Genomic DNA, 144,179 nt, shown 5'->3' with positions numbered 1-144,179 from the left:
TATCTACGACAGCATTCAAAAAATATCTATATCATATATGTATGTCAACTGTAACTACAAATGTCATGCAATGAGAATAAGACTCTGAGTAAATATAGAACATTATGTAATTTATAACAAACTATTTTTGAACAAAAAGATCAAGAACTTGTGTACGTTCTACTTTTTGCCCCCACTATTTAATTTATGTAATATTTGGTAAACTCTATGTTTCTAAAATTAGTTAATTATTTTATACTTTCATAAACATATTTTTTTTTTTTTTTTTTTGAAATATAATAAATGTGGGGAATTAATTAAACCTTTTTTGCCAAATCAAAAAATTCCTTTTTTGCATTGATTATGTCTATGGGTGATGACGAGTCGAGCCTGTTTGTGAACAGTTCGAGCTCAATTTGGTTAAAGTTTAGTCAAAGCTTGATTTGTAGTGGCTCAGATCGTGATGACTTTCAACATATATTTTTATCGACATTTATCTTTCTTTTTTAATTTCTTTACAAGGCCTATCCTTTATGAACCTTTGTCACAGTAAAATAATACAATGTATATGTTATATCTTAAACTCTACGACACCACGTCATCCATTTCGTTCAAAATAGAGAGTGGCACGAGTGTCACCATTATCGAATGTGTGATAAACTTTAGGTATATTAATGGGTTATATTAGTATTAATATAGGTAAAGAATGTGGTGGAGGGTCTTTCTACTCCAGGAAAACAGGAAACCAACTTTTTTCTTACCATTGTAAAAATAAATAAATAAATAAATAAAAATAAATAAAGTGTAGGACCTCCATCCTTCAATTAAATTAGTGGGCTTACAATTAAAAAAAAAAAAAAAAAAAAAAAAAAAAAAAAAAAAACTAAGGAAAGCAACAATTATAATGTGAACAATATTTATGGTGGTACGTGTAAGAACGAGAGAACTAGTATATTTGTAATTAGTAAGCGTGTGGGGTATTTTTTTTTTTATCTGAATTTTGGTGTTTCTTTTTTTCTTTTTTATCTTTTTGATTTGATTTCAGGTTGACGGCTTACGTGTCCCGACAATGAGTAGCTTATAGGTCTTAACGCGGGAAGATCTATTTCTACGTGCTTCACGGTGTTTTCCTTATAATGGAATTTCCATTATCATCTCCTCGATCTTTAACTTACTTCCTCTGTTCCTCCGTTTCTCATTTGATTCTCGAAATAATATTTTTATTTTGGAAAAAAAAAAAAATAATAATAAAATAAAATAAAAAAAAGATTGACAAATTAAAGGTGAGATTGTGAAGTAGAGTAATTTATATATTTATACATGTAATAAACTTTAATCATGGTACATAAAGTTAGGGGCATTAGTAATTTAGTATGAAAATGGTAGGAAATAGAGTGAAAAGAAAACAAATAAAATCAATTATCTAACTCGCTCTTATCTTTTTATTTACTTAGTTTATTCATGAAAAGGAAACACATAAACCTAATTCCCTTTCTTTTTGTTAGATAAGGATAATTTGTACCTTAGGTTTTAGTGAGATAACAAATAGATAGAAACCATTACTCACGGATAATAGTAATTGTTACCTTCGTAATGCAAACCTTTATTTCTAACCAAACATTTGGTATAGATAAGAGTTAAATTGAGTTCATTTCCAATCCAATAAAGTCTTACCAAACATGCTTTAAAAGTGGAGAGTTTATCCCCATTTATTTTGAGGACGAGATAATTTAACAATTTCGCGCAAAAAACACCTTATGATGAGAGAGAAATGCTTCTCGTGAAATATCTCAATATAAAATTTATATGATGCATGTATTGAGAAACAGGGAATTGAAGTATTTTATTAGTCATTGAAAATTTAACTTTTTATTCAACTTAAACTATATAAGTTTAGCAAAAGTGCGCTTAATCTTGAACTATTTAGTTTAGAAGTTATAACATGACACTGTATACAAACTCAACTTTACTATAGCTTATGTTATTTATAAGAATGATAAAATATAGTCAAGTGAGATCGAGATCCTGTTAAAATCATCAGTGTGCATATTTTGGTAATATAAAGATTTATTATATTTTACTTAATTGGTTGCTAGAGATGTTTATCATTGATCAATTAATATATTGATAAGTGTTACGATAAAAGAAACGTTCCAACTAGAAAAAAGAAGAGATATTGATTAAGCTCAATTTTGAGGGACACATTTGTCAAGATATAATTTTGATCATTATTATATATAGTGGTGTATTAGTAATAATAATAATTATTGAAAATAAATTATTTTTATAAAAATATATACTTCGTATGTCTTATGACTACTTATCCAATAATTGTTATACACTAACATGTGTTTCAATTTTATATACTACGTACTATTGTACAATATAATTAAAAAAAAATAATTAAAAAAAAAAAAATCAAAGTTAATAAGCACATGAAATGCAAAAGTCAAATGTTGCATTGTAAAGAAAAACAAAGCCAGCACATTCTAACTAATTGATAAATATCAATAACTTCATAGAACAATAAATTACTCCCTCGGTTCCTTAATTAAATTAGATGTCTACTTCTCTTTATTATGTGAGTAATAAATGCTAGAAATAAGCATATAAAAAAGGATGGTGGAGTAGTGAACCTGTAAAAATAATTTAGTTTCAACAAAATTTTATGTTCTGAATATATTTTTTTAGTAAATACTACTAAATGTTGCATTATAAAAAAATGGAAGGGAGCAAAGGGTCTGATCTGATAAACTGAACTGAGCTCAACTAAATTGTTTATGAGAGAAATAAATTAGGAATTGAACTGAACTAAAATGACTGAATTGAAATTAAGCCAAAGAGAACAGGTTTAATTAGTAAATCTCAAAAACTTCAAAGAACAATATAGTAGTGATGAACCTGTAAAATCAGTATAATTTCAACAAATATTTTGTGTTGAGAAAATATTTGTAATATATATTAAGTGAAATGAATATGATATCCACCCTTTAATTTCCTTTTTATAATCTTGCAATTATTCATATTTGATTAAAAAATTTACTTCGTATGTAATTTATCATTAAATATTAATTTGTAAGAAAAAGTAGTAGTTTGTAGGGTTTTAATGAATTATTTTTATTAAATATATTAAGAATATCAAATTTATTCAAACTCTTTTAATGATACCATTTTTTAAAGAAGAATTACATACATCTCATATATGAACACAGCTTAAAATATCTCATCTAGAGTACTATAGTTTTAGACGATTCATATAATTTCAAAAAATATATTCTTTACTCCAATCCAAAATAATAATTTTGTATATTTGTATTAGGACACTAAGGGCCTGTTTCCATACGTTTATTTTCAGTTCAGCTCAGTTCAGTTCAGCTCAATTCAGTTTAGTTCAGTTCAGCTCTTAATTTCCTTCTCTTATAAAATATTCATTTCAATTCAGTTTCAGCTTAGTTCAGTTCAGTTCAGCTGAGTTCAGTCTATTAGAACATATCCTAAGGCCCTGTTCTCTTCACCTTAAAAAAATAATATTACGTAAAAATAATTTCAGTTCAGTAAAAATAAGTTCAGTTCAGTAAAAATAATTTTAGTTCAGTAAAAATAAGTTCAGTTCAGTAAAATTGTGTTTTCTTAAAGAAGAATTATAATAGAAAATCAATAAAAATAATTCATTTCAGCTAAAATAATTTATGTTCAGTAAAATTAATTTAAGTTCAGTAAAAATAATTTAAGTTCAACATATATAATTTTGTTTCAGTAAAAATAATTTTAGTTCAACAAAAATAAAGTGAAGAGAACAGGGCCTAAGTATTACTTCCATATGTTATACATAGAATAAATTAAAAGGCAATGAAGGTAGGAAGTTGGATTATATTACCTCCGTTTTTATTTAGTTGACACTTTTTGACTTTAGCACTATTCACACATCTCCCTTTGATCGTGTTTTGTGCTTTATACGTAATGAAAAATATAGTCATGTGGGATCTTATTAGATTCGTCACGTTATATACTTTTAAAATATCAACTTTTCATAATTTTTGTTTATCGATAATTAAAGATATTTATGATTGAATAAGTGAATTGACAAACATGATTAAAGAAAAAAGGAAGTACTTTAATTATATTAGAGAATATGACTCGTACAAGTGGAGTGCTGTTCTGTTGATATTTAATGACATTAACTTTTAGAACAAAGGTCAAATTTTGAATTAGTTATGGTCAATTAAAAAGTGGTATTTCATTGATTTTACGCCTATTTCACCAAATGCCATTGAGTAATTTTAAAATTCACCAAATGCCATCGAGTTTTTAAAAAATTCACCGAGTGCCATTAATGACTAACGGTAATTAACTCCGTTAGTCATTAAGGCTAATTATGCCACGTGGCATATTATTATAAGTTCATTTTATTATAATTTTATTTATCAAAAAAATTAAAAAAAAAATTAAAAAAAAAAAATGAACCCCGACCAATCTTCCCACCGCACCACCGCCCCTACGCCAGCCCAACCCCTTGCCTCCACCCCCACCGGCGACCAACATCGTCGGCGGCCACCCTTCCCCCGACCCTATGCCCCCTACCATCTGCATCCACTCCCCCCCTAAACACCCATCCTCGACACCCTAATAAAACCCCAAAAACGAAATCTCCAAAATAGAAAACCAAATTTGGTTTTCGATTTTAAGGAAGGTGGTTTAGGGGGTGGAGATGGGAGGGAAAGAGGTGGTTTGGGTTCGTCGGAGCAGGAGGGATGGAGTGGAGGGGGTTACGAATTTAGGGAAATCGATATTGGGGTTTAAGGTGTCGAAACGATTTTTGGGGATTTTAATTTAGGTTTCCGGCGTGGTGGTTGAAAGGGTGGAGCTCGGAGGGGATGAACTGATTTGGGTTCTCCGGCGTGGGGAGGGGGGCTTTCGTCGTCGGCGGTGGTGAGGGGAGGGATTTTCGAGGGAGAAGGAGAGTTTGCGAATCGGCTGGGTGCGTTGTCGATGCGGGCTGGCTACGCTGGGTCGCCGGCGGTGCGGTTGTTCAAGGCTGGGTCGCCGGCTCGGTTGTTCAGGGGTGGGTCGCCGCCGCGGTGGGGACTGGTTGGAGGTGGGGATATGGTGGTGGAAGTGAAAGACGGTGGTCGGGCTGAGTCATGGTGGGTGGGTGGTTTTTTTTTTTTTTTTGAAGTTTTTTATTAAGTAATTAATACACTAATTTAATAAGCAACCAATCATAAACCACCACGTGGCATAATAGCCTTAATGACTAACGGAGTTAACTGCCGTTAGTCATTAATGGCACTCGGTAAATTTTTTAAAAACTCGGTGGCATTTGGTGAATTCTGAAAAGTCCGATGGCATTTGGTGAATTTTTAAAGTGCTCAGTGGCATTTGGTGAAATAGCCGTTGATTTTATTACAAATGAACGACACTTAAGTGACTTAACAATTTGTTATCATTGTTGTAACATTGACTATTCATAATTTTATTCGCTAGCCAGATTAGTACGAAAATTAAAGTAATTTATTATTTATAATATGTTTCTAAGTCTGAAAATCAGCTACGAACAAGTTTGAGACATGTTCCTAAGTCTGAAAATCAGCTACGAACAAATTTGAGACAATATAATGGATTCGATTTGGCTATCAATTAAGTATTGAAGTTGAAAAGCCAAATTTATATTCTCTTTATCTCATAATATTTTAGAGTTTGTTTCGGTATACAAGATTACTCTTATGAATAGTGTTATGCTAATTATGCCCTTTAAAATATGTATTTACATATATACCCTCATGAATGTGTATAAGTTTTTGTAATGAATAGTGTTTGGACAATTATACGATCTACACTATTTATTCACTGTCATTAATAATGATTACTTATATAAAAAAAAAAATTATTAAGAATAATAATGCATGGAATTTATACCCCTTAATATATTTGTTTATGTATTTTTCTCATTAAAAAGTTGTCAAGAACTAAACTTGTGATGTTTTTTTTTTTTGGTGTTTAAAGAGCCACCAAGGCGGGGGTGAGAATCGATCCCAGGATCTCCTGGAATCGAGAGGGAAGCTCTAACCACTTGAGCTATCCCTCACTCTCACTAAATTTGTGATGTAAGGTTAAATCGAAAGAGATTTTGGATATGACTAACTATTGCAATTATGGAAATTTAGGTTTAGGAAGGATAGTGTAATACTTATACTTGTAAAAAATTTATACACATAAAAAAAAATAAAAAAATAATAATAATAAAAAAAAACCCGTAAATTTATTAGTGTGTCTTGTGTATGGCCGTTTGTAAAAGAACAAAGTAACCTCTTAAAACATTGGCCGAGACACCGAGTAATCCCTATAACATTGACAAAATAACTCTTGTAAGGCTATAACTGTAACAAAGTAACACTTGAATACTGTAACCTCTATAACACTTATGAAGTAATCCTTTTGATGGCTGGCTACATGGTGTGACAACCATATTCAATGTATAAGATTTGTACATATAATAAGGTTTTGGATATAAAAGTATTTTAATATAAATAATTTTTTAAAAAAAACACAAGTTTTCAAAGCTCACAGCCAAAACGTAATGCATCCAAGTAGCCTTGCCATATATAGATGACCTCAATCACTTCTCTCTAACATCTACGACTTTAAAATCATCTTACAATATAAGGGTTACTTAAAAAAAAAAAATTATCAAAGTTTTTAGTTGACACGTTTATTTTTTGGATAAGTTTTATACTTTGATTTTTTTTTTTTTTTTACTCTACTTGCTTTATCATTTTCTCTCCTCTGAGAGTGAGAGCTAGCTCAAGTGGTTAGAGCTTCCCTCTCGATTCTAGGAGGTCCTGGGATCGATTTTCACCCCCGCCCTTGTGGCTCTCTAAACACCAAAAAAAAAAAAATCATTTTCTCTTCTCTTCTTAATTTGTGCGACAAAATTGAACTTTTCAACTAAATAAAAATGGAGGAAATATAGGATTAATATGAGCTTCTTAATTTACACTTTAGCAGGTGCACGTTTTATTATTACTGTTAGAGCTAATTACACATTTACTATAAAAAAAAAAATAAAAAAAAAAAAAAAAAAAAATTGATTTTGCAAGGAATGGACCAATTATATACGACCTGTAGTCCTGTTAATGGACCAATTATATCACTTTGTAATGGACCAAACTATATCACTTTCGTCTAAAAAGGAGAATGTCTTTTTCTTTCTTTCTATCGTTCTATCTTCTCCAATACTACTATCTCACGTGATTTTTTTCCCTGAAAATTGTTACGTAAATTGCAGATAAACAAAATTCGTTTTTAGGTTTTTATTTTTTTTTTATTTTTATCATCCTACCACTTTCCTCTTAATATTTGTACTACCTCCGTTTCATAAAATCTGCAACAAAGTGGGTTGCACAATTTTCAAAGTAAAATTTTTTAAGCAAAGATTAGCAAAATAAAGGGGCATTTGATTAATTGGATAAAAGAGGAAGTAAACCCACCACAACCACCCAAAACCGAAACCCAGCCCCAGCCAGCAAACTCGCACCACCACCAGACCACCAACACCACCAACGAACAAAGTCCCACCTCACCACCATCAATCTACTCGCACCACCACCCAAAACCCATCTAACCAACTCGCACCACCACTCAAAACCCATCCAATTAAGTCGCACTACCACCAAAAACCCATCCAATCAAGTCGTACCACCACCAAAAACCCACCCAACCACCAACGAACCAAAACCCCAACTCACCACCAAATAACAAAATCCCCCACTTAACACCACCAACAAATCCACCCAACCAAATCATGCGACCAGCCGAACACCTTAATTACCACCTCCAACAAACCGAAACCCCAACAAACAACCACTATTTTAGATCCGAACCAATTAAGGAAACAAATCAAAATATTGAAATTAGGCGATGGCGGCGACGAACAGGCGAGGGTCGATGGTACGGTGCATACGAGAGAAGAGAGAACACAGAGAAGAGATGATGCGGTGGATCTCAGTGGTGATCGTGGTGCGTCAGTGGATCTGAGTGGTGGTGGTGATGGACTGGTGGTGCATTGGTTGTGAGAGAAGAAAGAACAAGGCTGGTGTTGGTGGTGGTTGACAGGGAGGAGAGAGAAAAAATGGTGATGTTGGTGGTGGATATGGTTGTGAGGGAGGAGAGAGAATGTGGGTTAGAGTTTTAATTATGGATAAATTAATTTGGGTTAAAGGGTTAATATGTTGTTTAATGCAATTGTGTAAAAGTTAGTAAGGGTATTCTGGTAATTTTATAAAAAAATTTACTAAAAGAGAAAACTTTTAACTTGTTGCACATAATGTGTAGTTTCCGTTTTAGAAAATTGTTACAGATTTTATGAAACGGAGGTAGTATTATTGTTACCCAAAGAAGATTTCTACTCAATGAACATAAAGTAGCAATTATTTTTGTGGTAAAACTGAAAAAGATAAAGTCGGCTTATTAGACACTCTTCAGTGGTGATACTCAAGTGAGTATTTTTAGGAGAGAGAGAGTATTTTTTGCAATGTATACCAATAAGTTGGTATAGTATCTATACTTAGAAACTCCAAAAGAAAGTTGCTAAGTTTAGATACTCAACTTTGAGTCTCATTTGACAAAAAGTGTGGGTCCCTTGTCAATATTCTAATATTTTTTGTAATTTATTTAAATTTTAACTTTTTTTTTTAATCTTACAATATTTGATATTAAAAAAGAAATGGATTTGGTGGGTCATAAATTGAAAGTGACATTTGTATATTTAAGAAAGTCTTACCAATGGGAAATTAGACTGCACATGAGTTGCTAAACTCAATATGTATTTTAATACTCAAACTTGAGTCTCACCATTGGAGATGGTCTTAGATTTGACTCAACATCAATAGTCAAATTATATTGTAAACTAATATGTAAATGAACACATTTACGTACAATCAACCTTATAAAAAAAAAAAAAAAAAAGGCAAAATTGGTCTCAACAATACGAACTTTTAATAAGGTGCATATATCAGTATGAACTTTGACTAGTAGTCGTAACAGCACCAATTGCTTCATCAGGTGCACGAAATATCATAAATGAAACCTAGGATTGGAAATTTTATCGAATATTAATATTTTATTAAATTTTTGAAAATTTTGATATCATATTTAGTCATCAAGGTCCAAATTGACCCAATACCTTAACCGAGACATTATTATAGCACACAAATAAATGTTTTTTGTAATTTTTTTTTTTGCTAAATTTGATCTCATAATTGACCTCCAAAACCTCATTTGACAATTTTTTCCCGCATAAAAATCAAGGCACGTAATACAAGACAATTTTTTATGATAGTAAAATATTAGATACCATGTCTTCGGCAAAATTTTTGGTATCAAGCTTCATTTATGATATTTTGTGCACCTAATAAGGAAGTTTTTGTTGTTATAGCTATTAGTCAAAGTTCATGCTGCTATTTACACCTTGTTAAAAGTTCATACAATAAACTTTATAATATATGATATAAGGTCAATTTTAAAGAGAAAATAAGTATATGATTTTGCATTGATCTGAATCTATATACACCTTGTTAAAAGTTCATACAATCAACTTTATAATATATGATATAGGATAAGCCCTAGAGCAAAGTAAATTTTTTTAAATTCAGACCAAAATCATATATTTCCTCTCTTTTTTTTATTTATTTTAAATGCAATACACCTTCTTGGCATTTTTATAGGAGTTGGTTAGATTAGGTAAACGAGCTACTTTATCAAGAAAATTTTAACACTAAGATTAAAGAGGGATTAGATACTAATTGTATATATTATTTTGATTAATTTTGTCCGTTTATGTTAACCTTTTTATCAAAGTACATGCGAATAAGGTGTGTTATATCTTTTATATCTATAGTACTATATAAAGAGAAAGGGCTTTTTGGGTGATAAATTTGGCTTTTCCCAAAATGCCCTTCTCAATCTTTAAAATTACCTAAAAAATGCACAACTGCGTTTGTTAAAAAAAAAAAAGAAAAAAAAAGGCATAACTGCTCTTTTACGTGAAACATGGAGTTAATCACTTAACTGTAATGGATGAACAAAATTGACGAAAAAAAAAATCATTAAGCATATCATTGCTAACTGGCTAACTGCTAATATATATGCATGTTTATCCTAATACAAGTAATAAAAAAATATAATGGACTATGTCATTTCTCACTAACTACTAAGCATTTGACGATTTTTTTTTTTCCTCTGAACAAATCTCCAATACTCAAAATCTGTAACACCATAATTGCTCTTTAATTATACTTGCCTCATTAACCTTTCACAAAAAAATTTGATTAACCCCAAAAATTTATTATTTCGTCTAATAATAAACCATTAAAGTCGATTGTCATATTTCAAGAAACTATCTTTTATTTAGAAACCATCTTTTATTTCAAGTATTCATCTATTTCGGATTCACAGATTCTATAGTTTTAGTGTATGTAAAAAATAAATTTATCTGTCATTGATTCACAGATTCTATAGTTTGTTTGATGATAAAAAAAAAAAACAACGTGATTGCATGATATTAGTTTTTGTGATTATAATTAGGATCATGTTTTTTATTTTTATGTAAACCAGTACAAATTTTTTATTTTTTATTGCAAAATATCAAATTCATCTTCTCCTTTCCATTATTTGAACCCCGTTTCAAATGCCTAAATAATCAAATTGTATGATATTCAACCTATCATAAATGATAAAGGAAAATATGGGCGAAAATGGTTCTTCGTGAAATGGTATGTATAAATAATTTTTTATTCTCACTTTATACTACACAAGCTAAGAGGCACACGCTACGCGTATACAGTAAAAAGAAAATTATATTATACACGCGTAGCGTGTACCTCTTAGCTTGTGAGTATAATTTAAGAGTTGATTTTCTAACTTCTCACCAAATTCCTCCAAAACTTCAACTCTACAATTTTGTGCACTCCTTTTTTTTTTTTTTTTTTTTTTTTTTGGCCTGGGCACTAATCTCCCAGTAACTTTCGCTTCTCAAAATTGGAAAAAAATATCTACAACTTTCACTTTTACGAATTTTTCCTTTCTAACTATACATACTGAGTATATTCCGTGCGATAGCACGAATACGCTCTAGTTTAAACGAAAAAAGTATGATTTAGGGTCAAATTTAAAGAGAAAGATAAAAATTAAAAGCTTAATTCTCAAATTCTAACACTCAATTATAAAAACAACTACCTATCCCAAGATTTTCCCAATGCTTTAATATTCCTTGCATTTGTACGAGTATGCTCTAGTTAAAATTTAAAGACTCCGTAGAAAGATCAAATCCACTTAGTAAAAACTGTTATGATAATTGATTGATAACCTAGTAGAGCTAGTCTAGTAGGAGAGTTTGCATTTCTTAACTAGGACGTTATGAGATCACATCCTACTAGAGACACTTTGGGATGGAGATTTCATTAACCTTTTCTTCCACTCTCAAAATGTCTAACACGTTAACCCGGGCCTAGAGGACTAGTGAAAGGTTTCGACTCGATAAACCCCTTCTCCTTAACAAACATCCACACACACACAACCCACACCCCCCCAGATCAACATGCTAATATTCTCAAAGAAAAAGACGGTCCTCATTGTTGAATCTATAGTTGTATATATGGATATTAAGGTACATACAAGTGGGGAGAATAAACATAGAGAAAGTGTCTCCTAAACTTACATTCACATGAAACACAACTTCAAAAAAGTGCATAACAAACCATAAAATAATGAAAACCATATTATTATCAATACTATAAATAATTCAACTTAGAGAATAAATTTGAAAATTATACTCATCAAATCATACTTGTATAATAGAGTGGAAAGATAGAGTGAAAATAAAAAAGAAAAAGAAAAAGAAAATCAAAAAAGAAAGGGTAAGCGTGTCAAAATCCAAAGAGGCTAAGCCCCCACTCCTTTTTTTCCCATCTCCTGATAAAACTTATAGCATCAGTCATTTGATCGCATAGACTAACACGTGGTTATCTCTTACATGTCTTAATTGGGCCCCCTTTTCTCCTCTTCTTCCCTATATATTACCCCTTTCTCTCTCCCCACCTTTCAACAAATAACTAAACACAAATAACACAATTCCTCAACTTCTTTTTCTCCCATTTTTCTCAACATTTTTTCTCTCAAAAAATTGGAGCAAAAATTGCAAGAGTTAAAGGAGCTGAATCATGGCAACTGCTAGTAGTAGCAATTGGGTGTTACCAAAACCAAAAATTGGTTCATCAAAAAAATCAAAATCCCAATTTAATTTGGTAAATTCTTCACTTCAATTACCTTTACTAGACTCTCCAAAGAAAGCTTCATCTTCTAGTACAACAACAACCCAAACGCCCAAGAAAATTACCACTTTTCCTAAGGAAGTTAGGGACCCTTTTTTCACATCACCAAAAGATAACAATAATATATTTTCCAAACCGCATCCAAAACAATGGAATCCCTTCCAAAAGGCGGCCGCGGCGGCCTTGGATATGGTTGAGAAAGCCTTGAACTCTCATGAGAGTGAACAACCTTTGCCTAAAACCTCCGACCCGAGAGTCCAACTAGCTGGAAACTTCGCTCCGGTTCCGGAACAGCCTGTTCAGCAGAACCTTCCGGTAACCGGAGCGATTCCGGAATGTATCCGGGGAGTATATGTACGAAACGGGGCAAACCCGTTGTACGAGCCGGTTTCCGGTCATCATTTCTTTGACGGTGATGGTATGATCCACGCCGTCAAGTTTCATTCAGATGGTTCAGCAAGTTACTCCTGCCGGTTTACTGAGACTAATCGGTTTGTCCAAGAACGTGCTTTGGGTAGACCCATTTTTCCCAAGGCAATTGGTGAACTTCATGGTCATACCGGTATTGGAAGACTTGTATTATTCTATTCTCGTGCATTGTTTGGTCTTTTAGATCAAAATAACGGTATAGGGGTTGCCAATGCCGGAGTTGTTTACTTCAATGACAGACTCCTAGCTATGTCCGAAGACGACCTTCCTTATCAAGTTAAGGTTACTTCTTCAGGAGACTTGGAAACTGTTGGTCGTTACGACTTTAATGGACAGCTGAAGTCTACTATGATTGCGCATCCTAAGGTAGACCCGGTTTCCGGCGAAATGTTTGCTTTGAGCTATGATGTTGTCAAGAAACCGTATTTGAAGTATTTCTGGTTCGCGGCTGATGGTACGAAATCTCCTGACGTTGAGATTGACCTTGGATCCGCCACTATGATGCACGATTTCGCAATCACGGAGAATAACATCGTGATACCTGACTCTCAGGTTGTGTTCAAGCTTCAGGAGATGATTGGAGGCGGTTCTCCTGTTGTTTTTGACAAGGAGAAAACTGCGCGGTTTGGAATTTTACCAAAGTATGCAAAAAACGCTGATGAAATTCAGTGGATTGATGTACCCGATTGCTTCTGCTTTCATCTGTGGAATGCGTGGGAGGAGCCCGAAACCGACGAGGTGGTTGTGATCGGATCCTGCATGACTCCCGCAGACTCCATTTTCAACGAGTCTGACGAGAATCTCTCCAGTGTATTATCAGAAATCAGACTGAACCGGAAAACCGGAATCTCAACACGCCGCGAAGTCCTCCCAAGTTCAGAGAAAATGAACCTGGAGGCCGGTATGGTGAACAGAAATAACCTCGGGCGGAAAACCCAGTTTGCGTACCTCGCCATTGCTGAGCCATGGCCGAAGGTATCTGGGTTCGCCAAGGTTGACTTATTCACCGGAGAAGTCAAGAAATTCATGTACGGAGATGACAAGTACGGCGGCGAGCCTCTGTTTCTTCCTAGGAATGCTGATTCCGAAAGCGAAGACGACGGTTACATTCTCGCATTTGTTCATGACGAGATGAACTGGACATCAGAGTTACAGATTGTCAATGCCACAGATTTAGAGCTGGTTGCGACAGTCAAGCTTCCGTCAAGGGTTCCTTATGGGTTCCACGGTACTTTCATCCATGCTAACGATTTACAAAGGCAAGCTTAATCATCTGATTTGGTAAACAAACCCTATTTTATTTTAGTCCGCGAAGTTATCTACCAGAGGGATGTTTGCAGATAAGTCCCCGGAGATTCTTCATTTTGCAAAGATCGAGCTTGAAATCCTTTTTTATTAAGGAAAATCAGGCCATCTTATTTTTTTTTTTATTTTTTTTTTTTTTTCCTATTTACCTTAAGAAAAAACAGAAGGAAAGGTTTCGAGGGATCAGCTTGTAGCTTTTTGGATATATAGATGAAGCTCAGCTGGTTTCTGTTGATTCTTTCACTCCTGTGCATGAAGTATATACTATAGTATTAGTTACTAATAAAAGTAAAGATTTGCAATGTACATTTTATCCACCTTGTATTACTCTGTTTTTGCGGCTCTGTTCATTTCGGGGTACCTTGTAATTATAGAAAATCTTCTCATATCACGCGTTAATTTCCCAATATTTTTTATATATTCAAAAGTTGCACATAATAATTATCGAAAGTAAATATATCCAATGGAGTATGACATATTGCCTTGATATGAAAAAATAACATCAATCTAAATTCTGGTTATTAAACAGATTTAAAGAATGACTACGTTTAGTGACATATACTTAAACGACCACGTCCAACTTGTTTGAAATTGGACCTGAAAATCTCATCATTTACTTTATATATATGGTAACAAAATTGAGAGCTTACTACTTTTGTTGTTTCAATGTGTACTGATATTTTTATTGGGCATCAACTTAATCATATTATCTACTTTAATTCTTAAAAGAAAAAAAAAAATCCATCTCATAATCACATGAATTATGTCGCAATACTTGCATACGGAGTATAATTTAAAATATCGAATAATAGAATAAAGGGAAATTCTACATGGTGGCCTCCAAGTTTTTATTTTTCTACGTGGAAGACACACTTTTTTCCAACTCTCTTAAGTGACACTATGGTTTTGCAAAATTATTTATAGTGCCCTTTTTTGGGTTTTATGGCTAACCTTTTGATTTTTTTGGTTAACCACAATTAATTTTTTTTTTAAAAAAAAACAAATTCTTCAAAAAAAAAATTAAAAAAAAAAATCACAGCCCCCAACCTACAACCACCCTCCCCACCACCAGCCCTAGCCACCGCCCCACTGCCACCATCAGCCGCGCAACGTCAGTCGCCGTTCCCACCCCAACCCCCTTCCGTCGCAACTAAATCACCCCCAACCCCCTCCCGTGTTTCCACTAAACCACCACCAACCCAGATCCCAAGAAACGGAGTAGTTGAAGGTAAGGGGGATCGGAATTGGGAGGAAGAAGGGTAAGGGCGCCGGGATTGAGACGGAGAAGGAGTTTTGAGGGTGGAGGGATGATTTTTCTGGGTTTTCGTGGGGGATGGAAAGGGGTTGGTGGTCCGATTCGTGGGGTAAGGAGGGGTAGGGGACGCCGCGCTGGGGGAGGGGGAGTCTGGGCGCCAGTAGAGATGGGGGACGGGGCCGCCGGCGCCGGCGCGGTAAAAAGGGATTCTGGGCGCCGGTGGTGTATGGGGGTTGGGGTTGTGGATGGTGGACGTGGTGGTGGGAGGGTGGACGTGGTGGTGGGAAGGTGGTCGTGGGTTTGGGGTGTTTTTTTTAAAAAAAAATTCTTTTTTTTTTATTTTATTATTTTAAAATATAATTTAATTAATTTTTAAACCAAAAAAACCTAAGGTTAACCATTTTAATTATAAAAGTTAGCCATCAACTAAAAAAAAGGACACTATACATAATTTTGCAAAACCATAGTGTCACTTGAGAGAGTTGGAAAAAAGTGTGTCTTCCACGTAGAAAAATAAAAACTTGGAGGCCACCATGTAGAATTTCCCTAGAATAAATTATTGAAGGGAGTGATGATTGGGTTAAACAAGAGATATTGTATTTTGTTTGAGAAAATGGGATGTAATGTCACAAGATAGAACAAATGAACCTATCTAATCAAATAGAAATGCATAGAGTATATATATGTGATTGATTAGTTCACGTACATCATTAAGAATGACTGAGTAGTGCATCCAATAATTTTTTTTATTAGACAGTGACTTTATGATTACTATGTTTTTATTTTCTTACAATATATTTTTGGCTTTTTTTGTTGCTATTAAAGTTAATGGAGCTGCAAATGCAATCATCCCCCACATCACATGGCAAATTTTGTTATGCGACGGCAACCAATAATAAGTGCGCTGAAGGTTGCTAGAATTTTGCAATTTTCGTCTGTAATACGATGCAAAGGTCAATTTTGTTGTAAAAATGTAGGCTTTCACACAAACAATACATGACAAATAATGATCATGTATATATTTTGCTCATAATATAAACAAGGACAATTAGACGAATAAAATCGTCTACTTGTAACCAAGATCGTTGAGTAGCACCAATCATAAGTGCAACTCTTTTGGGCGTGTATGTTTCTATCAATCAAGTTGCATTTCTAGGAAGGTATAGAGAGAGTAGCAAATTCTTCTATCCCTTCCTTCCCACTCGACCATAAATTGTATATTGAATCGACTAAAAAGCCAGATTTAAGGGTCGATTCGATGACTTAATGCTTGATTTGGACTTGACCAAAATAACATGATTTAATTTGGTTACATAATGTCGATGAATTTTCTAAAACAAATGAATTGAATTTATTACGGGCAATTCAAAATGGTCATTGCCAACTCTATTGAACATACATGTATCTATCAATCAAGTTTAATTATTAGGAAGGTAGACTACTAGAGTGAGTGCAAAAACTATGTACTATACCTAGCCTTTCTCCCCACCCTAACATGACAATATCGAATCAACCCAATGACCATTTCCAAACTAGCTGACTCACTGTTTCATGCCTCGATTTGGACTAAATAAAGAAAAATTACAAGATTGATGAATTTTTAGAAACAAATGAATTGAATTTACATAAAAATAGGATCATACTTGACTTGACCTAATTTGGTAGGATCGTCAACAAAATATAATTCAGACTAAAATAGATTATACAATCTACATAATATTTCTTTTTTACTCAATTACCTATCATTCAAAGTTGAACCTCACCTTTCATGTTGTCTAGGGAGGGTTTCTTTATCTAATAGGGTCAAGCACGGCTCAATCCAATTCAGATTAAAATACATTACAACCTATTTCCTTTCCTTCTCAATTGCCTAAGCTAGTGTCCGGAGTTGAACCTCAATCGTCACTTTGTATAGGGAAGGTTTGTATACCTGAAATCAACATAAACCAAACCTAAAAAAGGGTAAACCTATCAAAGTTGCATTGAATTGGTTAACACATAATCAGGTGACCACTCACAAAAACGATTATATTATATTATATTATATTATATTATAAGCAATCCAAGTGTAGTGTATGTAGTTGACTCTTTAAAAACTTTTATAACCTTTCTTTCCAATTTTAGTGCACTTTATTGATACGCACATAAATACAGTCAGATAATATATAGTTGAACTGCATCAAAAAACACTTACATAGTACTCATGCATATTCCTTTGACAAATATTACAGGCTAAAACTTGCTTTAATCATGTCATTTCCTCATGATTACTAAGCACCACCCCCCCCTCTCCCCAATCTCATTCACTTCCCCCTTTAATTTCCTTCCCCTAACCACCGCCAAACAAATAAAGCTATTTTAACTTTGATTTTATGTCAACGCCTCCACTATTTTGGTAGGTAAATGTTATTTAAACTATATCTTGTTGAATTATTATTATAAAGTTAATAAAGCAATTTTATTTACCTTTGTCCATTATACTAGATTAGGACTAGCGATTAGGAGTCATAGGACCACTTTCTTCTTATAGGAATTAAACTTTGTATTAGTTTTTTATTATATTATATCTTTTACTTTTTATTTTATTTTATTTGTGTGTCTTCTAAGAAAAAAATTTTATTTGGTCATTCACATTTAAATCTCTAGCACATAGGTTCATTATTTAGTTTTAAAGAAACTATTTTATATACCTTTCACACTTGGGATGAAATTCATCAACATCTCAATGTATACAAAATATATGATTTGTGTTTTTGGTGTGCGAAATTAATTTTAAAAGAGGCATTGAGTTTTATTAATTAAGTAAAGAAACAAATAATGATGGAGGATGTACCTTACAATAATAGTACCAGTAGATATCTTGTTTATGTTTTAAAGGAGAAAACTTGATATGGAATTCAATTTAATGAATTTTGTTTTCACTTTTGTAACAAGATTTTATATAAAGTGTCCTTACTATTCCAAATTTATAAAAAAGCTGCACTATAGACTTTATACTCTTTTTTTTTTTTTTACTTGTAAAAATTTACACGTGTTTCAATTAGTTTATAGTAGTAATAATTGACTACTTTGTCATAATAATAATAATAATAATAATAATAATAATAATAATAATAATAATAATAATAATAATAATAATTCATTAGTTAGATGATAATTATTGATTTATTGATGTCTATTTAATTTTGATCATTATCCTACTTAATTGAATCCCAAAATTATCCATTATTCATCAAATTAAAAACTTAAATCCATATACACACCCCTAGAAATAGAGCTATACACACTTAATTCCCCAGATAAACAAATTTTGTTTATCTGGGAGTATAATTGTCTTTTCAAGTACCAGTGGAGGGGTATATGCGTCTTTTCATGTATTAGTTGAGGGATATATGTGTAATTTCCTCACTAAACAATAAAAGCAAAAAGCAAAAAGCAAAAAGCAAACAGTAATTAAACAGCTCACCAAAAGTACTGAATAAATGACCATGTTTTTTCAATATATTTACAAAAATGCCATCAGATTAACAAAAATTCGTTTATCGTTAAATACAAATTACTACGTATTTATTTTGAGCAGAAGAAGCATTGGTACATGTGGATATATACCAATCAACACTAGTTGGTGAATATTTTACTAAATCTTGCTAGATGGTTGCTATTTATAGGAGAGGCTCATGCAAATCCAATAAACTATAGAGACGTATGAGTTTGGTAGGATATGAAGGACAGTCAGACATACCCATGAGAGGTTACAAGACTTACAACTTACAATAACCGACCTATGACTATAAGCATGGGTAACATACACTATATCTAGAGGTGTCCACCGTGCGAGTCGTGCGAGCTGGGTTAGGGTTAGGTGGGTCGCGGGTTGGGGTTTCATGACACACGACACGACACACGTTAGGTAGGGTGGGCCGGGTCGTGGGTTGGGTCGGAGAAGTTGGACACACTAGGGTTAGGTTCGTGGGTTAGATGGGTCGTGGGTGGGTCGAGCTGGGTTCGTGGGTTAGACGGGTCGTGGGTGGGTCGAGGTGGGTTCGTGGGTTAGGGTGGGTCAAAGGGTGGGTCGAGGTGGGTTAGGGTGGGTCGAGGTGGGTTCATGGGTTAGGGTGGGTCAAAGGGTGGGTTTGGGTTGAGTTGGGTTAGTGTGTTAGGGTCGGGTGGGTTCGTGTGTTAGGGTCGGGTGGGTGAAACGGCTAAATGGGGTGTGTGATGTTTTAATTTTTACAAAATTAACAATTTGATGGCTTGCTCTTAATTAAGATGCCTACGTATCCTTATATCACAAAATAAGGAATCAAAGCCAACGTAGTTCTTATATTGTACTTATTTTGGAATTTGGGGGAGGAAGGGGGGCTTGGACCTATCTTTAGAAAATTAAAATTTAATTTTTCAATTAAATTCTAATTTTCGAAAAATAAGTTGCCTACGTATCCCGAAAGAATCAAAGCCCACGTAGTTCTTAGCGTACCTGATTAAGACTTTTCTAGCCACCCATGTTTGTTGCATCATCATCCCCGGAAGCTGCATCATCCGTTGACGACTCCAATATCATCACAGGATCATCTTCATCGTCTTCGTCTTGCTTTAAACCTTGAGTTCTTCTTTCAGCTTGATCCCAATCTTTCTTACAAACACAAATTTGAATGCTTTCCGGAGTTAAGCGAGATCTTTTTTCATCTAACACTCTTCTACCTGCACTAAAAGCAGACTCGGAAGCAACTGATGAAGCGGGAACTGCAAGTATATCTTTTGCAATTCTCGCTAATATAGGAAAACTTTTTTGATGTTCTTGCCACCATTTTATAATTTGAAAGCTGTTGTTGGTCTCATGTTGATATGACAAATAATCATTAATAGCAAGTGTTGAAGAAGATGATGATGAGAATGATGTAGATGCTTTGTGTTTTTTTTTCATAACTTTATCAAGAAAACCAAATCTAGAATCGGAAGTACTAGTATTAGTTGGTGTAGCTAAATCAAAACCATAAATAGATGCATAATGATCATAAAGGTCTCCCAAAACAGATTTGCATTTGTTAATATATTCACTAACATCATAATCGATTCCTAAACTTGTATAATAAAATTCTAAAAGATTTTCCAAACCTTCAGCTTTGACACCGGGGTCAAGAATAGCAGCAATTCCATAAATAATTGGAAATTCACTAAAATAAGTATGCCACTTACGTTTCATGCTATCAAGAACGGGACGAAGTTCATCAATCTTCATATGCTCTTCGATGGTGTGAACAACTTTAACACACTCAATTACTACTAAATGAATGTTAGGCTCGTAGATATAAGAGAAAATATGAGTTGCACTATCAAAAGCATTTAAAACATCACGAACAAAAGAAGCATTAGTCCATTGACTTTCGGTTAATAACTCAGTAGGATCAACACGAGTCTCGTTGTAAAGTTGGGTCAAAATATCACGATACTTTATAGCATCATTCAACAAATTGAAAGTAGAATTCCAACGGGTAGGGGTATCAATAGACCATTGTCTTTTCTTAAGACCTCTTTCTTTACACATAGCTATGTACTTTCGTCTAACTGACTGAGTTATCCTAATCCATTTTATAACTGTTCTAATTGGGTTTAGCAATGGTTGCAACTCAGCGAGACCCTCTTGAACAGACAAATTCAAAATATGAGCACAACATCTAACATGCAAGAGACTACCACCCAACAACAAATGCAACTCGGAGTCATTTTTCAAATAGTCAATACACTTTGTGTTTGCAGTTGCATTATCAAGAGACAAAGAAAAAACTTTATTATTCAAGTGAAATTCTTTTAAACAATCCAAAATACGAACTTTGATGTTAAAACCGGTATGCCTTTCTTCCATAGCTTGAAAACATAGTATACGTTTTTGAATAAACCAATCATCATCCACCCAATGAGCAGTAATGCAAAGAAAAGGTTCGCCCATACTAGAAGTCCATGTATCACTTGTAAAACTAACACGACCATCAAAAGTACGAAATAATTCAATCAAACCACTCCTATATTTATAATAAGAAGTTTGTGTATAACGTCTTAGGGTGTTTCGGGGGACACGAGTAAATGCAGGTTGTAATGCAACTTTATTAAAATGCTCAACATTTGCATTTTCACCATAACTAAAAGGGTATTCATTAGCAATAACTAAAGTACTCATTTCATCAATCATTCTATCTTTATTATAATGGAAAGGTGTACTTCCACCTGGTAGATGGCTCATGTATCCACCCAATTGTGTTTGGACGGGCAACTTACCCCCCGAAGGACGGGGGCCATTTTCGAACAAGTCGTGTTTATTTTGCAAATGCCGACTAAAGGTTCCGGTTCCATCTCCCGTTTTCCAACTATATGACTTGTCATTTGCACCTAGCGCCTTGCAAACTAGGCATGTATACGTGAACCTCTTTGGTTGACCGGGTTGCCATCCCGGGGGTGTGACGTCAACACCGTCAAAATGTTTCCACACCCAAGAAGTGTGTCCTCGACCTCTACTTTCACCGCCACCACCTTTCATAAATCAAATTATTGAAATTAATTTTTAAACGCTATTCATGAAAATAAGCTTTTAAATTTTAAATATTTTAATTATAATTATTTAAACGCATTTTTCATGGTAATTATAAATCATAGAAAATTGGAACTAAACGAACTTTATAATCATTAATAATAGTTTTTTTCAAATATTCATAACAATAAAAATTAAATTAGAAATTACCTTGAGATGAAGGTTGAGATGTTGGTTGTGATGGAGGTGGCATAGTTGAACTCGATGATTGGTGGGAGAAATGTTGTGGTGGAGACGTTTGAATATTTTGCCCATCTCCTAAACCATAATCTCCATATTCATTGACAAATTGGTTTAAATTTTCCGTATTAATTTCATACGAAAAATTTGCACCACCACTCCTTTGGCCACCACTTCGACCACCACTTTGACTCCTTCCCATTCCTCCTCTTGAGCCCATTTTTTTTTTTTTTATGATTACTAATTATAATATGGAGAAGAACTTTTTTTTTTTTTTTTTTTTTTTAGAATCTTAAGAATACTAATAATAATAGTAAGGAGATTTTTTTTTAACAAAAATAAAACTCTATATAACACTAAATAACACTTGAGAATTTGAGAACAATTAAGAATTTTTGAGTAAGAGAGAAAGAAAGCTTGAGTTGTGTGGAAATTTCAATGAAATGGAATTGGTATTTATAGGAAAAATTGAGGGGATGATCATACAATACAAAAAAACTAGCCGTTAACATTCTTCATCAAATTCAAAAAAAAAGTAGCCGTTAGTTTTGAAAATTATTTGGAATATGGCTGTTAGGCTAGGCGGGTTGGGCGGGTTGTGCGGGTTGTGCGGGTTGTGCGGGTTGGCGGGTTGGGCGGGTTGTGCGGGTTGTGCGGGTTGGCGGGTTGGGCGGGTTGGTGGGTTGTGCGGGTTGGCGGGTTGGGTGGGCTGGCGGGTTGTGCGGGTTGGTGGGTTGGGTGGGCCGTGCGTGATGGGTCGGGTTGGGTGGGTTCGTGGGTTGGGTGGGTCGAATCACGTGGGTCGAAATGGGTTGAACGAGTTGGGCCGAATCATGTGGGTCAAAATGGGCTGGGTCGAAATGGGCTGGCCTAGAATTTTTGGACCCATGACGCACCCACCTTTTCAAACGGGTTGTGCCGGGTTGTGCCGAGTCGGATCCGGGCTGGACCCATTTGACCCACCAGCCGTGCGGGTCAGGGTGGGCTGGGTCCAACCCGGCCCACTGGCCACCTCTAACTATATCCTTACAACATATAAAAAAATCTTGACCCACAAATATATGACATGTTCAAATGTTGGTACATATATAATACTCATACGTGGATCTCATAAGATGATACGTAAGATTGGGATAAAATTCTGACTTTATTATTATTATTTTTGCAGCTCTTTCTAAATATACACACAAAAATTTACTAATATGAGTACGAATTTTGTTACCTTTGTCTTAAAAAGTTCTTAACCATCACTTATAAGTTATAACTTATAACAATTAACTTATAACAATAATATTTTTTTCACAAATTACATAAATTTGTATTTAATTACTACGTAGTTTGTTTAAATGATGTAGGATAGCATTGTAAATTTCTAATTTATGGCCTTAGTGCAATGACAATGCCAACAACTAAACCAAGATAAAAATTAAGCCTAATTAAGTTGTTAGTGCTTTATGAGGGTTTATTTAAATCATCATCATTTAATTAGCTTTTAGATTCCTTAATATTATATTAAATGTGTCTAATGACATACTAATTTTAGTGAGAAGATAATCAAAGTTATGTTTACATTTACTTTAAATAAATAAAATATAATTTTAGTCCTTCTCTATCTAAAGTTATGGCTTGAAGCATCAAGTAAAGATTGTGGGGAACATGTGTGCCACTCAAAACTAATAAGAGAGTGTCTTCTAGTAACTGTCATATTTTGATAACTCGAGAGAACGAACTTCCACTCAAAACTCTCTCTTTCTTCCTAATTTAAGTGGTGTAATCTTATCTAGAAATGGAAGTTTTTATGGTGTCCCTATTATTTTGTTCTGTTTGTGCCTCTCCATTATACTTTCCAATAATATATATTTTTCTTTTACGAGAATGAGTATATTCCATTTCAAATTCATGATCCTATCACGTTTGCTTATTGGTAATACTATTTAAATTATTTATATGACTCATTTACCTATTGAGATATTTTTTGTTTAGTCTTAGGCTTACACGCGCATAAGTCCTAAGCTAGTTAGGAGCTGAGGATACGTGGCTTATTTTATGTGTATGTTTTTGGTGAATAGCGGGTATTATTTTACACCTGTTGTAAGTAATTGAAGAGGTGGCAGATATGAAAGTTCATTTGTCTGGCATCATTGATAATCCATCACTAATACTATGAGGAATCCTCCAAATTCAAATAATTAATTAAGTATATGTATAGCTACGTATCATATGGAGTAATATTAGGACAGATCAACAAATTATGGAAAAAAAAAAAGCATAAACAATTAGTTAATAAACTAATGAAGATCAAGCACCTCGAGGAAAAGGGACAAACTAATGAATTTATATAATAAGACCTTGATTATAAGAATCTCAACAAATAAATTTGTTGGGTCTTCAATTATTTTGTTTACAATTGAAAGTTGAAACATTATCTCATCAATTAATCGGAGCAATATTGAGAGTCCAAATTCATACAATAGATGTAGAAATAGGAAATTCCTTGTTTCTCATATTCAGAAATAAAATTTGTTTCTTATGAGAGTATTTTTGTGAATAAATCAACAACTTTTTCGTTATTGTGGACTATACAATTGAATAAAGTTATTGGTTTATTTATGAAAATGCCACGTGAAAGTGTGAGACTATAGAAACTAGGGCATCCCTGACGGAAATGTAAAAGGTTTTACCACAACAGCGACAACAAACAAATTGTATAAGCTCCCTTGAAAGCCCAACAACAAAAAGGTTTCAACTTAATTTTCACCAAAAGCCCGGAATTCCTATCATACAAGGCCCAACAAACTTTCTTGCAAACCAAGCCAGCCCAGCAACAATTCTATTACCTTGCCTCCCACGCCACCATCAGACCTTCTCGAATGATTTCGCCACCTCTACAGCTTAGCTACGCTCTCCCACACCTTTCGCTGCCCATTGAAGCTAATAGAGCGACGTATTTGAAGCATGCATGCACCCGGTTTTGTTGCCCAAAGAGTGCATGGTGAAAAATAGCTAGTAAGACTCTATACGCTGCCGCCACAGCTATGTCTTAAACCTTCATGGAAACGCTCAGCAGCCATGTTTTTTTTTTTTTTTTTTTTTTTTTTTTTTTTTTTTTGGAGAGAAGGAGATAATTGGTTTTGGTGTAACCAAAATCTAGAGGACAAAATTCGTAATTTGTCTCATATTGTCTCAACTTATTAAGCATTGTCTTCTTTTACAAAGCTACCAAGCAAGTTGCAATAAGTAGCGCAACTTGATTATAATTAAACTTCATGTGTATTATATACAACTAGCCTTCTGACCCGTACAATGCACGGGATGTTTATAAGGGGTACAATAGTAACTTTTGTTTTATAATATTTTTTAATTGGAAAATGAATAGTTTATAAAGGAGAAGAATGGGTGATAATTGAATGTAATTGTAGAGATATTAAGTTGGGGAAAAATGAATCAAATAACATTCATATATGTATTTTTTTTTTCTTTTTTTGAAGGGAACATTCATACATGTATTGAATTAAAGCTAGTTTTTTTTTTTAAATAATAAGAAAGGGGATTAATTAATGAAGAGAGGTGACATGTGGCATTGGTAAAAAATAAATTTTAATTACATGTGGCATGATGGGGATGATGATTTATGTTTTTAAATACTAAGTATAGATATAGATATATTTGACATAAATAACACATATCACACAGGACATATGCCTTCATCTTGTGGCACGCATCATTAACGTGTTAGCGAGCCGATCTGATATTGAGCTTAGCGTACTCATCATAAGTCATAACATTTATTTGTATGTAACTAGTTGAGTTCGATTAAAGCATACAATAATAAATTTTCAAGTTGCACCAAAAAAAAAAAAAAAAAAAAAAAAAATCAAGGGATTTTTTAATTCCCTTTTAAAATGAGCTTGATTTTTTTTTTAAAATAATATTTTCATTATTGTAAATTTTTTAGTACATATATTACTTTTAAATTTTTAACTTCTCTCCAATACCTTGCAATTAATTATGTGTTATTTTAATTTATTGTTTTCAAGATTGTTTTGTACATTGTAAAAGAAATTGGTTAAAGTAATTTTTTGGCTTATTCATGAGTTTTAGAGTTGAACTTGTTTGTGAAGGGATGATAAATATCGAGTCAATTAAGCTCTGAATCATTAACATCCTTATCAATCATCTTTAATAAAATTATTAGTTAATATATAATCCTAGATGAGAGTGAGTGATAAATCATATTGTTCACACAAATTATACCATATTTATCTAGTCTCATTGAAATTAAATACAAACTGTATGTCATTTAGACATTTTAAGAACAAACACTTTCAAGACTTAAAAACATTCTAATACCGTTTTAGGCCGAGGACGGATACCATGCAATTAGAAAGTATTACTGTAAAATTCTAGAATCTTCAATTTTAAAATTTTTTTTTTAAGTATTTGAAATCAGTTGTAGTTAGTTTTTTTTTTTTTTTTTTTAAAAAAAAAAAAAATCAAATAGTTTAAAACACAAATTATTAATAAAATTTATAATTGGTCCGACCTATAAGATTTGGAAAAGGCAAACTAAAGACATGAGGGGCACCTTGAAGAAGGCAAAGGCACAAACATGTAGGAATGGGGGAATAGACGAGGCCTTCCAAAGGGAGGTTTGATAGGTACCTGGACATACATATCAAGGGGCATAAGAGACATTTCGCATGAAATTTACCCATCTCTCTCCTCCTTTCTCTCACCCCCATGTGCTGAATTTAAATGTACCACTGGGTGATTAATAGTATCACTAGATGATCAAATAGTATCATTGAACATTCAGTGGTACTATATATTCATTCAATGGTACTGTATATTCATTCAGTGGTACTAACTACGTGTAGAAATAATATCACTACATAGTCAATGATATTATATAAGCTTTCAGTGGTACATTTAAAACTGGTCCCACGTGCCCATCTCTCTCCTCCTTTTCTCCCACCCCCATATGCTTTACAATACTTTTCAATATTTTAATGTTTGATATGTATTTGCACATACATATCAAACCTAAATTAGTACTTCTCATGAATTTCTAGTGGCTACTTTGCATGGCAGGTGTCCATTATCCAATCAGAATCCAAGAATAAAGGGGAAATAATTTTTGTATGATTTTTATTTAAATTTTCTTCTTTTATGCGCCGAAATCATAGGAATTATATTAATTATGATGATTATGTGGCGGCCGATAATCGTGGTAACCAAAAAGGCAAAAGAGTACAATTAAATAAATGCAAATCATATTGGCCTTGAGAATTGTATGGAAGAATTGATGACGCCAACTCTTGAACTAAAGTTAAAGAGTTTCTATTGTTTATTCCTCCTACAATAGTTTATTTAATTAAATAGGGTACATGAGGACTATATAGAGACTTAGACGGGTGTATCGAAAAAAGAGATAGAGACATAGTCAAATTACGCCTCATATTAAAGTTATATAGCGACATATAGAAAGATTATAGTTGCTGCAATACATTTTTTTGATATGCTATTAAGGAAAAAATTACAGAATTGAAGGTAAAGAGAAAAATTAATCAAATAAATTTTAATCATATAATATAATATTTTCTTTTATTAATATGTATGTTTATGGTTTATCTAGTGTAATAACTTGAGTCAAAGTGGTAAGTTCAAACTATAAAGAATCGGAAGAAGCATATATTTTTTGGTTAGGAGCCTTATTTGTATGTATTTTTTATTTAATATGGACTTCATAAAATTTACTATTTGTAGAATCTTAGCAAACTAACTTAGTAGATCTATAAGTCAATAATGTACATTATATATTTGTATTTGTATATAAAATATAAAAGAATCAAGTTGTTAGTTGATGATCCTCTGGAGGAAATAAAATGTCTAGTAACACCAATAAATTACATACAACTCTTAGTATAAATGTTCATGCAATAATTCATGCTTTACCTAATATTTTAATGATTTTACCTTTTTTTTAGGGGTTTTAATGATTTTACTTTTTTTCTTTTAAAAAATAATCATTGATTTATAAGGAATATTTAAATATTTAACCTACCCCATCATAGAATAAGCTCAAAAGTTATATTGACCAGTTTAAAAAGCGGGTCGTACTATAATAGCACTAAATATGTCTCAAGTTTATTATTACCTAAGTTATCTAAGTATGTATAACTTCAATTATTAGCTGAAAGTTTGAATATCATGCTTAAAGAATTTCAACAATCAAAGTAAGCTGCAAACAAATTACAAATGGGACATTGTATAGAAGTATAAGTGATGCTTTTGTAATGCTTAATTTTCTTGCAATTCTTAACATAAACTTTATGTAATAACCTTCCTTGTCAAAAGCTCAATTATATTGACTTAGTGATGAATTTTCTTACCTTTCACACATACACTTGGGTCTCGGATACAAGATAATTAATACTCCACACACCTAGTTTTAAACTCGTTATTGGGATTAGTTATTTGGCTCTCGGCTCCTAACTACACTTGTGTAGTTGTGGTTTATTTGAGTTAGTCAAGTCTGGAACTTTTTCAAGTATAGATTTTCAAGACAAACATAAATTAGAAATCAACCTGAAGTAAAAAATTGTAACCAAATCATTACTCTTATATGTTAATTATAAACATGCATAAATCTATGTAATTCACATGAAGTATTTGCAAATCTTTGCAGTTAAAATAATATTATTTTATTTTTAAATGTTAAGTGAAGTATTTGCACGGGTCTTTACTCTAGCTAAACAATTGTGCTTAGCTCAATTTTACATACTACCTCCGGTCCAAATTAGTCGCAACTTTAGGGTATTATTTGTGAGATATAAAATATTTCAAAGTTGCGAGTAATTTGGACCGGAGGTAGTAATTTTTTTTAAGCCAAGGTCAAGTAGCACAAGCCAACTAGTTAGATTCATCGACATTCCTCATGACAATTACCGCGTACCCTAGCTTGCACTTATGATCGGAAAGGACTCCAGAGTACATGAGAGTTATATATAAGATGCAAAATAATTTAATTAAAATGAAAGCAACCTATATTAATATGGTTACATTGCATCCAAACTGAACAAAAAAAAAAAAAAAAAAAAAGTGATTATTGATATTTTCTAGTAGTATAAAAATACAAGCTTACGCTTGCATTAGCACTTAGATTATCTTCATCTAGACCTATCCATCATGATAAGCTTATTAGAGTTTTTAATGCTAAAGTAATCCCAATTCATGTGGCTACAAAATCTCTCTATTTTTCAGTTAAATCCAACCTAACTTTTCAAACTTCGTCATTGCATACGTTATTAAGAGTCAAATTATAGGGTAATTATAGGTTATGACCTTAACCACACACTAAAAGAATTTTTTTAATAACTGCCAAACCCAAAAGACTACAAGACCTTTTGAACTTATAAAGTTTCAAAGTTCCTTTTAAGCTTAATTCATCTTTTAATTTTATAGTTATTGGTGTACAAAACGACAACCATTTTTGTTCAATAATTAATTTAAGAATTGAAATTATTAACTTTAATTAATTTAAATTGATAGATAAGAATTTAACATTAGTTCAATTTAAATTACCTCGTGGTCCTGTATGAATAGGGAACTTGTATTTGGGCCGACAATGGTCTCTTGCCTAGTTTGGTACTTGTATAGTCAACGTAGACGAGCTACCCATGGGGTTTTGTTGTAGGAAATCCGCTCTGATGATAAAGTAAGTAAAGTCCAATAAGAGTAAAAATGGTAATTTAAATGTTTGAGAGTGTATATTGAAAGTTAGTTATGATGGGTATTTGGAGTATTAGAAGCAGGTACCATGTGGGGGTTGATGACAGATGTCCACGCCGCCAAAAGCAACTCTCTATGTGGCCTATTGAATAGGCTGATAAAAACATATGCCGATTGTAGACAGTCGATCTTGATTTATGAATCCGACCCATTTATCCAATTATATCGGTAACCATTAACATCCATACACCTTGTTTACTTCTTACCTTTTTTTTTAATCAGTGATTTTATTCATAGATTAGTACGATAGTATAGGTGATATTTCTTTTATGGTGATTATATTGAAATCTAATAACTTTTCTTTTTATCAGTGATTTTATTCATAGATTAGTACGATAGTATAGGTGATATTTCTTTTATGGTGATTATATTGAAATCTAATAACCTTTCTTTTATGGTTATTACATCGAAATTTACGAACATTTTAAGGATTGTCAATTCTAAAAATGTACATTGTCACAATGTATAACCTACACATATATTGTGTGCAATTAAGCGATGTTAATGCATTCAGTCATGACAAGAACATGCACTTGAAATAGAGTATGCAGAACACAACATATGCTACTTGTACTAATACATATATAAACTGATCTAAGTATACTAAGAAAATGATATCAACATCCTTTGTCAAAAAAAAAAAAAAAAAAAAAAAGAAAATGATATAAACCATCATAAGTGCCACGATGCCATTGTGATGTGTACAACTAACTCTTAGGCCGGATCGAATTAATAAAACATTATATAGTTGGCATCTAATTTTCATACGCTTGTAGTACAGGTGCGTCGTGCCGACAACTGCAATAACCTAGACACACCAATCACAAATGATACGTAGGCAGTACAAAATTGTTAAACAATATGATCTAGAACCCTCAAGAAACAACTTTGACAACAACTATAAACTTCAGAGAAATTGAAATGTACAATAATCTTGTAAATTTAATATAATCAGGTAGGCTGACTTACCGGGATTTGTCCAATTAGATAATGTATTATATATCTAATATGCACGCAGATTTCAATTACAATAAGTGGTGCCACCCAAAACAAACATATATTATACTCCGTATAATATATTAGCAATATATAGTTGTCACATCTTAAAGTTTGTTCTATGAACATATGAGTCACAAATTTTAATTCTTTATGTATTATATTAAGTAGCTTAAGTAAGACCCATACATTAATACGAGGTAGGAAATTAAAGGAGGAATTTTGCCAGCAACAATAATCATGTTTTTCAGCCACTTAAATTATTTCATGAGAAATTGAGGTCAAGATTCTTCTGCATGATGTCAATGATTCCATAATAATTAATGATAATTGATCTTAACTAAAATAACATAAGCAGTGAAGCAGATTCTGTGGAGGCTAACTAACCCAAAATCCACATGGGTTTATGTTGCCTTTACAGGTAGAGATAGGCCGAATTTACATATACCACCTAGGCACTAAATTCGTATATTTGGATCAGCCGGTAAAAGAGTTAAACGCGTATGTTAAGGACGAACCGATAAGGATCTAGCCAACAAGCAAGTCATATTCCATCGCTTACTGCGCGTGATATGGAGTGTTTTTGACATTGTCTTAACTTTTACACTGTGTTTGGATATAATTTTTGGAAGGAAAGGGAGGGGAAGGAAGATGAAGGAATGGGAGGGGTGAAGAAAACCAAATCCCTCATTTGGATAAAAGAGAAAATGAAGGAAGAGAGAGTGAGGGAATTTGCTTGTTCTTGTGAATTTTACCCATAGCTGAACTAATGTTTTTGTTCTTTTTTTTTTGAAACCTAATGTTTTTGTTCTTGAGATAGTATAAATTGAAATTCTCAAATTTTCGAAATCAAAAATTTGCAAAATATAAAATTCTGGAAATATAAATTCTTACATATAAATTTTCCAAAAACAAAAAAACCTAGAAATCATTTCCTAATTGATTTTCCAAAATGAAATTTTTAGAAAATTGATTTTTGAAAATTAAACCCAAAATTTCTGAAAATTGATTTTTGAAAATCAAAACAAATTGGTTTTAGAAAAAGAACACATATTCTAAAAATTGATTTTTCGTATGTTAAAACCATTTTTTTTTTCCAGAAAATTGATTTTTGAAGAACCATAACTCAATTTTGGATATGGCGGCAATTAATGTGGCGGAGGTTACAAACAGTAGGTGCAAGGTGGTGGAAAGATTCGTTCAATTTTCCTTCCAAATCATCTCTAATTTGAAAAGATTTGTTTCTTAATTGTGGAAGGAAATAATTTCCTCCCATTTCTCTTCCTTTCAATTACCTCACCTCCCATTTTTGCTATCCAAATGGAGGAAAACTCATCCCTTTCTTTCCCTCCTCTTCCCTCAATCTCTCTCAATCCAAACAAGCTGTTAAAGACTTGTTAAAGTACTAGTGATTTTAATAAAATTACCAACAAATAAATTTTAAGAGGAATAATGTATAACACATACCATGTAATAGGCCCTGTTTGGAAAAAGTAGCGGTAGCGGATAACTTTTAGCGATCGAATAGCGAGTAACTGTCAATTAGTAGTGGGTAGAAGTTTGCTGTCAAAGTAACAGTTGATACTTGACGAATGTTTGGCAAAAATATTGGTTGCAATGCTAAATATATTAAAATTCATATAAATATTAATTGCAAAGTAATAAAAATTTGTCAAACGCTACCCGCTACTTCTAAACGCTACTATTTTTAACGTTTGAGAAAAGCTACCTCTATCGCTAACCGCTACTAAAATTGCTTCCTTATCAAACACTCTCAAACTTTTCCTAATTGTGTTTTAACTAGTCAAAACCCTAATCGCTCCTAAAACACTACCACCAAACATAATCTATATAAATGCTTCAACTTAAAACACCGCACACTAACATGATAAAGAAACATATTCAGGTTAAAATATGTCAGGAAGGGATAATAATAAGATATGAAGTGATGTAAATCAATTAAATATTGTACAATAATAGTTCTGGAATTGTATTGTCAAAATTTAGAGGGTTTTTAAAAAACACAATAGTCGAATTTGATGGCTTCAAAACCTTCTAAAAAGCCACTACATAAGCACATAATTCAAATAGTATGTATTAAAAGTACCATCCAAACCAAAGGTATAAACACAAGCCAATATAACTTCTCCGCAAAAGCTAGCCTCTCTATACGCATCGCACGCGTTGACCACCCTAGTTAAATAAAAGGTTTTTACTTTTATTTCCCTCTTTCCTAGCTTTAATTTCATTCCATTTATCCCGTACAAACCAAACACCCCCTCAGTATTTTTGTCAGTTATCTTATTGATCTTCAGTAGTAATTGAAAGTACACTGTAAGTTATCATATCAAGATTAATTGCACAAGTATGAGTACCTACGTTACATACTTTACAAGAACAGGATACAAATTTAGATATCAAAATTCTTTGTAATTGTGCCCTGGTATACGCAAAAAGAGAGTTCTGTAAAATCTTCAATGTTCAAATTCCCTCATAGATGAATATATCTTTCATTCAGCTCATCTGACAGCTTGGTGCAAGCAGATAGCAAAGTTTAAGAATCGTAGGCTGAAGGCCAGACAGCAAGCATTGTTCTGTAACACAATAAAGTATGGTGTGCTTGGGCTCATAGCCACCATCAATTACTTATCACGCATTTCTCTTTTGGGAAGTAAATCAGTTTTCCAGAACCGTATCCTTAACCTTATGCCTGTAGACAAAGAAAATGCTTGTAAACTATGAGTAAATGCTTCTGCAAACTACATGATTACATTACTTTCATTTTTCGGCAATTAAAATCCGATTAAGTTCTAAGAAATTGTGAAACCTACCATAGATTTCAAGGACATAAGAAATATATGAAATAAAAATAAGAAATTTCAATTCTGAATTTGGTATTCAATACTTAGAGAGTCAAAGATTCAAGTGAGAGACAAAGATATTTCTTTAAAATAAGTTAGGAGTGAACAATAAAAGAGACAAATTTCCAGCCAACCATTCTTTGCACTAACAAATATCTAGATGCCTTGGTGATACTTGTCCATTCCGATATCATTCATAAACAAAGCAAACACATATACATTTTTTTTTTGAAACCAAACACATATACATGACTACGGCATGATATACATATTATGTCAGATATTACTATCAGAGTTTAGAAATTTATAAATAAAGAACGTGTAAGATTTGGAGTAAAAAAAATACTCCAACCATTCCAATTTACTGTCATATAACGCAATTTACTAGATCTCACTTGATTTGAAGAAATTAACAATTAACACTGTATTGGAACACCTTAAACCAAAATATATTCACAAACTTATTAGATGACAAATTATATGAAACCTAAATGGTCAATTAATTTGAAGCGGAGTACACCTTAACCATATCATGCATTATCACAAAGAGAATAAATCTGGACCCTATCAATCATTAATTAAGATTTTAGAAAAGATTAAACTGTTTACTCAGGGCACAAGAAAAATACCTCTTGAATTTCTGGATAAGAATTTGAGCAGTTCATCAATTAAAATTACCTACAGCCAGTATAAATGCACTTCAGAATTCATTAAAATAGCTAAAAAGAGATTATCAAATTGATTTTGGCAGAGAAGTGAAAGTTGACGTAATACAGTCTCTTGCACAACCAGTGCACATTATATGTAAATGTACACCAAGCATACTATTGTATGAGAATCCACTAACTTTAATTAACGCAAAACTAGAATTGGTGCACACAGGGCAACTTTAATAGTTTAAGGGCCTATTCTCTTCAACTTATTTTCAGTTCATTTCCTAATTTCTTTCTCATAAAATATTCAGTTCAGTTCAGCTCAGTAAATAAGAACAGACCCTAAATCACTTTAAAAAAGAAGTGAATAGTAGCTTTACTAACTGATACGTGGGTATAAATGGAAATGGATCAGATGGAGAATTACTCCCTTCATTATGGTGGCTTACCCTGAAAATTCTACAATCACCACAATTTGTTGATGCGGCGAAATCTGATTGGCCTATATTTAGTATTTTAATTTTCATTTTGAATTATTTTTAATGTCCTTAATGTATTAAAATTTTATTTTTGTATGTATTTTTTTAATACATGTATTTTTTTTTAAGAAATACATAATTATAAATTATGAAAGTCTATTTTTATAATATTAATTAATTTTAGAATTTATAATTATAATTAAAATCAAAAAATTAAAATTGTTCATCAATCATGTCATTAAATAGCATCCCATTCCCAAAATCAATGTTAATTGTTGATAAATTTGTAAATCAGAGATAAAATAGGGATAAAAATTCTGTTTATACTTCTTTTTTTTTTTAAAAATTTTTGATTTTAGGTTTTTTGTTCTCAACAACATTCTCATTTATAAATATTTGCAAAAGACTAATTCTTCTTTGAATGGTTTGAAAATATGATTTATGGGAATTCAAATTGTGCAAATTTTGTCAAAGAATAAAGAGGAATTTTGTCAACTCCGCCAGTGGGTTTCCCGCTGCCAGTCCCAAGCCTGGATAAAGGAGGAGGGTTACGGTAGGCCAGTGACAGCCAGTATAAAACTTCGTCACATCCCATGACATGAGCCAAACAGATATTTTCGTGGGGGCGTTCCCTACTCAGCGACGCGCTGCACTTCCTAGACCCGGGTGTAGTGATAAGTATGCAAGGGTTGCTAGGTCGTCGCCCAGAAGCGACGCGCCACATTGCCCGAGTGTGGTGTCAAATGAGCAAGGGCGTGCCATTGGGGCGTTCCCTACTGAGCGACGCGCTGCACTTCCCAGACCCGGGTGCAGTGATAAGTATGTAAGGGTTGCTAGGTCGTCGCCCAGAAGCGACGCGCCATATTGCCCAATTGTGGTGTCAAATAATCAAGGGCTTGGAGTTGGGATCAGGAGGGAGCGTGGGAGAAAAGAATTTAGTTTGCGGATTGGTTCTTGGAATGTGGGGTCTCTTACGGGAAAATCAGCAGAATTGGTAGAAGTAATGAAAAGACGACGCGTGAGCATCATGTGCCTCCAAGAGACAAGATGGTCAGGAGAAGGAGCTCGAGGCTTGGTTTTGGGGTATAAGGTATGGTATGTTGGGCAAGAAACGAGCCACAGAACAAGGAATGGTGGAGCTAGGAACGGAGTTGGTGTGGTTCTCGATGAGAGGTTGGCAAAAGAGGTGATCGAGGTCTATCGGAAGAACGATAGGTTGATAAGGCTGAAGTTGCTATGTGGCAAGGAGATTGTGAATGTTATCAGTGCTTATGCTCCCCAAGTGGGTTTAGATGCAGAAGAGAAACGACAATTTTGGGAGGACCTAGACGAGGTGGTGCAGGGTGTCCACCACTCAGAGAAGTTATATATTGGAGGGGATCTAAATGGGCACGTTGGGGCGAGCCGAGATGGCTATGAGAGTGTCCATGGAGGCTTTGGGTATGGGCAGAGGGACGCCGGTGGTGAAGCTATTATGGATTTTGCCCAATCATATGATTTAATTTTGGCTAATACTTGGTTTAAGAAGAGGGATTCACACTTGATAACTTTTCGGAATGGAGCAAATGCAACTCAAATAGACTTCCTGCTCACAAGGAGCATAGATAGACAAAGTTGCATAAACTGTAAGGTTATCCCAGGGGAGAGTGTGGTCACCCAACACCGGCTATTGGTAATGACTATTCGTCTGAAAGAGAAGGCGAAGAAAAAAGTTAGACAAGAAGAACCAAGGATAAGATGGTGGACCCTAAGGGATGCAAAAGCTAAGGTTTTTACAGAAAAGGTAATTGAAGAAGCGGATTGGGATGGAGAGGTGGATCCGGACATGACTTGGTTACGAATGAAGAACTGTTTCCTAAGAGTGGCCAAAGAGGTCTTAGGGGAAGTAAGGGGAAGAACTTCGGTACAGAGAGATACTTCGTGGTGGAATGAAGAGGTGAAAGCAGTAATTAAGCAAAAAAGGGAATGCTATCAAGCCTTAGGAAAATGTAGGAGTGATGAAACCTTTGCAGCGTATAAGGAGGCTAAGAGTAAGGCAAAGGCAGCTGTTCGCCAAGCAAAAGAAAAGGCATATCAGGAGGTTTATGAAAAGCTTGATTCCAAGGAGGGAGAAAGGATCATTTATAAGATGGCAAAGAGAAGACAAGAGGCAAGGAAGGATATTGGCATGGTGAAGTGTGTCAAAGATAAGAACCAAATGGTCCTAGTGCAAGAGGAGGGCATCAAGGACAGGTGGAAGGGGTACTTCGATGAATTATTTAATGGAAGTAATGGAGTTGTGATAGGAGATACCTCTATGAGTGATGAAGAAATCAACATGGAGTATGTGCGAAGGATTAGGAGAGTAGAGGTGGAGATTGCACTGAGGAAGATGAAACCTAAGAAGGCGGTTGGCCCTGATGGGGTACCGATAGAGGTGTGGAGGTGTTTGGGTAAGATTGGTATTGATTGGTTAACAAACCTTTTCAACAAGATATGGACGGCTACAAGGATCCCACAAGATTGGAGGAAGAGCACCTTGGTCCCGGTTTATAAAAACAAAGGAGACGCTCAAGATTGTTCTAACTATCGAGGAATTAAGCTTATGAGCCATACTATGAAGTTGTGGGAAAGGGTGATTGAACAAAGGTTGAGGGCATGCACAAGCATTTCAGATAACCAATTTGGTTTTATGCCTGGGAGATCTACTATGGAGGCAATCCATTTGATAAGACAAATGATGGAGTTTTATAGGGTAAAGAAGAAAGATCTTCATATGGTCTTTATTGATTTAGAGAAGGCATATGACAAGGTGCCAAGAGAGATACTTTGGTGGGCAATGTTGAAGAAAGGTATCCCACGAAGGTATGTAGACCTAGTTAAGGATATGTATCGGGATGTGTCAACAAATGTGAGGACATGCGGAGGGTTGACAAAAGATTTCCCTATTACAATCGGATTGCATCAAGGGTCTGCATTAAGCCCTTTTCTTTTTGCAACGGTTCTAGATGAAGTAACTAGACCAATTCAAGATGAGGTTCCATGGTGTATGTTGTTCGCAGATGATATCGTTTTGGTGGATGAGACTAAGGATGGGGTTAATGTCAAGTTGGAGCAATGGAGGCAAAGGTTGGAATCTAGAGGGTTTAAGCTAAGTCGGAGTAAGACTGAATATTTGGTATGTCGTTTTGGCACTCAGAGGGGGACAAGCAATGAAGTGGTGAGTTTGGATGGAAAGGATTTGACCATGAGTGAATGTTTTAAGTACCTAGGGTCGATCATCCAGAAGAATGGTGACATTGATCAAGACGTGACCCACAGGATTAAGTCAGGGTGGCTTAAATGGAGAGCGGCCACGGGAGTGTTATGCGACCGCAGCATTCCCTTAAAGTTGAAGGGAAAATTCTACAGGACTGCCATAAGACCAGTGTTGCTCTATGGTACAGAATGTTGGGCTTCTAAGAAAGAGCATATTAAAAAGATGGAGGTTACGGAAATGCGCATGTTAAGGTGGATGTGTGGAAACACTTTAAGAGATAGAATCAGAAATGAGGTTATTCGCAAGAAAGTAGGTGTGGCGGGCATTGTAGATAAATTAAGGGAAAATCGTCTGCGTTGGTTTGGACATGTAAGACGGAGACCCGAGGGTGCACCGGTGCGAAGAGTGGAAGAGTGGGACCATGGAGGGATTAAACGAGGAAGAGGGAGACCAAAGATGACTTGGTTGGAAGGAGTGAGGAAGGATATGAAGTGCATGGATTTACGTGAGGATGAAGTTTTGGATCGTAAGGGATGGAGGAGAAAGATTTATGTTGATGACTACACGGAATAATCAAATTTGGTTCATGTTAGCCGACCCCACTTTTGGGATTAAGGCTTTGATTGATTGATTGATTGATTGAACAACATTCTCATTTATAAGTATTTGCAAAAGACTAATTCTTCTTTGAATGGTTTGAAAATATGATTTATGGGAATTCAAATTGTGCAAATTTTGTCAAAGAATAAAGAGGAAGATGAAGTGCTTGCATTTTTTTTTTTTTTTTTCCGAAATCCCTATTTGATCCGATAAATTTAATTAAGTTTTCTTGAACTTGTTTGTGGGTTAGGTAATGACCTAAATAAATACAGGCAATGACCTAACCACAAACAAATTAAAAAAATCGCAGATCCCGATTCTGGATAAAACAAGTTTGCAAAAAAAAAAATAAAAAAATCTAACTCTAAATTGTAGAGTACACCCTCGTTATCCATCGGTCTTCATAAAAATTGAGAGATTTGTGCTTTAAATCATTGTAATACACGCTATTTTCATTCTCAAAACTATCAAACAACATGATTTTTACATAAATCAAAATTATCAATCGAACCCTAAAACGAAATTTGTATATGGATCATGAAGGCAGATTGAAAACCCAATAAATCCAATGTTTGGACAGAATTTTTTGGTCGGAATTTTGGTTTGAATTGCGAAGAGATTATACAGGATTTTGAGGGTCGTTAATTTATATCATGAATGAAGAAAAGGGTGAACAATAATAATTTTTTTATTTTCCAAATTTTAATTATAATTTAATTTTCGAAAATGGTTTTAGAAAGATAAAAATAGATTTTTAAAAACTATAATTACGTATTCTTTAAAAAATACATGTATTTATAATTACAAATACATGTATAGTACATTTAGGCTTTTAAAAATAATAAAAAATTGACCAATCATAACATGACACATCATCATGTTATGGTGTCATTTTTTGAAAAATGACATAGTAGAATCATCATGTTATGTTATGGTGGCTTACCCTTACCCAGACATGTAAAAAAAACAAAAAAAAAAAAAAAAAAAATGAAAGAAAGAAAAATTCCTCCTATCTTGCATAATGAATGCTGTATTTAAATTGCTATCACTATAAAAACTAAATTGTTGGTTTAACTTCATTTGGCGAAGAAGCGTCATATTTTTCCAGCTCCATCCCTGCCCCCCCCCCCCCCCCCTCCTCTTTCTCGGCAAGGACGATAGGTAAAAAGCCTCAAAACATAACACCTCAGAACAATTGAAAATCATTTATAGAGAATTTAGATGGCTAACCGGAAATGATAGATACAAAACAACTTTCCATTCAGTCCAAGATAGTGCTGTCACCTGAGATTAAGCAAAACTTGGTTACAACATGCAGCATCAGCAAAGAGAACAAACAAATTGATGGAAATAACAGTAGTGAATTGTTACCAACTTACAGAGAACAGAGCTGATAATGGTTGAACATACAAAATTAGTATGTGAAGAAGCATGGTCAGTATGATAGAACCTACCAGCCACAAGTTGGTCCAGGGAGGTATAACACTGAACAAGAAACCAAATCATAACGATTAGTCACCATAAAATTGTCCACAGTCTGACAATAATTACAAGGGTAGTTACCATCCAGTAACCACAATACATGTGTTAAACATTAATATAATGTCAGGGTGAATATTCTTTAAAAATGCAAAAACCATATTTACAAAGCCATATTGCTGGATGTTTTTTTCCCCCTTTCTTCAACTATGTTTTCTCTCCCACCCAAAAAAAGTTACACATGATTGGGCATCCAGTAGAGTTAAAAGGGGAGATAATATGAGAAACAGATGAATTATGAATACCACATGATAAGAAAACAATTAGAAGTTTAGAACCTCTTACATTCTCTTGAGTCTTGACAATATATTTTCAGACAATCTGTTCTTTGTTTTCATGAGGGTGATTAGGATGAAAAGCAATAACAGAATCTTTAAAGACTCTGTAACATATCTTCAGGATGAGGAGAGTTGAGTATTCAGTGTCTCTTTTGATACATGATCAAAAGCCTCTTTTTTGATAATTTCCACAACAATCAGAATGAAATCTGTAACATTTGTTTCCGAAGGGGTGCCGGATCACCCTCTTTATGACTGCTTTTTCCCCCCCTCAAATTTTATTAATGAGATTCATGGTGTTGAAAGACCAGAAATAAAAATGGTGAATGAAAAGGAATAAAACTGCAATAATATTTCTAATGTACATGATGACATGATATAATTTAGAATGAGTACAACAGCAACAAATATAGAAAATAAACTTAAGTCAAACTAAATACTTACAGAAGAGATTGATTTTCACTCAGGTTATTTAGTGCATTGAACATCTCTACCACAACAAGTACTGTCATTGAAACAGTAGATGGATGCTGATCATCAAATATGCTGCATGGATATGTTGTCTGCCTCATATGACAGGTGTCAAAGTTCATCTGGTACAGGAAAGAGGCAGCATCATGATCCCACAAAAGAGCACAAGTGAAAGCAGCAAGAATAACAACATAGACCAGAGTATTATAACTGGTTATGTTGCACATAGTAACAGGGTAAAAATCGAAAAAAAAAAAAAAAACTGAGATATTTTATGGAGTGAAAAAGTATTGTTTATTGGATAATACAGAAACTGTACACCTAAGCTATTAGCACTACCATGTATACGTGTGTAGGGCAGAGAGATCTATCCTCATGTGAAAGCTATAATAAAACTTCTTCAATGAGGAAAAAAAGGAGAGAATGCTCATTTTCGTCTCACGGTAGGTAATTGCTACTCGCTTTGTTCATCATCCTACTTTAATTCGTTTGGGTATTGATAAACAAGTGCAAAAATTGTTCTAATAATTGGGGCTTTTATTTCATAGTAGAAATTTATGTAATTAATTGAGGGATATTGCGCCATTAGACCGTTAAATCCTCAATAAGTTGTAATTTCAAATTTGTTTGGGTTCTTCCTCTTGTTTTCATGTCAGATTTCCAAATCTGAACAAGAAGCAGGCAAGAACCCTTGCCAAAGGCAGCCTGAGGCACGCACCTAGGCTCACCTTATGGCAGTGGCGGAGCCAGAAATTTTAAACCGGGGGGACAATGGAAGACATCGCATGACGTGACAAAAATGTTAGGAAAAAAAATTGACACAAAAATAATTAAATAGCTAAAGTTGAATACTTGACATGTAAATAGTTATTAAGTAGTCGGAAAAAATGATGATTTCCTTCGGATATCATTCTTTCTAGTAGGAATTTTCGAAGATCAAGTTGTTTTCATGTTGTCTTAGATTAGTTTCAATTAAGTGAATCATTTGGCATGTCATGAATCAATTACTAATTTACCATATATAATTTCACAATCAAACCATCAAACAACTTAAATTAAATAACTAGTAAGTTAACAACTGAAAAACCTTTATATTCTAATAGAATAACATAATTTTATACTCAGTAATATCTAATTCAAGCAATGTGGGATTTAAATTTCAACATACACCTCAAGTAATAATCCAATATATACATACAAATTTTTATCATTCAAACAATTAGAAATTACTCCATATTATAACTGTAGAAAATATAGTATGAATTTTATATAGTAGTTAACTAACTAATGATTGCAAAAAAAAAAAAAAATCTTAATATAAATACAAGTTAGAAAAAAAAATGATTAAAAAAGGTTTTTTTTTTTTTGAAAAACCTGATTTTTTTTTTTTTTTTTTTTTTTTAAGTGGGGGGACAGCTGTCCCCCCTTGTACCCCCCTCCCTCCGCCACTGCCTTATGGACCGCACTGCACCCAGACATTGGCCAAGCTGATTTACCAGGCGGTATGACTCACCAAGCGCCTAGGAGTCCACAAGAGAGATTGTACGGCAAGGGAACATAATTAATATCAAAGACGCTTACCAGTTCACTATACGGAAGCCTGGGTCCGGTATCAGCATAGACAAACCACCATATGAAACCTGCAACAGTGGCAAGGCCGACATACGCTGCGATAAATATAGAAGGGAAAAAGGTTACGAAACTATTTCTTCTTTATCTGATCCATAGTAATATCAAGAATCAAAAGATAATTTCCAAAAGAGTTACAAAAGCCATATATCTACACAATCAACCCAGACCTCCACTCTTCTTCCCCCCCCCCCCCCCCACCCCCAATGTCCGAACCGAAAATAATACAAATAAAATAATACACTCCATAAGCATATACTTTATTCAAAAGTAAATCAGAAGTGACTGATAATTCATATGCAACAGATAAAAATACAATATCTTACTTGCTTGAGAATTGGGATGTAAGCTAATTTGCTAAATCACATAAAGGATAAAACAAATTCTTCCTTGTTAATGCGGCAACATTAAACTTCTTATGCAAAGTAATATCTTCACCCGTGATCACAGCAGAAAGCAAAGCACAAACACATAATACACAGCTGACTAACACATGTAAGCATAAATGACGAAAAAAAATTACCTCCAATGACTACATAACGGAAAAACAACCAGCCACTAACAACTGCTTCACCAACCTGCAGGTTTGACAATATAATACACCCACTTCAGAGCAATGCATTATTGACAATATAAAACATTATGGCTGGAGTGCTGGATAATATATGAAAGTTTTTTTTTTTTTTTCCACATAAACGGACATTCAAAGATTTCAAACAACTGAGAATTGAATGTCCTATAAATTTTTCAGTGGAAAGGACAGGGATAACATGTATCCAATTTTTTCTCTACATCATGTCAGCTTAAACTGGTCTTTAAACTCAATGGTCAAGAGCAAAGAATTAAAGGATTTGTCCTAGTACTCAAAGGAACCAGTTCAGCCTCTTCAAGCCTGTGGTATAATAATTAATATCCTTAGTTCCTTTGCAGTCCTTGTTTTAGACATCGGTTACTACGTGACATTAGAGTCACAAAGTATTATTTTGTATTCATGGATAAACAACCACTGGTACTACCAAGCAATCTTGACATAAACTTTTCCAACCAAGGAATGATAGAACAACTTGGGAACTCACTAACAAGGATTCTGTTTCGAAGGATTTATTAACAAGGATTTTTACTAAGCTTCTAAATCATTAATCCAGCACATTTACCTTACGGGGTTTGGATTTCATCACATCCGAGTCTTGTTTGTTGAAACCTATAGCAGTTGCAGGTAACCCATCGGTAACTAAATTAACCCATAGCAGCTGAACCTGAGATTTAACAAGTAATAGATGTTAAATTCAACGTGCATAACAACGTATGCATCTAAGAGTCCTCAATAATCGGCAACCATCAAAGCCCCACTAACAGAAAAATTAAGACCAATGTTTTAGCAAGAAATTGTGCAATTTGCATATCAAATATTTAAATAAAATCCAATATATTTTAAAAAAAGATTAAAAACTAGAATTGAGATAGCACAATCTTGATCTAAAGAATAAAAAAAATTCAGACTTTTTCAGCTTTTTTAATTAACACATCACACATATTACTATCATTCATCATCAATTGTTATATATTTCAAAATTATTCTCATCAGTAATCCAAAAACCAGGAAAATGAACAGCACTGTCATCAACAGAATGAATATATTAAATTTTCACAGGCCTTTGCAAAGGCTTCAATTTGATTCCAATTGGATAAGAAGGCACTTAATTTTTCAATAGTAGTCATACTAAGTAACAAAGGAAACTAAAGTCTAGAATATAGAAGCCAAAACAAGCCCATTAAACTCAAAAGGGCCATTATAATTTAACCACATCAATGAACTCATCAACTGTTAGAAAAGAGATTGCTGATTGAGATACAAAGTGTATAATAAAAACAAAATATTAGCATATTAGTTAAAGCGAGACAAAATGAATAAATGATTAGCAATTAGAGTAAGAATTAGATAAATTACTTGCTTCTTCGGTTTTTTTTTTTTTTTTTTTTTTTTTTTTTTTTTTTTTTTTTTTTTTTTTTTTTCTTTTCTTTTTCTCCTGTTTGAAACCAGTAATATTCTTGTTATTTTCAATTCCATGTCAGATATTTGAGTTATTAAGAAAAGTCTTACAATTGCTTAGAAAATATATATACTCCGAGCAAAATATACTACTAGTCTACTATGGTCTATAAAAAAATATATACTCCAAGCAAAATATCTCACTATGGTTTATCAAATATATATACTCCAAGCAAAATACCCTACTATGATTTATCAAATATAAATACTCCGAGCAAATATCCTACAGCATCCCACCCAAGACTGCTAGCAGGGTTGGCCCACAAGCAAGCCAACAAAACAGTCCCAAATTGTCTTTGATCTAATATTTTGAAGGCATAAACACCAAAATGTATATAATGCATCCCTAGAAGAAACTTGTCCCCAAATCTTCATTTCCAAAGTGGAGCATGATATTGATTAACATTAACATAAGCACAATGCCTAATTTGCGTCAGATGGATGAGGTAAAATGTATGCACCCTTGCCCTTAAAATAACAAAGTTGTTTCATGTAGACCCTTTTGTTGCCACTTTACCAAGAAATAAGTTCATAAAGTTTAACGAGGCATTCAATTAATTTCATTGTAATTACAACGTCAAAAAAAAAAAAAAAAAAAAATTGACTCAATTTGACAGAGAACGAAAAGATTGATAGAATAATATCAATTACGCTTTCAGGACAATTATCAGCACAATTAACAAAAGAACATTAAATGCTTATCAGTTATAGACTCACAGGCACAAGGGTGTCAGGGATTCCAAGTACGGCTGCTACAAATATACACACTACTTCACCAATATTTGAAGAGATCATGTATCTGATGAACTGCTTTGTGTTATTATATATAGCCCTCCCCTCAGCAACAGCCTGTAATTGATTCAGCAAAATGAAAAGCTAAATCACAGTGATTTAGTTATTTTTTAGTTATTATAAATCAAATAGGAAAAAGAAAAAAATACCGCAACAATAGTGGCAAAATTGTCATCAGCCAAAACCATGTCCGATGCACTCTGCATTGGGAAAGTAGATAAACACTTAATAAAATGTTGACTTGAATTAAATATTAACAAATAAATAAATAACCAAAAAAAAAAAAAAAAAAAAAAAAAAAAACATAAAGCCAATTACTAGATCACACCAACATCTAACTGAAAATATGTCACACAATCAACTGTGAAGGCCAGAGGATATTTGAAAGATACATTGAATGAGATCTATGAAAACTGCATAAGTAATTGGAGCATATGATTATATTTAACACTCAAATCCACAAGAATAGAGCGTTGAGAAATCAATACTCAAGAGGGGTGACCCCAGATCCACCTTTACTCAAGAAGTATCCATCAAAAAGAGGAAAAAAGGTTGTGTAATGCAATTTATCTTCCAAGCTGGATGAGTGTGCTCAACGAAAGAAGCAGGAGGAAGGGCTGCAGCTTTTGTCTTAAAGGCAATGCTGATGCGTGGCATGGAATCTATCTGATTGGAAAGAAGAGATTTGGGTCCAATTCAAAAGATATAAAGGAGACATCTTAGAGTTATATATACTCTATGGGTGTTGTCTAAGATGACATCTTCTCCGCAGTTGAGAATCTTAATTTACTCTCTGTTAGTCATGTACTCATGCGAAAAGGATGGGAAATACAGTTATTCATCTAGTAATTTATATTATAACTCATTCTCTTCTGCAAGGTATCAATGGTTGAATGAAATACTCCCCCCACCCCTAATTTCATAATTAAAATAAAATAAAATTAAAAGGAATGAAAGGAAAGTCGAATGTCATGGTCCGACTCTAAGTCCCTTGTGTCAGCCTCAATGAGTGGGCATAGTGGCGACAAAGGGGGATCTCATAGGCAACCTCGCCAGCCTTCCATAAAGATTTTGGGCATGGCATTTATTTTTAATGAACATTCAATCAACAGTACAATATAGCAATAATAGGCACGGGGCTCATATAAGCAATTCATCCATACAAAGGCTTGTGCTCTCATTCAAGCATCACAAAACAATCTTTGAAGCACTAGAGCAACACCATTTCTTTGTTGCTTTTATATTTCAATGCTTAGCCAATTCATGAGCCACAAAAAATGAAGCAATTTCAACAGGAGTGAGCAGCATGCAGTGGCAAAGAGACAACACACAATATGCAGGAAAACGAAAATTTCTGTTGCACCCACCAAAAATAAGTAAGGAAGGAATTCTTCAGTCTTAAAAGGTTTTCAAACGCTTTGCTGACAATCATTTTCCAAATTTGACAGAATCAATCCATCAGAGCCTTAACCCCATAAGTGGGGTCGACTAAGTTTGACAGAATGTTGATCATATATACTGGGTAGGGAAAACTTTGTCATTAACGACAGTCTTTGTTCTATGGAAGTAACAGAAGACACAAAGATCTCTGATGACGCATTTTCCAACGGTCTTACGCTCCCGAAAAGATAAGATGCATGCCCTATTTCTATACAACTGGACAGAACAGAAAGGAATTTCTGCAAGAATACATTTCACAATATTTTGTATATGAATTTATAAAATTTCAGGCAGGATGGTAATGCAGGTAACAGATGTGGCTTACCTTAGCAACAGCGGTTCCAGAACCCATAGAAATTCCTATGTCGGCTTTCTTTAATGCAGGAGCATCATTGACTCCATCACCAGTCATTGCAACCTGAAACAAAATTACAAGAACAATGCAAAAATAAATTACATTAGATGAGCTTGGAACTTATAATACTGGTTGCTGGAACTGATGATTTAAGTTCTTCACTGCTACACATTTTTTGTAGAACAAAATTCTGCAAGAACCCACAGAGATACAGGGTGGACGCACACATTCACACATATATTTGCAAGTGGGTGGGAGGGGGGTGGGGGGAGACCATAGAACCTAGATATATAGGATTAGTTGTCAAGAATGCATCAAAGGATTTGCCCACATTTTCCACTACCGATCGACCTTACCATTCCTTCAAGATATATTGTGGTAAAATAAAATGTAAATAATTAAGAAAGTACAGATAAGTATTGCATGAAACTAATTCTGGTCGCTGGAGATTGATGATTTAAGTTTTTCATTGCTCACATTTTTTTTCTAAAAGAAATAAAAATGAAAAATCTTCAAGAACCCAAAAAAAGACACAGGCACACGCATATCCATATACTTGCACACACATTCACACATTAGTTTGTGAAGGAAGAGAGGGGGAGGGGGGGGGGGGGGGGGAGGGGGAGGGAAAAACCCTAAAATCTAGATATACAGGATGAGTTGTCCTGAATGTATCAAGGGCTTCATCCACATTTTTCACACCAATCCTCTATCTACACAGCCCACGTGACCTTACCGTTCCTTCAATATACTTTATGGTATAAAATTTAAATTTTTACGGAAATAAAAACAATAGTACAACACTATAACCACATAGTATGCGTCAAATGCCTCATATTGCCTAGGACAAGAGCATCTCTAGAGGCATTGTAATGATGTTGATGTTAGAAAATAGGGGCAACTCTGGTAGAGCCACTATCAGATCTTTGGATAATTTTTTATGGGTAATCAATCAGTATTACCAAATTCTTCATGAATAATTAATGGCCATAGAGGCGTGGGCGCGCCCACACACACACACACCAACCATAAAACAGGGAGCAATTAGGTAAGATAGGAGACCCTTTTCCAAGAATCCTATTAAAACTCCCATCTTTGATGGCACAAGAAAGCTTAGTGTTCTCTAATATCCTTATCCTCTCCTCTCTAAAAGTCTCTCAAATAAATTATTATTAAATCCCGATAATAACCAAGGATTGTATCTCCTTGTTGCAGATGTATGTGACCCTCTAAGACATAAGAGATTAGAGCCTTCCCTCACAAATAAAACTAGCTCATTAAGACTCATCCCACAACAAGAGAAATAAATGAAGAATGGTGGGGGAGAATATTAAACAAAAGAAAAATAAAAATTTAAAGGGGGTGCTTAGTAATTTTTGCACATAAACTGTTGCGTTATGTCATTTAGCACTTACATATAGAATTTGTGAGAATTAAAATGAGAAATTTGGCCATCCAAATCTAAATGCCAAGAATATATATAAAACCCCAAACTGCAAGGTCTCTAGGGGAAGCCCTAACTACTACGATATCACCTACTGCTCATGTCATATTGTTATGGCAAATCTAACAAGACCTCACAAGATTATAATTTTTCTAAGCTATAAACCATCAAAGCTAGTATAAGTAAAACATGCGAATAATGCAAAAGTTAAAGTGCTGCAAGTAAAAAGAAACAAAGGAAGCATGTACCATTCAAGAATATCTTACCACTTCATTTTGATTTTGCAAGGCTTCAACCAGCATTCTCTTGTGAGAAGGTTCAACCCTAAAAATGTCATGTAAGGATGTCAGATTAATTAGAATTGCAAGGCGAATAGAGTAAGTGAAACTTTCACGCAAAAATATACATAAAAAATAGAAAAATAACACTAAAGAAAGTGTTAAAATACAAAATGGACACTTTGACAAGAAGCATCAATTTGCTTAATTAAACTTCAACATTCAGCCTTTCAAGATTTCCCATATGTCTGAATCGACGAGCTTTCTACTAATTAGTGAGTAGTGCAAAGCTTAGAATTACTTTCAAACAATAAATCTATTTTAGAGCAAGAAAGGGAACAAGGACACATAGATCAAACAATAGTGTCACATTACACATTTATAAATTCCCCTAAGATTTGACAGACATCTGAAAAATTTATTTGTACCTTGTAAAGAGAGCCATACGTTGCAATGCTATTGTCTTCTGCAAAGCTGGAAGTTCTTCAAATTCAGATGCTGTAAAAGAGTGCCCAACAAAATCTCCAAGGTGATCAAAAGCTCCTATCTTGCGGCATAATGATTCAGCAGTTGCCTAAGGTTGATAGTCAAATTACAAAACCAAAATTAGAAACCTGTGACATGTAATAAATCAAACAGCCGCCTTTTCTTTTTCTCATTTTCTTCTTTTGACTTCATCTTTTTCTTTTTACTTCTTGTTTCTTTTTTGGGGGAGAAAAATAATATGAATAAGAAAATTGAAAATACCTTATTGTCCCCCGTTACAACTATGACCCGTATTCCTGCAGTCATACATGCCAGTATGGCATTTCGCACTTCTTCTCTTGGTGGATCAAGCATTCCCACCTAACCACAAGATGGAAGCTTAATGTAGAAGATAGACAAACTTTACAAGCATGCACACAAGGAAGAGATCAAACATTCCCACCTAACCACCCTAATCCGCTGGAAACTTTCCAAAGAACCCCCTAAAACCAGTCCCAGCAAAAAGAACCAATTACCCTAAACAACACTCCAACCACCCGAAAAAAAACCTACAAACCCTAAAATTTCGAAAAAGCAATAATAAAGAAAAATAGAAATCAACCTTTCTGTATCATCAATTATGGTATTATATGGTCAAATTCAACCATGAAAATTCCAGATATGGAGTTTTAATGTTCGAATTTGACCTTAACAACCAACCTTTTAACAGAGGTGGTGGAACAATAAAGAAGATAGCAGGAGACAGTAGGGACGAGAATGGGGGGAAGCAGAGGTGGCAATGAAAAAGGGGGTGGCTGTGACGGCGATGAGAAAGGGAGGTGGCTGTTGCAGCGACGAGAATGGGGCGACAGTGACAGGACTGGTGGCAAAAGGAGAATATCACCCAAATAACAAATGATATCAAACGGAATTACTTTGCATTTCCCTTCTATCCCTTTCTTGATTCCATACCCTTTACTCCGTGCGAACCAAGCGCCCCCTTAGTCTTAAGGTAGAGAATCGAACCAAACGCAAGCTCTTTAAAGGTTCATAAGCATTTATCTTTTGGACAACATTATTAGTTCCACTATATGTCCACAAATCTAAGTAAGTAAACAATTATAAATTAGTTCATACTTCAAAGAGATGATGAGATAGACTAAGCAACAAATATGTGAAACGTCAGCCAACAAACAAATAGCATGATCAAAATCAAAATCCATTCAAAATTTACCAAGGGGAAGAAGTCAATAAGAATTGGGTCTAACAAATTAACATAGGAAATCATAATCATCAAAGCCACACCACAATGAGCAAACTAGTAAACATCAGCAGATAAGCATAGTGAAAAAATGTGGAAAATTACAACGAAAGCATACCATCCCAATAAATGTTAGGTCTTTCTCGTCATCATAAGAGAGAACATGTTGATCCATGGGCAAACTTTTGACAGCCAAAGCAAGGCATCTCAAAGTTTCTTTTCCTGCAAAACTATTATAAAGGTATAGGTCATTTTTAAAACAAATCCCTAAAACTATATAAGTGAACTTGTAGAAACATAAAACTTCAGGAACATTTTAAACTGAATACTGCGAAGTAAGACTAAATAACATTTTACATGGAACAAAGAAAACAGATAGAAATGTAGGATTTTCAATGGCGTCTGTGCAAATAAAGTGCAAACGAAGCTGGGCTTACTGAAGTATATAATCCTACAGTACCCCTCTTGATGATAGTGTTTAGGTGAAGGAAGTTAGGCTGCATTTTGAGCAATAGAAGACGACAAATTCATGAAAAGATATATCAGATTAGGCGCAGGATTAAAGATATGGGAAGGAACAAAAATACTTTTTATTGTATGGAAGGAACATAACAAAGGAATTTCAAACACTCAGGTTACAGCTTAAAGATCAGTGATAGAGAAAAAGAAGAAAGCAGGAAAGTCAAGCAAAATTAAACTGGAGAACTGATGAAGACACAATCAAAAAATTTATTGTGATGAAGGTATACAAGATGATTTCGGTATATATGTTGCATTGGTGAGCCATGATGGGATATATATTCATACATACATACATACATAAATTTATGCAAGTTTGTCAGTTTATGACATAATGAGTAAACCTGTTAAATTTTGCCTCTAACTCAGCTCGAATCTCAGCCGTCAATGGTATAATTGAACCATTGTCATTGCAGAGAATACTCGTGCATCTTGAAATTATGCTCTCTGGAGCACCTTTAGAAAACATTGTTGTAGATTGTTTATGACTGCAAAGCACACTCATCATTTTGCGATCACGAGAAAATTCTAGTGCAGAGATCTGAAAGACATTTATATTAGTGTCAACAGTCAAGTAGTATCCTTAATTCTTTGGAAAAAAAACTCTAAAAAGATACATATAACAGAGCTTTAGATTACGTGTAGAAAGTTTAGAACCAAAGGGAAGAAGATTCAGTCACAGTCGTTCAGACGTGCAAGTTTCACAGACTGGTATGCAATCAGTGTACATCCGCTCTAGGGGGTCCTCCAAGAAGTAGAATGTCAAAACAATCTACTTCTGCAGATCTACTGCTCAAGAACGTGGATCTTGTTTTGACGTAACAATAAGTATATTTTTATTTATCTTTTTATTTGTATTTTACTCCGCATTGGCTTAGGTTACTTTCAAATTTAAACTAGGGTCCTTGGGATTGGAGGGGAAGGTGAGGGAATCCCCACAACCAAATTGCTAGTTGCGGGTTTCCCACAATCTCATAGTTGTAAGATACAATCCTTATCAAACCAAGTACTACTTGGTTCCTAAGATGGTTTTATTGTAAAAACAACAATATGGAATAAGGTTTTCATTAGTTTTTGATGGTGGGATGATTTCTCTTTTAAACTTTGGAAAGGAAACTATAAACCCCGAAAACATGTAATAAAAAATAAAGTTAATGAATTCGGCATAAAAAGAGAAAGAGAAGCACTGGAGAAACGATATAGGTACATAAGCATACCTTCTTGAATAGATTCTCCCAATATCGATTACAATAAGACGCTCGTTCATGCTTGCTTAACATATTCAAGGCAGATGGCATAGAATCGAAGCCTGGAATTCCAATCTGAATAATGATTCATTAAAAAAAAAAATTTTAAAAAAAAATAAATTAATTTTTCATCATATGCTATGAACAAAACGTTAAGATACATGCAAAACGAGCACAAGTGCAACAGTAAATATTTGCAATATTCATATAATGTACACGCCAACCACCTTTTCAGCCAATACACGAAGTGCCACTTCTGTAGACTCTCCTATCTTTTCATAGGCTCCTTTGTCTGGGTTATACTGCAGTGAAGACTCATTGCACATGGCTGAACACATGGCTATGTGAAGAAGGCAAGGCTGCTGTGAAGGCAAGTCAATCTGCAACAGATCCATCAGTCATAAATCAATTAAAGCTACTTGTCATTCATCCAATAAACTGTAGTAATTTTCAATACAACTATTTTAAGGGGAGGAAAAATAAAATAAAAAAAAAACCGCCAGACTGAACAGTAAATGTAGAATAAATAATAAGCTACCACTAAGATCTTATCTTTAAAGCCAAAGTACAGAAAGCATGCTCTTCATCCAACATTGAGTTAATTACTTTGTACTTATGTAATTGAGTCATGGACTCATAGAGTATCAAATTATTTGCTTTCCTTGACACCCTAGATGAATAAGGAAATCCATGTCAGAATTATAATATGAAAAACAACCTACATTTATAAAAACATTCATATCAATTCCAAATGTAAACCTCACTGAAATTGTAAATCTATGCTCTGAAATTCTGAATGTTCTACTGCATGAGCCTTAAGCATACCGCTGAGGTAAACTGTAAATCATTACCACGTATCATCATAAATGGAATGTCACTCGTTGAAGAATTCTGTTTTTAATTTTTATTTCTTAATAATATATTGTGTTTCCACTTAGAAATACAAGAATGTTACCACAAGAGCAAGACATACATGAATTCCCATAACATAGAAGAAAACCGACAAATTTATCAGATTTCTTAAACACGTCCCCCCAACAAAAACAATCAAATAGTGAAAGTAGGTTGGATTCTGTACCATCATGCACAGGCCTAGCTAAAAGCAATTTGAAATAATTTAAGCATTCCTTTATCAACAATGAACCAGCAGACTGACTACAAAAATTTCTCCCATCCAGAAGTCAGAAATATAAGTGGTTTACTCAAGGACTAAGGTTCTTCAATTGACCTTTTTGTAACATAAAATTCATTCACTATGACATTAACGAAATGAAAGCTATAATACCAAAAAATAAAAATATAAATAAAAAAATAAAAACATAGTAAAGATTCCACCCTGTAAACAAAGATGTGAAGAAAGAGTTTACCCGGACACCATCATCGTTAAAAATTGCCCCTTCAGGGGCATATGTTGTCCCATCAACCGCATATTCTGATGTAACAGAACTATGGTGTGCAGAATGAAGAACACAGATCTGCAAGAAACAATTTAAAGAAGCAAACCATCAAACTTAGGTGTTGTAATCCCCCATATTTTTAAAATATATTATAAATGAAATTATATATTATTTATAATATTTATTTGTATTTTTCCGGAATTTAATTTCAAAAGTTTCAATTTTTAATTTTGGGTCGAAAATTATTTTGGTACAAATTTTTATACATACCTTCATTCTATAATTTATGTCCAACAAACAAACCTAACCCACTTTACTTACTTAATTGGCCCATTAATTTTGAGGCTCAATTTTACTACTTACCATACACCACTCTCTCTCCTATAAATACCCCATACATCCCCAAATTTTTCCCCACACAAAAAGGTTAGTAAACTCTCTTCTCTTTATTTTATTTCTCTTATTTTCCCTTTATTTTTCTTTTCTTTTATTTTTTTTCCCTTTTTTTCTTTTCCCTTTTCCTTTTCTTTTCTTTTTTTTTACTTCTTTCCCTTTCCTCCTCCTTCACGTGAGGAAATCCTCACTCACACCACCTGCCGCCCAGCCACCTCCGGCGCACCCCCCCTGCCGCCGCCGGCGACCCTGCCGGCCCACCAGCCCAGCCACCACCGTGGCCTTCCTTTTCTCTTTCCTCCTTTGTTTCATTATTTTTGCTTAATGTTTATTTAATTATTTTGGGTTTTGATTTTATAGTATAAAGATTATATTTTTAGTATCAAAATCATGTTTTTGATAGTTTAAAGTTATAATTTCAGATTATAATTGTTATTAGGAAAATTTGAATTTTAGTACCTCGAATATGGGGGTAATTGAATTTTAGTACCTATCTAAAATTTTATTTTAAATTAGTACCTCAAAAATGACTAAACTATAGATATCAGTACCTCTGTCCATGTTCCGTTAAGTTTTCCGTTAGTGGGGCCCATTATCTAATTATTTAATAATTTAATTTATTAAAAAAAAAAGAAAAAACATTTTATAAAAAAAAAATAAATAAAAAAATAATTAAAAAAAAAAAAAACAGCCACACCGGCGCTGGCCACCCCTTCCCCGAAACCCTAGCGCAACCACCACCATCTTCCCTCCCTTTCTCGTTCCTGGCCGCGGCACCCCACCCCCTCCCTTTCCCTTTCCCTCCCTGTTTTCCCTTCCTCGTTCCTGGCCGCGGCGATGTGGTGGATTTCAGATAAGGTGGGTTTCGAATTTGGGGTTTTAGGGTTCGTCGGTTGTGGGTTTTAAGGGTTTCTGGGTTCGTCGGTTGTGCGGTGGTGGGTTTTAGGGGTTTCTGGGTTCGTCGGTTGTGGGGTGGTGGGTTTCTGGGTTCGTCGGTGGTGGGGTTGTGGGTTTCGGGGGTTCGTAGGTGGTGGGGTGTGGTGGGTTTCTGGTTTCGGGTGTTCGTGGGTGGTGGGTTTATGGCACCCCTGGGCTTCCTGCCTGCCCGCGGCGGCAGCTGCTGTGGCTGGGCTTTGCTCCAGAGAAGGGGAAAACAGGGAGGGAAACGGAAGGGGTGGCCGGCGCCGGTGCCAGGGGAATTCGGCCACCAACAGCCGGAAGCCGGCGCCGGTGTCAGTGGCTGTTTTTATTTTATTTTTTTATTTTTTAAAGTTTTTTTTTTAATAAAATGTTTTTTCTTTTTTTTTTTTAATAAATTAAATTATTAAATAATTAGATAATGGGCCCCACTAACGGAAAACTTAACGGAACTAGACGGAGGTACTGAAACCTATAGTTTTGTCATTTTGGAGGTACTAATTTAAAATAAAATTTTAGATGGGTACTAAAATTCAATTACCCCCATATTCGAGGTACCAAAATCCAAATTTTCCTTGTTATTATAATTTTCAGATTTTATGAATTATAAACCTAGGGTTTCAATTTATTCAAATTGGGATTTTAGGGTTCTAATGAGCAATTAATTTGGGGCTTTTATTCCTATTGTTTTTCTATTGATTAATTAAGCATAAAAACATGTTTTTAATGAAGTTTAAGGAGTTTTAATCTAAATTATAATGCTGGAAATTTGGTTAAGTATTAATTTATTGTTGTTGGTTGTTTTCTAGGAAGTGATTATTCCTCAAGAGACTTCTAAGTGATTAAAAGTGGCACAAAGGATTGTTTATACGAGGTACGTACATGTCTACTTCGTTGTAAGTAGTATCATGTTTAGGTACCAAAGAAAAGAACTTAGTTTCATGATTAGAGAACACTTGGATGAAAATTGTTTGGTTTTACATTTAATTAATTCATGTGCTTATGTTTATGAGACATGTTTTGGTGAATTGATTATGTTTGTGTGGAATTATGGATGCAAACATGTTGAATCATATTGGATTAATTGTTTGTATGGAATGTTGATACAAGCATATTTTTATTGGATTGGTTTGTTAACCACATTTGGATTATTAAAGGATTGAAATTGAATGGTTTAAGTGGAATGAATTTATTAATTATTCCACAAGGTTGTTATTTATTTTATTACTCAATCATGAATTGTTAGTATGTTGAGTAAAGGTGGATTAAGCCGAAATGGCTAGGTGAGTTGACTATGTTCAACAATTTGGATAATTTGGAAGTTTAATGAAATTAAAGGTCAATTTGTGATGTGATCACCATTGTCCTAAATAAGATTAAAAGTAAATTGATGTATGATTTTTATGTATGGTTTATTGGATTGAGTCGGCTATTAATTAAAATTGTAATCACGTAAAGTGAAACATGGATGAGCAATAAAACTCTAGAAAGCGTGCACTTCTAGAGTATTGACAATTATTGGTTGGGGTACACGGTGGTAGCCTGTGGCTTTCCAAGGCTTGTTTGATCAACATGTTCTCTTTTCTTTTGGTATTTACATTTTATTTTATAATGAAAGTTAGATGGGATCCTAGACTAACTTTGTGAGAATGGAGTCGCGCCCATTCTTGCATCGCGCTAAACTTTTATTTTAAATGGTCATTTGGGACCAAAATGATTTGGTGGATTGGACAACCTCGTCTATTGCTTACTCCAAATTAAATTAATTAAACTAAATTAATTAAATTAAATATAAAGAGTCAAGTGTTTAGAATTGGTTAGAAAGTATGTTGAGTCAATTGAATTGTTTAAGTGTGGAGTCTTGATTAATGAATTCAAGTTGTATGTTTATTTACTTTAATTAGTTGAGCATGTTAGATTTTGTGCATTGTAGCTTGTATGTACTCAGCTTTGCTGATTGCGTGCTTTTGTGTGTTTTCTTTTGGTCATGGCTTTCGCCTTTCAATGACCCTGTGATGATCCAATTATTACACTTGTATTATTGGGGAGCAGTATTGCACAGGTTAGCTTGATGATGTGAAGTTCGATGATTTGACATACGCATTGTCAAAGGGATTGGTGTGATTGAGAGTATTCGTTCTTTGTGTTGAACTTATTTATGTTTTACTACTTTTTATATTTTGGGACTTTGATTATTGGTTTGGTTTTAAATAAGGGCCTTTATGGTTCCAATTTGTAAGCTTTGACTTATTGGTTTTCTAAATTATATTATTTTAATATTTAAGTTGGATTTCCGCTGCAATACTTTGATAAAGCTTTAACGTTTTAACACGTGGCGGTAACATGCCAATGGTTCTCCTCTATTTTTAGTTAAAGTAAGTGGTTTGGAAAAGGGAGAATTATTGGGGTGTTATAGGTGTCCCATGGGCGATTAGCTTACAATTATCCAGCATAAGTTTTTCAGAAAATTGCATTGGCTCTATACAACTAAGTTATTTTGATTCTTCATTTTGTCTTACACACCTATGTCGGACACTCGACAGTCCAACAAGAGTATGAAATTCTTACTCAACACTTCTATGCTTGCCAGGAACTTTAACTATCTAAAACCACATAGTCATTGAAGAAGAAATGTTCAAATAAAAGGAAGCCAAAGAAAATATGTAAAATACGTGTTCCCAATGGGCTTCGGATAAGCACATCAATAAGAATTAATAATCAAATCAACGTAAAATGTGTAGGTGACTTTTGGTTGGGGTATTTAGGAAAGGACAAGGGAATCAAAACAGCTGATTCCCAATATTGATGTTTGTATTGACATGTAGGTCATTCCCTTTCCCCTCTCAATTCACCAAAAGTCAAAGTTGATCCCCCCCCCCCAAGGTATTTGGATTCCCTTTCTTTAGCCACCACCACATTACACCAACCACAGCCACCCTCACCACCGCCAGCATCTTACTGCCATCACCCTACTGCCGCCACCTCACTGCCAGTGCTGGCGTCAGCGCCCTGACTTCCACCATAACCACCCTAGAATATCCACCCCGCCCACCGAAACCACCAATTACTAACCTCCACCTTGTGAAACACAACCCCGCCACCTGAAACCCTACCCACATTCAAAAAAACAACCCCGCCCATTTAAAAACCCACCCCCACTCCCCATAAACACTACCTCACCCACCCGAACACCTAAAATCCACAACACCCAAACCCAAAACTAGCTTAGGTCTAGAAGATTATTCATGATAAGAAAAGAGAGAGAAAGAGAGAGTAAGCAGGGGTGGCGGCGGCACCAAGGGGAGGAGTGGCGGTAGAGGCAGTGACTTTGGGAGTAAAGGGCACCAGCGGCAGTGGAAGAATTAATGGGACAGTGGTGGTTGTACTGTGGTTTCTGATTTAGGGTGATGGTAGTAGTTGAAAGGAAAGGAAATGGTTGTTTAAAACAAACAACTACCTAAATCTAAAGGTTTTGGTGAACATTTTGCTTGTTTCTCTTTCTTATGCTCATTCCCTTTCCCTTTGTTAAGCCAAACACCCCCAAAATGTATTTAAGAATCAGAGTTCATTTGAAACAATCTTCTTATAACAAAATATATTCCATTATAACATGATCACGCCCAGTCCAATTTTAGGACAATGTTGATGTCACACACCTGGAAGTGTACCCACATCCAACACTTTTATATGATAGGGAATTCAATGATCACTGGATATAGACATACAAGATTCAATTTTCTTATCAGCAGAAAGAGATATTATGCGAGACACCCTTGACTATTAGCAAGTATCTAAGAACTTATCTGTCACGAATGTTCGTAACATGATAATATACACAGTTCTTTGGATCCAACAAAAAACAATGGTTCTTGTATTATTTGTTTAGTATTATCAACCTGCTGCAATAAGATTGAATCAATTAACAATGGAATGCTCCTGTATCTCTTATGATTCAGATTCTTGAGATATGTTGATTAAAGAGGTTAATTTATCATATGAATTAAATTCAAACGTACCTTAGAGACAGACATCATATTCGTTGTCAGAGTACCAGTTTTGTCACTACAAATCACAGTAGTACAGCCAAGGGTCTCTACTGATGGCAAAGACCTTACAATCGCATTCAACCTGGCCATTCTTTTCGTGCCAAGAGCCAGACACCTTCAAAATGAAAATAGACTTGTAAACAACATTCTGAAGCCAATCCATACATTAAAGATTAATCAGTGAGGCAAACATGATAAAAGCTCTATACGCACGTTGTAACAACAGCTGGAAGCCCTTCCGGAATAGCCGCAACTGCCAATGCCACTGCAATCTAGCAAATAACAAAGGAGGTCACTCAAAAAAAAAAAAAGGAATTTTTTTTTTTTAATAAAATAAAACTAAAATGCTACTTTCAAACCCTGAAACATCAGCAGGAATAGAAATTATGATTCCTTTTGCAAAAATCTTTACACATCATCAAAATTACAAACATGTCCCTTCTAATCTTTATGATGTTCTAAGGAAAATCAGAGATAATTGGTGTCATCAAGTACAATCCAAATATAAAATGTGGTAACTTGATACAAAGTAACGAAACTATCAGTTATGAGGCCCAGTCCACTTATAAATTTTGGTTACTTAGAGGTTAATATAAAAAATTGGAACACGAGATAACAAGTTTTTTTTTTCTTTTGTTTATATCTCCTCTGTTCCCTTTATATTGCACCATTTACTCATTTGAAACCTTCACACACTAGGTTGGTGATCGGATAGGTTGGTGGGTGGTGGTGTAGGTAATTGGGTTGGCTAGGCGGTGGTGTCGGTGTGGTTTGGTGGTTTTGAGGAGAGAGAAAGTAATTGGAGAAAAAAGGGGGAAAAAGAAAGGAAGGGTGTCGGCACGGGACCATCACGTGTTGTTTAACGCCCGAGTCAATCTCCCTAAAACCGCCCTAAGGTGTGTTCTCGCAAAAAAAAAAATCTGATTTTAGGTGTGTTTTAACAAAAAAAAAAAATTATAAGTTGTTTTTTCACAACAAAAGGGTTATAAAAGGTGTTATTAGACAAATTTTCCTTAAATAATTCAATAAAAAGAAACATTCCTATATGTCTGGTCACTCCAATTTGAGACACAGCATCCATACAAACGGCTTCCTCAAATTAACGTAAATCAAAAGAGCCCTAAAGAGCCCTTAACACAGAAAACATCATGCCAAAAATGACACAATGGAAGATATCTCCACAATCAATAATCTGTTCTGGACCTATTTGATCAGTCAGGTCCGGGTCCAGTTAATGCAAAACTGGTCCTATCTCCAGGTCCTTAAATTTTAAATTTCCGGTTTAGTCTTAAACTGGTGAGAAACTATTAGTTCGCATCAAACCCAAAGATACTATCAATGAAAACAATCAAAAGTCTCCAACATACATCAAACAAATTCTTCAATAACTTGATAACAACTCAAAATACAAGGATCAGTTGATGCTCAACTACATCAAATCAACAATTCATAGACATTATTTGAGCATGTATGAATTTATAGCCTGGAATGGTATAAGCTCAACCATAAATGATTACCTTAAAATAATGGATAGCTCCTCGTAGAAAGCCGCCATGAGAAGGATCACGGAAATGACCAATATTAACAACCCACACTAGTATACAGATACCTGCTATAACCTAAAAGTGTAGAAAACGCATTTGTTTAGATAAGAAAAGATAACTTATCTAGAAGGAAATGCAGAATTACAAAGGTGGGACAAGAAGCCCACCAAAAATAAAGGAAAAAATATACTTCCTCCGTTCCCCTAATATTGCAACAGTTGGACATTCACACAATTCATCCAATCTCTTTTGACCATCGATGGTGATTCATAAATAAGGAACAATTGTCTTGTGGGATATTGTTAAATTCATCTCTATTTATGTTTGTAATATAATTTTTTACTTACTGAAGTTTAACAATATTAAGAGTTAAAGTTGTGTATTGGGAAGCGTAAAAACTCAACATTTTGCAATATTAGGGGAATAAAGAAACATGTTTCATTATCATATCAACCCAAGGAACACACCATGTATATGGGAGAAAATAATGCTAGATACACCACTCTTTCCATAAACTAACCAAAAAAAAGAAGACACTTTATCACAAAAAATCCTATTATGCCTTTCCAACATCCGCATAAACAAAAAAACAGCCTCTCACTGGCTTTCAGCCTCCCAAACTTTATGGTATCAGTAAAGCCCAATAAAAAGTAAAGGAGAAAACAAATGAGTTCCTAAAAAACTGTAAAGACTCTGCTACAAAATAGACAATGCCTAACATGGAAAAACAAATTATTCCCTGTTTCCTCACTAGCATGATATAAAATGCACACAGAGATAATGCCTAGCTCAGTCTACCAACTGCAATTTCTCGTTTTCCAGTTCTCTAAGGTACAGCCCACACAAGCTTCCAGCCACTAAAGAACCTTAACTTTCCATTTAATGGAACGACTAAGAGAAAATGAATTTAGATTTATTTATAAGTGGTTATAAAAAGGAGAGAAAAGGAGCACACAAAGAATTTAGCATCCCTCAGTCTCCTACCTTAGGAATCTGACAAAAATATAAAAATAAATAAATAAAATAAAAATTAAAAAAAAATTTAAAAAAAAAAACAAGGGACACAGATAGACAAGATTCACATTATGTGATTAATAAAGGGCGGAATATTCATTTTCTAAAGGAAGCACAAAGTAGCTTTGTTGTTATTCTTCTGTAGTATAAATTTTTTGATAGTTAGAAACTTGAAGCATGTACCTTGGCCAAGAATGAACCAAACTCATCCAGTTTCTTTTTCAACGGTGTCACTTCCTGCAATAAATGGTGTGCATTTGTGCATCAACTCCCTTAGAAAATAATGCATCAGACTTTTCCACACAAAGAAGAAGATAATTCTCCATAAAAGATGCTTTAAGGCATGTTGTCTTCCATCAAAGAAACTCACATCATCTGTTCTCAACATTGAATCACGTATGCTGCCCATAGCAGTATTAGAGCCAACACCAGTCACAATAGCTCTTCCACGACCAGCAACTACAACTGTACCCTAACAATTTATGTATAGAGATAAGAATAACAAAGAGTATGGTTTACCTCAAAATGGCAATCTATAATCTATAGTAACAAAAATACACAATTCTAATGCTTTTTCATTGTCCCTTTTGGGGAAAAGTGGAAAAAATTACATATGTTTTACAACTTTCTTCGTGTTTTCCCAATTACACATCTCCATTTCAAGTAAATTTTACTCTCTTCGTCACAATTAATAATTACCCACTTCACTTTCTCTATAATAGCATTTTCTCTTAAGCTTTTACAAATTATCTGTTTAACAAAAAAGAAGTTTATTCTATTCACTTTAACAACTATTTTAGTTGTCCCTTTTTGTTTGCATCATTGAGGTTTTGTAACTTTTTAGATTTTTTGTTATCAACAGTATGTTACGAACTCAAGGGGACAAACCAAAAGGAAAGAAGGGAAAACAAAGCAAGGCAAAGGGAGTATCGATAATATTAGTGCCTAAAGCAAACGTGAAAATTTTATTGGGATACGATCATGCAATAACCTAATAAGTGACTAGAAGTGTCATTCAAAGCAATACATACTTGTTTCATATGTTAAATAAAATCATGAAGTGCATTTGACAACATTAGAGGACCAAGTCCATATTTGACTCAAACATTACTCATATGCAGGAGTTGCAACAATTTCCTTTTACATTGGTCTCATAATAATTGCAACACTTCTTTGTTAAGGATCCACTATTATTCTATTATTTCTCTCTCCCACTAACCCCACTTGCACAAGTACTTTATTATTTCCCTCCTACTAACCCCATTTACACTACTTTTTTTTTATTATTTCTCTCGACTACTAACAAGTAAATATCCCCACCAACTATACTCTTTATATTACAATATTCCCCCTTTGGTCCCCACCATATAATTTTCCTAAAATTTTGTGCAATGCCTAGTTTTGATATTATCACGAAACGAAGGAAGTAATAAAATTGGTCGCCAGATTTATGTATCTTTAATATTTAAACAAAACTAGATTTATATTGTCAGGTAATTTATAGGATTAAGGTAAATGGTTGTTATTGAGTTGTGATGTTGTGTCACATTTATCAAAATAGAACACTTAATGGGTGTATTGCACTTTTCTTAAGCCCTTATATTTTTCATTCCTAAGTCAAATTTGGTTTATTCGATCATCATGGAATCATATTCTCATGTATAAATGACAAGAACCTATGCATAAACCATATTCATTCAAGTTGTCCATCTTGGTTGTCTAATCATTAAATCCTTGCAATAGGTTTCCATATTTCTCTAAAATACTTGGTAGCGACTCCCTACTTGTCCCTAATTGATACAAAAGTAAATCCTACGCCAATTAAATTCATGTGTGCATACTGCACATCAATAGTAGGCCCAAACCCTCACACAACCCACAAGACTCTAACTAGCATAACCAAAAAATAGGGTAATGAACCCTACACCACATCCTTCTTGTGTACTCCCCATAAAAAGCTTAGTTCCCTAAGACCTAAAGCTCACAATGAATAACCTCCTCCAACCTGTAAAAGTGTAGTTTAAATTATTTAGAGAGTACATAATCCCCTCTATACCTCTACGTTATATATGACCTTTTATTGAAATTCTTCTTCCATTACTAGAATATTATAACTAGTACATTAACTAGGTTAGGTCCCGTGCCATGCACGGAATATTTTAATTTTCATTATTAAATTAGCATTATATTTAATAAAAAAAAAATCTAAAATTATTGTGAACAAATTTTTACCAAAATATAGTTATTTTCTTATTATTTCATGTCTTTACAAAAAATTAAATATTGAATATCACGTGAAAGAGTTGTTTAGTACTTTAGTCAAATGAGTATTTTAAAATTATGTCGAATGACTGCTTTTTAAAACAATCGATTATTAGTGATTGATTATCATCTTAACGGTCGGTAATTGGCAAATGTTTTCAAAATTATTTGCTAATATTTCATTTTACCAACTGATTTGACGCCCGTCGTTAATATTGATCACTAAAAACACGTTTTCTTGTAGTGATCTTTGATCGTATGGGTAATTTTAATTTTTCAAAGACAAAATCGATGTATTCTTTTTATTTCTTACTATTAAGCAAAGAAGTATTTATATTCATATATAGAATATATTTTTTTCCTAATTCAGTAATTAATATTGTCAAGTACATGAAGATTATATATTCTTAAAAAAGATTCTCAAAGTTTGCATATTTAAAGTAATTATATGTTGCCAAAACACATACTTATAGACTTATAGTAGTTGCATATACGTCCATTTATAGAATGTAAAAGATCTTTATACTTATTTTTTATAGTTATCTATGACAATTATTATTGTACATAATATAATTTCCTAAAATATAAAAGTTTTATATATATATATATACAAAAAAACAAAAAACCAACGACATACCAGAAATTTACATGTGCCATTGCTGGTCTGTCTTTTAGTATATAGTTATTGATTGATTGATTACATAAACTAGCATTGGTTTACAACTTTAAATAGATAAAATTAATTCAATATAACATATTGAATGCACGTAAGGAACTCATTAAGTACCAAATTATGAATGTCATTACCGAAAAAAGAATATTTGTTTTGTCTTGATACACAGCATTCACAGCCGAAGTAGCATCAACTTCCTTTTCTACTGAGCAACTCTCACCTGCCAACAAAATTTGACTGAAAGTATGAGGAGAGATTTCTAAATCAATTTACAGTGAAAAGAGAAAAGGAGGCTACAAGATATAAAGACACGATACCATAGAAAATGCCTTCCTGAGAAAAAATAAACGGAGGCAGAATGTAACAGCACCTATCACCATTAAAATTCACATATACATACTCACAGTTTTATAATTAAAATTATACTGGTTACTAATCTTTACTTTTAGCTAGAGGACAAAAAGTTGATCAACTTTACTTTGCACAAATGTAGATTCACGAGCAGGAAAAATCTTCATTGGAACTTAGCTTCCTGTTTTCCTTAGAACTTTGAGTAATTGTAATTTGTAAATCAGTGAACTTAGCAAAAGTAAATGCAGCAGTTTTTTACCTCATATTATCATATAACAGGATCATGGTCTTGGGTGAAAAAGAATAAGGGGTAGAAAAAAAATTATTAAAAACTTTGTAGGCCTTATGAATTCTACCAGCCATTCAATGTCATAATTTGGTCAGTCGATACATTATCAGCAAGCTAGATCACATGCCACCAGGCCATCTTTGGAACATCATTGGGAATCATAGCCTAAATTGAACTGTTCCCAAGATGGGTCAAATGGGGTTTGTAGGCTAGGATGCTTGGAATACAGTTCAAAGCACTATACCATGATTTTATTTGGGTTTATATTGGATCATTTTTGTTCCTTGGCCAGGTAGGTCTTATTGAGCACACACTAGTCAGATAGTTGAGCTCCGCAATCCTTTAACTAACAAAAAAACATTTCTATTTCATTTCAGTCTTTAGTTAACAAGTACAAGTTACGGAGTATAAAGATATGACACATAAAGCTGTAGATCCTCCCCATTAGCACATCACAGATTTTGATAGTATAAAAATAAATAATCATATAAATAAATATAAATAAATAAAAAATAAAAAATAATAAAAAACACACACACACTCACACACACACACAAGGAGAATGGTCAGTAACCACTAACTAGGGATGGTAACATACAGTATCGAAGTGCCAACCAGTGGAATGAGCAGAATCAACCAAATTACACATCTCACATCTGCCTCACCCAATACTAATTATTCAAAGAAATTTGACCAACACACAGGAACGACAAAATCTAGATATATAAAATCCAAACGTACCGGTAAGAATTGCTTGATCGACTCGCAATTGATCACTTAACAATTCAATCATCCGCATATCTGCTGGAACTTTACAACCCACTATATTTTAATTTTAAAAATGGAGTTAGTTTAACAGCAAAAAATTTAAATTTAAATTTTTAAAAAAAATAAATAAAAAAAAAAAAAACCAAAGAAAACCCAGTAATATGGGATTTCATTTGGAACAGAAAGCACCAACTTACCACTGACCTCCACAATATCTCCAAGAACAAGCTCTGTTGCAGGTACTATTGAGAAACAACCTGTTGAGCAGCCAACAAGATACTAAATGAGTTAGTGTTGCAGACTAAACACAAGCACAAACAGAACAGCTTGGATAAGTCATCAGCACAAATAAGGAGATGTACTGACATACTCATGGCAAAATTCACTATACTACGTTTTTGAAACAATTCGGTATACTTTGTAATTATTACTTTACATTACCATTTCTGAGAACAGTTGCAACATCTGCTTGGTAAGCTCTTAGCTCCTGCAAAAATGACAATGACGAGAATGAGGGATAGAATAATGTATTATTAGATACCACATACAACAAGAACACAAACATAAGGCGAGTAAACTAACATCATGAGCAAAATTCATGAATACAAGAACTAGGAATAGCAGAAATAAAAGCACATCATAATGGTCAAAGTTGAATGATTAAATCAGTATTCAGCCAATCAACTAACAGGTTTTTCCATATGCAAAATGTACACCATTACTCTCACGCTTTGTGCATGCCATCTCTTTCTAGCCTCTCTACACAGCCCAAATTATTGTATACAGATTCAGAGCACTGTGCAATCATTAACACTTTACATAAAAAATAGGAAAAATACACTTTAATATTCCCAACTTTTAGCGATTTACTTCTAATAATCACAACTAAGATTTATTGTTTAATAATCCCAACTATGATATGAGTTTGCCCCCAATGGTTTCAATAACCAATCACCTACTAAAAAAATAATTTCATTTTTTTTTTGGTATTTAAAAACCACGTGTTAGCACATGATTGGTCCAAAAAAAAAATTTAAAAAAAAAAAGAAAATAAAGAGAAAAAACCCAAACACCCCAACCACTTCCCTCCCCCCATCCCCTTCCCCCACGTAAAACCTTTAGCCCAACCCCTAACCCCGCTAGAAACCGGCCGGCCACCTCCTATAAGTATAACCCCCTAAATCGGCCAGCCGACCCCCCCCAACCCCCAAAACCAACACAACTGCAATCAACCACCTGCAATTTCCTTCCACACTCCACAACTACTGCGGCAGCCCAAGCCCCTCGCCATTTCAACCACCAACCCAATAACCTCGTTGCCCTGCACTTTCCTTTGCCCACCTCTAACAACTCACGCACCTGCTTTTGCCTCACAACGCAATTAACAATCACAGCCCGATAATCAACCACCTGCAATCCCCTTCCGCACCACCGCACTAACAGTCACCGCCGCAGCCACACCAAAAACGCCCACCAACAATCGCCACCCACCATCAATCAACACCTGAAATTCTTTGAAGCTTGTTGTTGATGTTGGTTGTGGTGTGCGGCGGTGATGAAGAGTAGCGCACGAAAGAAAAGTAGGGGAAGCAGGGGATTAAATCCCAAAAATCAGAGCAGCCAAAACGAAGAAAAGGGGTCCCAATTGTGGGAAATTGTGAGCTACTTAGACAATTAATACAACACTTCCTCTTTCCGACTTCTTTCTTCTTTGTCTTAATTTCTTCTACTCCTCTCTCTTCCCTTTCTCTCTCTAACTCAATATTTCTGCCATAAGAGGAGCTTTGAGCATCCTCCTTGATTAGGGAGTTTGTGTGGTGTAGTTGGGAGTGGGTAGGCTGCGTTGGTTTTGGGGGTTGGGAGGGGTTGGCTGGCCGTGTATGAGGTTAAATTAAAGGGGGCAGCCGACCGGTTTCAGTAAGATCAGGGGTTGGGCAAAGGGTTATACGGTAGGAGAAGGGGAAGGGGGAGTGGCTGGGGTGTTTTGGTTTTTTTTTTTTATATATATATAATTTAAATATTGGACCAATCACGTGTCGACATGTGTCATGGTTACCAGCTGTAATAGATCATTGACCATTGGGACTATTGAAGGCAAACCCATCGCATAGTTGGGATTATTAGATAATAAACCTTAGTTGGGATTATTAGAAGTAAATTGCCAATAGTTATCACGTGTCGACATGTGTCATGGTTACCTGCTATAATAGATCATTGACCGTAGGGGCTATTGAAGGCAAACTCATAGCATAGTTGGGATTATTAGATAATAAACGTTAGTTGGGATTATTAGAAGTAAATAGCCAATATTTGGGATTATTAAAGTGTATTTTTCCTTACAAATATTATGTTGATAATCATAATTGTGGAACTTGGCAAACCACACTTATAATTTAAGCAAGAAGAATTCTAACAATATAACAACAAAACCAGGTACTTAACTTCAAAAAGGAGCTAAATCAATATTTTAAACCACAAAAGAAGATATTAAATGAGTAAAAGAAACACTACACAATACAAATTTGACATATGATGAAGAGCAGCTTACCTTCCACAAGACCACAACTTTATGAACATTTTCAAAAACAAATTATCAATCATCATCAATATTTATCAATACTTAATAAATCATATGAAAAAGAAGATGCTGAAAAAAGAGGTGCACATCCGCAAGCAAACTCAGTTTAAATTGAATGAAAATTTTACCTCAATAGCTTTTTCAGCATTTGTCTCTGTAATAACACCTACTGCAGCATTTGCAGCCAATATCAAGAGAATAACCTGCAAATAGTGGTAATTAACATAAACATTGAAAAAGAGGCAAGAAGGAAAGAAAGTAATAAAGATCACAGACCCATAGATGCAGCCTAAAACAACAGTCTTGTACCCACCGTTCCCAAATTGTTCTTCCCTTTGAATTTCATACAACTATTTTAATTTTTAACTCTTTTCTAAAACCCCTGCAAATTAAAATCCTTGCAAAGTGATGAACCTGAATAGATTGACATGTATCCAACTACTTGACTAGAATTAGCCAAAACCAAAAGAATCGCATTAAAACATGGAGACCAATTTTACAAGAATTCTAATTCACAACCAAATATGAATCCAATGAACTACTTCCTAAAAACTGAAAATATATATATATATATATATATATATATATATATAATATCTATCAACTCCTTTCAATCAACTCAATTGGTTCAAAATATTCCCCATTCAGAGCAATCCTTGTTGCCAGGAATAATTATCAATGTTTTCATATTGAACTCCGGCCTTCCTCAACCAATAATAGATTCTTACAATATAATGTGTCAAGGTCTTAATTATGGTTACCCTGAATTGCAGAAAACTCCATAACCTAACGCTTCCCATAATCAATTTAATTGGTCTAGGACCCCCTGCTAAGGTTCATGTCATACCTGAACATCTTATCTAGAAAGACATGACACTGAAGACATTTTACAAGAGATACAATACGGTAATGGAAGACATGGTGTCTCTGATTCTTGCACAATACTAGGATAGTAGCATTCCAAAAGATTTTTTTTTCTTTATTTAATAGATGGGTTGAATTAGCAAATCTATTTTGGTGCATTAGCAAATCATTTATGTTGTTAGAAGAACAGAAAAGAAAGTTATAGTAGCCGTCCACATGTTTGACCAACTACTTGATTCTGTGGTTGGAAAGAAAAATAACATAACAATTAGAAATTGAGTTCTCTAAACACAAACTTTTCAAGGTAATTCTCCTAGCATCACTGGACTTTCCATGGGGCTATTTTAGGATGCCCAGCCTAAAAGATGAGCAATCTTTCTCTGCGAGGATTCCTGATTCTCCTTTGATGTACTCTCAGTTTAGAAGAACAATTTGTTTTCCTTATCTAAATAAAGATCTTATCTGTGTAGAAGAGTCAAGCTCTTATATTATAATACACATATTCCAATTGACTAAGTATGCAAAATCCTCATGATTCTGAATGACATCTAGTAAAGGTGGCCAGGTATTCATGTATTAATTAAACTCCGTCCACTTGGACTTCATATCACAATCCGACATGTATGCAATAAAATTTCCACTTTACTGCACTAATATTTACAAAAACTCCAATTTTGGTGGATGGTATTTTCATTATTTACACTTCAGTGACACAATATAAAAATTACAGTACACTTTGGTAACACTATTAACTCCGTTAACCCCTCTGTTTAAGTGGTTAAATGCGTGTCTTAAGCTGCTCTGTAGATAAGCGACATATGTCATCTAGAAATGAATATCACCTACCAAAGTGCAAAAAATCGCCATAAAACCCAAAAACTATCCCAAGCAATGTGAATGATAAAAAAGAAGAAACAAATGGACCAGGAAAATTTTAGTAAAAATAGGGGAAGGTTTTTGGGATCTTAAGTAGGTGACTTTAACCCAAGATGCATCATTTATTTACTGAGTTATTCACACAAACGCGTCTAACTACTTGTACAGTTGGTCGCCAAACTGAAACATAATTTTAAAGTGAGGTAACCAAAATGGAAATAATCAAACCACATGTCACCAAAGAGTAATTTTACTTATCCTGTCATCCTCTCCTAACTTTTAATATGTCAATTGCATTCTACAGATTATATTGCCTAATTACAAAGCTAGAAAATCCACATGGTCCTAATACTATTATAAAATGATACCATGAAATACATTTTCCAGATTATCTAATCAATGTTAATGACTACTTGTCCACTTTATATGGGCAGATTCCGCTGAATATAAGCCTTGTAGTGAACACAAAAAAGAATCCATCTCAACCATTAGATACACACGTATTAAATCTCAGCCATTCATTTAAGTTGCCTGGAAATAAAGGGAACAAAACCACAAATGTTCACGGCGTTCACACTAAACATTCCAATGACTCCTCATCACTCTTTCTCTCCTCCCTAGACCCCAGGAAATTTTTTATTTCACATCGCCATCATAGAGTCATTGGGGCCTTAGAAACCCAATTTGTTTCTCTCTCCTCCCTCGACCCTCCTCTAATGGTAAAAATAAGGAGATGAATCTTCAGGTGGCATCTTAGTGGAGGCAAAGCTCTCCAATGATAATAGCAAAATTGATGATGATCCGCCGGGGGGGTGGGGGTTGCATGTCTGTTCTACTATTTAATGTATTTCAATTGTAGCTGTTATAATTTTTGCACTTCAATTCACTATTTAACTGATAGTATTTTGTTTCTTTTTATAAAGTTTCCAAATACGGTACTCTAGTAAAATCAGAATTAAAAATTGTATTTTAAAAAATTATCATCTCAATGAAAATCGACATTAAATGCTATGTATATGATTCCTCTATTTAAACTACAAGTATGTTTCAAAAAAATAAAAAATAAAAAATAAAGCCAAACCAACAACAAGTACCCATTCAATTTATATAACACTCTCTCTCTCTCTCTCTCTTTTTTTTTGTTTTTTTGCCGTTCAGGCCTAGACTATTTCCAACCTTATTCCTTCGTTTTTGCTTTAATAATTTCAATAAATCTACAAACTCAGAGTGGATGTTGCTCGTCTCAGTGTCTCCCTATGGTGGTGTTATTAATTATTGGTGAAAATTGTTTGTTTTCCATTGGGAAATTATCGTGTATTAGAGTAAACCAAATAATTTATCATTTTTTTTCCTAAAATTAGTTTCTTTGAAAGGATTTGTCCAAGGTGACAATGGATGTCAAATTTTCATTTATGTACAAATCAATCCAACAAATAACACCCTTGCAGCTACAGCAAATCGTTAAAATTGTCTCTACAAACAAATGATATTTCGGCAATGTGTGCGAGGGATGTACCATAGTGCAAACTTTGAACAATCCTAAGTTTGATTAACGAAACCTTTGCATGATTCAATATAATATGAATTTGTTGAAATTAGATTTTCATTTGTAGATGTCACTTGGCTTTATATTAATGAATTGACTTAATTCGAAAATAGAATTAAAAAAATACAACTTCCTCATACCGAAGGTTCCAAAAATGCAGTTAAGCCTGTATCTCCGTTAATTAAAGCCAAAAAAAATGAAACAAGGGCAGCCACGATCAATATCTTCACAAGCAAATCATCAAACTGCTTTATGACCAACTTCCAAAAAGGAGTACCTGCAATGAGACATAACACATAGATTTAATAAGAATTATCATTTGCTCTAAGCCTCTAACAATTAAAGTGTCCAACGAAGATGCAAGAGATAGCATGTATCAACAAAGTTAGTAGTACCAACAAATTAGGGGTACATTTTGTGAACCTGCAATTATAAGATGATTTCAGTGAAAACTCTCAATTATTATTTGTTGTCAAATATTCAAGAGGTAGTCCAATATTATTTTACACATTACGGTTTGTTTACTTCAACCAAAAAAAAAGGTGTTCTAGTTTGACTTTAAGGTTAGTCAATCAGATATAGTATAGTGTGGTCTAACTAAGCTTTGATTGTAATTTTACACTTATATAAGATAAACCTTTATCATATGAGATCTTGTTTGATTCATCTTTGTAGTATATTCCAAATACCTATTTTTTAAAGGAAATATTGAAACTAATAATCCCACCTTTGTTACTTTTGCTCAAAATAATCCCACCTTCGAATAATCCGGAAATAATCCCACCTTTACCCCTCATCTTTTCAAAATGATCCTTTTTACCTACAACCTGTTTAACAAGTTAATGTTTTAATATTTTTCCTATCTTATTTTAATGCCTTAATTCTCTCCTACTCTCCATCTCCCAACCCTTCAATTGTAACTCCACCATAATCACCCCACCAGACCTCTACTCTAAACTAAACTGCAAACCACACCACCTCTCTCACCTAATCACGAAACCCCCTAAACCCAAGCACCCATCCACCGACGAAACCCCCTTAACCGACCACCCATCCACCAAACAAAACCCCCACCGACCACCCAATCACCCTGGAAACCTCCTAAACTTGACATCCCAGCCACCACGAAATCCCCTAGCTAAAATTAGGAGTTCATAATGGGGCATTGACTTGCTAAAATTGATAGTTTTGGTGTCAATTTGTTTGTTGTTTATTGGATATTTTGGAGTTGCTAAGGCCTACTGTTGTCGGTATTCAGGAGTGGTGTCTTTGAAGTTGTGGTTGTTAATTTAATTGCGGATTAGCTAGTGATTGCTCTATGTGCGATTTTGGGAATGAAAGAGTGAAACTGGTGGTTGATTGGGGTTGAGTTGAGCAGGGAATCAATTTTGTGGGCCGTGTTAAGGTGGAGGTGCAGCATGTATGGTGGAGGTGGTGATTGTAATGGTGTTTGATTGGGCTGTTGTGCGTGTATGGTGGTATTCAGTTGGGCTGTTGTTGGAGCGTGGTGGCGATCAAAAGTGTGACGGGAAAGGGGGTTGGCGGCATGTCTGTGGGAACGGGGAGTGTGGCTGCTCCGGCAAGCAAATTTCAGGAGGGGCCGGAAAGGGAAAGGGATGAAGATGCTGGGTTGATTTTTTTTTTTTCCTAATTAGTATTATTTTTGTTTTTTTTTTATGTAAAATAATTAATTAAAAAAAATGAAGACCAATCTGAAGGTGACACATGGCAAGTCACCTTATAAAACCGGTTACCAATTTCACAAACCGGTTAACGGATTGTTTGAAGCAGATGAAGGTAAAAGATGGGATTATTTCTAGAATACGCAAACGTGGGATTATTTTGAGCAGAAGTGACAAAGGTGGAATTATTAGTTTCAATTTTTCCTTTTTTATAATACTTACTACTACGGAATTAAATATACTCTCTCCGTTCTTCTATCTTCTACTTGATTAAATAGAGACGCAACTAAAAATAATATTAAAAAATGGAAATGGGTATATAATAAAAGTAAGATAAAGTAAGAAAGAGAAAGTAAAAAGGTAAGTGGATGTAAGAAAAGGTGATCAAAGTAAGAAAGAGGGTGCAGAAATGTGTAATTAAGATGGGTTTAAGGGGTAAGGTCATAACGAGGGGTAGACCAAAAATAGAATAAAAGTGAGTTAGCAAAAAGAACAGACCAAAATAAAAAAAGTAGAACAAAAGAAAATGGACTAAAATGGAAAGTGAGTTGGACAAAAAAAGAACGGTGTAATAAGTAAGCCAAAAAAGAAAGAAAATTTGGTCTAGCATGCCCTGCTTTGCTATTTTAACTAAAATAAGGTATAGGGTATATAGCTTTAGTATGACTCGTGAGATATTAGCCAATTGAACAAACTCTACATTTGATAATAGGGACACAAGGCGTACAGTAGTTTTTTTTCTCAGTTGTTAAATTATGCCTATTTGTTTAGTTCACCTTATTTTTACTTGTTTCAGAAAAAATAAGTTCATACCAAATCAAACCAGATCAGAAAAAATAAGTTTAGATAAGATCATCGTTTTATGTGCAGTTTTTTATCGCTAATTAGCTTTCATTCCATAATGAAAAAAATAATGAAAAAATTATGAAAATTACATATTAATAAAATACGCATTATTATGAATCTAACAAGACCCTACTTGATATATTTTTTCCTTATAGATTATCGTACACTTAAGATCAAAGTTTGGTCAAACAGACAATCAAATCAAATCAGACCAGATAAGATAAGTTCAAATAAGCAAAAATAAAGTGAACCAAACAAGGCCTTAGTTAAACGTTATGTGTTGTAAGTCTTGTAACTTTCAAGGGAAGGGATTTGCATTGCTTAATTAATTTTAACGCATATATGTTAATTAATATTTTTTTTTTTTTTATAATCCAATATAAACCAAAGTCCTATGAGCTATTTTAAGGAGTATAGAAATTAGATTTACGACATATACTTCCTCTATGTGTTTGTGTGTTTCTTTTTAATTGACTATAGTCCCATGGCACGCAATTTAAGGACGAAATTAGAGAAGTTAAATGGTTTCTTTAATACAAAAAAATATAACCACCAATAACAGAGATCATTTGGGGTTTTACGGTTCTAGATGAATTAACTAGACCAATTCAAGATGAGGTTCCATGGTGTATGCTGTTCGCAGATGATATCGTTTTGGTGGATGAGACTAAGGATGGGGTTAATGTCAAGTTGGAGCAATGGAGGCAAAGGTTGGAATCTAGAGGGTTTAAGCTAAGTCGGAGTAAGACTGAATATTTGGTATGTCGTTTTGGCACTCAGAGGGGGACACGCAATGAAGTGGTGAGTTTGGATGGAAAGGATTTGACCATGAGTGAATGTTTTAAGTACCTAGGGTCGATCATCCAGAAGAATGGTGACATTGATCAAGACGTGACTCACAGGATTAAGTCAGGGTGGCTTAAATGGAGAGCGGCCACGGGAGTGTTATGCGACCGCAGCATTCCCTTAAAGTTGAAGGGAAAATTCTACAGGACTGCCATACGACCAGTGTTGCTCTATGGTACAGAATGTTGGGCTTCTAAGAAAGAGCATATTAATAAGATGGAGGTTACGGAAATGCGCATGTTAAGGTGGATGTGTGGAAACACTTTAAGAGATAGAATCAGAAATGAGGTTATTCGCAAGAAAGTAGGTGTGGCGGGCATTGTAGATAAACTAAGGGAAAATCGTCTGCGTTGGTTTGGACATGTAAGACGGAGACCCGAGGGTGCACCGGTGCGAAGAGTGGAAGAGTGGGACCATGGAGGGATTAAACGAGGAAGAGGGAGACCAAAGATGACTTGGTTGGAAGGAGTGAGGAAGGATATGAAGTGCATGGATTTACGTGAGGATGAAGTTTTGGATCGTAAGGGATGGAGGAGAAAGATTTATGTTGATGACTACACGGAATAATCAAATTTGGTTCATGTTAGCCGACCCCACTTTTGGGATTAAGGCTTTGATTGATTGATTGATTGATTTGGGGTTTTACGGTATTAGTTTACTCTAGTCTAGTGTATGTTTATTTTCTTCAGTATCTTCCTTAAGTTGTGTGCCAAAGGGCTATAGGTCAAGCATATAAAAACGGGGGAAGTATTTTTTTGCAGTGTATATTATAAGGGGGAAATAGGTGGAAATTGTGGTAATTCTTAAAAGTATTGTCATCTACATTATTATCCAAGAATCATGCAATTTAAGAGTCCTCTGTTTAGTAAAGTAACTCTTCTAATCAGCCTAGCACTTATTTTGCTAAACAAAAGCATCACAACAATAAGAATTTACAGTGAGTTGGCAACCTTTGATATTTAAATATTTTTTACAACTTTCATATAAACAATGCTTTTCATAAGTGAAAAGGTAAATAGGGACAAAGTGAAGAGGAAACAGCAGCAACAATAGTACCAATATGGATCTCTCTAATGTTAATGTAAGAATAAGGAGGATTTAGGTATGAACTTACTCTTCTCTTGCGGAAGCACTGAGATGTTCAAGAAGCCAGAAGCCCAAAAATTCCAGCATGGTATTTACAAGAGGAAAAAGGATTCATGCATTAGAAAGCAAAAAAGGACTACTATATTAAAGATCAGACATACAAACACAAATCTAGATAATCAAATAGTATTAAAGAGCATCTGTGAAGCATATTTAAATTGGGTGCACATATGTGAAAAATGTGGTCTTGTAGAAAAGAAGCATTAATATGATGCATACCAATAGCTGATAAAAAGGCTGACCATTTGAAAATAGAGCTGTCAAACACTAACTTGACCAAATAAATTAACACGAACCCAATCATGACCAACCTGTTCAACCCGAGAAAATGGTGACTCAAACCCGACCTGAGCTAAAATCAACCCAACCCAAGTTAACTCGAAAAGTAAAGACTCAACCCGAACATGGCAGGACATGGAGATGATTAAACCTAAATATAACTATCAAATTATAATGATCCAAACCCGACTTAATCTGTTGAAACCCAAATTCAATTTGACTTGTTATTGACACAAATTCTACTTACCGACCCGATTCAAATTCAGCTTAACCTATTACTAAACCGACTCAGATTCAACTCGACTTTTCCCTATATGACCCGACTTGTATACACCTCAACTTGAGTTCAACCTAGACATCCTTTATCTTACATAATTACATGCATGCTCCTTTTTAATTGTTTTTTTTACTAAGATAAGTATATCGTTCTCCAAACAACTCAATATGAAATTGTACATGACTCAAAATGACACAAACCCGAACCTTATAATGACTTCATTCCAAACTTGACCTAATCTAAACTTAGCTCGATCTGATAATGTACCAACCCAAAATTAACCTGATCCCGATGCTGACCAAACTAAAATAACCTACTAAACATGTATCAAACCCAAACCTAGTGAACCCAAACCCAAATTAAACCAACCTAACCCGACCAAATCCGATAAGATGCATCAGTTGACATAACCCAACCCGAACATGACCTAACAACCCAACCTGCATGAATGAGACAATCAAACCTAACATGACCCAACCCGAGATGACCTAACGTGCATTGACTCAAACAAACACCCGATTTAATAGCACTAATTGATTAGACAAAAGCTAGTTTGATCTTTACTGTGTGTTTGGATTGAAGGAAATGGAGGGAAAGGAAGGAAAGGAAAATGGAGAGATGGAATATCTTTCATTTGGATAACAAATGAAGAAGGAAGGGAATTGGAGGGGAGAGAAATGGAGGGATTAAATTGTTGGAAATTGATCCCTCCAACAATGGAGAGATTTGGAAGAAAATTCAACATTCTTCCTTCCCCTCCCTTTCCCTCCCCTTCTTTTCCTTCCTCCTTTTTTATCCAAACAATGGCATGCAACTATATTAGTGGACGTTCTCATATAAAGGACAAAACGGATCAATATCTATTCCCTTAACAACTAAGGGCGAGGAACTTTTTCTGTTATTCATTATTGCACAAGCTTCTGGTTAGAACGGAAAATTCATGAGTTAAGAAATTGGTAGTATGACATCCCGTCAACCCTCCCTCCCCCCCCCCCCCCTCACTCTTACAAATTACAATCATACATTCATAATGGCATCTGAAATTGGCATCTAAATGTATATTGGCGAAAATATTATTGTGGTGAAACCATGAAAAAGTCGACATTAATCAACTCAGATTCGAGAAATTGATTTTTGAATGAAATTATAAATGGGGAATAATGTGAAATTGTGAATCATGCTCCAATGGTTTGAGACGTCTTCAGTCATCCACAAGACCCTGCTATCTATCATCCTCTAGATATATTTGTAAGAGCTTTTTTCCTTATTCCCCTTGTTTATTATTATATAATAGAAATTTATATTAGAAAGACACCAAGAAAAGGTAAAGTTGGCAAACAAAAGTTCACAAATTTCTTTTTTTACTGCTTGGCTATAGTCATACAGTAGCCTTATAAAAAGAAAATAAAATAAATCCACGATAACAAGAACTTTTTCCCTCAAAGATCCAACATATTGTCTTTTAGGCATTTAACTACACAATAGTTTTAGGACACTGAGCTTAGTAAAAAACAAATATTTAACATAGGCTTGGCTACAGGAAGTCATGTCCAATTTGCCATCTACTTATGCTCTTATGAAGCTTTTAAAGTTTGTTTATAATCAGCTACGGAAATAAGTTATCTTAGTCCCTACAATAGTTATGTTCTTTACAACTTGGTTTTGATGAGCCAAATCAAAAACTCAATTCTCTAAATATCACAACAGTAGAAATAAGTACTGATTCAAATTGAATACTTTGTACTACCTCGATTTCTAAATTTCTTAACACTTTCTCCAATGGTTCATTCCTTAAATTTCTTTACACTTTCGCTTAATTTTATTTTTGCCAAAACTAGTTCAGTACTGTACCCCCTTTACTGCACCCATTTACTAGTTCACTACTGTACCCCTTTACCAGTTCGCTACTCTACCTTCTTTACCCCACAATATTTACACTTTGGTACTCACTACTCACTCTCACTTACTTTTTCCATTTTTGTTTTATACCCATACACATTTTTTAATCTCTCTCTTGAATTATCCACATTTTTCTAGCACTTACCACATAAACACTCCTTCAGTCTCTCTAATTGCCTAAATACCCCTAAATTAGCAATTGTCAAAAATTGGGAACAGAGGTATTACTAACTTTCGAATTTATTTGTAATTAATCATAGAAAACAAATTAAAAATTTGAAATTAATTTATTTCACATACAATAAACTCACCTATAAAAGTAAAATAAAGAACAACATAATAAAAAATAAATAAATTCAAACTCTTTTTTTCTTTTTTTGGTTCAACTATTTTCCCTTTATGTTTGCTAAAATTTAAAGACTGCTAGTATCTTCCAACATAGTGCAAGAAAACAGTTGACTCTTATCGCATCACAAGCAAAGGTACACACTGCAGAAACAACACCATTCTAGGCCTCTTTTACACCTACAATGTCTCAAAAGGGCTCATATCTATCAAATAACTTGAAGCCTTGATCTTTTATTAAATTAATATGAAGTATAACAGAGCTTTTTTCATCTTTAATGCTTCCAGTAGGTAGCTTTAGAAGTATGAATAGTCCAAATATTCTTTTCTTAATACTTTGCTGAGAAAGTAGGTTCAAGAATGCTTAGGATTTTGGAGAGTTCCCTGAAACTCCCACTCACAAGAATTCTTTATACTACGTAATTTAAAAGTTCTTCGCAATAACTTAATCATCACACAGGATTTGTAACCTTCCGCTTATTGTAAATTATTCAGTAAAAAAAGCAAACTTTATTAACAATCCTACATGAATGTATCTTTTGATTTCAAACTACCATAGCTCTGAACAATAACCTTGCGCTGTTCTAGACAAATACCTAAGAAGAACAATGAAAGTCTAACATAAGGGTAAAATGTCAGCATAAGAACTGAGCTCTAAGTAAAGCCTCATTCACATTTAAGCCACATGCTAATACAAAACTGACTTATCACGAAATTGCATAACTTAAAGCTAAATTTACCGTTTCGGCCGTACATCCTTCCATGATCGGCTACCTGCAAAAACAAAACCCTTAACGCTTACAAATAACACTAAATAGAAATTAAAAAAAAAAAAAAAAAAAAAAAAAAAAAAAAAAGTAATTCTAATTAAATCTTATTCAAGATAACACCATAACCGACGAATTTTTACACTAAAATAAAAAATTAAAAATTAAAAAATTAAAAAAATTAAAAAAAAATGAATAAATAATTATAATTGCAACAAAATTCAAATTCAAAATGCAATGTGATTGAAGTTTGCAAATACCTGGGAATCAATAAGACCTTTTGATGGGTCGACTCCAAAGAAGTCTAGAACCTAAAATCATAAACAAATACCATTAATTTAAATCAAACAAAAACCAAATTATAAATAGATCAAACATTTCAAAAAAAATATATAAATTCACCTCAGTAGCAGTTCTAGTGTATGCATCCTCCATGAAATCGATCCCGATAGCAGAGATTTCTCTGCTAACTTCTTTCTCCCTCCTCAATTTCAGCGCTCAATAATGTAACTGTTGCACGATTTGATGATCGGAGGTACAACAGAGGTTTAATTGATTAAAGGTTTGATTAAATGCGAAATCGAGAGAAAGTTATCGTTCAAATTAAGCAATAAATAAAGGAAAATGTTATACGTAGCCCTAAGGGCTACATATAAGCATTTAATTTACTCTTGAAAGTTGTTTAAATTTAGAAAATCACGACAAAAACACACTAATTACACCGATTTGCGCGTGTTTTTGTCATGAATTCCTAACTTTATACATTTTCCAAGAGTAAATAAAGCATTGAAAAGTGGCAGAACTGTAATGATTAAGATACTATAGAGGAGTAAATCAATGAAAGTGTGGAATTAAACCCTAGATTGTGAGATTGATATTTGATGATTAGAGAAAAGTATCTTACCTCAGAATGTGCTCCAATGGAGGAGAGAAAGCTCACAAGCAATTTCAAATGGGGGAGAGAGGAGGAAGAATAGTGCAACCATGAAAAATCATCAATAATCAATAATCTAGTATATATAAAAGGAAAATTTGATTCTAATAATCCCATCTTTGCCGATTTGCTATTAATAAACCCACCTTTCGATTATTATTTAATAATCCCACCTTTTACACTTTTTTCTTTTGTTGGTCCTATATTAGTGGAAACCGGCTACTAAAGTCAACATAAAATTTTTTTAACTTTTTTTTTTATCTAAGGCTATTGGTTTTCTTTGGCTTTCCTCGTATAGTTTTTTGGTGGGTAATTAATTACACCCAACTACTTGTGTCACATCACTGTTCTTCTCTATCTTCCATTTCTTCTATTATTTTTTTTCGAAAACCCATATCTAATAGCAGTATGTTTCCTCTAATTTGCTAATTTCATCGCCATTATTGAAGCACTAACCATCCAACAACATTTTTACCTCCCAAAAGTTCAAGATTGTTGCGTCAAAAGGGCGAAAAAAGGACGGGTTGTTGTTCGTACTTCTCTGTTGAGCATTAATTTCGAACCCACTGTAACAGGTTCGCAATTCGCAACCAGAGCTTCTGAATTTGTTGTCAATTTAAGTAAATGAACATGTTTTACATTGCAAGTTCCTATCTTTTCGCTGAAAATGTTGTTCGAGTTGTGAAATTGGTTAAATTCGAGTTTTTGTAAATTGGATGAACTGGTGGTTGTACTTCATATGCTTTGATGTAGATAACCGTAATAGATTGTTTATTATTGTTTGTTGGTTGTTTTTTTGAATGTGTGTGCTGTCATATATTGTGGATGTGGTTATTGTATTGAATTGATTGTACCGTGTTGTTCTTTCTTAGATGGATGATCCATTTGCTATTGTGACATTGGAGTATTGTTATGGAGGGGTGTTTAAAACTGTAGGAAATGGGAATTTACAATATGTGGGTGGGCATAGGAGGACCTTTGCAGTGGAACTTGATGAAATGTCTTACTGGGACATGTTTTTGCTAGCCCAAAATTGTAGTAAGGATGATGAAGTATAAGGACTTTTTTACTTGGTCTTAGGGATGACTTTAGCAAATGGATTAAGGAAGATAGGAAATGATGATGATGTTAGGAAGTTGAGTGAATTGGTTGACAAATTTAGGAGTATAGAATTGTATGTAATGCATGAGAGTCAAGGTCCAGAACTTGACCAAGCAAAGCAGTTGACTCAATTCCAACCCTTAGTTAAGTATACTGCTACATCATCTAATAAAGAAATAGAGAGGGCCCCACCACTAAAAGATGCTCCCAACTCTTCAACCTTACCATTAAAGAATCTCACTTCCACAACAACCCAAAAACCAGATAAGCCTTTAGTTTCAAACCCTAAAGAGAAAAATAAATCAGCCCTAAAAAAACTAGTTTCTAAACTATACCCAACAGAAACCACACCTGCTCAACCCAAAAACACCATAATTGTTTCTCCTCAAATTGAACCTACTATAGTAGAGCAGACTACTAACATTGTCTTTTCTGAGAATGAAAACACTACTGATTCTTATGAGTGGACAGACAACAGGCCTAATAGTCCATTGAACTTGAATGACTTGTTGCCCTCCATTAGTCATAGTAGTGACAGCACAGATCCATTATATAAGCTCTGAGTGTAGTGAAGAAGGGGAGGTTAATTCAAATTTACACTTAGAGGATCTAGATTTAGATGAGGAAGGTGGTGTAGATTGGGAAGAAGAAATTGAAGAAGCTTTGGTTGAGCCGGTGCAGTATGAATCAGATGTTAGTGATGAAGAGGTTGTTATAGCAAGGGAAAGGGTTGAGAATTACAACACCAAGCTAGTCCATCTAGCCCAGCAACTTCAAAGGAATGCAGCAGAAGGGAAGTTAGGGGAAGGTACATCAAATCAAGGTGGTGAGCCTACAGCTAGTGAGACAAATGAAGATGGTCAACTATCAGAGTATGAGGATAGTGAAAATGAGATTCACACACCAGAAACAAGTGGTGATGAGAGGCAGGCAGTGAAAAAAAAAAGGTCAGGTATTCTTGTTAACTTGAACACTGATTTTTCAAAGTTCAATTTTGCTGTGGGTCAAAGATTTGCCAATAGAGATGTATTTAAGGAGGCTTTAGCAAAGTATGTTATACTACAGGGCAGAAATGTCAGTATAATTGCTAGCAACAAGAAGAGACAACAAAGAATAGGAGTTAAGTGTGTTGATAACTGTCCATTCTACTTATATGCTTCATGGGACTCAAGGAGGGAAACATTGGTTGTTAAAAGAGTGGTTAATGAACATAAATGTCACAGTAATATGAAAAAGAACAAGCATTGAAAGGACTTTGCTTATAAAGTGAAGTATGCAGCCCACAAAATGTTGCATGGCTCAATGTATGAGCATTACAACAAGGTTGGTGGGTACATAGCAGCATTGAAAAGAAGTAGCCCTCGTTCAACCATAGAGCTAGTCACTGATGTTAGCAAACACCAATACCCACCTGTTTTTAAGAGGCTCTTTATTTGCTTTGAAGGTTTACAAAAGGGGTGGAAATATGGATGCCGAAAGGTCCTCTGTGTGGATGGTTGTTTCCTCAAGACCTTCCTGGGTGGTCAATTACTATCTGCTGTGGGCAGAGATGGTAATGACCAGATGTTTCCCTTGGCATGGGCTGTGGCAGAGGGGGAAAATAACCTGTCTTGGGAATGGTTCTTTGTTCAGCTTCAAAAGTGCTTAGATCTAGGACAAGGGGAGGGCATATGCATAATCTCTGATGAGCACCAAGTAAGTCATATCACCAATTTATTTCACCTAATTAATTTTGTTGAATATTGATTTTTCTTTATGTACATAACTGAATGTTGAATATTGATTATTCTGGAAGGCAATATTGAATGTTGTGGCTACAATTCTCCCAAAATCTGAACATAGGCACTGCGCAAGACATGTTTTTGCTAACTGGCATAAGGCACACAGAGGAGATGAGATGAAGCTACAATTCTGGAAAATAGCAAAATCCTATAACAAAGCAGATTACGATGAAGCATTGGATGAGTTGAACACCATGAACCCTAATGCTGCTACTGCTTTTAAGGGATATAATCCTGAATGCTTCTGCAGAGCTTTCTTAGACCCATCTTTCAAGACTGATGCTATCACAAGTAACATGGTGGAAACCTTCAATGGATACATAATAAATGCAAGGACAAAACATATCCTCTACATGCTTGAAGATATCAGGGCTAACCTTATGCAAAGGTTAATGTTGAAAAGACTTGATATGCAGAAGTGCACTTCAGCCTTGTGTCCCAAGATCCAAATGAAGCTTGAGAAAGAGAAGGAAAAAGCTGCCAATTGCGATGTCACACCATCAACTGAAACCGTATTCAATGTAAACTATTACTTTGATCAGGTGGTGGTTAATTTGGAAGCAAGAACATGTACCTGCAGGAAGTGGGATATGCTTGGCATACCTTGCTGCCATACTGTTGCCTGCATATTCTACTTGCATAAGGAAGCAGAAGACTTTGTTCATGAATGCTACAAGAAGGATGTGTACTTAACAGCTTATGCAGGTGAGTTTTTTTTTGTAATTTAGTTCACATGTAAAGTTCTTGTTTTAGATCCTTTCAAAAAAAAAAAAAGTTCTTGTTTTCGATTTCTGTCTTCTAACTTTTATATGTTCTGCTGTAGGTTCTATTCCCCCATGTGAGGGGGAAAGACATTGGCCGAGGACTGAATTTTCCATTGATCCACCCCCAATTAAGATAGGGCCCGGAAGGCCAAGAAAAAAAAGGATCAAGGATCCATTTGAGTTGCCAAAAAAACCAGGAACATTGAGCAAGACAGGGATGGAGATGACTTGTTCTATCTGTCAAGTCAGAGGACATAATAAAAGAAGGTGTCCCAACAAAGACACTGCTACTGTAAGGGAACCATCTCCTAAAAGACCTAGGGAAAGACCAAGGAATGATGGTCAACCACCTAAGCCTAGGTCCACTGCACAACCATCTTCTAGCTTTGCTCAACAAGCAACCCAACAGCCTACACAAGTGACAATTACATCTGCTCCAACTATGGCTTCTGCACAAACCACCGCCAACATTGGACACCATTATGCCACTGCCAATCCAAGTCAATTGGGTAGGGGTGGGAGAATGATTAGGGGTGGAATAGGAGCTAGAGGTGGAAGAGAAGGTAGAGGAGGATCTGGTTCTATGGCTAACACTAGTGGAACAAGAGGTAGGAGTGGAGGATCAAGAGCAAGGGGGGAGGGGTGGATCAAGAGGTAGGATACCTGTAGGGGTTGGAGTCTTATTTGCATATGATGGCACTGCATTCACAAGCGTGAGTCAATTAGTAAGCCCTTCTGTTTTAGAACTTGTTGTATCAATGTATGCTAATTGACTCTTATATTTTTTTTTCTTGTGCAGGCTTCTGGTACACCAACAGGTTTGCATGGTCAGTCCCTTCCTGGAACACAATCAAGTCAAGTCTGATGTCTTCTACTGCTGTTACTCCCTTTTTTTTTCTTCTGATATTCAAGTTCATTTGCATCAGTTGGAGTAGCTATGTTATTTTGGGGTTATTGTAAACAATGCTACTAATTTTTTGGGAAAACTCTGGATGATGTTATCTTTTGGTATTATATATGTTAATGCCCTGAACTTACTCTTCTAATATTTAGGCATGATTAACATATGCCATGCTACTTATGAACAAGCTATTTCAAATGTATGACTTAATTTTGTTTTCAATGTTACTAATGTACTTGGAAAAGTCAAACAAAATATGAAATATGCTCATCTTATTCATGAGTTCTTCAACATATCATTAAATAAAAATCTGCCCTACCATACAAATCTTCAACTACAGCACATTGCTACACCCATTACTACCAAATAGAACAGTAAACAAGCAAAGAAAACCCATGAAAAAAACAGAGACATTGAGAAATTCTTCTCGTTCCTCGAACTCTTCATCAATTCAATGCGTAGTTGTGAAATTTCAAGCTTCATATCTTGAATTTCTTCCTCAAGATTCTCCTTTTTTACTTGCAATTTCTTAATCTTCTTTTCCATCAGCTTTTTCTCATATTCCATTTCAGCTATGGTAGTATCTTTCTCAAGTACCCGGTAACGAAGGTCATCAATGTCATTGCTCCCAACAACCCACTTGAAAAACTCGCATCCTCTCTCCTGTAAATATTTCAAACTTGAATCAACAATTAAATTATACTGTAACAGAAACCCTAACTTTTAAAAGTACAAAAAAAATTAGGGAAAATCAAACCACATACAGGCCATAAAGGGCAGCCATGAAATCGCATCCCAACATTAGGCCCATTCCTAACAGTTCGAACAACAACATCTCTCCCACAATTACACTTCACCCTTTGATTCAAACCCCCCTTGAATTGGATGAAGAACCAGATCCAAAAGACGCAGCATTCCCCCCAGGCATAATGTTGTTAGCGCACAACAATTTGAAAGGAACTAGTGTTCCACTTCACAAAAAATAATAGAGCAGAATTTTATTTGGAGAAAGAACAGAGAATAACGAGGAACAGAGGAGAATTTAAGAAAAAAAGGGGTGAAAATATTAAAAGGTTTTTTTTAAATAAAAAAATAACGATCATATGCTACATCCGGTAAACTTACCTATTAGGACCAACAAAAGAAAAAAGTGTAAAAGGTGGGATTATTAAATAATAATCGAAAGGTGGGATTATTAATAGCGAACCGGGCAAAGGTGGGATTATTAGAATCAATTTTTCCTAAATAAAATAGGCATTTTTTCGGGAGCATTTGGCCACCACATAAGAAAAGATATTATTTCGACCAATGAAAAATTAGATTAATAATTTATTTTAGAATTAAAAAATTTACTCGCCACCTAAGCAAAAGTGACGAATAGGATTTAAGAATTTTGACACATAGGTATTGAATAATTAAAATTTAAATTACTTTTAAAAATCAATAATTATCTTTTCTAATTTATTTTTTTTTAAAAAAAAAAAAAAAAAAAAAAAAAAAAAAAAAAAAAAAAAAAACCTAAGTAATAATTATCTTTTTTTACATGCAAATTTTGTAATATCTTTTTACACTTATGGATGCAAATTTTTGATGGAAAATTCTACGTATCTTTAATCCCTCCCTAACAAATATTATAAAAGTTCGATTTTAATAAAGTACTCATCAAGACGAATAAAACTAAATCTTATATGACTGATTTCCCATAATTTTTAATAGTTAACCGATTATAAATGAGACTAACATTTTAAACAGAATGAGTATATTAAATAAATGCATAGGCAAAAGACTTATTTTGATCAATAAAAAACAAGATTTGTCATTTCTTTTTTTGAATTAAAAATTTATATTGTCACATAAGCAAATTAGTGAATAAGGTTTGGAATTTTAAATTCAAGCGTCACATAAAATAAATAAAACAACAAAAGATAACTTTAGTGTTAAAATTAAAATTATCTTATGATATTAGGAATTTTATCCATATATCTAATGAATGATCTTCATAAATATACAAAATTTTTAATTAAATAGAATGCTATACAAAATTTTATCCATATATCTAATGAATGCATCGCACGGGCTTACATCTAGTATATACTAAAAGGCACACCAGCAATGACGCGTGTCATCTCCCAGTGTGTCCTTAGTGTTTTTTTTTTTTTTTTTTTTTTTTGGAAAAAAAAAAATCAATTTCAAAAATAAATCTTTTTACATATATTTATAAGGTAATAATTACATACAAAATATAATTAAAGATTTGATGTATCTTTCCATAATAAATATATTGACAACTATGAACTTAAGCAAAAAATATGGAAAATAATATTTGTAACATCATTTGTTATGGACTATTTTTTTTTTAAAGATAGATATAAATTATGTACAACATATGTTTATTACAACAAGATTACATAATTTTTTTCTTCATTTTTTTTTTAATTATGTAATGGAAGCTACAAGCTTAAACAATGAAATGCGAATATAAAATCAACAAATAATACTTTTGTTATTTCCTTGAATAATTTATGATTAGAATTTCAATCAATTAGCACTCCATGAAAACTTCAATAATACTTGCTAAAGATGACACATGTCGCTGATTAGTAGTATGATTTTTTCTTGCCATTTTTGTTGTTTTTTAGGATTCAATTAATATGAATGTATGTAACATACGAAAGTATATAATGTTAATTTTAAATATAGTTATTGAAAATTACCGTGCATGGCACGAGACCTAACCTAGTAAACGTATAAAGAGAGAGTAGGTATATTACGGAGTAATCCGTATTACCTTACTTGATACTCCGTGTCTCCGTAAATGGTAAGAAGCTAACAACTTAGGCCCCGTTCTTTAGATTTACTCTGCTTTGTTGAAATATGCCCTTTTCTTAAAAATAATATTTAATATTAAATTATTATATTAATAATTAATATTTAATAATAATAATTAATATTTAATAATAATAATTAATATTTAATAATAATTATTATTATAATTATTATTGTATTATAATAATAATATTAAATATATTATTATTAAATATTTAATAATATTATTATTAAAAATTAACATTTAATAATAATAATAAATAAATAATATTTAATAATAATAATATTATTAAAAATTAATATTTAATGATAATAATAATAATAAATAATTAATATTTAATAATTATAATAATAATATTAATAATAATTAATATTTAATAATAGGAAATTTTGATTTTTACCACCTTCAAATAACGACTTTATTGAATTTACCACCTCCAAAAAAAAGATTTACTTTACCACCTCATAAAAAAATTTAACATCAGTTTTACCACCAATCACCTCCAACTAACGGATTCCGTCCAAAAATCCGTTAGTGGGGCCTACCTTGCACACGTGTCGCCATATTATTGGGTAAGTTTTAAAAAAAATAAAAAACAAAAAAAAAATCTAAAAACTCCCCATCAAGCAACCGGTGGTTGCTGCCACCGTCGGGACCCCCCACCGCCGGACCGGCTACGACCAGCCCCACCACCTAACCGTTACGACCAGCCCCCACCACCTAACCGCTACCAGCCACCGTCGGGACCCATAGCCACTGCACCGATTTCGACCTCAAAACCCTAGACACCACCTAACAGCTACGACCAACCCCACCACCTAACCACTACCGCCGCACCGCACACCACAGCCGCACCGATTTCGACCCCCTTTCCACCAATTTCCGACCTTAAAACCCTAGCCACCACCTAACAGCTACGACCAACCCCACCACCTAACCGCTACCCCCGCACCGCACACCACAGCCGCACCGATTTCTACCCCTTTCCACCAATTTCTGACCTCAAAACCCTAGCCACCACCTAACAGCTACGACCAACCCCACCACCATCCAAACCAAGATTAGAAACCACCGCCACCCACACGCGAAACCATCGCGACCCGAAACCACTACCACCCAGACGCGAAACCACCGCAATCCACCCCAGCCAACCTAACCCCAAAACCAACCTAACCCCAGACCAGAAGCCACGCCACCCAGACGCGAAACCATCGCGACCCGAAACCACCACCACCCATACGCGAAACCCACACAAAATTCCGACCAACCGAGGTAGTTGATTTCGTTGCTGGTTGGTTGACATGAAAGATCGGGGAAGATGAAGAAGAAACGTCAAAAATGTGGGCCCTACTAACGGATTCATGGACGGAATATGGTAGTTGGTGGTAAAATCAAATTTTTGGAAATTTTGGTGGTGGTAAAGTAAATCTTTTTTTTTTTTTGAGGTGGTAAATTCAATTAAGTGGTTATTTGAAGGTGGTAAAAATCAATACTTAATGATAATAATAATAATAAATAATTAATATTTAATAATTATAATAATATTAATAATAATTAATATTTAATAATAATAGTAATAATAATATTAATAATAAAAATAATGACAATAATATTAATAATAATACTTAATAATAATAATAATAATAATAATAATAATAATAATAATAATAATAATAATAATAATAATAATAATAATAATAATAATAATAATAATTGATTTTTGATAATAAAAATTAATATTTAAAGATAATAACTAATATTTTTGATAATAAAAATTAATATTTAAAGATAATAACTAATATTTTAATATAATACTAATTATTAATTTTTAATAATAATAATTGTTTTGGGTATTTTTGTCCCTCAGGAGAGTTACAGCTCGGAGACTGGTCTGGTAGCGTCTTTACCTGCAAAATAAACATATACCAAAGTTTGTTGTGAACCCCTTCACAAACCTTCCTTTAGCATCTCGAATGTCACCCTCACATCCAGCTAGTCTTCGGGGTCCTTTTGCAGCCCCATCAGTGTTTAGGGAATACCATCTAAGGGTAGGAGCTAGCCACCTTACATGAAATCCATTTTTTTTCTTAGAAGTCTGCTCTTGGGTCAGTAATTGAGGTTTCGTCTTAGTGAAGATCTCCCAAATTTCCTCTGATTGGCTTTTAAGAAAAACCCTTATATCATGTGGAATCTCATCACTTCGACCAAAGACATGGTTGTTCCTCCACCTCCAAATCCACCATAGGGTGGTAACAAGATAAGTAGGCCAATTTTCAGAAAAATTAGGGCCCTTAGCATCTAAATCCCTTGCAATCCAATCAGATAGATTACCAATAAAGAAGAAATCGGAATTTGCCATACCTCCTACACTTTTCCAAATTTCTCGAGCAAATTGGCAGTCCCTAAGCAGATGCAGCAAGGTTTCATCAACTGGTGGGGTGCATCTCTGGCAGCATGGGTCGCTAGTAAGATTTCTCTTGAGTGTATTTGTGTTACAGAGAGATGATCATGAAGTGCTGACCATAAAAAAGTGCGCACTCTTTGTTGAGCTGGGACTAACCACACAAGTTCCCATTTGGTATCTCTTGGGATCACATCATCATCACACATAAGTTCTATTGCACTTTTGATAGAAAATTTACCACTCGTAGAACCCCTCCAAAATCTAACATCTTCAGCATCAAGACTATCAACAAGCGAATAGGCTGCTATTTGCTTTAATTGTTATGCTAATAGGAGATGAGCAAAAAGATCCCACCTCCAGCCATTGAGAGGATCCCACATTTCTTCTACTACTGCCCCTTCAATCTCAGTGGGAATTAAGGCAGTGAGAAAGTCTCGAAGAGGTTTTCCGGAAGTCCAATTATGCTCCCAAAACAGAGTTCTTCGACCATTTCCAATAACAACTTGCGAACCCCAGCCTTATGATCCAAGCAGCGTTGTCAATGATATACCTCGCCAAACATTAGACATATTAGAGGTGGGAAGTAACATGTCTATGTCACAACAACCCTTACAATACTTATGACGAAGAACACGAGACCAAAGTGCTTAAGGTTCCTTCAAAACACGCCAACCAAGCTTTGTGAGGAAAGCGGAATTAGCCTGCCTAGCTGAACGGAGACCGAGTCCACCCTTATCCTTAGGTAACTGCAATGTAACACCCTAATAATTATCTCTTAAAAACCTGTGAAAAACCTGAACAATTCCAAGAGAAATACCGGCGTGCTACCGCCACGTGTTCAAACGTTAAGGCTTTTTCATAAAATAGCAGCGGAAAGACTAAAATAAATATATGTAAGTTTCAAAACCAATAACCAAAACCAAATTAAATCTTACAACTTCGAACCCTTAAGGCCCTTATTCAAAACTGAAACCAATAGAAATAGTGTGAAAGCAAAATTGAGTTTAAATAACATTAAATGTAAATAGTAAATAAAATAAGAAAAGCAACCAACTCTTCACTCAAGATCCCACCATCTAGAAATAGATGTTGCATGTGTAAAAACCTGTGGATAATCTGCTCCCCAATATTACAAGTGTAAAAATTGGATCGTCATAGGGTCAATGAAAGGCGAAGGTCATGACCAAAGAAAGACACACACAAAAGCACGCAATCAGCAAAGCTGAGTACATACAAGCTGCGAAATAAATTAAGAAAATACCTAACATGCTACTAATATTCAAGCATAAGCATCATTAAATACATACTTAACACATGACTCAATTATCAAATTTATTAAGACCTTACTAGTTGGTATTAACTAACTCATTTATTTATTTCATTGGATTTAGCAATAGACAAGGTTGTCCAACCCATGTCCCATTTGGAACATCAATAAAAGAAAGACACCATGCCTCCATTTGGAAACATCAATAAACATCCAACGACCACGGGGGCGACTCCGTGACCATAGTTAGTATGAGATCTCACTTAACTCCTAGTTTTAAAAAAATATTTGAAATAGGAGACTCGTAGATCAGACGGCCTCGATAAAAGTACACGGCTAATACCCCATGTACCCCAACCCCTGATTGTCATTACTCCAGACGTGCACCAATCCAGAGTTTTATTGCTCATCCATCTTGCACTTTACGTATTTGACAAGTTTAGACTTGGTGATGACTCATATGCATTACAATACAAACATTCCGAACACAATTCAATCAAACAAGGCAAATTCCCAATTTAAATTCTTGATTTATTAGTGACAAACAACATTTATTATTTATTCCCTTACTACCTCGGTGTATAAACACCTTGAGTGCATAAGGCACCCCAAAACTTTAACCTCGTCTTATAAGACTTGAATTTTTCCTTTACTCATCCTGTTTGCATAATCATGAATGAGTAATAAATTAATCTTTACACCAATCACATACCTTTGCCTTTAAGCGCACCTTGCATAATTAGAGCACAAATAATACTTGCAATATAAAATAGTGCACATCATTTGAAATTCACAATGTATAACCAAACAATTTAACCCAGTCAATCCTATACATGATACTAAGTTCTCGATCCGTCCTTAAACATGCACATACAAGTAAGGTTTCGTAACTTGTACGTACCTTGTGTAAACAATCCGGTTGGCCACTTTAAAACTAGAAGTCACCTTCTACAAAGTCCTCTCCTAAACCAAACTGTGAGAAATAAATCAATACTCAAGCAAATAAATTTACAGCAATGCTAAACTACTTTAAAACCTCTTAAATCATCAAAATAAAGCCTTTAAATTGTCCCCAATAGTCAAAGTTAATAATATAACATCCCAACTATAAGTTTATATGTTAAAATTATGAAAATATAGCGTTTAATATCAAATTACAGCAACTTTAAAGTAAGTAAATAAATCTGAAAATTTGGTTTAAATATATTAAATAACCCCATAAGCATAATTACTTGAAATAATCATTATATAGCAAGTTAGTGTGTTAAAAACCCAAAAATAAATCAATTCAATGTAATTAGAGGCTTCAAAATAAAAAAGTATGAAATCAGAAAATTATTTTTAAGGTTAGAATTTAAAGTTCAAAGCTTTTTCAATCATAAAGTACCCACAATAATTATTTTGTAGGCTTAGAAGCATAAAAACATGAAATTAACATAATTTGCTCATAAAAATCGAAACTTTAATAATCTGAAAATTTATATATGATCAAAATAATTATACTTTAACAAAATTTAAACATAGTATAATTAGATAACTTGATTAGCACGTTTTCAAGCCCTAAAACATGAAAAATCAATGTTTAAACCCTAAATTATACAACATATGTAATATGAAATTTTATATAATAATTCAAACATGCTAAAACTCATAAATTTATAATCTTTTATAAATTAAACATACTATTAAAGCCTAATAACAATAATTTAGAATTGAAATCAAATAAAAATTGAAGCTTTAAATCAAAATAACAAAATAAAAGAAGTGAGAAAAAGGGAGGAAGAAGGGCGGCTACTACAAAGGGGGCTGCTGCTGGTGGCCGGAGGTGTAGCGGTGGTGCGTCGGTAGGGGCAGCGGTGGTGCAGCGGCGGTGCTGGGGCGTCGGTGGCCTTGAGGGTTTTTTTTTTCTTGTTTTCACGTAAAAGAGAGGAGAAAGAGAGGTGAGGGTTTTTTTTTCTTTGTGTTTCACGTGAAAGAGAGGAAGAGAGGTGAGGGTTTTTGTATTTTTATTTGGGCTTTAGTTTTCTAATTTTATTAGGAGTAGGAATTGTATGGTTTGGGCTTGAGTAGAATTTAAGCATTGGACTACTAACTTAAAAAAAACTTATGATTTAAATTAAAACTTAATAGTCAATCTTATTACTTTTACATCAAAATAATTCATACTATAAAATTAAAATTAAAATATTGTAAAAATAATAAATAATTATATTAGAAAATTATGGGGGATTACAATCTACCCCTCTTAAAAGAAGTTTCGCCCTTGAAACTTAACCCAAAATTCATAATTTCTCCTAAAACTGTTCAAACTTTTATGTTTTGTATTGCTATAAATTGCTTGCTCCTTAACAAGTATACTCAACAAACTGAACTTTGTACTCAATGAACTCATATTTGGGTAGAGTTTACATACTTTTATTGTATGTAAATGCAATAATAGTGCATAATGATTACCAAAAACATGAAAATTCAAGCAATAAATGGTATAGTTGAGGTAAAAGCACGAAATTACATCGCATTCTACCCCCTCAAAAGAAAAGAGTTACGCCCTCGTAACTCACCTCGTCAAACAACTCGGGATACTTGTTTCTCATCTCTTCCTTGGCCTCCCAAGTAGCCTCTTCGTACTCCTGGCTTGACCAAAGGATTTTCACTATCTTCACATCTTTGGTTCTAGTACTATACACCTTGTGATCTAGTATCTTGACCGGTCTTTCTTCATAAGTTAGAGACTCATCTAGTTGAATAGTCTCCGGTTGCAAAACATGGGTTTCAGAAGGCACATACTTCTTCAATTGGGAAATGTGGAACACATCATGCATTTTCTCGAACTCCATTGGCAAAGCCAATTTGTAAGCCACTTTCCCCACACGCTGGAGAATTTCGTATGGACCCACATATTTTGCACTAAGCTTCCCTTTCTTCCCGAATTGCATCACACCTTTTGTTGGAGAAAACTTTAGAAAGACCTTGTCCCCAACACTATACTCATCATCCCTCCTCTTCAAGTCGGCATAACTTTTCTGTCTATCTTGTGCTGCCTTAATACGCGACTGGATTAGTCTCACATTGCTCACCATATCCTCAATGAACTCTGTTCCCAAGGTTACTCGCTCACTGTAGTCATTCCAGCAAACTGGGCTTCTGCACTTCTTTCCATACAATGCTTCAAATGGTGCCATCTTGATGCTTGCATAGTAATTGTTATTGTAGGAGAATTCGATCAAAGGTAGGTGATCCTCCCAATTCCCTTGGAAATCTAAAGCACAAGCTCGTACAATATCTTCCATGGTTTGGTTTGTTCTCTCAGTCTGACCATCTGTTGCAGGATGAAAGGCAGTACTCATCTTCAATGCTGTTCCAAGGTTCTCTTGCACTTTTTGCCAAAACTTTGATAGAAACCTCGAGTCTCTATCTGACACTATATCCTTGGGAACTCCGTGCAACCGAACTACATTCTTCACATAAACACTTGCTAGCTGCTTCTTTTTCCAGGTCTATTTGATAGGAATGAACATCGCTGACTTAGTAAGTCTGTCTACAATCACCCAATCGTGTCATTCCCAGTATGAGTCTTTGGTAAGCCTGTCACGAAGTCCATGGATATGGAATCCCACTTCCAACATGGTATTTCTAATGGTTGCACCTTTCCCATGGGTATTTTGTGGTCTATTTTCACCTTCTGGTACGTCAGACACTTTGATACAAATTAGCAACCTCTCTCTTCATATTTGGCCACCAATAGAACTCTTTCAGATCCTTATACAACTTATCTCCCCCAGGGTGAACTGAATATGGTGTATTATGGCACTCCTCCATGATTTTTCTTTTTATCTCTTCGCACTTCTGTGGTATGCACCATCTCTCCTTGTATCTCAGACTCCCATCTTCATGAATATTGAATTCAGTCTCTGCCCCACTAGTCACTCGATCTCTGATTTTCTGCAATGACTCATCTTCCGACTGCTTCACTATAATCTCCTCAAATATGAATTGTTGGATTGTCAGGGCACTCAGCAACCCCTCTAACTCTCCTTGATTAACAACCTCAAGGTTTAATCTTCTCATATCCTCACACAAATCATTGGCCACAATTAAAGCATTGACATCATGGCTTGACCTTCTGCTAAGGGCATCTGCAACAACATTCGCCTTTCCCTCATGATACTGGATGTGGACATGGTAGTCTGTGAGAAACTCTAACCATCGACGTTGCCGCATATTCAAGTGATCTTGGGAGAAGATGTACTTTAGACTCTTATGGTCCGTGAAGATCTTACAAGAAACACCATAAAGGTAGTGCCTCTAAATCTTTAAAGCGAACACAACAGCTGCAAGCTCCAAGTCCTGGGTAGGGTAGTTGACTTCACGTTTCTTCAGTTGTCTTGATGCACACGCGATCACCTTTCCATTCGGTTGTTGGACACATCCTAGACCATGCTTCGAGGCATCACTATACACTTCAAATCCTTCTCTCCCATCAGGTAATACCAGCACTGATGCAGTGGTCAACCGCTCTTTGAGGGTTTGAAAAGCCGATTCACAACTCTCGTTCCACTCAAACTTGCTCTGCTTCTTCATAAGAGTAGTCATGGGTCTGGCTATCCTCGAAAAATCCTTAACAAACCTTCTATAATATCCAGCTAACCCCAAGAAATTATGAACATCAGTCACATTCTTAGGTGTAGGCCACTCACTCACCGCCTTGATCTTCGCACGATCCACGGATACACCCTCCTTCGAAATGTTATGCCCCAAAAATGCAACTTTCTCCAACCAGAACTCACACTTAGAAAACTTAGCATACATCTTATTCTTCCTAAGAGTTTCAAGGGTAGTTCTCAAGTGCTCAGCATGTTCTTCCTCATTCTTCGAATACACCAAAATATCATCAATGAACACGACTACAAACTTGTCCAAGTACTCATGAAATACTCGGTTCATCAAGTCCATGAATATGGCTGGTGCATTGGTTAACCCAAAAGGCATGACCGTAAACTCGTAATGTCCATACCGAGTTCTAAAGGCTGTTTTTGGAATGTCTTTATCTGCAACCTTCAACTGATGGTACCCCGACCTCAAATCAATCTTCGAAAACACACTTGCCCCCTTTAGCTAGTCAAACAAGTCATCTATCCTAGGTAGAGGGTACTTATTCTTGACAGTCACATTATTTTACTCTCTGTAATCAATACATAGCCTCAAACTTCCATCTTTCTTTTTCACAAATAACACAGGTGCTCCCCAAGGTGATGCATTGGGCCTAATGAACCCCTTGTCTAACAACTCTTGCAATTGAGCCTTTAGTTCACTCATCTCAGCTGGTGTCATTCTATAAGGTGCTTTTGAGTTAGGTGCAGCTCTTGGAACTAAGTCAATGGTAAACTCAACTTCCCTCTTAGGTGGCATTCCCGAAATCTCTTTTGGAAAGACATCTAAAAACTCATTCACAATGGGTACATCCTCCATCCGTCTACTCTCACTTATACTCAAATCTTGAACACAAAAAAAGTACAATAGACATCCCTTATTCACTAGCTTATTCACCTTCATAGTAGAAATGATCCCAAAACCCTTAGGCTTCCCTAATAGTCTATAGGACACTGTCTTACCCAAAGGATCACTCAGTTGCACCCTCTGCATCTCATAGTCTATCTTGGCCTTGTATAGACTCAGCCAATCCATCCCCAGAATTACATCTAAGTCCTCTAGGTTAAACTCAATAAGATATGATGGAAAAATAGCTTCTCCTATTTTCAAAGGCAAGCCTTTTAATATTTTATTACAATGAACAAGTTTCCCCGTAGGCAGACTGACTGACACATCAACATGACTCGATTCAGTTAAGTTTAACTTGCGCACAACAGAAGTAGAAATGAAAGAATAAGCTACTTCAGAGTCAAATAGAGTGTTGACAGAGACAATAGGATAGAAAAAGTACCAGTAACTACATCCGAGGACCTCTCAGCTTCTCCCTTGCTCATCATAGACAAGCGGCCGGGAGTGTTGTTTCTTGCCTGGTAATTATTGTTGTTGTTGCTTGAGTTGTTGTTGCCTGAGTTGTTGTTGTTGTCATTGCCAGACCTTTTGTTGTTGGTGCTACCATTCCCAAACTTCCCATTCTGACCATTTCCCCTATTTCCCTGGTTGTTGAAGTTGTTAGGCCTCTGCTGGGTGTTCCCACCATTTCCCTGTTGTTTGTGCTTGGTGTAACACTCATACTTCCTGTGCCCCCTTTTTTTGCAGAACCGGCATGTCACCTAATTCCCATCACAGTCTCTCCCAGGGTGATTCCTCCTACACCTCTTACAGTGGTAGGTTCTCTCTCCATTGTTAGCATTGGAAGAACTGCTAACATTTTGGTTACCCCTATCAAATGATGAGTTCCCATTCCTAGGCCTCTTAAAGTTACTCTGGTTCTCAGATTTCCCAAAGTCCTTCCTTTTCTCTCCAGCCTTAGCACTCGCACTAGCACTCCTAGTATTCAGATGGTACAGATGTGCAGCTCTCTCATAAACCTTGTCAAGGGTTTTAAAAACTTTTCCGGCTAGGCCCTATTGTAACTCGTCAGTCAATCCATGCTCAAACCTCTGAGCCTTCAGTTCTTCAGTTGGTACTACCTCATGAGCAAACCTAGAAAGGGTCATAAACTTATTATAATACTCAGAGATCGACATATCTCCCATTTCCAGGCTTATAAACTCATGAGCCTTCTGTTTCTTCAGGAACGGAGGGTAAAACCTGTCCCTCAAGGAGGTCTTAAACACTTCCCACCCAAAGTTAGGTTTGGCCCTAACGGTCACAGCATTGTCTCTCCACCAGATATCAGCTTCGTCCTTAAGGTACATAGCGGCCTGGTCCACTTTCATACCCTCAGGACAGTTAAGTGCCACGAACAGCTTGTCAAACTCTCGAATCCAGTTTTCTAGGAAAGTAGGGTCAGCACCTCCCCTAAAAACTGGTGGCCTAACCTGGGATAGCTTCTTAAACATCTCAGCTTGGGGTCGACTTGGTCTCCCCGATTTTGGTTCAGATTTTCAGCCAACAAATGAATAACATCAGCTAAGGCAGCGTTCTCAGCCATTCTAGCTCTACGCCTAAAATAAAATAAATATGCACTCCACTTTAAATGAAACCCAAATACTATTCGCACATATTCATTGAATCACAATATTACATTTGTCACATAAATTGGTTCAAAAGGGTACCTTGAGATTGCACCCCCTTGTCCCAAGCAAAACCACACAATAAAAACACGATTCTTACGCAGGATCAAAGAAGTTAAGAAAATAATTTCCCCATCTCGCGACACTCTTATTAAATTTAATCATAGGTAAAGAAATTCTCCCAAAAAAAAAAATATATGATCACAAAAATTAAACTTGCTCTTGCTCACAAATAAAAGTAAAATGAAGCTCTTGAAATAAAATATCAACTTCTTATTATAACTTATATAAAGGTATCAATCCCAAATAGTAACTCTGTAGCACTAGCTACTTATAAAAATTAATCATCCAAATCATACTATAATGAGGTTCTAATAACCATTATCAATGGTAAATGCCTTATTCATGCTAACTCCACCCTAACAAAAATAACCTCAAGGTATCACATTGTTGTTCTGATCTTTCTTCTCATAATAATTATTAACATAAAAATCAAGATCATTTTCATCTTCTAATTCTTCAATAATTATTGCCTTATAGAGCGGATTCGGATTCCTAGTAGCTCTCTTCCCAGCATTTGGATCTTCAGGTGGTGGTTGTAGCCATTCAAGCTCATCCTCATCTGGAAATTCAATAAGAGTATACTCCTGGAACATTCTTTGGTAGGTTTTAATCTTATGCTTTTTATTCTTTGCTGTCTTAAACTCATGTATGTACTAGTAGTCTTCCTTATTAGGATTAGTTGGCGTCATAGGCCTTGTTTGGCAAGTGGCTGTTGGTGGTTGGCTGTTGGCTGGTTCACTTGGCTTGTTTGACTAGCTGGTGTGTTTGGCTGTTTATAATGGCTTTTGAAATTGGTTGTTAAAGCTGACTGTTTATAAAAGTGTTTAGTAAATTAATTGTTAGTAGTTGGCTGTTTATTAGATAATTTGTGGGCCAACAAGCCAAAAGCCAACAAAAAAGCTACTCAAAGTAGCTTTTTCATTTTGGCTTAAAAGCCAGCTTTTTCACTGGCTAAAAAGCCAATTACCAAACACATTTTTTTACTGTTTGACCTCATAAAAAAGCTAAAAGCCAAAAGCTAACCAAAAAGCCACCAAAAAGCCATTTACCAAACATGACCATAGTCTTTTCAAACCTTTCCAGAGTATCTTCACTTCGAGTATCATTCTCATCCTCAGATACAACAATGGGGTTGTTCCTAATATCATTATTCATGCTTTCAGACGTGATTACTGAGTCGCTCATCTCTTTTCTACGTTAACCCAACGCAACGAACATTCAAAAAGCATAACACAAGCACATCACAAAATGAATCAATTAGAACATAAGTACAACATGTTAAATAAATAAGAAAATAACACTTCATGTGATAATTAAATGCAAAGATATGTATGAAATATGCATGCATTCCCCTCTTAAGTCTACCCAAAGCTCACCAAGTAGACAAAATAAACTTCAAAATTGTTTTAAATAAAATGGTTTAAAACATACTTAGTTTCAAAAAAAAAAAAAATTGTGTTTAAAATTAAAAATTTCAACATTGAATAGGCGCCTAAGTCATACTAAGCTAATTGGCTTTAGTAGTAATTAAAGTTAACCTAAGCTCCCAGATACCACTTTGTAACACCCCAATAATTCTCTCTTAAAAACATGTGAAAAACCTGAACAATTCCAAGAGAAATACCGGCGTGCTACCGCCACGTGTTCAAACGTTAAGGCTTTTTCAAAAAATAGCAGCGGAAATACTAGAATAAATATATATAAGTTTCAAAACCAATAACCAAAACCAAATTAAATCTTACAAATTGGAACCCTTAAGGCCCTTATTCAAAACTGAAACCAATATAAATAGTGTGAAAGCAAAATTGAGTTTAAATAACTTTAAATGTAAATAGTAAATAAAATAAGAAAAGCAACCAACTCTTCACTCAAGATCCCACCATCTAGAAATAGATGCTGCATGTGTAAGAACCAGTGGATAATCTGCTCCCCAATATTACAAGTGTAAAAATTGGACCGTCATAGGGTCAATGAAAGGCGAAGGCCATGACCAAAGAAAGACACACACAATAGCACGCAATAAAAAAAACTGAGTACATACAAGCTACGAAATAAATTAAGAAAATACCTAACATGCTACTAATAATCAAGCATAAGCATCATTAAATACAGACTCAACACATGACTCAATTATTAAATTTATTAAGACCTCACTAGTTGATATTAACTAACTCATTTATTTATTTCATTGGATTTAGCAATAGACAAGGTTGTCCAACCCATGTCCCATTTGGAACATCAATAAAAGAAAAACCCCATGCCTCCATTTGGAAACATCAATAAACATCCAACGACCACGGGCGCGACTCCGTGACCGTAGTTAGTATGAGATCTCATCTAACTCCTAGTTTTTAAAAAAATATTTGAAATAGGAGACTCGTAGATCAGACGACCTTGATAAAAGTACACGGCTAATACTCCATGTACCCCAACCCCTGATTGTCATTACTCCAGACGTGCACCAATCCAGAGTTTTATTGCTCATCCATCTTGCATTTTACGTGTTTTACAAGTTTAGACTTGGTGATGACTCATATGCATTACAATACAAACATTCCGAACACAATTCAATCAAACAAGGAAAATTCTCAATTTAAATTCTTGATTTATTAGTGACAAACAACATTTATTATTTATTCCTTTACTACCTCGGTGTATAAACACCTTGAGTGCATAAGGCACCCCAAAACTTTAACCTTGTCTTATAAGACTTGAATTCTTCCTTTACTCATCCTGTTTGCATAATCATGAATGAGTAATAAATTAATCTTTACACCAATCACATACCTTTGCCTCTAAACGCACCTTGCATAATTAGAGCACAAATAATACTTGCAATATAAAATAGTGCACATCATTTGAAATTCACAATGTATAACCAAACAATTTAACCCAGTCAATCCTATACATGATACTAAGTTCTCGATCCGTCCTTAAACATGCACCTACAAGCAAGGTTTTGTAACTTGTACGTACCTTGTGTAAACAATCCGGTTGGTCACTTTAAAACTAGAAGTCGCCTTCTACAAAGTCCTCTCCTAAACCAAATAATGAGAAATAAATCAATACTCAAACAAATAAATTTACAGCAATACTAAACTACTTTAAAACCTCTTAAATCATCAAAATAAAGCCTTTAAATTGTCCCCAATAGTCAAAGTTAATAATATAACATCCCAACTATAAGTTTATATGTTAAAATTATGAAAATATAGTGTTTAATATCAAATTACAGCAACTTTAAAGTAAGTAAATAAATCTGAAAATTTGGTTTAAATATATTAAATAACCCCATAAGCATAATTACTTGAAATAATCATTATATAGCATGTTAGTGTGTTAAAAAACCCAAAAATATATCAATTCAATGTAAGTAGAGGCTTCAAAATAAAAAGTATGACATTTGAAAATTATTTTTTGAGGTTAGAATTTAAAGTTCAAAGCTTTTTCAATCATAAAATACCCACAATAATTATTTTGTAGGCTTAGAAGCATAAAAACATGAAATTAACATAACTTGCTCATAAAAATCGAAACTTTAATAATCTGAAAATTTATATATGATCAAAACAATTATAGTTTAACAAAATTTAAACATAGTATAATTAGATAACTTGATTAGCACGTTTTCAAGCCCTAAAACATGAAAAATCAATGTTTAAACCCTAAATTATACAACATATATAGTCTGAAATTTTATATAATAATTTAAACATGCTAAAACTCATAAATTTATAATCTTTTATAAATTAAACATACTATCAAAGCCTAATAACAATAATTTAGAATTGAAATCAAATAAAAATTGAAGCTTTAAATCAAAATAACAAAATAAAAGAAGTGAGAAAAAGGGAGGAAGAAGGGCGGCTACTACAAAGGGGGCTGCTGGTGGTGGTCGGAGGTGCGGCGGTGGTGCGTCGGTGGGGGCAGCGGTGGTGCAGGGGCGTCGGTGGCCTTGAGGGTTTTTTTTCTTGGTTTCACGTAAAAGAGAGGAGAAAGAGAGGTGAGGGTTTTTTTTTCTTTGTGTTTCACGTGAAAGAGAGGAAGAGATGTGAGGGTTTTTGTATTTTTATTTGGGCTTTAGTTTCCTAATTTTATTAGGAGTAGGAATTGTATGGTTTGGGCTTGAGTAGAATTTAAGCATTGGACTACTAACTTAAAAAGACTTATGATTTAAATTAAAACTTAATAGTTAATCTTATTACTTTTACATCAAAATAATTCATACTATAAAATTAAAATTAAAATATTGTAAAAATAATAAATAATTATATTAGAAAAATATGGGGGATTACATGCAATGTGTCCCAAGATAGAAGATGTATTTTTTTCTTCTCATCCGAGCTTCCCCACACAAATCTTCTTGCTTTGCTATCGATCTCATCACAAATTGATCGAGGAAGTATTGCGGTTTGCAGTGAGTAATTCGACATTGTGGTGATGGTTGACTTGGTGAGAGTAATGCGGCCCGTAAGAGATAAGTATTTAGTCTTCCGTTCCGTCAATCTTCTGTCAATTTTCTCACAAAGATGAGAAAAGGTTTCCCTAGAGACACGATTTGTCAATGTAGGCATCCCCATATAGAAACCTAGATCATCCGTAGGCTGCATACCCATGGCTTCGCTTATTTCATCTTGAAGAGCAACTTGAATGTCGAGGGAGTAATAAACACGAGACTTTGGCAGACTCACCTTTTGTCCCGAGGCTTTGCAAAATCAATCTAGGCAATCTTTTATCACTTAGGCTTGTTCCACCGAGGCCCTTGCAAAAAGAATTAAATCATCGGCATAAAAGAGCTTTGAAAGAAGGAGGCCTCCCCTACTCGCATATATCGGTCTCCATTTTCTCATTGCAAATTGCTTCTTAAATAATTTGATTAAGTCTCTCCATACAAAGAAGAAAGAGGTAAGGAGAAAGGGGATCGCCTTACCTTATACCTCGTGAAGGATAAAAGACATCGGATTTTTCTCCATTCCAAAGAACTCTCATTGAGGGGGAGGAAACACATTCCATGATTGAAGGAATTATGTATTCGATAAGTGTAATTAATAGATATATCAAAGATCACTATTATGGAGATAATAAGTTCGTTCTTTTGGGCCGTCATTGTCTATTGCTATATTATGACAAATGATTTTTGGGCTAGTAAAATAGTCCAAAGCCCTCTAAAATGGATCCTATGAGGTCACACAACAAGGGTTTTGGGTTAAACAAGTAAGAGGCCCATTAATGGGCCTCATGAGGATATGACTAACCATGAATAGGATTGGGCAAGAGTAGTTATGTTAGAGTTAGGATATTGGGCTTGACATGGACTCTTATTTAGAGATGTGATCTATAAATAAGATTCATGCCTAGGGTTGCATTAAGTAACAATCAACATACAGTAGATTGTGAAACAAGGCAACCAATCCCAAAAACCCTAAGCTCTCTCTCTCTCCTCAGACACGCCTTTCCCCCTCGCCAACTGTATACTCGGCCACCCCCCTAGGTGGCACGTGGTGCTTCATGGTGGTGGTTCTTGGGTAGTTCGTTCCTCTCCTCTCCTTAGAAGGTTGATTGAAAATTTCAATCACGACTAACTAGCATTAGTGGAGGTTTAATCTGTGCTCGTGGACCAAGTAGAGGAATTACGCTTGAGGTTCTTTATCTCCCATTGTTCTTGCTCGATCGCACGTGGAATCACGTTTCAAAGGTACAATTATATGTTCTTTATGTGTTATGCAATGATCTTGGTTATTAGATGCTTATGGATATGATTCATGAAATTCCGCTTAGAGTATCTAAATCCCACAGTAGTATCAGTTAGCCTATTGCATTTACGCATATTGAATTTTAATTCTTTGATAGTCCACAATTTTAATTCAATTAGGAGGGAGAATAATTTAATTATGGTTAAATCTTTATATTAAATGAGATTTAATTTTTGGAATTGTGTTAAATGTGATTTAAAATTGCTCAATTTTTCTAACAAATTCCCAATTAAGCCCTAGAATTTTCAAAAATTGTGATTGAAATAAAGCCCTAAATTTTGATTTTGTGCTTAATTTTGATGATTTTCAAATACATATGCTTCATAAATTTAATTGGGTTGATTTGATACATAAAATGTGATTTTTTTTATAATCAATAATTTTATCTAAGTGTTAGATTAAATTTAAATTAATTTTGTGAAGAACCCTAGATTTTAAATTGAGTTATGAATTTAATTTCAATGGTGGAATTAAGCATAAATGCTATGTTTTAAAAAGACCCAATTTAATTTAATTAAATCTAAAAAAAATCAATTTTTGAGAAAGGGCAGCCGTGGTTGGGTGGACGAACCACCGTCAGGTGGCCACGGCGGCCGCCTAGATAGTCGAAGAAAAGGGCGGTGAAGGCGCAAGGGGTGGCTGGATATGGGCGCAGCTGTTGCGCAACTGTCACTGCAGCCTGACGTTTCGCCACTAGTGGGGAGGGCAACGCGTGTGCTGGGCTTTGCCTGGCCACGACGGCGCGAAAACCTTGGGCTGGGGGTGATTTCGGAAGGTCGGCGGAGCAGGGATCCATCTCCGGTCTGACCGTTTTCAAGCGTCTGGTTTGGTGGGTCTTTGGTTGCTGATCTTTGTGGGTGGGCTGAAATTGCTTACCTGCAATCCTGCGAAGTGCAAACTGCTACGTTGGTTGGGTTCCCCTAGCTGATGTGGCAGTGGTGTATATATATAAATAATTTTGTTTTATAATATTTTTAAAATAAAATATGATTTTATTTTGGGGATAAAAACAAATTTCAAAATTTGATTTTTGATAATAATTAAAGTTGTTAATTTTGGATAGAATTTGCTAAGATAATTTCAAATCTTAAAATTTGTTTTAATATTTGAAAATTTTAAGGATTGTTGAGCAATATTCCAAAAAGATAAAAATTGATTTAAATAATATGATTATCCCATAATTATTTTAGGATATAATTGACTTAAAATTTTGTGATTGGCTAGTAATTAGGATATAATCTCCTAATTTTTTTAGGATAATCTTTGAGGATAAATATGATTTATCTTTTAAGATTAAAATAAGATTTTATTTTATATCAATACCTAATTTAAAATACACGATATTTTATTGATGGTCATGAATAATATATGATATTATCTAATTGCATTAATTAAAATATGAGATATTTAGATGCCATGTTTCCTTAATTATGAACATTCGATGTTGTAGTTTAGGAAAGCATGATGAGTGATTTATTATGTGACAATTTTATAATATATGATATGATTTTGCTATATAATAACTAGTATGACCCAGTAGATTACCAAATATGATCTGGGCATCGTGATATATTTTTGTAATCTTAGTATGGTATACGTATCGATAAAGTATTTTTTTGCAATTTTATTTCATTTTATTCAAGTAGTAGATAGAGTAGAGTAGAATTACAGGTTGCAGTTAATCCAAGAAGCCCATAAAGTGAAGGCCCAAAGGAGTGAGGTGGATGAGATACATGCATGAAGGTTCAAGTGGGAGCATTTACTTTATTAGTTTTCTTAGGATTAGGGGCCATGATATGTCTTGTTTATGCATTTAGTTGATTATGCATGTTAGATTTTATTTATATTGATTGATGATACGCTAGAGTTCACTAAATAATCACAACATAATGAATCTAGGTCTCGGTAATATTGAGGTTGTTTTTCCAATTATAAACCCAATAAACCTTTGATATTGATGATAGGTCATGCCAAAGTTGGGTGTCATTTTATATCTTAGGAGAGTTGGGGTAAATCAAGTTTTACAATTTTAATTGTTTATCCTCAACAAGGTTACCTAAAGAGTTTAGAATCTTGAAGCAAAGGGTAATAATTAAACATGTGATGATTAATTATTCAACCAAGAGTTACAAGAGTTGTAATCAGTAAAGAGTTTACTCACCTTGAAAATGTAATGGTTGATGGTAGGGCCAAAGTCTGGTCAATTATTACACAAATAAAGGGTCTTGGAATCACTTAATTCAAATTAGGATCATTTAAATTGAATAAAGTGCTTTAAAGTTATCGATAAAATTCACTTATGGTACTTTAAATTTTATCAAATATAATTGAATTTTGCGTTTACTTATAAGTAACATGTCGTTCTATTATATATATATATATATATATATATATATATATATATGTATATATATATATATATATGTATATATGTATATATATATATATATATTATATTATAATTATATATATATATGTATATATGTATATATATATATATATATAGAAATGGGATCATATATGTATATATATATATATAGAAATGGGATCATGTGACAACCAACTTCTATAATAAGAACTAGGAACTCATCCGAGCCGTCCATCGCATTAGATCAGGCGGTCTTCAATTCACCCGCCTCATTAAGGGTATTTTCGTAATTTCCGTTGTTGAATGACATGTGTTTTATCTCTTTCTCTCCTCTTCTTACTTTCTTTCTCTACGTTCTTACTTTCTCTCTCTACCTTCGATCTCTCTAAAGGCGTTGAAGGCGATTTCAACGTTCGACATCGCTCTTCGATTTTGCTCTTCGATTTCTTTGATTTTCTTCTTTAATTTTGCAACTTCTTCGTTGTTCTTCTGCGATTTTCCTTTTTTTTTTTTTGCTGTGATTCAAACATTCTTGAGAGGTAATTTCAGTTTTTTTGTCTTGTCTATGTTTTTTATTGATTTATCTTATAATTAGGGTTTTGCTTAGTTTTTGTTCGATTTCGCTATCGATTTCTATTATTATTGCTTTTGGTTTGATTTCTATTGTTATTTAATTTGTTCGATTTCGTTTTTGTTTTTGATTTTATATATAATTAGGGTCTTTGATTTTATTATCATTTTATAACAGTTTTTTTAATGATTTTGATTGCAAAAATTAGGGTTTTCCTGATTATTTGTTCGTGTATTTGTGATTTTGATTTTTATTCTAGGGATTCTTCAATTAATGTTTGCAATTTCACAATTTTGATTATGGCCTGTTGCACAATCGTTGGCCTATTTAAGCAAGCCTTTCTTATTGATTTGTGTCGAACTTATTAGGAAATCGAAGATTTGAAGGAGATTGGTAGTTTGAAAAATTATAGTTGTTGTAGTAGTCTAGTAGGTTGTTAATGTTGTTGACTTCTACGAATATGCTGGTAAAAGCTTTCAGAATTGTGTTTTGGATGGGTTTTTTCAGATTTCTTTTTCCCGCAAAATATTTTTGGTTTTATCATAAATGGTGCTTTGGTTTGTTTCAACTTTCAATTGCCAAAGAACACTAGTTGAAAGTGGTTGAATATGCCAATTTGTGTTGTAGCTGGCTAAGTTATGTAGAATTCTAAGCTGCACATAATTAACTTGTTCCTGCTTTTATTACCTTTATGTGTTTGTGCAGTATTACGTATACTGAACTTTGTAAATTCATTATAGATTGACCAAGTCAGACTTCCGAGGGCCAGTGAATATTGGAAGTGATGAGATGGTTAGCTTGAATGAGATGGTTGAGATAGTTTTGAGCTTTGAGGATAGGAAACTTCCAATCCAGCATATTCCTGGCCCAGAGGGTGTCTGTGGTTGTAACTTTGATAACACTCTAATTAAAGAAAAGCTTGGCTGGTCTCCAACCATGAGGTTAAAGATAAATTTCATGACTTTCACTCAGAAGCTTATCATTGTGATTGGTTATTTTGGAATTCTATGTACCGCTGATGGCAAGGAGTGATGCAATATTTTTGTGAGCAGAGAAGCCGTCAACTGTTTTAGATCGTATATGGGCTTCGCCTTTGCTTTATAGATAGTCATATGCCTTTTCTGCTATGCCTAGAAGTGATTTTAGTAACTGTTTTTTTATAAAGTGTTCATCTTGACAGAAATATGGCATATTAATGCAGCAACAATACTCTGTATTATGCTCATCATAAGTTGGGTAGCATTACTGATAAGAGTGTAAAACCAATATCAAGAGTGTTGTAGAAGAGCATTTAAAAAAATAGTTGTTTACAACAATGTAGCTACTTTTATGCGTTAAGTGTCCCATACCATGATCATCAAACTATATATCTAAGAAAATATGAGGAGTTTTAAAGATTGCATTTGTAGCCTTGTCTTACATTTTATAGATTGGTTTATCTACTTTAATTTTTTTTTAACTTTTATGTAATATTGATTAATTACAAATGTTGAATACACTAACTCAATTTTTTGATTTATTTTGATTCATTTTTCATTTACTTTGAGTAATTTTTTTTTATTACTATACATTAGCCTACTAACTCAACAGGTAGAGCATTGTGTAATTGCACAAAAGATGTGGGTTCGAATCCCACGTAGGTTTATTTGTGTAATTTGGAGACTAGGCTTAATCATTTCAAGCTAATTTATTGTTTGTATACTTTAGTATTAATTTGATTTACTTTTTAGTTGATTCGATATACTTTATAATTAATTTGATATGGACTAGGGACTAGGTAGGGGATAAGAATTTTGGAAATCAAATATGATATTGTGGTGGACTTTTAGACCTAAATACAATTACAACAATCTTCAATTCATTTTTGTGTATATATGAACCTGGGCTAGCAAAGGAATTCAATCTGCCCCATAGCAGTCGTGCTACTGCTGCACTTTTCCCTAGTGCTTCTGCACTCAGCCCTAGTGCTGGTGCTGCACTTTTCCCTAGTGCTTATACGCTCAGCCCTAGTGTTGTTGCACTTACCCCTGGTGCTGTTGCACTCAATAGGGGTGATGCTGCACTCAGCAGTGGTGCTACTGCACTATGCAGTGGTCCTTGCCATGGCTTTGCTGCTAAAAAAATTCCAAGATTGTAAATGTTTTTCATTTACCTATGCGATAATTTTATTTACTTTTAAAAATTTGTTATTTACTTTTCCTTTACTTCGAATGTTTAATATATACTAGCCTACTTTGATAGATTAGTTTATTTACTTTAAAGATATTTTGCTTTACCTTTAAGTAATTTTTCTTTACTATGAAAGTTTTATATTCTAGCTCGATTCATTATGTTGAATAACTTTGCATGACTTGTTTTCATTGTTAGAATTGTAACTACTTAAACATGTTAATAACACTAATCTACTAGCTCAATTGGTAGAGCATTGTGCAAATGCGCAAAGGATGTGGGTTCAAATCCCACGTAGGCTAAATGATCCCACATTACTTCAAATAATTTTATAATTATTTTTTATTTACTTTTGTGACACTTTACATAACTTTAAAGTGTTTCATGTTTACTTTAAGTTGGAGGAAGAAATAATAGAGCTGATACTGGTTCTCTAAGAGCATTGCCATCAATGAGGAAAATTTTCCTCATGAGCAAAAATGTTGAGCAAAAATGATGAATTTGGTACTACAACAATGAGGAAAAAAAAATTTGCTCATGAGGAAGTCCAAAAATGCTCATAGGATGAGGAAATCTGATGATGAATAGTGTATAGTGGGCCCCACAAAAATTACTAATCGCAACTTTTTTTTTGCTGAGCCCACCCCCAAAACGACGCGTTTTGGGAAGCTGAAAGAACAAGCTTCCATCAAAACGCGTCGTTTTGATGGTTGCTCATGAAAAAAAAAATATATTTGCAGCCGCTGACAGGGCGCGTCAGCAGCGCCAATGAATGGCTGACACGCGTCCTGTCAGCATTTCTCACCCAATCAGAAAATTCCTACCGTTTTAAAACGGTCACATATCTAAACGGCTATTTTTGTTTAGATATAATTAAAAAAAAAAAAAAAAAATTTCACAAACGGTCTTAAAAATTTTTTCCCTACAAATAGACATCCATTTTGACATATTTTGACAAACTTTTAAAAAGCACAAATTTTTTCTTTTGCTAATTTTCTCCCAAATCTACTTACATCTAAATATTATTTTCTTATATAAATTTGAGAAAGGCTATAATTAAAAAAAAAAAAAAATTCCCATAATTTTGTTTCGTTGTTTTAATTATAATTTCGGAGCAGTTTTGTTGTCAAGTAATTATTATTGTTGTTTATTTAAAAACAAAATTTTAATTTCTATTGTTAAGTTAATAAAGGGTTTTTTTTTGTGTTCCTAAGTAATTTGTTTTTTTTTAATTAGTCTAATATTTAATTAATACGTTATCGTTTATTTAATTTTTTATTGTAATTCCGGAGGTTTTTTTTTTTAAAAATAAAGTAATTATTGTTGTTATTTTAACATACAATCTAATGGATCCCAACAACCCTAATTACTATCATCTTTCTCAACATTTTTCTGATTTAGGAGAAGATTTCATCACTAATCCCAATTTTCAACTATTCCTAGGAAGATTAGGCAACCCGTCTTTGCAAAATTCTGATCACCAACAAACACCTCCACAAATTCCTAATCAAAACAGTTACTATGAACAACAAACTCCTCCCGTTACTGTAGGGAGCAACTCTGAGTATGATGAGAGCCAAGAAGAAGCTGTTCCGGAGACACCTCAATACCCTCCACCACCTCCTAGAATACCGACCAACCAACCACTAGCTAAAGCAAGTCGCATTTGGTCAGTTGCTGAAGATGAAGCTCTAATTGGGTTATACCTGAAAATAAGTGGAGACGCGCTTGTTGGTACGAACCAAAAAGCATCTCACCTTTGGCGAAAAGTATGTGACGCTTATAATGCAGCTCAAGCAGAGAAGCCGCATATACTACCGCCAAGACCTTTGAAGAGTTTAGAGACACATTGGCGAAGAATGGCAGCTGATTTGCTTCAGTGGACTAGTTGCTATGAGGAAGCGGGTAAACTTCCAGAAAGTGGAAGTGGTTACAACGAAGCTGATCGAATTAAAAATGCATCAAAGTTGTTTTATATCTCCACTAATCCACAACATAATTTTGCTTTTCCCCACGCAGTGGAAATGGTTAATCAAGACCCGAAGTGGAGGACAAAGCTTAGATGGGGTCTGTCGAAAGAGGAAAGAAAGGCTTGTGGTGCTGATGACGAAGAAAATAGTAGTGGAAGTGGGAAGAGGTCTAGGGCTGAGGGTGAGAGTGACGTTCGAACTGATGGATTTTCGTCGGGAGGTCTACGACGACCTGATGGTGTTAAAAAAACGAAATCTCAGCGTAAGGGCAAAGCAGTGGCTTCCGAGAGTGCATTTCTGAGTATCGGTGAACAGATGAGGGCGTGTACTGAGGTTAGAGAACGAGAAGCAAATCTACGACAACAAAGGTTGGAACTTGATAGGGAAAAGGAAAAGAGGAAGCAAAAACAAGTTGAATTAGCAGAGAAGAAGATGAATTTTGATATGCTGCAATTGTATTTGAGTAAGACAACACCACTCACTGCTGCTGAAGAGGCGCACAAGGAAGAGTTAATTGAACTAGTTTACGGGCGAAGACTGGTGTAGGTTTTTAAGTATTTGTAATGAGCTAAGTATGTACTGAAGTTTATTTGTTTTAAGCAATGACTAGTCGTAATCAGTTGTTTGTTTTGGGTTGCATTGAAAAGTCACTTGTCTCATTTATGTCAATCCCCTTTTAATGTATTTTCAGTAGTCATTGAAAAGTAGACAAGTCTCATTGAATTGTCACTCGTGTCTTTTTGGATTGATAGTAGTCATGTGAACTTTGTGTCATTGAATTGTCACTCGTGTCAGCAATTGAATTGTCGCTCTAGTTTATGACCACACATTGAGTCCATGGTTTATAAATACCACTGAAACAATCACCCACAAACACACCAAAATATAATAAACCCTCCAAAAATTCTTTCTTATCCCACATACAAAATGTTTTCCATTAGCTCAACATCAAGCTCATCTGATTCTGATCAATATGCGGAATTTGATCAATTAGTTGATGACTTTTTCACTACTCAGCTACCAACTATGTTGCCTAACCAAACACAACCCCAACCCATAACCGAAATTGATCGTGTTCCAGAGCCTAGAGGCGATACAGATAAGAGAGATAGGGAAAAGGGGCATGTACAGTTGTTTAATGATTATTTTGCAAGTAACTCAGTATACAACGAAAAACAGTTTCGCCGTAGATTTCGAATGCAACGACCTTTGTTTTGTAGGATTATGAACAAGGTCGTTGAAGGAGATCAATTCTTCCAACAACGTAGGAATGCAGCTGGCAGACTTGGGTTATCTCCGTTACAGAAATGCACCGCAGCAATTAGGATGTTGGCATATGGGACCGCCCCGGATGCCGTGGATGAATACTTACGCATTGGTAACACTACCGCTCGGAATGCATTGCAACACTTTTGCCAAGGGGTTATCACCCATTTTGAAGCTGATTACCTTAGAAGTCCCACGGACGAAGATTTAAGGAGAGTCTTGTATCAAAATGAAATGTGTGGCTTTCCCGGTATGATAGGTAGCATTGATTGCATGCATTGGGAGTGGAAGAATTGTCCTATGGCATGGAAAGCGGAATACGCAGGCCGAAGTAAAAATGCTACCCTTATTCTGGAAGCCGTGGCAGATCAAGATTTATGGATTTGGCATGCCTTCTTTGGAATCCCTGGAGCTTGTAATGATCTTAATGTCCTCTATCGGTCTCCGGTGTTTGATGATGTTTTGCATGGCCGGGCACCTCCAATTAATTTTTCTGTGAACGGCCATGAATACAACTTGGGCTATTATTTAGCAGACGGCATTTACCCTAAATGGCCTACTTTCATTCAAGGTATAACTCTACCTCAACTTCAGAAGGATAAATTATTTGCTGATAAACAAGCCGCTGCTCGGAAGGACGTTGAACGAGCGTTTGGGGTACTACAGGCCAGGTTCGCCATACTACGACAACCGGCACTTGCCTTTAACGAAGACATTTTGTGCGATATTATGAAAGCTTGTATCATTATGCACAACATGATTGTCGAAGATGAACGACACAACTATACTCGGGCCGAAGTTTTGAGAAAGTACTACGAACAAGATCGGCCACAACACAACAGTGCAACAACAAGTGTCACGGTGAACAACAACGAGCCTTTTGAATTCAATGTTGGCCGACCGCCTAACGTTGATTTTGACACGTATGTTCAGAGAAGAATGACCTTACGTGATAGAGACACTCATGTTTCTTTAAAGGCGGATTTAGTGGAACACATTTGGCAAAAATATGGTTCTACTAATGAGTAAAAAAATCAAATATCGTACAATGTTCGAATTCAGTAAGCGTAATTTTAATAATGTAAGGTTATTAAATATTAAAGTTTGTAGAATAGTTTATAATAATTGTACGACAATATATTATTTTAGTATGTAGAATAGTTAACGATTGTACGTTATTTTTCGTTCTATTATTATTATCCAAAAAAATTCGGTTTTATTACTACGGAATTTTTTTTTCAGGTTTTATTTTTATGCACGTTAAATTAGAAATTTATATTTTAAATTCATTAAAATAATTTGATTACTAAACCTAAATCGTAATATTTACACTTAATTATACAAAAATCAACAAATATATGGTGATGTGTAAGAGAGATAAAAGTAAGTGGAGTATTGGAATAAGTAGGAGAGAGAAAGGTGAGGAAATTTTTTTTGATCATTGATGGGGTAAAATTTCCTCACCAATTTTCCTCATGAAATAAAGGAGAGAGAAAGTGGGTAGAGAGAGAATGAGGAAATTTTTTTTTCCTCATTGTTGTGCATGCTCTAATCAATCTAATTGGTACTTACATTAAAGATAATTTAATTTACTTTTTAGCGTGTTTTTATTTACTTCAAACATAATTTTCTCCACTTTTGATTTTTTTTCGAGGTATTTTGAGGAAGAAATAGAGTTGAGGTTGGGTCCTCAACCAATCTTTAAAAAAGATGACAACATTTTTGAAGTTTTTTAATTTGATGAAAAGTCAAGGCCACCAAACCCAATTTATTGTTTGTATATTTTAGAGCTAATTTGATTTACTTCTTAGTTTTTTTGATATACTTTTGAGATGGTTTGAAATACTTTAGAATGTTTTGTATTTACTTTTAGAGGTAACCTATGTAGGAATCGAACCTACATCTCTATGCATCCGCATAGTGCTCTACCACTTGAGCTAATAGGTTTACTTTAGAGTATTTTTTGTTCACTTTAAATACTTTTTTATTTACTTTAGACAACTGATATAGGAATCTACATTTTCCAACCTTATTCATATTTTGTATTAAGAGTTTATAAACCCTAATGCTAAACCACAGTACACCACACCACACCATGATACCAACAGAAACCTTCTGAATGATATAGATTAAGAGTTAATAAACCCTTTCCCCAATTATCTTTGCAACAAGCAAATCGAAATATGTAGTGTACATAGCATTAAGATAACTCTGTTCATATTTCAAGCTAGAGACTTATTTAGTTTACTTCTAGGGAGATCTTGTTTACTTTAAAACACATTTAATTCACTGATTCAAGGTTTGTTTGAAACATAAAATTTTTTAAAGTAAATTAGAACTGACAATAAGTTTAGAACACCTACATTTGCACGTCAAGCTAGCACAACACATAACAAAATACTCAACTTTGACTTTTTATGTCTACTATTTCAGAAGTTTAATTTACTTTTATTGAAATTTCATAGGAAAAATGGAAATTAATAATCCCACCTTTGTCATTTCCGCTCAAAACAATCCCACCTTTTCAAAATATAGAAACAATCCCACTTTTAACCCCCATCTGCTCAAAACAAGCCTTTTACCTGTTTGTAAAATCTATATACTATACTAAAAGAGAAGCGGATCAATGTGGAGCTGCCAAATGTCTGTCTCTGATTCGCTTCTCTTAAAATAGTAAAACAATAAAAAAATATATATGAAGCACAAAAGATAAAGTAACTAAATTCAATTATGGTAAATAATTGAAAATAAAAATATTACTCTATTTATATCTGTATTTTGTATATGACTTAATGCATATCATCTATTCATATTTCAGAGTATTATTAATGTATGATATTCTTCTTAATTCTTTACTAAGTAGTTGCGTTAAACGACTGTTTAAGGAATCGAGCTGAGTGTTTTTTTTTTTCCTCCAAACATTATGAGATAAATAATGATCGATTAAATATATGACTTTGGATATTTTGAGATTATATGATAAATAAATGCTAAATACTTATTAATCATTTTGCAAAGAAGAAAAGTTAATTGTTAGCAAAAATTGTGCCAAAAAATTATGACAAGCGAATCAATGTGGATCTTAGAGGTGTCAATTTTGAGTGTTTGAGTCGCATTCGGCAAGGTCGGGTAATTTTGAGTGTTCGATTTATATCTTATATTTGTAGTACTATATACGAAGTATTAAATAAGAAAAATTTATGCAAAAATTTATGACAAGTGGATCAATGAGAGCTAACAAGTGTCATTTTATGTCTCGCTTATCTTATATCTGTAATATGATATGTAAAATTTTCATAATATATTACATAATATTTTTGGTTAGTTTTTAATATATAAATTTTATAGATTTAAAAATAAATTTGATTGAATTTGATTTATTCTAAATATTGAAAATGAATTCCAAATATTTATGCATACATGATAACTATTAAATATTCCATACAATTCTATAATTAATAATTAAATATTACTCCGTATCTAATATATGAAGATTATTCTCATTTTTATAATCATTGAATTTTCATCATATTTTAAATTTATATAATTTATTCATACCTATCTATATGCTATAATTTTTTTATTCATTCATATTTATAAGAATACAGGTCATAAAAAAATACATTACCAACATGATTGATTAGTTGATGATGAATTATGTCTTTCATTCATATAAATCTTACAAGTAATAAATACTCCGTATCTTTTATTCAAATGTTAGTTTTCAATATTGATCTACATCTATATATTTATGTTGTATATTCAATCAATTGGTTATCGTACGACTACTATGTAAAAGTTTTTGGCACAATGCTTAGGAAAGTATATATGTAGGTAAGATATAAGGTTCTTATTGTGTCAATAAAGGTTTAGTATTCTTCAAAAAAAAAAAAAAGGATTTAGTAAATATGATGAGTAAAATAGATATTAGGTTGTACAGCTATCAGGGTCTGTTTTGTTCACTTTATTTTCACTTATTTCAAGCGTAATAAGTTGAATTAAGTTCAGATAAATTCAATTTAGTTTTAATAAGTTTTAATAAAGGTTACCCAAGTACAAATTACAACTAGAATAAGTTTTGATAAGATGTTAAGGTCTAATAATTAAAAGAGAAAAGTTCAAATTAGGTGAATAAAACACACCCTAAATCGGTTAATATGACAAGAAAATTTTAGTTTTAATTCCCTCCACAGGAGATAGAAAAAAACTTTTCTTTGATAGAACATAATAATTTATTCGGTTTTTCTATTCACAAGTTATTGGTTTTTCAATTAATTAAATAACAATATAAGAAATAAAAAAGAAGTAAAATATAAGAAATACAAATGACAAAGTACTATTCATATCACATTCCTTAATATTTGTATTAGCCATTATTGTTAGTGAATACTTTAATAATTAATTTGTTAATGTAAATAAGTCCATTATTACTATAGCAATTTTTGGTGCAACAAGCCACACCATGCGGTAGGAGTTTCTCGAGTTTTTTTGTTTTTTTTTTTTTAGGGGTTACTTAAGTTTTTCAGTCAGGGTTACTCGATCAGGGGTTACTTGAGTTACTCGGTCAGGACTTACTTGAGTTTTTCAGTTAGGAGTTACTCGGTCAGAGGTTACTTGAGTTACTCGATTAGGGGTTACTTGAGAGGTTCGGACAAGGGTTATTCGAGGGATTTTCTCAGTTAAAGTTTACTCAGTCAGGGGTTACACAAGTTTCTCAATCAGGGCTTACTCGAGTTTCTTGGTCAGGCCGCATTCAAAAAATTGTGACTCAAGTAACCCCTGACCGAGAAACTCGAGTAACCCCTGACCAAGAAACTCAAGTAACCCCGAAAACTTAAGTAACCCCTAACCGAGAAACTCAAGTAACCCCTGTCGCATGGTATTACAGGCCGCATATAAAAAATTGTGTTATTACTAGCTAATTCATATATTATTTATCAATATCGATCTATACATACATATTTGTGTTGTATATTCACTCAGTTTTAGGTTGTGCGACTGTTATGTGATTTTTTTAGCACTATGCTTAGACAAAATATGTACAGGTAGATAAGATATAAGGGTACTTAGCTTGTATACTGCATAATGATAAAATTATGTCTATAGATTTGGTGATTATAATGGGTAAATAGATATTATATTGCATAACTATTGAACCGATTAATATGACGATAAAATTTTAGTTTTGAATCCCTCTATAGACTACGGGTAACAGGAAACGACTTTCCTTAGCTTGTGTACTGCATATTTTATCATTTTTAATCAATAAAATAACAATATAAAAAATGAAAAGGAATAAAATAACGGCAATAAAATATTTTCATATCACATTCCGTAAAAAATATATTGACCATTATTGTGGTGATTCGTGAATAGAATTTTAATAATTAATTTGTTAAAGTAAATATGTCGATTTTTACTAATTGAATTATTTTTGTTTCGTTTTTATGAAATTAAAATTTTGATTTTTAAACCGTGCATCGCACGGGAACTATACTAGTTGGTAACCTATTTTAGAAGGTGACTTGCCACGTGTCACCTTCTAATTGGTTTTTTTTATTAAAATTTAAATAATAAAGTAATTTTTTTTTTAAAAAAAAACCTTTTCTTCTTCCTTCTTCCCCATTTACCTGATTACCTCCCAGAGTCCCAGCCGGAGCTCCCCCTTTTGTGTCGGGCCTAGCTGCCCTTCCTTGCCTCGCCGGCAAAGTCCCACTCTCCTTCCTTGTCGACGATCAACAAACCCCCACCTCCTTCCTCGTCAAACAACAACCGCAGCTAAGCAAGAGAGAATTTCATCAGATCGATCACCCACCTTAATTTACCAATATTACACCTTCAATTCCCTCCCAATAATTCTCAATTTTATTTCATTAAATCATCTGCTGAAAAATTGAAATTTAGTAGTATATATGAGTAGTCTTTATTATATTTAATCTGTACTTATATTAGCTTGTGTAATTGATTGATTTTCACTACAATTTTATTCAGAGAGCAAGTGTATCAAATGGATCGATGTTGTGACTGATTATTAGCTTAGATGATTGATTGCTTATTGAACTATTGGGTTTCAAATCTGGGTAAGGGTTCATTTAATTGGGGCTTGGTATTAAATCAGAGGTGAATCATGAAGGTTTTTTTGGGTGGAAATGGGTTTCGAATTAAATGTGAGGGGTGAGGAGGTCAGATTTCGGTGTTTAATACGTGACTCTGGGGTTTCGTAGGTACGAGGTGGGGGTATTGGGTTTGGGGGCACGGTGGTAAGGTTGGGAGTTCGGGGTTAAGGGTGCGGTTTTCAGTAGGAGCCTGGGTGGTGTTTATGGAGGTCTAATGGTGGTGGTTATGGAGATCAGGTGGTGGTGGCTATGGTGGTTTACCATTGAAGTAGGTTAGAAGGTTGGAGGTAAAAAGAGATATTTAAGAAATAAAAAAAAAAATAAATAAATAAGGTAAAAGGAGATATTTAAGAAATAAAAAATAAAAAAATAAAAAATATAAAAAACTAACCTATTAAACAGGTTACAAGTAAAAAGGATCATTTTGAGCAGATGGTGGTTAAAGGTGGGATTGTTTCTGGATTTCGAAAAAGTGGGATTATTTTGAGCAGAAATGACAAATGTGGGATTATTAGTTTCCATTTTTCCAATTTCATATGCTTAACTGAAAGTTGAGCTACATTTCAAGAAAAACATGATACTAAGAAATATAATTCAAGAAAACAAAACCCCAATCAAGAAAATCCAACATAATAATTACCTTTGTATTTCTTTTGCTTAATCTTCTATTAACGAGTCATTTGAAAAGTATAATTAACTCAAAAACTCAAAATTCAGTAATCACTTGAACAAAGCAGGACACGAAAATTCCATAATTATAAGAGATAATAAAAAAACAACACCTTTCCTCAATTTTGACTTTTCATGTTTACTATTTCAGAAGTTTAATTTACTTTTCGCCACCTCAACCCCAAACCTTGTTGTTCTTGCCTCCGCCTGAACTCCATCTCACTTTCATATGCTTAACTACAGCAGCTCATAATATCCTTGTACCCCGTTGAATCTCTGATAACTACACCAAACTGAACTTCCCTACAGTGCTTTATAATCGACTTACTTTTACTTAGTTTCTATCCACATTAGAAAGTGATAATATGATTCACTGGGGAATTTAACAAATAGTTGGTGTGCGTTCACTTAATATTTTGCTTAAATTTAGATGAAATTAAACAAAAATTAGTGAAATACAAACACAAATATTAGTGAAAATACAAAATTAGCAAGTAATCAAGAATTACACTATTAAGAACCCTAAATTGACCTTACTAACAACAAAATTCATGAAATATCACATATAGATAACTTTATTGAAACTCGTTGATTTCAAACAAAAAAAAAGAAAAAAAAATCTTACTGCTTCAATGGAGTACAAAGAGCACGAAAGCTGCTTTAATGGAGAAGAGAATGCTCGAAAACTGCTCTAATGGAGAACTCAAAGCAGTAGCATCAATGGAGGAGAGAGATTGATTGGAGGAGAGAAAAAGTGTAGTGCTAATTGCATGATTCAAAATTCTAAATATTAAATGATCTGAACCGTTTATTTCCTTTTAATCTGACGGTTGTGATGAGTTCCTAGTTCCTATTATAGAGCTAGTTCTCATTATAACCTGGTCCTACACACACACACACACACACACACACACACACACATATATATATATACACATATATACACACACACACACACACACACACACACACACACACACACACACACACACACACACACACACACACACACACACACATATATATATATATATATATATATATATATAGAAAGATATTACAAAGATCTAATAACAAAAATATATTTTAAATACGTGAAGTTGTTTGTGATATAGTAACTTGCTCTTTTATGTGGCTGAATACAATGGAAGTTATTTTGTCAATGTTATAGGGATTATTCAGTCAATATTTTAAGGGTTACTCGTTCAGCGTTATAGTTGTTATCCCGCCAGTGTTATAAGGGTTATGCGTTTTGTGTTATAGGGGGTTACTCTGTCAATATTATAATGGGTTATTCCAGTGCCATTGCTGGCTTGTCGGGAAAAAAAAAACGTGTTGTCGCACAAAAAACTTTATGTATATATTTTTTTCCGATGATTATTGAATTAATAATAAGGTAGTTAGCTGATTTAAAAAAATATAAATAAACAATTAGAAGAATTTATAAAAAGGAAAATAGTGGAACTTATGGTGGCGATATTATTTTAAAAAAAGTGCACGTAATTTTGGAAAAAAATGTGCAATTATTGTAATATTGGTGTTTCTAAAAAAAAATTGGACAACGTAGATAGTTTTTTGGGTAGTGTGTGTTATTAAGAAAAATAATAGTGGAAATTTTTTTGGAGGGTTTTTATTTTATTTTTTTAAAAAATAGTTGGAAGTTATTTATAGGGCAAAAAAAAAAAAGGAAAAGAAAAAAAATAGTTGGAAGTTATCTAGAGTGTACCCGTGCAAAATGCACGGGATATATATATTTTATAGAAAGATATTACAAATTTTTTTTGGAGGGTTTTTTTATTTTTATTTTTTAAAAAAAACATGTGGAAGTTATTTATAGGGAAAAAAAAAAGAAAAAAAAAAGGAAAAAAAAAAGGAGTGAATGAGAATTGAGAGATTGGGTTTTGGAGTGTTGTGGTTAAAAGTTGGAAAAACCACTCTACAACTATAATATATATATATATATATATATATATATATATTCTCTTCGATTGAAAATAAAGTTGAGAAACGTTCTCAAAAAGGTTAAAAGATAATTCATAAATCTATGTTCCAATTTTGCTAAGATGGTTCTAAAACGCAAGTTTTAGAAACCCATGTCACATGTCTAAGGTTGGTTTTATTCAAAATGTTTGAGTAAAATGCCAACAAATCTTTATTTTGAAAAGTGTTTCAAGGGATATAATGAGATGAAAGGTATGAACACTCCAAAAGACAAGTATAGAAATCCAATAAAATCTCTTATCTTCAGTATGATTGAATATAAGAAAGTGATTGAAAATCTCTATGATCAAAAGTTGATCAAATGCCGTTATTCTTCATCCACGTTATGGAGTTGTTTCACACAATGAAGAAAAGGAGTAAGGGGAGACGGTGTACGATTTTATTCTGGAAGGGTGTGTGGTGATGTGGTTCCTTCCCGGGGACTCCGTCAAGGAGACCCTCTCTCTCCTTACCTTTTTATTCTGGTGGCAAATGCTTTATCTCTTATGTTGCAGAGTAAGGTTCAGGGAGGTACTCTTCATGGTGCCAGAGCTAGTCGCAGGGGTCCTATTGTTTCCCATCTTCTTTTTGCAGACGATAATCTACTTTTTGCTAGAGCCAACCGACAGGAATGCGAAATTATCGTTGACATTCTCAACCAGTATGAAGTAGCATCCGAGCAGAAAATTAATTATGAAAAGTTGGAGGTCTCGTTCAGTAAAGGAGTTAGACAAGAGCAAAAGGATGAGATTATGGGAGTTTTGAATATGCGACAGGTTGACAGACATGGTAAATACTTGGTCATCCCTACTGTGGTAGGCCGTTCAAAAAAGGCAATTTTTCGGGCTCTTCTGGATAAAATATGGAAGAAGTTGCAAGGGTGGAAGGAAAAAATTCTTTCTCGGGCTGGAAAGGAAATTCTCCTAAAATCCGTCATCCAAGCCATCCCGACTTATTTGATGGGGGTCTACAAATTCCCAGGTTCGGTAACTGATAAAATTGCAAGTGCCATGGCAAGTTTTTTTTGGGGTCAAAAAGGAACGCAACGCAAGATTCATTGGAGGAGTTGGTCCTCTCTTTGCACTGCCAAATGTTTTGGTGGTATGGGTTTTAAGGATCTCCGTGTTTTTAATGATGCGCTTCTTGGAAGACAGGCTTGGCGACTCGTGCATAATGAAGAGGCCCTACTTAGCAAAGTCATGAAGGCAAAGTACTACCCAAATTGCTCGTTTCTCGAGGCAGCTCTTGGTCAAGGGGGAAGCTACTCTTGGCAAAGTGTGTGGAGTGCTAAGGCTTTAGTGAAGGAAGGGGTTATTTGGAGGATTGGGACGGGTTCCAATGTCAACATATGGAAGGATGCGTGGGTTGCGGATGAACTTGGTAGTGGTGTTACCTCGAGTGACAATGGTGAATTTTCCCGGGTTAGTGAGCTTATTAATTTTGAGACTATGGAATGGAATGTGGATTTGATCTCTGCACACTTTAATGAAAGAGACCAAAAATGCATCTTAGCCATTCCTTTGAGTTTGAGAAAACCCAAGGATGTTTTAACTTGGGTTTTTTCGAACGATGGGTTGTACTCTACAAAATCTGCTTACATGCTTGGGAAGGGTTGTAATTTTGATGATTTTCACCAAGTTTGGTTGTACATTTGGAGCTTGGAGGTGTCTCCCAAAGTTCGCCATTTCCTTTGGCGTTTTTGCACGGGTTCACTGCCGTCCAAGGCTTTGCTTCTTCATCGCCACCTCATTGATAACGCAATATGCCCTTGGTGTGGGGCGGAAGAGGAGTCCAGTGTACATGCTTTGTTCACCTGTGCTCGATTGAAGGAACTTTGGGAAGACAGTGGCTGTTGGCCTTTAATTGATGCAGATTTAATGAATGATCCTTGTGAGTCCCTTGCAAATTGGAAAAAGGGGAGTGTCAAATTGCAGCAGCGTGCGGCCTTCCTTGCGTGGTGCATTTGGGGGGAGAGAAACCAAAAGGTCTTCAATGATAAAACTACTCCAAATCCCATCCTTTTGGCTCGTGCTACAAGATTGAGCGAGGAATACGATCTCTATAGCAAGAAAGTGCAGGCCAGTTTTGGTGTGAAGCGCCCACGTAGCAGCAAATCATGGAAAGCCCCTCCGGAAGGTGTGATAAAGGTGAACGCTGATGCTTCCCTGGTGGATGAAGGCTGGGTCCGGCTTGGTGTCGTGGCGCGTGATAATGTGGGTGGGGTTGTCTTTGCTGCAACTCGAAGAACAAAGGCATGGTGGCCTCCAGAGATAGCTGAAGGCAAGGCCATATGCATGGCTGTTCGTTTAGCCAAAAAGTTTGGGCTCAAGGATGTGATAATTGAGTCTGATTGCCAAGTTATTATCGATCGTCTGTCGAAAGCTATGGTTTACTTATCCGACCTTGATGGTATTCTAGAGGATATTTTATTTTTAAGTTCCTTTTTTAATTCTTGCTTTTGGGCTCATGTTAGGAGGGATGGCAATAATGTTGCTCATCATCTAGCAAAGCTTTTACCTTTCGGTGTTGAACAAACTTGGGTGAATCACTGCCCTGCGGAGATTTCTCCTTATGTACTCTCGGACACACTGTCCCTTAAATAATAATACACCGTTCGATTTTTCTCAAAAAAAAAAAAAATAGTTGATTAATCTCTATTATGAATAATGATTGAATAGACTTAGCAAAATCATGAAAAATGCTTAAAGAAGTTAAGCAAGCATCATTTTAAACCTAAAAGAAATGTTTTAAGTGGCTCAAATGGGAAAGGTTTAAGAATATATGAGGATTGCATTAAGAGTTTATAGGCCAAGAAATGCAAACAAGTTGCTACTTCTCAAACCTACAACTACTTACATGCTAAAAGTTGATATGAACAAAAAATGTTTCCAAGTTAAATGGGCCAATTCCAATTGATTAGAAACAACCTCATACAGTTGGAAGGTAATAGAATGAAAATATTCCAATTTAAGAATTATATTATAGAAATTGATTTAGCATATTGGACATGCGATGTCATGTTTAGTTCAATCTCATTGAGAATGTGTTTGAACTTAATGAAGAAGTATGACTTAAGAAGAAATAAATCTACAAGTTTAGAAGCAAATGTTGCTACTTTACAAGTAGAATCTACAAGTATGGAAGCAAAAGTTGCAACTTTACAAGTAGAACTTATATTTCACCTTATCTAGTAATAATTGGCTCGAATTAAATAAATTTTATTCATTCTTGCCATCATCAAAACATGCACCATTCAATGTTAGTAATGACTAAGCATTAAAGATTCAAAAATTGTAGAGTAAATGTTATTCTAAGATTTATTGAGTCACGATGTGTTTTGAATTGCTAAATAAGTTTAAAGTTCTATGTGATAGAAATAATTAAACCATTTCTGTATATAAATTGTCTCTAAAATGTCAATTGATTCAAATGAAAAATGAACATTGCATGCGGAAGATCCAAAGGGATGGACTTTCAATATCATTGGATTATGAATCCATTGATAAATGTAATTATCATTCAAATTTGAAATTTTGACAAAGTCATCGTTTAGAGAAATGATGATATGGACTTAATTAAGGTCGAATACATATTGATGTGAGAAAACCTAAGGTTCAGTAACTAGAGACGGAGAATGAAACTTTATTTGTGATATGATCTCTTATGCTTAGTTGAAGCTAAAGTGTGAAAGTTTTGAAAAGTTCAAAAGTCTAATATGAAGTTCAGAATCAACTTGACGATATAATGATTACATTACAATATGATTGTAATTGTGAAAATTTAAGTCAAGACATATACTTGGCAACACATTCAAAATATTGCGATATGATCGTAATAATGAGAATTTAAGCCATGTCCTTGATAAACATCCAAGTGTTGTGAAATCGTTTTATAACAAACTCCAAAAGAAAGCCTTATGAAGCAGCGTCTATAGAAGGAGCTATCAATCTATATGAGATATATTTTACCCTATCTTCCAACCTTTATTCAGGGGAAATACTTTTAAGATGAGCTACAAAACTAAACAAAATTACATATGTTAAATCAAAATGTAGCAAAGGCTTCATATGTGATATGGATAAGAAAAATTCTTATAAAGTCTTTCTACAAAGCAAGGAATAAAAGATGTATTAAATCATTTAATGCACGTTTGATTCCTATATAGAACACGGTCACTACTACCCAAAGTTATACTTGGCACAAAATGTTTGTTGCTCATGTAGGTGCCCTTTATGGAAAAGATATCATTTCCAAAAGGTCAAGTGGGAGTAGTGTAAATCACGAAAGAATTCGAGAAAAGCAACAAACAAACATGGTTTAAACCATGGTTGGTTCACCCTATGCTAGATGTGCCTCTTCAAAAGGCTAGTGGGAGTATAAGATTCTCTAAAAGTTCAAGAGCCTTGAAAGAGTTCAAGAAAAGTTAATTCGAAAATCTTGAAGAAATTCGAGAAGTGATCGAATAAAAACAACAATGTGAGCATGATTCACCCATGTTACAAATGACAACGCGTGGTCTCATTAAGCGTAATGGAATAATAACCATGTGTTGAAGGTAGTACATTCCAAGTGCACATACTCTATTTTCATTTCTCATTGAAAACTAAACAAACTTGTTGTATAAGTTTCAATTGTTGCGTAAAAACCCACAATAATGACTAGCATAAGTAAAACTTAGCCAAACAAACGCGCCACCACCGCACCTTGAGTTCGTGAAGGAGGACAAAAGATAAGGAGATGAGAGATAAAAGATAAGGAGACAAGAGATGAAAGAGAAGGAGATGGAGAAAGGATAATGACTAGAATAAGTAAAACTTAGCCAAAGAAACGCACCACCACCGAAAGATAAGGAGATGAGAGATGAAAGAGAAGGAGATAAGAGATGAAAGAGAAGGATATGGAGAAAGGAAAGAGGACGGGAAAAATGAGGGGAAAAGGGAGGAGAGAGAAAATGGAGGGAGGGGAGGAGAGAGAGCGTGAGAAAAATGAGGGGAAATGGAGGAGAAAGATCAGAGAATGGAGGGAGGGGAGGAGAGAGCGTGAGATTGAGAGGTAAGGGGAGGAGAGAGAGAGAATGGAGGGAGGGGAGGAGAGAGAGCGTGAGAATTGATGGGGTAAGGGGAGGAGAGAGAATAGATGGGCCTTTTATCTTTTGGGGTTTTTCTAGCAAATGGCAAGCAGTTCAAGGTTCAAACCGCTTGCCATTTACATTTTGGTAAGCGATTCACCCAAAACCGCCTGCCATTTGCTTATTTCAGTTTTTTTTTTTTTTTTTTTTTTTTTTTTTTTTTTGGTGTTTTTGGATGCGAAATTCAATAATCGCTTGCATTTGGGGCTTCCCATTTACTTTTTTCTACTAGTGTATAAAGGGTGTTTCCTAGTTACTTTAAAAGTTGACTAGGAGCTTTGGTTTCACAAGATTGGATAGAGTCTACCTATTTAATTAGGAATGTGTCTTGGCCCCTTGAAGAGGGAGAATTCAGAAAATGCATGGTCGTGCTCAAATGGATTACATACATGACAGGGTAAAGTTGTATCCCCTAATAAAAAATAATTACCTAAATCTCTAACTAAAGTAGATAGGGAAGTAGGGTCGAACTCCACAGGGAAACATGTCTTTTTAATTCTAATTAATTATTATAATCTAAATTATCTAAGTAACCAATAATTTTAGGTATGAATTCTATACTACGAAGAATAAGTTTAGGGAGAAAAGAAACAATAATAAGGAAGCCTAGGGTCACAGGTTCACCAATAATTAATATTCCGGGATAGAACGAAGTAACTAATAATTAATAATGCACAGATAACATGATTAACAGGCTCTCGCAATTTATTAGACCTAAGTTCCTATTAAAAATAGCCTTTAACATTAAATTAACATATGCTCGATTCATCAATTCAATATTGCTAAACATTCACAATCAAATTACATCTGCTCGATTCATAATCTTATTGCAAAGAATTAAAACAATTCAATAGGAAATTATCATGCAATATCAAATATCAATAATAACAAACTATCCCTTCATATTAATTATGGATCCCCATAAACCCTAGAATGGAACTACTCACTAATCATCATAACTAAGCCAATCAAGTAAATAATTAAAAGCATAATCAAGAAAGCAATTAAAATAGCTGAAATTAAAAGGGAAGAAATTGTACCAAAAATAAATCTGGAATTAAAGGAAGTATTAAGAACAAAAGTTTAGAGAGAATTTAAGAGAGAGAAAATACTAAGTAGAGAGAGAAAGTCTAAGAAAGAAGGTAAGCTAATAATTCCGTACATAATCGTATTTAAACCTTTCCTAAAACAAGAATTAAAACTAAACTAATCAGCTACTAAGAAAAACACACGCCCGATCGGGCCCGCCTTTTCACTCTGCCCTTGCTTGGTATGCTGCGCCCGATCGAGCCTACGCTCACCCGATCGGGCGCGCTTCTTCCTTGAGGATTGCTTATGCGTGCACTCGCCCGATCGGGCCCAGCTTCTTCTCTGAGGCTTGGATTTCGATTGGGCTCGATTCCTCGACCCAATCTGGATTTCCTCATTGGGTCTTGATTAATTGATCCAATAGCCTCGGTATCACATACCGAGCCCTTAATCACCGGCTCTCACCGAGCTTCCGTAGTCGATCCATAAAGCCCGGAAAAATGCTCCAAGAGTGCAATTTCCTGTAAAATACAACTAAAACTACGAAAACACTAGAACACACAAATTAGTAATAAAAGTGGCCCGAAAGAGCCAAAAACACTACTAATAACGACCAAGGGACGGGGGTAAAACACTATATAAAATGGACATATCAAACTCCCCCAAGCCAAACCTTTGCTTGTCCCTAAGCAAAGAGCTCATCAATGAACATATAAAACATACTTCACCCCAATAATCAAATAAAAAACCGATGATTCAAGGCAAATCTAATGAACACGCTTCAACATCAGTCAATCTTATTCATCTAATCACCCTTCCTCCCCAACAATTGTCAAGTAGAGCAAACCACAAGAGCATATAGAATTCAAGACTAGTGCTCACACACTCAACTCTCATTTATGTGGCGAGTAAAGAATGTACTCGATCGCTCTCCAACCAACCCCTTTAATGTGAACAATGCCCTCCCAACTCACACTCTCGTGTGTATAAAAACATTGAACGCTCATCCTACTAGTCGACTCGAAATATGCCAAGTCATAACTTGCATTGATAAACAACACTTTCACATTTACATAACTTCTATGCACAAGGTCGGAAGGTCTTTTAAGCTTGTAATGTAAGGCTAGGGTAAAGGTAGGATAAATTTGGGATTATGTGAGAGAAAAGCTATGCTAAAAGGGAGCCAAATCCTAATAAACCCATGATAAAAAATAATGATCATACACATCTCCAACATAACCAACTCCAACAACAATCCACCAAATATACTCCAAACAATATAAACCATCCCAACACTTACAATTTCACTCATAAAAATATGATAAAATGGAACAAGAGTGAATAACAAACTTTGAACTCATAACTTGACATATTTACATTGAAACTCAACCTTTTTTTCCTTTTCTTTTGATTAACCTTCACTTAGAACATTTGAACATCAAACACTTTTTCTTTTTTTTTTTCTTAGAAGTTCACTTTCTTTTTTTCTTCAAATTTCTCACTTTTTTTTTGAACTTCTTTTTTTCATCACACTTTTATTTTTTCTCAAATATATACAACTTTTAAACTCATCAAAACAAAAATATGATCAAGAACAAATTACTTCTCAAAACCCACCCAAATTGTGCAAATAATGTGCACACTACAAACTCCCTCACCTCACTCACTAATAGCTCCCCCAAGCCAAGCTTGGGACTAGTAACCAATGGGGAAATTAAGGCTTGTAATGTGGCTATAAACAATAAAAAGTCAAGGCAACAACATGGGTATCAAGAAGGGAACAAATGTATCTAAATAAATATGAAGGCTACCTAAAAGAATGAACGCCTTCGTCCTCCTCATGTGCATAATAATAAGTCATGAAATGCTAGTCATAGTTGCAAATCAATACTCAAATTCATTGACATACCAGGAACTATGGAACTATCACACATTTCCCAACCAAATCAACTAGTCAAGCACTATATTCACAAGTAGTTGGGCAAAATTGACTCATGTTTAGGAACCCAAGCAATTAAACTTCAAATCATGACCAACAAATCCACAATATTCATCATCAAATACCAAGAATCAAAACAATTTTTCTCAAGTATGGGGCACAGGGAAGCATGATTTACAATTCATTGGAACGTATTTTTGAATTTTTTTTATTTTTCAATTTTTTTTGTATTTTTCATATATAAGAAAGCAATAAAAACTACACTAGGAAAGCAAATAAAAACTATACTAGAAAGCAAATAAAGAGAGAAAAGGAAGAGAATTACCAAGTGAAAGAACACCCCCCCAAGCCAAATCAAGCAATGCCCTCATTGACTTGGGAGAGTAGCCTACTCCTCATCCTCATCCATCCTCGAATAGCCCCCGCCGTGGCTAGAACCGGCTCCTCCATGGCTAAAGCCACCACCTCCATACCCCGAACAACCTGCAAAGTAGTTAGGGTCCACATTCCCACCCATACCCCCAAAAGGAGCATCACCCCCATATCCGTGGACCAAAGAGTAGTCCACATAAGTACCATACGCACCGGGGTGAGAATACCCTCCTTGGGGGTATTGGAACCAATCGGGAGTAAGTGAATCGGGAAGAATAGCCCCCCGACGGGCGTAATCATCATACATGGGATAAAGGCCCCTCCCTAGGTTCCTCTCTATGTAACCAACCCGACCATCTAAGGTGCTTAACCTAGAGTCTAGGTTTCGCATCATACCCTCAACTTTCCCTTGCCCCGTCTCGATGCGGTCAAATTGGCTCCTAAAAGCCGAAAAGTCATATGGGGCATTGGGGTCGACGTTGTAATCGACCGAGGAAGTGGGTATGCCATAGGTGAAGGGTGGAGGTGGTTGGTAGTGTGGTGAATGGTGAATGGGGGAATGGTGGGGTTGTGGTGAAGGGTGAGGTGGTTGAACCTCACCTTGACCATTTATCTCGAAAGTATAAGAGGGCTTCCCCTTCTCAAATTTGGTCAAGGCGGGGTTGGGTAAGGTAAAGGCTTGGTCTCTCCTACCCGATTGTCGGTGGACTATCCACCAAGTATCACTCCCCACAGGTTGCACCCAGTTCAAACTCCCTAAATAGGGTAGGTCCATGAGGTTCGATCCCACAACTTTCCTATGCCCATCCGGGTTCCAACCTAGGTGTTTCCTAGCAATGTGGGTCACTAACCCCCCAAAATAAATAGGTGCCCTAGACCTACTAGCCTCGGCCGCATTGGCCGTCCTTTGGAAGTGATTGGCTATCCTATGGGGTATGTTCAATTTTTCAGCGGTAGGAATTACATAGGATGCCAATAGTTCCAATTCATCTCTCCTAACATTTGCCGGTTCATGCCTCCCAAAAATAGTGAGGCCGACAAATCTTTGCCAAAGTTTTGGGACGGGATGTTGAATCCACGTCCCTTTGGCATGCTGGAGGTTCACTAAATCCTCCCCAGTTAGCCTCTTATAGACCACGACGGTGTGGTATTGAGAGGGTTCAATTGGTTTATCTGATTTTAAATCAAACAACTTTCCAAATTCTTTAAGAGTTAGTCTCACATCGTTGTTTAACAATCAGAATTGTACATGAGTAATTAGTGTATTCATTTTAATAACATTAAAACTTGAAATAAATTCCAATGTTAAGTAGTCATATGTATCATGGCACATTTGAAAGAAACCACTCATGCCTATACCTTTGAACAATTTTTCCAAATATTTATCTAGGCCTAACCTAACTAGTGTGGGATGATGAATAAAACGGGTAGAGATTACCTGGCGATCGATGAGGTTGACCATTCTAACCCGTTGCTCCTCCAAGGTAATGACAACCTCCTCCCATCCCGGAATTTGAAGATCCGGGTTAACCCTTGGTTGTGGTGCCCTCGAACTCTCACCCCTTTGATTCCTTGAACGTTTTGAGGCCATCTTCTTGTAAAATAGTAGGAAATTGAAGGTTTCTCTCTCTTAGGGTTTGAGAAAATTTGAGAGAAAGTAGTGAAAAATTAGTGTAGATTGTAGAGGAAGATGAGAGGGGTTGGAATGTGTAAGAATTTTGAGTTTTGATGGAAGAATTCGAGGAGATCTTGAATTGAATTGTAGGTTGAAGGTTTGAAAATGGAGGTTTTAGAGAGAGAAAGTGAAATGAAGAAGATGAAATAAGGAGAAAGTGAGGAAAGAAAGAAGAGAAAAGAAAATAAAGGGGTCGTGGCTGAAGGCGCTCCCGATCGGGCGAAGAAACGATTTTCCAGAACTCCAGTTGTGCGCCCGATCGGGCGCGAATACGAAGCAAAATTTCTCCACTTTGCTCGCCCGATTGGGCGAGCGTCGCCCGATATTTCTTTTCCTTCACTCGATTTTCCACAAAAATGTGCCCGATCGGGCAAGCTTCGCCCGATCGGGCGAAAATACCTCCGAATTCAACCCTGCTTGCGCGCCCGATCGGGATGCTTCGCCCGATCGGGCGTATTTGCGGCTGAAATCTAGGGTTGCTTGCGCGCCCGATCGGGCGAGCCTCGCCCGATCGGGCCCGAGCCCAACTCGGCTGCACTTCTTTTTCTCCGATTTCTTTTCTTCTTCAAATTTTTCTAAGTCTTTATACCTATCAAATTCATACCTGTACAACAACACTTATAACTGGTGAAATATCACTCTCCTCGCCTCTCTAAAATAAAAATCAAAAATAAGGAAAAGGGAAACTAGCCTAGAAAGTATGAAATACGGGTTGCCTCCCGCAAAGCGCTAGTTTATCTAGGTCCCGCACGACCTTCTTACCAAGTACAATATCTAGGACCCTTGGCCTAACGCTTGATCGGGTGGTTTCTCACCCGGTCTAGCGGTGTTCAGGCTGTGATTCAGCTTTCTGACATACCCTGTGGGACGCCAAACCACCTTATCTGGTGGATCCTCTTTGACTTGGATTGGGGAATCTTCAATGCTACGCACTAAAAATACTTCTTTGATCGAGTGTTGCTTCAAATTGTCATTGCGTTCAAAACTTGCAACTCGATCTGGCGGAACACTTACCGTAGGCTCGATTCGCACAACTTGCTTTAACGGTTCCACCTTTTCACCCTCAAAACCAAGACCAAAATTGTAGAGTGCTCTTTCTATTGCATCGACTTCCTTCTGCCATTTGTCTATCTCATTTGAAAAGGATGCGACACAAGATGCCGCCTCCAAGGGATCTTTTTCAAGAGCTTGGGGCTTATTAGAATAATTTACAACCACATTAACACTGAAACATTTCTTCTCAGTCATGGAGCTTTTAGGGGCATTATTCAGATTAAAAATAACTTTATCATCCCCTACTGATAGTGTTAACTTACCACTTCGTACATCTATGACTGCTCCTGCAGTGTTAAGGAATGGTCTACCCAAAATAATTGGGGTTTGCATATCCTCAGCCATGTCAAGAACAACAAAGTCTACAGGTATATAAAATTTAACTACTCTAACGGGTACATCCTCTAAAACACCTAAGGGGTATTTGAAAGAGCGGTCGGCCATTTGTAGAGTTATATTGGTGGCTTTTAATTTACCCATATTCAACTTAGAACACACAGATAATGGCATGACGTTAACACTAGCACCCAAATCACATAATGCATTATCAATCAAGAGATTGCCAATATGAAAAGGGATAGAAAAACTACCCGGATCTTTTAATTTAGGTGGAGACTTATTCTGAAGTACGGCACTACACTCTGCAGTGAAAGCTACTGTCTCTACCTCACTAATAGACCTTTTTCTCGTCAATATTTCTTTCATAATTTTTGCATATGAGGGGATTTGTGTGATCAATTCAGTAAAGGGAACTGTTACCTTCAAATCTTTTACCACCTCCAGGAACTTACCAAACTGCTTATCCATGTTTGTCTTCAATTGACGATTGGGGAAAGGGAGTTTGATAATTGGCTTTGGAACATTATTATTCTTGTCTGGAGTAGCCACCTTCTCTGGAGTTGTACCCTGCAATGTAAAATTAGATATGTTAGTTGTATCCTTTAGCCCTGCAGGGCTATCAACTACATTGTTTGGTTTAATGGAGTCAAGATTAACATTATTTGATAAAACAGGTTCATCAACTTTGGGCATAGAGGGCCCTTCATAGTTTGAACCACTCCTTAGAGTAATTGCAAATGCTTGATCCGTAGGCCTAGTAGGCTGTGCCGGCAAGGCTCCCTGTTGGCGGGCTTGTAGAGTAGCGGAGAGTTGCGCAATTTGATTATCCATAATTTTATTATGCGCTATAATTTGATCAATTGTCGCATCTCTGCTCTCCATGTGCTTTTGCATATTAGCCAACATTGCTCTAATTTCCACCAGAGAAGGGTCAGAAGATGGGGAGGGTTGCTGTGGCTGGTTCTTCTGGCTAGCATTGGGATGATAATATTTTTGCTGCTGTTGCTGTGGCGCCTGTGGTTCTTGTGGTGGTTGATTTTGAACATTAGTGCTCCGGTAAGAAAGGTATGGATGATTCCGATACCCAGGATTGTAGGTGTTGGAGTATGGGTTATTCTGCCTATAAGCTTGGAAGGCATTAACTTGCTCCACGGAACTCCTGCAATCTTGCTCCCAATGACCTACAATACCACAATTTTCATAGAAAGCCTCATTAGAATTATTATTAATTGCAGAAACATTAGCTACATTAGCAGTTCTCAGATTATCTAATTTTTGGCAAATAGAGGTTAGTTGAGCTTGCAAAAAGGATACAGAGTCGACACTATGCTTCCCCTTGTTAGCAAATCCTCTGGGATTCCCATATTGGGAATTGTGTATCGCCATATCTTCAATAACCTGACCTGCATCATCAACATTAAGATTCATGAATCTCCCACTAGCTGCAGAGTCTAAAATTATTCTAGAGGAATTTCCAGTGCCGTTATAAAAGGCTTGGATTAACTGCCATTGCGCTAAATTATGGTGAGGGATTCTCTTTGTAAGTCCTTGAACCTCTCCCAAGCCTCATATAAAGACTCATCGGCTTCTTGGGAAAAGTTCTGAATTGCACTCCGTAGTACTACTGTTCTCTCTGCAGGATAATACTTGTTATAAAAATTCAAAACAAGAGTTTCCCAGTCAGTTATACCAAGTGTAGTTCTATTTAAGCCATTAAACCACAATTTAGCTTTTCCAGTTAAAGAGAAGGGAAAAAGAATCTCCCTGATTTGGTCTTGAGTGACCCCGGCTTGCCTGATGGTGTTGCAATATTGACAATAGTCGGCAATGTGAAGATTCGGGTCTTCACCCTTGGCTCCACTGAATTGCTTCCTCTCTATCATCGTTATAAATTGAGGTTTGATTTCGAATTGAACCCCATCAAGAGCCGGAGTAGGGGTGAGATGTGGAAAATCCGTAAGCTTTGGTTGTGAATAATCACTAAGCTTCTTTGGAGCCGTCACCTCTGATTCTGCGTCTGATGATGCCTTTAAATCGCTGGAATCAGTTGGAGGATCGCGGTGATTATTATTATTATCACCAGAATCCGCCAGGATTTGCTTATAGAAATTTTTCTGTCTATGGAAGGAACGTTCGATCTCAGGATCGAATGGGATATAATCTGATCTAGAACACCTGGGCATAAACAAAAACTAGAAGCAAATGTGAGATTTGTCTCAGAGAACTATCGCTCTCTGAGACAAAAAGGGAAATAATCTAGACTACAAAAACAATCAGAAATAAAAATAAAACCGTTTCCCCGACAACGGCGCCAAATTTTGACAGGGTAAAGTCGTATCCCCTAATAAAAAATAATTACCTAAATCTCTAACTAAAGTAGATAGGGAAGTAGGGTCGAACTCCACAGGGAAACAGGTCTTTTTAATTCTTATTAATTATTATAATCTAAATTATCTAAGTAACCAATAATTTTAGGTATGAATTCTATACTACGAAGAATAAGTTTAGGGAGAAAAGAAACAATAATAAGGAAGCCTCGGGTCACAGGTTCACCAATAATTAATATTCCGGGATAGAACGAAGTAACTAATAATTAACAATGCACAGATAACATGATTAACAGGCTCTCGCAATTTATTAGACCTAAGTTCCTATTAAAAATAGCCTTTAACATTAAATTAACATATGCTCGATTCATCAATTCAATATTGCTAAACATTCACAATCAAATTACATCTGCTCGATTCATAATCTAATTGCAAAGAATTAAAACAATTCAATAGGAAATTATCATGCAATATCAAATATCAATAATAACAAACTATCCCTTCATATTAATTATGGATCCCCATAAACCCTAGAATGGAACTACTCACTAATCATCATAACTAAGCCAATCAAGTAAATAATTAAAAGCATAATCAAGAAAGCAATTAAAATAGCTGAAATTAAAAGGGAAGAAATTGTACCAAAAATAAATCTGGAATTAAAGGAAGTATTAAGAACAAAAGTTTAGAGAGAATTTAAGAGAGAGAAAATACTAAGTAGAGAGAGAAAGTCTAAGAAAGAAGGTAAGCTAATAATTCCGTACATAATCGTATTTAAACCTTTCCTAAAACAAGAATTAAAACTAAACTAATCAGCTACTAAGAAAAACACGCGCCCGATCGGGCCCGCCTTTTCACTCTGCCCTTGCTTGGTATGCTGCGCCCGATCGAGCCTACGCTCACCCGATCGGGCGTGCTTCTTCCTTGAGGATTGCTTATGCGTGCACTCGCCCGATCGGGCCCAGCTTCTTCTCTGAGGCTTGGATTTCGATTGGGCTCGATTCCTCGACCCAATCTGGATTTTCTCATTGGGTCTTGATTAATTGATCCAATAGCCTCGGTATCACATACCGAGCCCTTAATCACCGGCTCTCACCGAGCTTCCGTAGTCGATCCATAAAGCCCGGAAAAATGCACCAAGAGTGCAATTTCCTGTAAAATACAACTAAAACTACGAAAACACTAGAACACACAAATTAGTAATAAAAGTGGCCCGAAAGAGCCAAAAACACTACTAATAACGACCAAGGGACGGGGGTAAAACACTATATAAAATGGACATATCAATACACTACTACAAAAAAACTCCTAATAAGGCGGACTTTTTAGAGTCACCTATACATAAGGTGCGACTTATTAACTTATTGAGTTGCCTCATACTTATTTGGCGACTTGTTAAGTTGGGGTTAAAATCAACAAAGCACCTAACGAGTCACCTAATATATATGAGGTGACTTGATAGGCTAACAAGTCGCCCCATATATGCATGCGACTTAATAACCTGACTTATTTGGTGGTTTAAATTAGATTTTCAAATTCACCTGTACGTAAAGTGCGACTCAAAAACTTGTCGAGTCGCTTTATACATATTAGGCGACTTAATAGGTGAGTTTTGATAGTGTAGACACCCATTTGTGTCTCCCCAAAACCAAACCCAGTGATGAGTACCTTTCACGTCGAATCATAATCGAATGAAGTGAAAGTGTGGAAAGTCTAGTGTTGCGGTTAGTTTTTATTTCTTTTCTTTCTCTCAGTTTTTGAAAACCTATTTTAAGAAAACAGCCAATCCATTTTGGTTTTGTCCATGGCAAGGGTCCAATTATGGTGTAGTTGGGTTGGGTTCGAAAAGAGCTTTCCAATGATATATTATAAGCCCCATTCCGATGAATGAGGAAGTTATGGCCAAATTACTAAACTGGGCCCGATTTGATCTTTATATGCAGCCCAATGATCTAGAGGAGGGCCTTTTATGATTTATCATTCCTAATGCAATTAGGATTGATTATGGTCTTCTAGAATCTTCTAGAAGGTTCTTTTGAATCATAATTTAATTAGCATTGATAAATTGACTTTAATTGACTTTTAAGAGTTTAAATTAGAATAAAAGAAGTGTTTTTAAGGAAATTACAGTTTTACCCTCTCGTACGCTTAAATGTTATCAAAATAAGAAAACGCGTGGAAAACTATTTGCAGAGCCATACGACATGTCTGTCGCCTGGCGACAGGCGCGTGTTTGGCGCTGCAATCGCGTTTTATTCTTTTCAAAACTCTGATTCGTTTTTTTTATCATATCCGGCTGATTTTCTCTATAAATAGCCTCCTAAAACCTCTGTTTTCAATCACCAACTCTCATCAAGAAATTCTTGATTACTCTCTCTCTTTTATAAACTAGCTTTTCTCATACAAAATTCCGTATTCATAAGATCTAGACACACCTAGCCAAGTTCGAAGTTGCCTTCGCCCTAGACGTGAAAGGTTTAATTTCTGAGGGTTTGGTCCTAAATCTCTCTTTCAATTATTTAATTTAATTTTTTTAATTTATTATTTTTCTTGAAGTTACTAACGTGTGTATTTTGTTATTAGAAAGAGGTACGAGGCATCCAAGTAAGTGCTTTAATTGTTTGCATTGTTATTATGATATAGAAATAATGTCTAGGTTGTTATTATGATTCCTAGTGTCATGTTAAGGTGTTTTGATCTTCCTAGTATCATGTTTAGGGAAAAAGTTATTATATCAAATATGCTTATTATGTTTCCTGTGATGCTTCCTATTCCCTTTCCTAATATTCATGTTAGTATCATGTTAGGGCTAAATATTTGATCTTTGATGTTTAGTGATATGCTAGGGTTTGTTATTAATCTTGTTAGTATCATGCCTAGGATCTTGCTAATAATATTATACTTTAACATGATTATTTTATTATGATGATTATTATTATTATGTTGCTTGATATATATTAATTATTGTTTTTGCTTGATCACGCCTTTTATGCATGTTTGAAGGGAATTAGTACTTGTAATCACACTTAATAAGATAATTAATAATCTTGTTTAGGGTTAATTTGATTATAATTCAAGTGATCGCTAATAATAGTTTTATTTGTGCATTAATATTCAACCAACATAGATAAACAGGTTTAGGTTAAACCTATTGATTGCATGTTAGTAAGAAAGCGCACATGAATACGATCAGAGTAAAGTAGAGGCCTATTATTAAGGCAAGTTCATTCTCTTTAGTTGGATTTGTACCTTCATCCCCGAACTACCAGTCATGGTTCTAGACCTATTGGAGTTGACGATCTCCTGGATCGTTAAGGGGTGTAATCTTCACCTTGTGAACGGTTTACAAGTTCCCTAAACTTGTTGGCGACTCTTTTGCTCTAGCTTCCTTCCCTTTGGACGCCACAATGCTTAAGTGTATGATCACAGTGGGGTTCAAGTTTGGGGTAATGCTTGAAATATTCCCTACAGTTTTTGGCAACTCCACTGCGGAGGATTTCTATTTTAATTCCTGAAATTTATTTCGGCAACGATTTAGAATATATGAGTGGATGAGACTCGAAAAGTTCTAAGTATTTGATGTGTGTAATTTTGGTTAACATTATTGTCATATGCATAAAAAAGATCTCATTGGAAAGTGTGGAAAGTCTAGTGTTACGGTTAGTTTTTATTTCTTTTCTTTCTCTCTGTTTTTGAAAATCTATTTTAAGAAAACAGCCAATCTAGTTTGGTTTGTTCCATGGCAAGGGTCCAATAATGGTGTTGTCGGGTCGGGTTCAAAAAGAGCTTTCCAACGATATATTATAAGCCCAATTCCGATGAATAATGAGGAAGTTATGGCCAAATTACTAAACTAGGCCCGGTTTGATCTTTATATGCGACCCAATGATCTAGAGGAGAACCTATTATTGATTTATCATTCCTTATGAGATTAGGATTGTTTATATTCTTCTAGAATCTTAATTTAATTAGCATTGATAAATTTACTTTAGTTGACTTTTTAGAGTTTTAATTAGATTAAAAGAAGTGTTTTTGAGGAAAATACTATTTTACCCTCTCATACGCTTAAAATTTATCAAAATAAGAAATCGCGTGGAAAATTATTTCTAGCGCCATACGACAGCTCTGTCGCCTGGCGTCAAACCTGGCGTCTGGCGACGATATGTCGTCTGGTGACAGGCGCGTGTTTGGCGCTGCAGTTAGGGGTGTTCAAAAATACCCGACCCGACTGTCCCGACCCGTTGACCCGCTGTCCCGATGTAAAATAGTCGGGTATTTTTTAAAAAAATTTATTTTTTCGAGTCAGGTTCCCGACCCGAGAAATCTGTGTAGCTCTCGGGTCGGGACATGGGCTAGTTCGTGTTGTTAGCGGGTACCCGAATACCCGTTAAGGGCTTTTTTTTCCTGGAATCTTTCTTAGCTGTTAGGGTTTATTTTCTTTCACTTTTTCCCTCTTTTGCACTCAGCCGTTTAAACTCAGTACTTTCTCTTTCTCTCTCTTCTAATCCTCTCTTTCTCTCTCTTCTAGTTCTCTCTCTCTTTGCCTGGTTTCCATCTATTCCCCATGACCAATTGTTCATCTTACATTCCTTGATCTATTAATTTCGTTACTTGTGGTTGAAAGAAGATAAAGTGTTGCAATCTTCTCCAAGAAATTTAACCAAGAACATCTCCGAATCCCAAAAGACAAGGAAGAAGTAACATTCCAATGGTGATAATCAAAATGCTAGAAGACGAAGAACTCCAAAACATCGAAAATCTAAATCATCAATGGCGATCTCAACTCGATGCAGCATATTCAAATTTTCAATGGATCTCGTGATTAACGTCATCGATCTATTTCACTTGTCTTCAGAAATGTGGGCCACTTTAAATTCATTAGCACCCATTTCTCTGACTCATTGCATTAATTCATTTCCATGAGTTGCATGTTACAGTAAACCAATAACCTTTTTTTTTTTTTAATTTATTTTTATTTAGTATGATATTATAATTTGTTATTATTCCTCCATTACTTCCTTCTTCATTTGTTTATGTATAACCACTATGATTGTGTGATTTTTCTATTATATGCTAATTAGATTATACAAAGTACAGTATGAATTGGATTTTTTATTTTTTATTTTTGTACAGTAGACCTCTTAGTTTATGTTCAGATGCTTTGGTTCCTTGATACCAATAGCAATTTGTAATAATATGGATTATTTTCATTTCTTAACTTGTATTTATATGGATTATTTGGTATGTATTAGTAGATTATTGTTCATCAATTTTCACATTTTGGCAGTAAATTATTATCATAATTAATTCGGGTACCCTGTGTCCCGACCCGAGAAAATCGGGTACTCGGTTTTCTCGGGTCGGGATATGGGCCGATTTTCCAACTACCCGAATTTCCGGGAACCCGGGTTTTCGGGTGTTCCCAGATTTGAACAGCCCTAGCTGCAGTCGTGTTTTATTCTTTTCAAAACTCTGATTCGTTTTCTATCATATCCGGCTGATTTTCTATATAAATAACCTCTTAAAATCTTCGTTTTCAATCACCAATTCTCATATAGAATCTCTTGATTACTCTCTCTCTATCTTTTCTAAACTAGCCTTTTACACACAAAATTAAGCATTCACAAGATCTAGACACACCTAGCCAATTTCGAAGTTGCCTTCACCCTAGACGTGAAAGGTTTTAATTTCTGAGGGTTTGGTCCCAAATCTCTATTTCAATTATTCAATTTAATTGTGATTTTATATTTTCCTTGAAGTTACTAACGCGTGTATTTTGTTATTATAAAGAGGTACAAGGCATCCAAGTTAGTGCTTTAAATTGTTTGCATTGTTATTATGATATAGAAATCATGTTTAGGTTGTTGTTATGATTCCTATTATCATGTTAGGGTGTTTTGATCTTCCTAGTATCATGTTTAGGGTAAAGGTTAAAATATCAAATATGACAATTGTGATTTCTATGATGCCTTTTATTGTCTTTCATAATATGCATGTTAGTATCATGTTAGGTCTAAAGCTTTGATTTTTATCATTTAGTGACATGCTAGGATTTGTTATTAATCTTGTTAGTATCATGCCTAGGATCTTGTTATTAATATTATGCTTTAACATGATTATTATTTTGATTATGATTATTATTATTATTATTATGTTGCTTGATGCATGCTTATTATTATTTATTGCTTGATCATGCCTTTTATGCATGTTTAAAGGGAATTGGTATTGTAATCACGCTTAATAAGATAATTAATAACCTTGTTTAGGATTAATATGATTATAATTCAAGTGATCGCCAATAATAGATTTTATTTGTGCATTAATATTCAACCAACATAGATTAAACAGGTTTAGGGTAAACCTAATGATTGCATGTTAGTCAGAAAGCGCACATGAATAGGATCAGAATAAAGTAGAGGCCTATTATTAGGGCAGGTTCAATCTCTTTTAGGTTGGATTTGTACCTTCATCTCCGAACTTCCAGTCATGGTTCCAGACCTATTGGAGTTGACGATCTCCTGGATCGTTAAGGGGTGTAACCTTCACCCTGTGAACGGTTTACAAGTTCCTAAAACTTGTTGGCGACTCTTTTGTTCTAGCTTCCTTCCCTTTGGACGCCACCATGCTTAAATGTATGATCACAGTGGAATTCAAGTTTGGGGTAATGCTTGAAATATTCCCTACAGTTTTTTGGGACTCCACTAGGGAGGATTTCTATTTTAATTCCTAAAATATATTTTGGCAATAATTTAGAATGAGTGGATGAGACTCGAAAAGTTCTAAGTATTTCATATGAGTAATTTTGATTACCATTATTGTCATATGCAAAAAAAAAAAGATCTCATTGGAAAGACCATCCGTAATGAGTTAAAAACATAAGATTTTTACACGTAGGAAATTTGAGGAATATCTTTCACAACTAGGATCGAAATAATGCTGCGCGAAACTGGAAAATTTATCGAGCATAGAAAGATGCCGAGGCATGTAGGAACTGGCGTCTAGAAATAGAGTCTGTTGCCGAGGATTTGACTCTGTCGCCAGGCGACAGAATCAAATTGCGACGACGACCTCTGTTCGCTGGCGCCAAGTTCTTCCAATACCGAGTCAGAACTATGCGTTCTAATTTTGACCAGTTTTTAGCACTGTTTTCTCGATCCTACTTCCTGATTGAGTTTTTGTCACTTTTCTAAAACCCTTATGTAATCTACATATGGACATAACCCTCTGGGAATTCATGCTCCATCTACCTGATTGAACGCTCTGTGCAACAAAGGGTTCATCCAAGATTGTTGAATTCACCAGACCAAGGAAGCGTGTTTTTAACTCGCGGTGTCCCTTCCACTCGCGCCAACCCTTCAAAAGGTAAGGCTTCCGCGCGGTGCATCCAGACAAGTAACCATGGGCCCTCTTTGACTAACCCATATCCCGAACTTTAGAGAACTAGAGCCATGGTTAGGTTGCAAACTCATTGCATCATATTGTGCCTACCTGACTAATTGTGCATTATTTGTTGTGCATACTCTATGTGTTTTTCCTAACCGTTTGTTGACTTGTGTTTAAGTCTAAATAAAATTATTAATGACTAAAAGGACTTTGCCTAATTAATTAATTTGAGTAATTAAAGTCTAATAATTTAATCAGAATTGACTTAGTACGACTTTAGGCATGTCCCGTAGAGTAATAATACTGAAAGCAATCCCAGATTAACGCTCCAACAATGGCGCCAAAATTTGGACTGCAGCGCCACACTGTGTTGTGCAACGCCTGGCGACAACTCCGTCGTCTGGCGCTGCACTGCAGAGTGCGGCGACAATCATGTTGCTTTGGCGACAGTTCGGTATTTTGCTCGAGTTATCACTATAAGTCTAATTAAACAGTTTGCGAATCAATTCGATTATTTTGTTAATAACAGTACCTTTGTCAATTCCTTAATTGAGTATAGACAGTAAGTCCCATGGTCTTACACAAGAGTCAAAGCATGTCACTTGCACTCAAAATATAAAGCACACACTAATATGTATATGCACTTTGACCATGTCTAAGAGAGTCTTGTATGCGCGTGTTTTTCGTCATTTTTTTAGGGGGGTAAGTCGGATATTAATCCTCCAATTAAACCACTTGTTTGAACCCTATGCTTGATCCGAAAAATATACACCTAGTTTTTGTTTTTTCTTTTTCTTTATAAACCCGTAAACTCA

General features: G+C 34.7%; 4 protein-coding genes, 1 long non-coding RNA gene and 1 other non-coding gene across 9 annotated transcripts; 3 read left to right on the top strand and 3 right to left on the bottom strand.

The window, feature by feature from the left end:
* The first annotated feature begins 11,867 nt into the window (after positions 1 to 11,867).
* On the top strand, positions 11,868 to 14,425 carry LOC145629149 (9-cis-epoxycarotenoid dioxygenase NCED2, chloroplastic-like). The gene has a single exon (XM_081681684.1). It carries the CDS (start codon positions 12,195 to 12,197, stop codon positions 14,001 to 14,003), a length of 1,809 nt encoding a protein of 602 aa, XP_081537810.1. The 5' UTR covers positions 11,868 to 12,194; the 3' UTR covers positions 14,004 to 14,425.
* An 18,379-nt stretch (positions 14,426 to 32,804) lies between these two features.
* On the bottom strand, positions 32,805 to 81,029 carry LOC145629148 (calcium-transporting ATPase 3, endoplasmic reticulum-type-like). Of its 4 annotated transcripts, none has more exons than XM_081681682.1 (35): positions 80,954 to 81,029; positions 80,452 to 80,559; positions 80,310 to 80,360; positions 80,023 to 80,056; positions 76,451 to 76,468; positions 72,103 to 72,239; positions 68,805 to 68,879; positions 66,540 to 66,585; positions 66,296 to 66,355; positions 66,072 to 66,152; positions 64,825 to 64,910; positions 62,126 to 62,227; positions 61,939 to 61,992; positions 60,715 to 60,816; positions 59,411 to 59,469; positions 59,168 to 59,312; positions 53,811 to 53,918; positions 52,671 to 52,823; positions 52,414 to 52,518; positions 51,541 to 51,737; positions 50,796 to 50,907; positions 49,699 to 49,797; positions 49,380 to 49,525; positions 48,940 to 48,997; positions 47,200 to 47,292; positions 45,584 to 45,634; positions 45,360 to 45,491; positions 43,747 to 43,848; positions 43,116 to 43,170; positions 42,545 to 42,630; positions 40,937 to 41,085; positions 40,055 to 40,160; positions 39,906 to 39,959; positions 34,335 to 34,383; positions 32,805 to 33,554 (listed from the first exon to the last, which is right to left on the bottom strand). In XM_081681682.1, the coding sequence occupies exons 2-35, from the start codon at positions 80,482 to 80,484 to the stop codon at positions 33,487 to 33,489; spliced, it is 3,006 nt and encodes a 1,001-aa protein (XP_081537808.1). In that variant the 5' UTR covers positions 80,485 to 80,559; positions 80,954 to 81,029; the 3' UTR covers positions 32,805 to 33,486. The 4 variants fall into 4 exon arrangements, with proteins under 4 accessions (XP_081537808.1, XP_081537807.1, XP_081537806.1 ...); XM_081681681.1 differs by having other exon boundaries at positions 80,452 to 80,580; positions 80,955 to 81,026; XM_081681680.1 differs by lacking the exon at positions 80,954 to 81,029 and having other exon boundaries at positions 80,452 to 80,662.
* Positions 81,030 to 95,585: 14,556 nt separating this feature from the next.
* LOC145627955 (uncharacterized) lies at positions 95,586 to 96,249 on the bottom strand. The gene is made up of 2 exons (XM_081680295.1): positions 95,873 to 96,249; positions 95,586 to 95,751 (listed from the first exon to the last, which is right to left on the bottom strand). The coding sequence occupies exons 1-2, from the start codon at positions 96,247 to 96,249 to the stop codon at positions 95,586 to 95,588; spliced, it is 543 nt and encodes a 180-aa protein (XP_081536421.1).
* Positions 96,250 to 96,333: 84 nt separating this feature from the next.
* On the bottom strand, positions 96,334 to 99,020 carry LOC145627954 (uncharacterized). Its single transcript, XM_081680294.1, has 4 exons — positions 98,617 to 99,020; positions 98,339 to 98,505; positions 97,301 to 97,916; positions 96,334 to 96,847 (listed from the first exon to the last, which is right to left on the bottom strand). The coding sequence occupies exons 1-4, from the start codon at positions 99,018 to 99,020 to the stop codon at positions 96,334 to 96,336; spliced, it is 1,701 nt and encodes a 566-aa protein (XP_081536420.1).
* An 8,717-nt stretch (positions 99,021 to 107,737) lies between these two features.
* Positions 107,738 to 109,357, top strand: LOC145627023 (uncharacterized). The gene is made up of 2 exons (XR_014111270.1): positions 107,738 to 107,917; positions 108,690 to 109,357. It is a non-coding gene; the product is annotated as an uncharacterized LOC145627023 (long non-coding RNA).
* Positions 109,358 to 135,170: 25,813 nt separating this feature from the next.
* Positions 135,171 to 135,276, top strand: LOC145629810 (small nucleolar RNA R71). Its single transcript, XR_014111949.1, has one exon. It is a non-coding gene; the product is annotated as a small nucleolar RNA R71 (small nucleolar RNA).
* Positions 135,277 to 144,179: the final 8,903 nt, after the last annotated feature.

This window comes from Chenopodium album, chromosome 4 (genome assembly GCF_948465745.1).
Source record: "Chenopodium album chromosome 4, dcCheAlbu1.1, whole genome shotgun sequence".
Lineage (NCBI taxonomy): Eukaryota > Viridiplantae > Streptophyta > Magnoliopsida > Caryophyllales > Amaranthaceae > Chenopodium > Chenopodium album.
The sequence above is the reverse complement of the archived record's forward strand: the minus strand, read 5'-3'. Positions and strand labels throughout refer to the sequence as shown.

Excerpts from the sequence above, each read along its gene's own strand:
- LOC145629149 (XM_081681684.1), top strand. The coding sequence starts at position 12,195 with ATGGCAACTGCTAGTAGTAGCAATTGGGTGTTACCAAAACCAAAAATT.
- LOC145629148 (XM_081681682.1), bottom strand. The coding sequence starts at position 80,484 with ATGGAGGATGCATACACTAGAACTGCTACTGAG. Across the intron at positions 59,470-60,714 it reads GAGCTATCCATTATTTTAAG|ATTGCAGTGGCATTGGCAGT; the intron begins GTAATCATTTAT and ends GTTATTTGCTAG. Across the intron at positions 53,919-59,167 it reads ATATGATGTCTGTCTCTAAG|ATCTGTGTTCTTCATTCTGC; the intron begins GTACGTTTGAAT and ends TGTTTCTTGCAG.
- LOC145627955 (XM_081680295.1), bottom strand. The coding sequence starts at position 96,249 with ATGCGGCAACGTCGATGGTTAGAGTTTCTCACAGACTACCATGTCCAC. Across the intron at positions 95,752-95,872 it reads AGATGGTGCATACCACAGAA|AGAGAGGTTGCTAATTTGTA; the intron begins GTGCGAAGAGAT and ends CCAAATATGAAG.
- LOC145627954 (XM_081680294.1), bottom strand. The coding sequence starts at position 99,020 with ATGTTTAAGAAGCTATCCCAGGTTAGGCCACCAGTTTTTAGGGGAGGT. Across the intron at positions 97,917-98,338 it reads TGGAGAGAGAACCTACCACT|CTTATTCTTTCATTTCTACT; the intron begins GTAAGAGGTGTA and ends ACTCTGAAGTAG. Across the intron at positions 96,848-97,300 it reads CAAGAGTTGTTAGACAAGGG|GAAGAATAAGATGTATGCTA; the intron begins GTTCATTAGGCC and ends TGAAACTCTTAG.